Source organism: Grus americana, chromosome 2, assembly GCF_028858705.1.
Source record: "Grus americana isolate bGruAme1 chromosome 2, bGruAme1.mat, whole genome shotgun sequence".
Lineage (NCBI taxonomy): Eukaryota > Metazoa > Chordata > Aves > Gruiformes > Gruidae > Grus > Grus americana.
Window position 1 is genome coordinate 141,264,417 of NC_072853.1, and position 144,179 is coordinate 141,408,595.

General features: G+C 46.0%; 2 protein-coding genes and 1 long non-coding RNA gene across 5 annotated transcripts; 2 read left to right on the forward strand and 1 right to left on the reverse strand.

Moving 5' to 3' along the window:
• The first annotated feature begins 30,684 nt into the window (after window positions 1–30,684).
• DLX5 (distal-less homeobox 5) lies at window positions 30,685–33,409 on the forward strand. Its single transcript, XM_054816981.1, has 3 exons — window positions 30,685–31,206; window positions 32,361–32,545; window positions 32,789–33,409. The coding sequence occupies exons 1-3, from the start codon at window positions 30,852–30,854 to the stop codon at window positions 33,119–33,121; spliced, it is 873 nt and encodes a 290-aa protein (XP_054672956.1). The 5' UTR covers window positions 30,685–30,851; the 3' UTR covers window positions 33,122–33,409.
• A 5,211-nt stretch (window positions 33,410–38,620) lies between these two features.
• On the forward strand, window positions 38,621–80,003 carry LOC129202777 (uncharacterized). Of its 3 annotated transcripts, none has more exons than XR_008575830.1 (3): window positions 38,621–38,759; window positions 75,746–75,822; window positions 76,199–80,003. It is a non-coding gene; the product is annotated as an uncharacterized LOC129202777 (long non-coding RNA). The 3 variants fall into 3 exon arrangements; XR_008575829.1 differs by lacking the exon at window positions 38,621–38,759 and adding an exon at window positions 40,393–40,526; XR_008575828.1 differs by lacking the exon at window positions 38,621–38,759 and adding an exon at window positions 47,088–47,256.
• On the reverse strand, window positions 41,695–45,909 carry DLX6 (distal-less homeobox 6). Its single transcript, XM_054816310.1, has 3 exons — window positions 45,322–45,909; window positions 44,203–44,396; window positions 41,695–42,421 (listed from the first exon to the last, which is right to left on the reverse strand). Exons 1-3 carry the CDS (start codon window positions 45,680–45,682, stop codon window positions 42,170–42,172), a joined length of 807 nt encoding a protein of 268 aa, XP_054672285.1. The 5' UTR covers window positions 45,683–45,909; the 3' UTR covers window positions 41,695–42,169.
• Window positions 80,004–144,179: the final 64,176 nt, after the last annotated feature.

A 144,179-nucleotide genomic window follows, 5' to 3' on the forward strand; every position in this document is an offset into this window, starting at 1 on the left:
CCAGTAACACAAAAGCTAATGAAATAAAAGAAAAAGTTATAGTTTCACTGTTTCTCACTGGCAGTTTCCAATTTTCTTCGTGCCTGTGATACTGTCAGGGTGGGCAGGCAAGCCCTGGCAGGGGAGGCCTGATCCTCAAATTGATTTGTTTTGCTATATTTTCAAACTGTATTTTCTGCAGACCTTTCTTTGAGGAAGGATTTCTGGAGTTAGTGCATTTTGTCTACCCCTGTGTCCTTCAATATGTTCAAATTTTTAAAAGATTGAGGTTAAAAAACTGATTCGCTTTATCAGTTTTATTTGCAGTGATGCGATTCCATGGAATCATCCCAGGGTGCGTTCATTTACAGAATTTAAGTCTTTTTTTATATAACAACCACTGTACTTAGGTTGCACGCATACAGCTTTCTCCTTGCTACATCCACCCTGTGTGGTTTTTAAGAGTCCTTTTCCTTTAGTGGCCTACTTAAGCCCTCTACTGGGTGCTTGCTTTGTGGCTCAATTAGTAACCAGGATGCATCACCCAGATCTGTGACCTTCAACGTTTTTTTTACACTTTGTCCTTCCGTCCACAGAGACCAGAAGCCATCTTGCCTATCCTCTGGAGCGGGTGGTTCCTGCCCGGCAGAAGAGGAGGATTCCCACAGCATCTGTGCACCTCTGGGCTGCTGCAGCTGCGGCTCTTGAGCCTCCTCCTTGCACCTTCCCTAGGTGCTGCCGAAGGAGCAAGGAATTTGTCAGTAAATTCCCCATGGGGCAGAAGACAGAGCTGTGAGCTCAGCAAGCTGTTTGATAACAGGCTAAGTTGTCAGCCTTTGCCCGTTAACAATTTTTATATCCCAAAGTCCTCGAAGGGCTCTGCATTATTGGGGAATGTGGAGAGGCTGCAGAGGCAGTTGAATGCCATTTCCCTTCTTTATGGGCACAAAAGGACTCACCGTCAGAACTCATTAAGATATAATAAGATATTAGAAGTATTATTTCCATATAATGACCTCTCAGTCATCAGTACCCGAAATATCTATGTCACAGCTTGGGTCCAGCCGCAGTTTCAGCTAACGTGCATGAGTGCAACTCCTCCGCTTGCCTCTTGCAGACACCTACCTGTGCTTCCAGGCAGCACTGCTGCTGTGCAGGGCACTGGGGCATCTGTGCTGCCGCTCCCAGTGCTCCACGGCCTGGGACGGCTTCCTAGCTTGCACCAAAGAAACAGGCACCTCAGGAGGGGGATTCATCCCACCCTTTTAAGGGTGGCAATTCATCCCTACTTCTTTTCAGCTGTCAGTAGAAGGATGTACTGGGGTATATGTGATTTAGATACCCCATAAAGGATTCTTCTGTATCCAGCTGGGCTTTTGAGCGCTGGCTTGGTGTTAGTTATGCTGAAATTAGAGTGGATCCTACAAAGATACGGAAGTATCTCTGTGCCATACTCCATAGTGCCTTTGGATTTGGGGAGGCAGTATTAGCTCCGCCATAGGACAGCAGAAAGGCAGGCTGAATGGCTTAGCCAATATACTAAATCTTTATCTACGTGGCTAGGACTCTGAGAGTAGCATCTCAGCCTTTTCCCAAGGATATACAAGAAATCCGTGGTAAAGTATAGATCATAGAATGGTTTGCGTTGGAAAGGACCTTAAAGACCATCTAGTTCCAGCCCCCCTGCCATGGGCAGGGACACCCTCCACTAGACCACGTTGCCCAAAACCTCATCCAACCTGGTCTTAAACACTTCCAGGGATGGGGCATCCACAACCTCTCTGGGCAACCTGTTCCAGTGCCTCACCACTCTAACAGTAAAGAATTTCTTCCTAACATCTAATCTAAATCAACCCTCCTTCAGCTTAAACACATTACCCCTTGTCCTGTCACTACACTCCCTGATAAACAGTCCCTCACCAGCTTTCCTGTAGGCCCCTTCAGGTACTGGTAAGCTGCAATTAGATCTCCCCGGAGCCTTCTTTTCCCCAGGCTGAACAATCCCAACTCTCTCAGCCTGTCCTCACAGGAGAGGTGCTCCAGCCCTCTGATCAGCTTCATGGCCCTCCTCTGGACTCGCTCCAACAGCTCAATGTCTCTCCTGTACTGGGGCCCCCAGAGCTGGACGCAGTACTCCAGGTGGGCTCTCACAAGAGCGGAGTAGAGGGGCAGGATCACCTCCCTCGACCTGCTGGTCACACTTCTTTTGATGCAGCCCAGGGTACGATTGGCTTTCTGGGCTGCAAGCGCACACTGCCAGCTCACGTTGAGCTTCTCATCAATCAATACCCCCAAGTCCTTCTCCTCAGGGCTGCTTTCAATCCATTCCTCACCCAGCCTATAGTCGTGCTTGGGATTGCTCTGACCCACGTGCAGGACCTTGCACTTGGCCTTGTTGAACTTCATGCGATTCGCATGGGCCCACCTCTCCAGCCTGTCAAGGTCCCTCTGGATGGCATCCCTTCCCTCCAGTGTGTCGACCCCACCACACAGCTTGGTGTCATCGGCAAACTTGCTGAGGGTGCGCTCGATCTCACTGTCCATGTCGCCGACAAAGATGTTGAACAGTGCCGGTCCCAGTACCAACCCCTGAGGAACACTACTCGTCACCGTTCTCCACTTGGACATTGAGCCGTTGACCACAACTCTTTGAGTGCGACCATCCAGCCAATTCCTTATCCACTGCAAAGTGCTCTAGTTGCTTAGCCATCCTTCTGAGCTAGCAGCAAATCAGTAAAAAGTAGAAGACAGATTTTGACTCAGTGAATCTGCCTGAGTGACCATGTTGTTTGCCACAGTCCTAACTCCAAATGTAGGAAGGCAGGAGGAATATTTCCCTGATTTTTTGTTGTTTTTTTTTGAATCAGTAATGTGTTGACTAAAGAAGATGAAGCTGAAGTATTTATTGAGCTGTTATAATTGCTGTAATTTTTTAAATTATCAAGAGCATCCTGAGAGGAGTTCTTTTTGTGAATCAAAATAAATGATTAAATATAGAACGCAATGACATGATACTCCTTTCCAGAACCCTTGGTAGTCCTGACAAAGCTAAATTGTATTGTCATCTGTTAAAAAATCAGGATAATCTGCAATCTTTTTCTCCAAACTGTAGATAAATGTTTAAGTACAGTCTAATTTCCTGCTATTAAAAAAAAGAGAGACTGTGTAGTCCTGCCCCATGTTTCCTATTTTTGCATTGTGCAGATCACAACACAACTGCATGTCTTCAGAACGATGAAGATTTTAATAAACTGTCTACATATTCATATAGATTCAAGATAGTTCCTTTTTGCATACTATTTCAGACCAAGGCAGACTTTTCTGATTCAGAAGCCAAGCCAAAGATCTGTTATGACGGCACAAATTGCCTGCTAAATATTCTGTGGCATCTTGCAGCGTGCCTCGTAAAGTAAAAAGACGCAGAATTATCCCTTCTTTGTGGGAAACAACTGCAAAATGAAGTTTCATAAACAACTTAGAAAAAGCTACAGGTAATTGGGAGATCCACAGGATGATTCTGCCTCTGTCGAAGTGGAGTAGTATTTTGTCCCTGGAGCAAGATCAGTCCTAGCAAAAAGTCGGATGTGCAAACTGTTATACATGGATGCTGTTAAAACATGGGCCAGCTCTCTCCCCAGGGCTTGGGGAAATGCAGGCTGATGAAGTTACCGGCCATGCTTGCTGTTGGCTGCAGAGACAACTGCCTGACCATGTCTGGCCCAGGGGAAACCAGGATTCTTCACACAGGCTGCGCTTGGTGTGCCCCAGGCTGGTCAGCCGGGCACAGCAGTGAGAGCAGGACAGATGGTTTTCATTTGAAAGCTCCATTTCGGTGAGGAAAAAAGATGCCATAATAAATGCTGTTTGGTGTAAGTCATCAAGATGGCTTCAGGTACTCCTGTATGCATCTCACAGTAGGATAAAACCAAATCATAGAAAGTATTTCTTAGGAAATAAATAAAGTACATGATGATTTTGGAAGAGAGAGACAGCCAGCTGTTTCTGGACTTCAGTCAATTGCATGCTTGGCACGTTGATAGTTTTTGGACATTAAAAGGAAGTTCTGCTTTGGTTCAGTTTATGCTTGAGCTGCTCATTCGTTGCAGGATTTCTTGTTCTTTCATCTGAAGCATATGATCTGTATCATCCAAAACACATTTTTTTGACAGTCAAAAGAAGCAATTCCTGAGGAAGCTCTGCTTGCCTCCTGCAGACTTGAAAGATGCCAAGTGTATTGGAAATCTTCAGAGAATTTAGCTGCCAAACTCTATCAAGTTTCTGCTTGAAAATGTGTGAGCAGAGCTTTGCAGCCAGCCAAATGTAGGCAGCTTCACGCCAGAGGAGTGCCAGGCTCGTATGTGGACCCTCCTGCTCACCATCTCCCCATCTTCCTCTCTGCAGCTCTCCTCTCCCTAGTCCAGTGCCAGATTTTGACTCACAGAGGCACCAGCACTTCTCAGGTAAGCAGTTGTGAAAGAAAGAGAGAAGGATCGTGAAGAACCTGTGAGAGTTTTCTCTAATCTCATTTTCAGAAACATCTACTATTCTGCTGAAATTCTCTAAAACAGTTCAACTCAGTGAATGACTCAGGAGCATCAAAACTCTGTAATTATAGGTAAGACATTTTTAGGGGAAAAACCCTACGCCTTCATTTATAGGCCAAATCAGACTGTGAGCTAGAAATCTTTTTTGTCCTTAGGCTTGAATGTTTCCACCATTCAAAGAAAATACCCAAAAGATTGTCTATATTACAAAACAATTTTTCTACTTTTGAAAATTCAAACAGAAATCAAAAATGTCAATATTTGGAACCTCTGTGTGTCTTCTCCTTTTATGAACAATCTTTTTGGTAAACACACTACTAATCCACTTGGTTACTCTGCCACATGTGCTGTTCTGTTCAACCACATTTAAAATCTATAAAAGATGCAATATTCTGCTGTTAATTCACATAAGTACATTTTGAAAGAGCATGTTTTGCTATTTCAAATACAATATAAAGTGTGCACCATTCATGGGTAAAGCTTTGTTTTCCTGGTCTACTTAGTAAGTCATTGTAAAACTGAAAGCCATGCAAAGATGCTTCCACAAATCCATTAAAATTCCTTCCAGAAGAACACGAAAAGAACACAGAAATTGTTATGTTGATGGTTGTAACAGAGGGAGGTGGTTTTAACAGAACAAGGGAGAAGATGACCAAAGCAAATAAATAAATATTTTGAAAAGCTGGAGAAAAGACCATATGTGTGTGAATGCAAAACCATGGCTCAGCCTCGGAGCGTCAGGAGGAGAGCACAAGCGAACCCCTTCTGAACAACGGCATCCATGGATCCTGGGAGCCCCAGATGACATGCCGTCGGGCCCCAAGGTCTAAACTCAGGGAATAAAACTAGCTAGGCTACATCGCTTCTAAGGGTTTAGCCCAGCTTCACATTAACCCAAGGGGAATTTAAAACACAACATAAACATGTGTTTAAACGAAGTTAGAAGAAAGCTTGTTGTCCTGTCTCCTGTTTTAATTAAATATGTTTTATATGAAAAGCATAGCTTACAAATGCAAGCTATGTGGTTTCTCTGGCAGCATTGCAGCTCTAAGTAAACACACTATAGTATTATTTTGTTTGCTTTCTTCCCTAATTAAGTTTTAAAAGTTTCCTCAACTCTCTGTGTGGCTGCTTCAGTTTTGGCAGCAGTACTGTGGCAAAGGGGACTGGGAAGAAGACTATGCTTTCTCTTCCTCCCTCCATTGAGTAAACCAATTGCAGATCAATTGGAAATCCCTTCTCAGGTTTTTTTTAAGATATATAGATGACAGACTATATGCCACGAGTGAAGCATGAGCCCCATGGGTCATACTGGTGTGAGAGCCCATACTGTCCCACTGGGAGAGAAACAAAGCAGTTGACTGCACTGGTCATGGGAGGTGCCGCTGCGAGCGCCCAGACTGTGCTGCACGCTTCAGAGTGGAAATCAGAGCTGAGACGCAATATGTGAAGCCAAACATGAATTTTGTCATCGTTTGAGGGTGTTTGGATTTCTCCTTTTACCTTCCTCCGAGGCTACAGGTTTTCAGGTTCAAGGCGTTGCTATAAAACTGTTAGCGTTTCACGAATCCAGATCATTGTCTGCTCTTTAAAATGAAGCACACGTAATCCAATGTCATTCATCATTTTGACATAAACAATACGCTATCAGCAAAGCACATTTCCCATCTCAGGCTCTTCCTAGCCCTCTGATAGCCCTCTGAATGCATCCAGTCTGTCCAGGACAATTTAACATACTGGCCAAGTACTGGAATACTTAACTGGCCTTTCATTAAAACACTTGGCATCACCTTTGTTGTGAAGCGCTGGATAGGCGTCTCTTGTCTCTATCCAGTTTCTGACGTTGTAATCAATCAGGAAAACAAATCCAACACAAATCTGTGTAGCTCTGTAACTGTTTGTGTCTGCTTGTTGTGTTCCCTACCCTGAAATTCAGCACCACACTGCAGGCTGGGGGGTATCTGGATGGTTACTCGTCCTGGGTTTATTATTCACTGGATCTGGTAATATTTGGGGTTACATTTCTTGGTAGTCAGGATTTTCCTTTGTGGTTTCTTGATATAACATCACGTATTAATGGTTGAGATTCAGGATGGAATTATAGGATACCACATGAAAAAAAGGTAGTTTTAACATAAATACTCGAGGTTCCTTAAACCCGTTTCATCCAACAGCGCTATCACTGTTCATCAATTTCTCCCTCCGCCCCCTTCCCAAACCACCTGAAGGCAGGATCAAAAGACATGCTGCATTTCTTAGTATTGAAATGATCACATCTGTGAAATATGGTTTTTAATAATGAGTTTATTGCTGTTTGCTTTGTGAATTATGGCTTTGCACTAACCAAAACAAAAGTTATTCACAAGGTGCCACAGGAATAATTTTTAGACTGAAAAACAAGTAAGTTAGCGATCACAAACTCCTCGCTGATTTGTGAAAGTGGCATTTGGTTTTTTACTTCTTTGATTTTACACTGAGATGTTGAATGATATTTTGTTCTTGTATGCTATGGAGCAGTAGCAGCTCCAGGTGCTATAGAAAGCACAAAGCCCTTCAATTGCAAAAGCAAGCTGTAGGGAAAAAATTATTAACTGTTTCAGTCTAATGTGTTAGTAGGATGGTCACAATCTCTTCACAAGAAAAAAGGTGGAGACTGATGAGAGACAGCAACTACAAAGTACCATAGCATCATTTATTCTCCTATTTTGGTTTTTTTTTTCACCATATGTAAATTATAACATTTATATGAATTAATAGGGTAGAAAATATAATGTCTACGTTAAAATCCTTGACAATGAGTCTTGAAAGCAGAGTGTTTGCAATGATGTACTTCTGGAGCTTATGGTGAAAACAGCATTCTGTAGGACAGCTGATTTTTCTGTGAACTCTAAAATTCAAACGTTTGCTGTGTCATGTTGAGAAACTGGAGAATCCTGTCCAGGTCTAGGCTACAGTCTGTATTTCAAATATCAGATTGTTTAAGAAATGGATACCCAAAATGAACCCCACCCTTTAAAAAATGTCCCAGCATTAATATCTGGCAAGTCTTACTGCGTTCGAGGGATCAGTTTTTATTTTGCATGCGTGGAGGAGCACAAGCATACCATCAGCTATACTGGAGGGGATCAATACTTCAGAAATTCTTCAAAAGGACAAGAATTGTACCCCTTCTGTTGTTCAGCTTCATATATCAAAATTGTGCTCTTCACAGCTTCCAGACGGCTTTGCTGTGACTCATTTACTATCTTCCTGCACTCTGTTTTCAAAGTTATGCCCTGGGAGCAAAACTTCTCATTTAAGACCTGGATTTCAAAGTGCTCTAAAATCCACAGGCATCTCCGACATGTTTTGAAAATTGTTATACCTCATCAGAGCCAGAGGCAACATTACCCATGCAGGTCTGAAGTCAGTTGGTCTAGCAGGTCTTCAGATAATACCCCTTCTTTTCAACCTTCCCAGGAGGACTGCACTTAATATGCTCTGAAATCCACCGGGATATGATGATCATCTTGAAAACTCAGCCATGACAATGATTGCAAGACAGTTCACAGTGCAAATTTGGGGTCATTCCTCCCTCCCTGTGGAAGTGCTTATAGCAATTTTTGGTTCTTGTTTTTTTCATAAACAGCTCAGAGAAATCTGAAGGTATGAATCCCATGAAATATGTATATGTTACGGTCTGATCCTGAGCTTAGCTCTTCAGCTGACCAAACTGACATTACTGAAGTTTGGTAAACAGCCAGTTTAGAAATATTTAACACTACTGATTGATTAGAAAAAAGAGTAAAAGTCAAAAATTGCTTTTCTCATTCTAGAACACAAATCATTTTTCTTGCTGTTAGCAAATGCTTTTGATTCCTGCTCAGCTATTGTCTGTACGATACATGGGCTGTTGTACAAGATATGCCACTGATATGCCACACCAGTAGTGCGTGCATATATATATGCGTATACCTGTTTTTATATAAATCTATATACATACACACACACCCACACGTCTCTCCAAGCACACGTATGTATGCCCATACGCACACACACACATGCACGAATGCACACAAAACTGTTTTGTTATTGTAGCAGTCTGAAGCAATGTACCAAAACCATATTTCCCTGTTTTACTTTGTAATCAGATTCTTTTAAGGTTTTTTTATACAGGGACTTTTTTTTTTTTTTGTTTCTGGTAACTCATCCCAGTACTTCCCACAATATAAACTGTACCCTGCGCATGTGTGCTTGACACTCACCGATTGCTTTGCATGCTTGCAATTCAAAATGTGCCTTCAGCTACATCAGGATTGCCCGTGAGTACTACATCTCCATTCAACAGATGGGAAACTTGAGAAACCGAGACATCCTGCAAACCTAGCATTCAGTGAGACAGTGGCGGAGACGGTACAATAACTTAAGACTTTCCTGGGTCACAATTCAGTGCTTTAGCCAATAGCTCATATCATCTCTGAGGTTTGCACAACTTTGTATTAATCCACACTTTGTCAAGGTGACAGCTTTTATTAAAAACTTTTTGGACAATACCTCATCATCGTGTGATGTTACCCATACAAAACCAATGTAAAGTCTATGGAAAATTTAGTAAAATCTTTCTCTATACACTGTAGAGTCTCTCTCAACAAAGGGAACATGCAGTTATTGAGGTTTGAAGTCTTAACCCTAAAATGAACTGAAAGATGTTCCCGCAGCAGAGTTGCAATGCCTGTAGCAGCAAAAGACTTGAAAGATACCGATTGTCTCTGATTGACAGAAATATGCTTTAAGGCAAAATTAAAACATTCATTAAAGAGGGAAAATAAAACAGCATTACAAAAAAATGAGGTTTCCCCCTTACACTGTAGTAGTTACAAAATATTCTTCTGGGTCTTTAATTGCAGCTTGCAAAGGCTCTATACTGAGTCATTTAGTTTCTGTAAGTAACAACCCTGTCCTAGCCTTCTTATTGGCATTTACTCCTATGCCACCCACATTGAACTCCAAATCTGGATCCAAGGATTGCTGAGCTGTGAAGACTGTATTTGTATAATTCTGCCAGTAACCACCCATATAACCTCAGAAGAATCAAAGAGAACTAAAGATATGCTGAAACATTCAAAAGTCATTTGAACACCACCTACCGGGAGATGCTCACAGGTTTCAGGATATTTTATATGCATCCTATTCCGTTCTCTGGTTGGTCTTTTCAGGGTGGAGAGGGATGGGAAAGGGCCAAAGGCGGCTGTTTGTGTTTGCTCATTTAGCAAAAAAAGAAGTTTTGTATTGCATCCATCTCACCTCCAGATGGTGGTAAGTCAAATCTCAGCACTGGGCCACACTGCAGGACCAGGGGAAGGCAGCTGAGTGTTGCCACAGGGCGAAAAAACATGTTTAAAAGGAGAGGAGGACTAAAAGCTGCTAAGAATAATTAGCATGGCTGTGCTGTTTACCCATTCCACAGTTTGCTCATTCCCTACCTAGTAATCATCCCTTCCTCAGTGGGTAAGTGTCTCCTTTTTGCCTGCTTGCTAAAGAAAATGAAGAGATTTACCCAGGGCCAACAAGAGGTCAAGGCAAGAGCAGAGCAGCCTCAGCATCCTCACCTCCCTCTCCTGGCTTCACCCCTCACCCGGGGAGTTCCCGTGTCCAGTTTTGCATGTCCCAGAGGAGTTCTGTCTTTGGGCTTGACAGAAGTTGCTGTAAGGCTGGAAACAAAGTGCTCATCACTTCGGGTGTCTGAATTAAGTGACCTCAAGACAGCACAGACTGCGTGCTCCCAAAAAGCAGATTCTTCCAGGATGTCTCAAAGTGAGCACCCAAAGGTGAATAACGCCAGCTCGCTCGTGAAATGTGCCCGGATGGAGACTGCAGCTCCATGTGTGCAAAGCTCTCTGGTTCATCTCTACACACGTATGTGAAGAAGACACATCTTTATGCATCCGCATATGCAAGCAGACCTCTGTTGAAATCAAGGAAATAAAAATTGGTGTAAAAGGCCCTTCCCCACTCTGTTTAACTCACAATAGCAAAGATCTGGCACACCTGAGGACAAATGTTCTTCCATCTCTGTTTTTAACTAGGGTGCTTAATCCTCCCACCTTTATTTTTTGAGACTTTATAAACATTTTTCAAGTATTTAACTGCTTCTCTGTATTTCCTCATTCTCCCAACTTGGACAAGAAAAATGGGTTGATTTGTTTCAGGTTTAAGTAATGAATTTCTCATAATTTTCTCTCCCTGACTCCCACACACAAGCATAAAGCTGAGTTGTCTGGGATACATTGGCCAAGTGGAAGATGTTTATTTGTAATAAAGATACACCAAAATCCCCTGTATCCACTGGAAATGATAAACATAGAAATATCTCCCCAAGTCTTCGGTTTGTTAAAAAAAAAAATCTGTTTACAGTTACTATCTTTAGGTCCCAGTTTGACGTCACAGTATCGCTTTAAATAAATAACCCAGGCAACGCAATGCTTTTCAGAGGGGGAGAGAAGCTTACCACTACTGTCTTCTTGCTGGTCAAGAGACTCAGCAGATTTTTGGGGTTTGGATAAAAAAAAAAACCCAGCCTTTATTATCTGAACAAATATTTTTCTTAACAGTTCCTATGTAACCAAGTTCATAGGAAATGTAAGTAAAAGTCAAACAAGGGAAGAGAATAACTGGGTGGACACCAGAGATTGATTATTACCCAGAATTATTGTGGAACGCACCTGTGGCCACATGCACATGTGCCCTCACCTGCCAATGTAAAGGGCAGAAGGTTTATGTTAGAACTAAACAGGGACACGAGTGCCACACTTACAGTTTTCAGGCTGCATCTCAGTTGGTGACTGCAGTAAGAAAACCACTAACATACATGACCACTTGCAGGAGTCATGGATGGTGTGGTAACATAGGACAGCAGCCCAGAAATCTGCATCTGATTTTTTTTTTTAATTCATTATTAGGTGTCACTGTGTTTAACATGAAAGCGCATATCCCATAATAGCTCTGTTTAAAGAAGTTACACATATAAGAAGATATGGAAGACATTCTCTTACTCTTATTTTTTTTTTCTCAATACAATATAGCCATTCAGAACCAAAACCCAGGATGTCGTATCCAAACAAGCAGCTTTGCAGATACACACATTCCTGTTTTGTCCTGCATCCTGAATGCTGCCAGTCAGGAGCCAAATGCCAATTCTGACGCTCTGAAATTATTTGAGGAGGGAAATCCAGCCCACAGTTGTCCCATTGCCAGCATCCCTGCATCCCCTGCAGGGGATGTCTAAACCGATGTACAGAGGGATACATCTGCTGTATACGCTGGTAAGAACTTTCTGTAATGTTTTGACTGTCAGATGATTTTTATCACAGATTTCTGTTTCACTGCTATGAGGAAGACCATTTTTAGATCTTTATAATCACAGACTGAACTAGTAACACCTCTTAATTTTTTTCTTTTCTGTGTTTTGCCTTTTCTCCTTCTGTCCCCTCCCTCTCCCCTTTTCTTCCTTGCAAACAGCACTGTGAAAAGCTCATTGTTGAGGAGTGGGGTTGTGACATTAGGGTCAATTCCCTACCCCTTTGCTCACATTCCCTCTTCTGCTCTCTAAGAGATGAAATCTAAGTGAGAGAGTAACACACAAAATTGTACAGAGTTTTGGACCCGCTTGCTTATGTTATAAACAGAGCTTACAAGATGATGCTTCTCTTTGAGCACATTCTTGACTTCCCACTAAAATCAACATGCAACGGTACTCAAGTCCCCATGGATTAGGGTGACCACCTTTAATGCAGAGTGTTATATCAACCCATCACTCATATTTGCTGCTCTAGCTTCTATGCACAATATTGGCCCCTTTTTGGACAGCCTAGATTTTCTTCTCACCACCTAGAAGCCTGTACAACCCCGGGCTGGATCTAGTCCCTGCTGCATCCCTCAGCTCTGGATTGATTTGCTTCCATGAGCTGGAGCCAAAGCCTTCCTTTCAGCACAGCATATTCCTCCTCTGGATGCTACGCTGATACCGTAGCTGGATTTCCGACCCAGCGCCGCTCACTGAGTAAATTGGCACAGCCTACCCATTTTAGAAAGCAAGTATGATGATTTTCAGAGGTGCCGGTTCCACTGAACTGCATCATCTTGTTGAGGCAACAGAACTAAAAATTATAGGAGCAGAGCTGATGGGAGACAAGGGATTTCAAAATGATACACTTTGAACATAAGAAGTGTGAGCTGGTAGGAAATTTATTCTCTTTGCTATTGTTAGCATTCACATTTTCAGGAACAGACATGTTTTGATTGCCTCCTTTATTTATTTTTAATAACACTATTTGCAAGAGAAATACCTTACTGCTGGAGCAGCATGCGTTTGGGGTTGATTAGGTATAATTTTCTGCACAAGACTTATAGAGATTGCATCATGTTAAGAGAAAAATGCACTAATAGCAGTGCAGTGCAGAAATCAGGACTGTGTCATTTTCGGATATCAGAAACCCCTGCTTACATGTGTCTCTTCTACGAGCAGACGAGGCACCTTTGTGCATTTTGGATCTCATCTGTGGATTTCAGCTGGTTACACCCAGTGTAAGTTGCTTTAACTCCTTTTTTCATCTGACAGCCACTACTGAAGACAACAGGGAGGCTTTGCACCATCAGAGGATTTGGCCAGTGTTTTGCTTGTTTGTTTGTTTGTTTTTCAACTAACAATAAGCAAGAGGTACATAAGTAAAATACCTTATATTTTCTGTTTTGCAGTTTCCATTGTATTACTTGAGATATCTGTGGACGTTCTTGTCATTTATCATCCCGCTTCTCAGAAGGATGACATCCACTTTCCTCTCCTCGAATCTGCGCTGTTTTCTGCAGGTAGTCCTCCTGCAAACACTTCTACAGCCGTCTGCGTTGGCCAGTAGATGTCATTGTGTTTCCACCGCAAGAGCACATCAAACATATTCATCTGGCTGCAAATGCATGTCCAGTCCTGCAAACAATGCTGTTGACTATTTAGGACATTTTCTACCCTGCAGCAAAATATTTCTTAAAGATGCTTAGCCAGAAAAGAGTGAAAATTAAGTTCCAGGCATTTGATAGCTGTGACTAACTAGCCAGAATACCCTTGGTCTCAGCTAATATAGTGCCAATGGTGTTATACAAACACAGCTTACTCAACAGGACACAAATCATTGTTAATAAACTATTACAAAAGATGCCAACAGAAGAGGACAGAAATAATGTCTCGTGGATTAGCCAGCTTCCTTAAGTAACCAGCTCACTTTGCTGTGAGGTAATCTGCTCTTCAATACTCGAAGAGGCAGAACTGAGGATTTATACTTCAGAACTTTTTAGACCTTCAGAGTGTAATGAAAAGTGGCTGCAGCCTGTTATTTTTCAGCTATTTTATCCTGGACTATGTTAACAGCTTCCTAATTTGCATGATATAATAATATTTGTGATGTAATTAGAAAGTTCCATTTGAGGTCAAAATATGGTAGCAATAGAGAAGCAAACACTTGGCAGTCATCCCAGAGGTAGGGTTTTCCAGAAAGTCTGACATATTTTTTATCAGCAAAAACTCAAGAGACATCATTTTAGGTTTTATTTTTAACCATCGTTTCATAAACTTAATGAATGTAAACGGGCTTTGATATCTAAAAAGCTACATTCGCAATTACAGCTCATTTCCCAAGCTAAAGAAGAAGCACAAGATGAACGGAGGGTGAAGTCAGCTTGCGACATCCGCGCCAGAAATGGCACGTAGGGCCAAATTCCTCACTGGCAGCAACCAGCGAGGCTCTGCTGGCTCTGACAACACAGGAGACCCTTGACAGATTCAGCAGAGAACTGGCCTTTTGCAATGTGTTTTGAGTCCCAGGGGCCGGCTGCAAAACTGAGTGAAGTCAATGGAAATCTTGCTTGCTGGCAACGGGCTGTGGATGAAGCCATGAATCAGGTTTTCTGGAGGCTGGGCGCAGCACATCTGTGTTGGGGTGAGGCAGCTGAGGAGCGCAGGCTTGGATTTGAAAGGACGAGCTCCATCTCATGAGTCTCTGCTCAAGCTTTACTAGCTCAGGAATAACCTGAGATGATGCTGTGATAAATGATGTTCTTCCCTTTCAATGCCTATGGGAGCTATGAGGAAAGTGACTCGTCCTCTTGTTTGCTGACGGAAACACCAAAGCCCCATTCTGGCCTGGGAGACTTTTGCATGGCGGGGAGTCACAGAGTGGTTTGGGTTGGAAGGGGCCTTTAAAGATCATCACCTCCAACTCCCTGCTATTGGCAGGGACATTTTTCACTAGATGAGGTTTCTCAAAGCCCTGTCCAACCTGACATCAAACACTTCCAGCAACGGGGCATCCACAACTATGGATGGGGACTGTGGCTATTTCCAAGTTCAGGTATGAGGCGTATGCTATAGGTAGAGAGATGCTGTAACTGAGAACCCCTTTGGCTGTCTAGATCACCAGACCTTTCCACTGGATGAGCAGAAGGATGCCCAGTGAGGGCCCATAGGTACCGCAGTGGTTTCCTCTGGGCTGTAAGCCGCATGGGGCATGGTTAAGGATCACAGCAGCATCACCTGCTCTTTTACACGTAAACTGACTTGCAAATACAGGAGCCATCCACAGTGCAGAACTCGTCTTTAATAATATTCTAATGTCATTCATTATAACCAAAAAAAAAAAAAAAGTGTGACAAAATATAAGCCTAACACTATTAATGAGTCCAGCTACAGGTGACATACCCATTTCCCATGCACAACTTCACACTCATGTCATACATCCTACTGCCGCTCGCTCTCCCAAGCATGCGGAGGAAACTCTGCGCTACTCAGCTGAGGCTGGGTTCAGGCTGCTGAGCTCCCAGGGCTATGCTTCCAGACTTTCACATTTACTTGGGATTTCTCATCAGAATAAGATAATTTAGAATTGCCCTCAGGTAACGTTTTTGATCTCCATCAGCTGAGCCGTAAATATAAAATAAGAAACACGCAGCTGCTGTCCCAGCTCAGCACTTCTGCATCCGATTCCTCTCACTCCTGCCCCTTGTCCCACGCAGCCAGGGCTTGCTGGCACATTTAACTGAGGACTGAACTGATTAAAAGCACATCAGGAACTTTTCTACTTTTAGGTACACACTATTTTCAGGCAACTTACTACTTCATTACAGTGTGACGCTGTCAAACATACACAAAATGTAAAGGAGAAGAAAATAGAGCCCTGTTTTTTCTATCTGCCTGAGGACATCCACACACAGGTGGAGACAGTGACACTGGTGGGATGGATGTGGGACCTCAAAGAGCTGACTTTAATCTGGACTCCAGCAAGTCTCCTCTGTCTCATTTTTTCATCTCAAACAGGGCAGGTAACAGTATTCATTGTCTTGTTTCACCTGAGGAAAAATGTTATGGAGGTTAGTAAGGCACTTACATCCTACAGAGACCAGAAAATTCCCATATCAGCAAAAGATCATGAAGAAATGACTGGCTCTACTTGTTGTACCAAATGCAGTAGCTAAGGGAGAGGATCACTAATTTAAAAATTACAGTAAAAATACTGATCTATCTCACTTCCTAAGCATGCCTTGGATATCCTCGCCAACACAAATGTTCCAATTAAAAAAAAATATATAGTGGTCGACGATGTAATTAGAGCCTGTGGTAGAACACACTTCCGTAAGGGAGATGAATGAAGAGGTTTTGAATATTGTACATTTTGATAAATCCAAGGTTTGCTGTATTTGGAGCTGCCATTACCTTAATATTCTTTATTTTTTTATGTAATTGTGCATGAGCTTGAGTATGTTCCCTTGCTTAGAGCAGATCTGAGCGTGGGAACAGTCAGGTGCAGGCGGAGGCTTTGCAGCAGGGTTCAGGGAACCCGAGCCACCCTCCGCAGCGGCCAGGGAGATGTGTGATCCTGGGGTGGCCGCGCTGCTGGCCTGCGTGGATGTCACTGCAAGAGCATCTCCGGTGGGATCGATTGCCCCTCATCACAGAGGCCTCAGAGAGGCACCTGGCTGAGACTTGTCACCTGGGATTCCTCTGCACACCACGGAGGCAGCTCACTCACCGCACACCCTGGCTTGTACAGCCATGAATCTCTAAGACATAGCACTGAGAGGCATAAAAAGAGATGGGTTGGGAGTTTGGGGGTTTTGAGGGAGGTTTCTACCTCCAGCTGCCTTTCTTTACCCCTCTGAGTGCAAGTAGGCTCTCCTAACTTTAACTGCCTAAAAGTTAGGCAGGGAGGCTAATTCACAATTCACTTCTCTAGGCTCCCTCTGCAATTGGTACCATCACATCGCCACAAAATCTCATCACGTCTTAAGAGACGAGTCTAACACTGACGGATCAAACCCCCTCTGGTTCCTTCTGCTTCCTGTGACAGGAGTTGAGGCACCTGGGCACCTCGCTGCCCAGGTCAGGCACTTGGCTTCTGAGGGGCCGAAAACGATGGACTGACTCCTGAGTCCTGGTGGGTGCTGTGCCCACCTGTGTTGGGTTTGCGTGGCAAGGTTTTGGTAGCGGGGGGGCTACAGGGGTGGCTTCTGTGAGAAGCTGCTAGAAGCTCCCCCTGTGTCTGATAGAGCCAATGCCAGCCGGCTCTAAGACGGGCCCGCCGCTGGCCAAGGCCAAGCCAATCAGCGCCTCTGTGATAACATATTTAAGAAGAAGAAAAACACTTGGAGAGAGAGCTTTTGCAGCCGGAGAGAGGAGTGAGAAGATGTAAGAAACTCTGCAGACACCAAGGTCAGTGCAGATGGAGGGGGAGGAGGTGCTCCAGGCGCCGGAGCAGAGACCCCCCTGCAGCCCGTGGTGAAGACCATGGTGAAGCAGGCTGTCCCCCTGCAGCCCATGGAGGAAGGATGAGGGGGTGTAGCGATTCCACCTGCAGCCCGTGGAGGACCCCACGCGGGAGCAGGTGGAGGCACCTGAAGGAGGCTGCAGCCCATGGGAAGCCCACGCTGGAGCAAGTTCCTGGCTGGACCGGTGGACCCGTGAAGAGGGGAGCCCACGCCAGGGCAGGTTTGCTGGCAGGACTTGTGACCCCATGGGGGACCCCACGCTGGAGCAGTTTGCTCCTGAAGGTCTGCACCCCGTGAGAGGGACTCCATGCTGGAGCAGGGGAACGATGAGAGGAGTCCTCCCCCTGAGGATGAAGAAGCGGCAGAAACAACATGTGATGAACTGACCGTAACCCCCATTCCCCGTCCCCCTGTGCCGCTGAGGGGGGGAAGGTTGAAGCCGGGAGTGAAGTTGAGCCCGGGAAGATGGGAGGGGTGGGGGGAAGTGTTTTAAGAGTTGATTTTATTTTCTCATTCCTCTACTCTGTTTTGCCTAGTAATAAATTAGATGAATTCCCTCTCTAAGTTCAGTCTGTTTTGCTCGTGACGATAATTAGTGAGTGATCTCTCCCTGTCCTTATCTCAACCTACAAGCATTTCGTTATGCCTTTTCTCCCCTGTTTAGTGAATGAGGGGAGTGAGAGAGCGGCTCTGGTGGGCACCTGGCCTCCAGCCAGGGTCAACCCACCACACCACCTTTGCTAGCCATAACGGCAGGCTGTCCACCCACCAGGCCCTGCATCCTCCAGCCTCGGGGCAGCTTTACCTATACCTTGAATCTCTTGGCCATTTTTAAAAGAAAGAAAATATCAAACTTTGCAACAGCTGAAAATTTAAGCAAGAAAACCTGATCATGTTCGTGCATAATAATTACTCTTCAGCAGAGTTACTTTGCATTCTTACTGTTCTCAGTATACTATCATCACAAAACTCTCTTGGTGTGCTCAGTGTGGAAAGTCAGTTGAGATGCTATAATGATGTCGAAATGAAATGCTGTCAGCGCAAATCCATAAAATGACATAACGGTGTCAGAAATGAAAGGGAATCATATCAGAGTGTGTTCCAGCACCACTCAAAAATTTGTGAGAGGAAAGGGTGCCACAATTTGGGGACAATGTTTGTTATGACAGAAATGCTCAAACAGCTTAAAAGGGAAACTGCGTTTGCCAGCTGCATCACTTTTTAATCCAACAGATTTATCAAGAAGTTGTGCTAATTTCCTCTATAAATATCTCTGTGAGTGGAACGGTGCTTTGTGTTGCAGAAAGTGGTTTTTAAGTAGTCGCAACTCCAGGTTTCTTCTGAAATGGAATGGGAAGGTTCATTGCATTGTTCACTTAAATAAATGGTCATTTCTTTTTTGAGAGAAGGAAAATGACACCTCTCATCCAGTTGTCCTCCTTAAAGAAACTCACATCCCCATGTTTGTCACACCATCCTAAAGAAAGCACTCTCTAAGCATCACAGGTAGGAAGAATCTATCCCTGCATCTATTTTTTCTACTGGTAATGGTTACAAGTGCCTAGAAATTCCCACACCCTTTGAGGAAGGATCTGTATTTTGCAACTGTTCACCTCCCTACCACGTAATATCGTGCTTGGCAACAAAAACTGAGGCAGAAGAAGACGACGACTTCTTGGGTAGCTGGGTTCCAAGGTGGCCTATGTTCAGCGACTGGTGGGAGGTGATGAGTTGTTGCCTTTGCTTTGCTTGCTGGTTTTTTTCTCTTTCCTTCACCTATTATACTGCCTTTATCTTGACCCATGAGTTGTCTTGCTTTTGCTCTTCCTATTTCTCCCACCGTCCCACTGGGTGGGGGGAGTGAGTGAGCGGCAGCATGGGTGCTTAGCTGCTGGCCAGGGCCACCCCACCAGGGAGGTGGGCTTGCTAGCACTGCTGAGTAAAACACAGACCTCCCAAGCTTCGGCAATACTTTGCATTTACCTTATTAAGTCTGCATCATAGGCTTTGCTAAGCTATGTCATAACCAAAACTATTTCTAAATACTTCTAAAGTCCTCGTTAAAGCCAAGTGCTGCGGAGGACATAGCAAAGGCTGAAATAGCATGCTGCAAGGGCAAGCAGCCAGCCTCATCGGCTGCAGCACAGACACAAATCTGCAGCTGGTGGCTCATCCCTGCCCCGTCCAATGACTAAGGTAGAGCACATCACGGTAAGCTGAGAATTTGCAAAGGCTCAGCGCTGACCTAACTTTGCTTCTGGGGAAGCCCATGGTAAACCTCCTCTTGCATCAACGGGAGCAGCCTGGCTCCAAAATACTTCTGACTTGGTTTGCCGATAGTAATGAATTTGCCATGAACTTTTTTACCTTCATTAATTACCTTCATTATTAAAAAGGTGTATCACTTCTGTTTGGAGCACTCTGACTTTAGCTTCTCCTGGGACCGCGCTACACTTGTCCCTGTGTTTGAAACACTCGGCCGTAGTGCTTGGAGTGGCAGGGCTGCCAGGGGATGTTCTGGTGACCTAACAGTTTGAGGAGTCAAGCATTAAACTCGTGGCGTATGTGCACACAGAGCAAAACCGCCTTTATCTCCTGGCTCTTGGTGGATGTCCTGGATTTCATGCAGTTACAATGCTAAATACGCTGTATTATAGATGGTCTGGAAAGTCCTCCTGACAAGTGAAATTAATACAGCTTGCAGTGCTTATATTAGCAAACACTTGTATCCTAAATACTTGAGTTTGGCAGTTTTCTTGGCAGAAGCAATAGATCAGGTATGTAGCGACACAGCTGCCTCATGACGTCTCTCCAAGGAGAGCATGACCCCTCCTTGAGACACATCCATCGTCCTCCACCTCAGCAATGGAAGCTGAGAGTGCTGGCCTAGACCTGAGACCTGGATTTTAGGTGGCTAAAGTAAGACGAGCGGCATCCCACTGAGAAAGACCATGGGAATTAAGCTTACCGACCGGATTGCCTCCAATGTTCAGGGGTAAAACCTTCAAACAAAACAAAAGAGGTTGCCTAAAATTTCAGCTGCTGAGATTTCAGCTATCTGCTCTAAAGGCTTAAGCTCCATTTTCCAGTTCTTCATTTAAACAACAAAGTGAGTTCTGATGCCTTTTTTTCACCCAAAGTTGTCTTTTAACAAAAACTGTAGATTTGGTTACTCAAAAATATTCTGTGACTTGATTTGAGAGGTTTTTATCTTCAATTGTACATACTGAAAAGACGATAAAATAGTATGGAAGTCTGAAAAGTTCGCGCTGATTTTTTACAACACATTTTCTTTCTGTGATTACAAAATTCTTTTCATTTCCTTTGTACAGAACCAAAGACCTTAAAGAAACACTCGAAGCTGAAGTAAAATATTTAATTTCAGGTCAAGGAAAATGTATGTTTTACATGACCTGAAAAATTTGTCAGACTTTCTGATTTCTACAACATTCAGAATAATTATCAAGTGATCATTCAAAATAAGTTTTTAAAAGATCCATGAGACTTTCCAGTGAAATAAAATCCTACCTAAAATGCCTGGAATTTTTGAAAAGTGCTTACCTCATATCAGCAACAGCTGAAAATTGGAAAGCAATATTGCTAATTTCAAGGGAAAGATACTTTTCTGCAATGATTTTGCAACTTATTTCTGCTATAGAAATGGTGGGCAGAAAAATTTCCATTTCATTTCTAAATAGATATTCAAGCAGATTAAAACTCCTCAGGAAACCTCGGAATGTGCTGCTGATTTCTACCAAATACATTCTTTGGATATTTGCAATTTTGACAAAATATTTCCATTTGACTAGGAATAGCTCATTAGGCTTTCATTTGTGTAAAATATGCTCCCCAAAGTAGTAAAGAAAGTGTAAAATCATGTTTCACATTATGGTAAAATGGGGGTATGTTTTAAAGCCTTTCAATTAAAATTTGGATTTCTTCAAGGAAGGTTGAATATTCCTTTTTTCCCTGTATAAACAGGATTTTCACTCAAAGGAACTCTCCAAGATACTCTGTACATTCATATATTTAAAAAGTAAGTCTGTTACTATGTCAAATGTGTCTCACTGGAAAAAGCTATTGACTTTTCCATTCTACTGCTTTAATTTTCCACTACTCTTGTATGTTGGAATACTCCAGGTGGGTGCTGCGTGTGCCTCTGATTATGCTGTGTTACACAGCAGGGAAGCCTCTTATCTCAGACTGGTTGCCTGGTTGAGAAAAAAACACATTTAAGGTAGTAAACACAGCTGTGGAAGAAGTATTTTCTATTTCCTTGCTGTTTGTTTTAATGTACTAAAATGACATAATTATGGAAGTTTGCAAAAATGCCAAAATGTAAAACACAATAATAATTTGCTCTATGTGTTTCTATTCTAGTCCGTATGTCTTCAGATATAGCTTTAAACAGTCCAAGAAAATCTTTAGAAATGCCTCTTCTGCTTTACACTCTGTTTTGCCCTGATAAATAAAACACAGAATTTCAGAGAAAAGGAATTTTAAAGTAATCTCATGGTTACACTGGTATTAAGAAGTGTTCAAATCTTGTTCTTGCTATTTTTCATGCCAGCTTGGAACTTTTGGCTTGAAGATTTGTGTTTCTATTGTTTTCTTTTTGACTCTGTGCAAACACTTAAAAGATAGGAAGTTTGCAGATCTGTGGAAAAAAAAAAAAAAATAATAGAGGTTTTGTAAATCTAACCACCGCAACTTCATTTGAAGAAAATGAAATCTGAACTCTGAAAGAGGACAATGCCTTTTATTTTTTTTTTCAACTTGCAAAGAAATAGAGTAATGCAATCCCTTTTATTTCCTATTTAAATGAGGCTGAAGCGTTTTCATCTGTGGCGTGTAAAGTCTGCTTTGCAAAGAATAAATTCGGAGCACACACATTGGAAGTATTTGCTGAGAGCACTGGGCTTATATTGATTGAGTAAACAGCACTATAATATTACAATTGTAAAAACAAAATGCACAGAAATACGTGATTGTCACTTTTTTTTAATACTCTATTACTTTCTGAAGTCCTAGTGGGAAAAAATTAAATGTGAAGCCCTCAATAAGGCGCTCTGCTCCATTCAAGCTGTAACTATTCTCCATCGCCTATTCTTTCACCAAAAAAAAGAACCAAATTTTGATAGAGATCCTCAGTCCAAACCCTGCCCGCAAACATCCAAAGCCGTCTCCCCTGAAATCCTATGTAAGATAACACTAACGACGTCCTGGCCACTTCAGTCTATGGAAGATTTCGTCTTTTATGTCACGACGTGTAAGCACACAAAGGGCTGCATAAAGTTCTTTTGACGGTGGCTGGAAAGACTCGCACTGGCACCAGCGCGCCTTTGGATCACACTGTACCATCCTTTCACTCCCTCCACAACTATTATTTCGCTGCCCAGAATTGTTGTAATATGACTGCCTCCCTTCATAATCTCTACATTTTATCTAGCTTCTTTTCCAAAGCCAGAGAGGATAATTGTCGTCTCTTGTGTAACACAGCAAAAAGGCCGAGGACAGGCTTCAGGGCGATGGCTTTCTCTGCTCTCCAGTCCACCCGTACCTTCTCCAGACTGGAAGTATGTTGGTGCAAAGAGCACCAGCAAGCATGATGAGGATTTCTGATCTGCCTAAATTCAGTAACAAGTGCCAGAGGAAGAAAAGATTTCATGTCCAACTCATCACAGCAGAATCCTCCAGCGAAGTGGGATGGAGAAGAAAGAGGGTAAGTGAGAGCCTCTAAAGCACAGGTACCAAAATGGGCAGGCTAAGGCAGAAGCTACAGCTCTGGGGTTCCAGCTATTGAACTGGGAGAGGGAGTGTGGACATGCAAAACATCCATCTACCCCCATTGAAGCCAACAGGGACCCCTTCTATTGGTTTTAGCAGGACCTGGATCATGCCGGTGGTTTGTATCAGGCGGGTTCCCCATGGAGATCAGGGAAAAGGAAGGGGCAGCCATGCACACTTTGTTATAAAGAGCTCTAGGGTTAACTGTTGGTCCGTCAAGTGATGGAAAGTCCCAAATCCAAACCCAGGCATCATCACGCACCCACCATTTCTAATAAAGAGGGGTTCTGAAATCAGGGTGATGGCACGTTAACCATGAAGACTTTATTTGGCAGCATGTGAGGAAAAAAGTGGATTTTTTTGTGAAACTTACAAAAAGATTACTGAAAATGTACAGATTTGAAGGCCAGAAAGGACCACAGCAATCATTTGCTCTGACTTCCAGCACAGCACAAGCCATACAACCTCATTTGGTCATGTCTGCACCATTCTTTCATCCTCTGCTTGATCCAAAGATCTCACTGGGAAAGGGAAGCACCTTCATGAAAAACTACAAGTCATGCAGAAGCCACCATAACCCTTTGGAGTTTTTTCCAAAGGTTAATTTGCCCTTTTTGAAAGAAGAGGAAAGAAAAAAAAAAAAAAAAGATAAAACATATCTTATTTCTAATTCAAATGTATTTTCAGCTAAATATCTTTAATGAAAATTCTTTTCCTTCTGTAGGTATTCACCCAGGTGGTACTTTACCTGAAAATATGTGCCTGCCTCAAAGTCTCCTAAGAAAAACACCTTATTTCTCATTCCCAAATCAAGGCATTTTCCTAATAATAAAAGAACTAGCAGGCTTGCAGAAGCACAAATGATACAGCCCCAAGAGTTATTTTTCAGTCACTGACTAGAGAACATCGTGATGAAGAAATCTGAGCTGAAGAAGAAAATAACCTCCATTTTTCCAATAAATTAAGATCTTCACAGGAATGTAAAATGAATCTTAAAGCAGAGCATCTTGATGCTCCTTGCAGCAGGGCCTCTTTCAAGGACAAAGATGTAATTCAGACATGTAGACCAGAAAAAGAAGAAAAAAGTTTTTTCCTCTATGCCTATGAATATGACGGTGACCTTACAGAGCCCCTTGAAGAACCAGCACTGACAACGCAGCCAGTGACATCCAGCTTCCCTGCAGGGCTGCTCACAGCTGCAGGCTGGATTGCGAAAGACGAAGGAGAAGAAGGTTCCCCTGTGCTGCATAGGAAGGTTTTAGGAGAAAAAGTTTGGATTATGGCAGCGTACATGTTAGTGAAGGACATAAAAGCTACGGCAGAAGATGAAATAAAATAATATAGCCCTGGAATTGCAGTCACAGAGAAAGTCTAGCATATATTTAAAAAAAATAATAAGGCTAAGTTATAACTGAGGAACAGAACATTAAGTGGGTTTTATGACAGATGCAAGTTATTAAGTCATTTTATAGATATTATCTACTGCTAGCTAGCATATATACTGTTGGTCAGTACATGTGGATAAACTTAATAGGCGAGGCCAGGCAGACCGTGTAATATAAGTAATAAAGACAGAACCACAGGACAAGAGATGTGCTTCTGCTATTTTGATCCTTAACCTGCAAGGTGTCCTGGCCCCTCGTTGAATGTCACTTCTCATATTCCCTGCTCGAGCAGCCTAATTGCTGTGTTTCATTTCTGCATTGATTTGTACGGTTTAGCATTGCCTGATTTGAGCTGATTGCACAGGCGTGCTAACCTCGCACTAAACTTAGCGTCAGCTAAACAGGAGTTTCCAAGAGCCTGTCCTAACACCGCCATCATCTGCAAATCCTTCAAGGTCTAAATTATAAAAGTTTGACTGACCTCTGTAGGATAACAACATATTAGATCATTATTAAAAGAGCAAAAGGCAAATTGAAAGCTTAATTCCCAAGGTTTGTACGCGAAAAACCGCGTTGCACGAGGGCCCCCGCGAGCAGGCTTCCCCGAGCCCCTCCGCCAGCAGCCCTGCCCTGCTCTGCTGAAAACACACCAAAGAGCCTGAAGACCTACGCCTCAAATTCTTTGACCGGTCATCTTTTAACAGGGATGTCAGAGATCTAGGAAAGCATTCCTGCGGCATTGGGATGCAAAGGGATTTATCTCACATCTGAAGCCCCGCAGAGAGGCAGCAGCCCTGCTCCTATCTGAGAGGCCGAGAAGTGAGTTACAGCTGAAGGAGATGTGACAGGCAGGAGAGAATAAGCAGAGTGAACAGCCCTACTGGAGATGAATCAATGCTTTTCCTCGAGGAGCAACTGCCTTTGACTACTCGGAGCTAAAAGCTGCAGTAATAAATTTTAAGGCCTGAAAAGATCATTACAGTCATCCAGCCCAACTGCCCACTCATCCAGGACACTGGATTTCCTGAAGTCATTCCCTCCTGCCCCTCCTGCCGCCACGGCTGAGGTCCTGTCCTCCTCTGCTCTTGGTCAGAGGCCCTTCCCTGCATGATGACGGCACCACCACCACTCCGGCTGCCATGCCAGACCTCTGCAACACCCTCCCTGCAGCACCGCAGCCAGGCAGCAAGGGCAGCTAGTGCAAATATTTTCTTGGAGTGTTTGTTTCAAAGAGGGCTTTTACACCCGGCTCCCTGGCAGTGCTGGCTCATGCTCTGCGTCAGAGCAGCACCTCTAGCAGCAGTTTTGCCCATGAGGCTCCAGGTCCATGCTCAAATGTCTGTTGTGGAAACCTCGGGCATCATGTGGGGAGCCATGATCCTGCAGCTCTCGCTGCTGACCCAACCCGCTGATCTGAAGATGGCTCCATCTGGTTTGTGTCTTTTCTTTCTTGGAAACCACTGGGCCTCACATCAGTCGAAGTACCTACAGCTCCTGAAATAACAATGCCCAGCTACCCGGGGACAAGGCAGCTAGAAGAACAATGCAGATGGGAGAAGTTGGGTCTTCTGATGTTTCTGTGTTAGCCTCCATGACCTCAGAAAGAGGCTGGTGTTACACCACAATGGAAGCACATGGGCTGGAAAGAGGAAGAAACCCATGGACAGGCTGTTCCTTGAACATCCTGCCCATCCCAGAGCAGGTCTCTTTGCTTATAAGGATGGGTCACGTCCATGCTGAGTCCTTGAATCAAAGAACACTGGGAGCTCACCGTCTGCCCCATGCGCTCGTGTGGACAGAGCTCCAAAAGGGAAGGGAGTGAGTGAGTTCACTGAGTATTTCCCATTCTGGAGTGGCAAGCCATGGCTGGACTGGGACTGCCAGGCAATGTGCTGCCTTGGGAAGGCTGTGATGCATCGAGAAACAGCTAAGCAACCCCTCAGTAACCCTGGCAGGTGCACCCCAAGACAGGAGGGAAGGGGGACTGCAAGCAGGAGTCTTGCATGTCCAGGAATCTCTTAACATCATCTTGTCCCACACGTTCGGCTCAGTCTGCTGCAGCTGACACCAACAGAGAGCCCTGGCTTCTGCCTTCAGTTGTGTCAGTACAATTTGGGGGTGAATAGGTGCAAGTGTAAGCTCCTCATGTCAGCTCTTTGGCAAGTAAAAGACACAGCCACAATTTGCCCTAAAAAGCAAATTCTAATTCTTAACATTGTACGTCATGGTTTTTATGCGCAGTGCAATTTACAGGCCAGACGAGCGAGGCCAGCGGAGCCCAGGCTGCAGCCAACCCCGGCAGTGAGTCCATCAGCCGTGGAAATGCCGATGTGACAGGTTTGCTTCGTTAACTAGAGGCCCAGCGTTTCCTGGGCACACGCAAGCGACTGGAAGAGAAAAGGCTGTTCTAGGGGTGGGAGACAACTGGAGCCTAGTGCACACTTCGGGACGGAGGGCAAAAACAACGCCTACCTCGGTGCATGAGAGAGCAGGCAAGCGTCCATCCCACGGCCACGTGTGCATCCTTTCATGAACACAAATGGTGACCTTCACAGGAACACAAAACATCCTTCTCTTTTGGAGGGATGTAAGTGCTCCAAAGCAGAGCATGTCATGCCTAGGTGGAGCAATGCCCATTTTCCTCTCCCTGAACCAGTCGTACCCAGAGCTGAAGGCTCTGCAGAAGGCTACTGAAATACGAGCAAAAAACCCTAGATTCTTTCCATGGGTTTTCTGTTGGGTTTATTTCTCCTCCCCTGCTCCCAACTGTTTTTTTCCAAAACCCTTTCCGGCATTTTTTCCCGTTTATCACTGCCCTGTGAACATCCTCCTGGGTAGTCAGCCCTCTCCACTGGATTCCCGCTAGCTTTTGCCCGTACTGAACATGACAAGATTTTTACTTTGAAACAGATGTAATTTTTTTTTCTCCCCCAGCCTTAGGTGAGAATACAAGGTCTTTCAGTCCCTTTGCCTGCTCATTCCGAAAATAGTCCCCTAGGTAAACAAGTCCTAAGGCTAAGACGATGCACTGGAGCACCAGGAAAGCCCTCAGTTGTTGAGGTTGTTTGGAAATCACCATTTTCTGATGCTGTAAAACAAGAGTTAATCCATGTTTCCACTGTGGAGGGCTGTTTGGTGGTTTTTTGTGGGTTTTTTTCTTTTAAGAAGGGAAAAAAATTCCTTTCATTCTTTGCCAGCAATTTCCATGGAAATAAAAGTTTCCAGCAAAAACTTGGTGCCCAAACGAGAATATTTTATCCAGAAAGTGAAAGATTTGCTCCGAACAATTGCAAGATTTCATCCAAAAGTCTGAGAGCCTTCATCCGAAATATTTCGCTCGTTGGCTGGAAACAAAGCGCTGCCGAGCGAGAGAGGACGGAGAACCCTCCGCAAATCCCCCCGGTCTCCACGCAGGCCTAGCGCGGAGGGTTCGGCCCGCGGGGATGCTCCCCAGCCAGGACCGGAGCAGGGCGCGGCGGGCACCGGTCCGGACACAGCGCCCCGTCCCGCCGTGGGGCTTGTTTTGGGGCCCCAGCGCTGCCTCCGCGGCAGCTCCCCGGCGCGGGCGGGCGGGAACAATCGCCGCGTTGTCCGGCCGCGGCCGCCGGCCCGGCGGCTCCCGCGCCCCGGTCCCCGTGCCCTGCGGGGACAGCGCTGGCGGGGCCGCCCGGCTCCGCGGCCGCCGCCGCCGCTCAGTCTGGCCCCGGCGGGGGCGGCGGCGGGGGGGTGGAGGGGGGGGAGCGGGCGGCGCGCAGGTAGCGCGGCGGCCCCGCGCGGCCACGCCGTGGCGCTCTTGTCACGGGCACGGCCGCCGCGCGCCTCCGACGTGTCCGCGACCGCGGCGCCCCCGCGCCCTGCGCGCAGGGACCGGCTGCAACCGCGGCCCCCCTCCCCTCCGCGGATTAGCGGGGTTTGGGCCCGAAAGGGCCGCGGCTGGACGCGGGGGCCCTGGGCAGCCGCTCAGGCGGCGCGGCGGGCATGTGCCGGTAAACAATGACCATATTGTGAAATAGAAAACAGACTCCGGCTCCCTCAGAAACGCTCGGTCCCCACCGGATGTGTTAAATAAAAACCGCTGGGGGAAAAAAACAGCAGAAAGTCAAGAAAATCGGGTTCGGGCTGGGAAGGACGGGGGGCAGGAAACCCGCAAACAGGCGGATTTGTATGCCCTCGTCTCGGTAATCCTTGCACGGACTGCAACGGCTGCGGATGGCTTCAAAAAAATCAGCTTGGGGGTTTTGCGGTTGTATCTGGTGGATTTCTGTCTTTTTTTTCCTTTTAATATCGAAAGTTGTTTTTTTTTTTTTCTTTCCGTGCCTTGCCTCTGAATAAAACAAGAGCCAACTTTCTCTGCTGCAGGAAACCGATCCAGATTTCCCCGGTGAGCTGCAAAAACAGCTTGTGAGGACGGCTTGGCCGGGACCCGCCGCGGCTGCGGACGCTGCCGGGTCTGGGTGCGATACCAGCGCCCAGGTCCTCTCCTGTTTTCCCCCTTCAAACGGCACCTTCCTGCCCGGACGTGTTGAAGTGCAGTGCCCTGGAATTTATGACACAAATGGGCTTCTTCCCCGCTCTCTCCCCCTCTTCATCCGTTTAAAATCTCTACTGTCCCTTCCAACTGAATGCAAATTGGGAGCTTTAATAAACTTACTTCCCCCTCCCCAGTCGTAAACATATATCCCTCTCCGGTTCCTCTCTTTAGAAAAAAATAAGGGGGGGGGGGGAAGATATTTCGAATGGATTTAAGTGATTCATATAATGAAATGCTTAGGGATTTGTTTAATGTGATTTTATATGAGCTGTGGACATTTCCAAAGCAAACAATAAGTTCAAGTACAACATGTATGGTTGTGTTACAAGTGTTACCCAGCTGGCTAGGAGATCTTCGGTGAGCAAACAGGCTAAATCTGGAGAGTAAACAACTTCAGAAAAATCTACAACTCCAGGTCACTGAAAACAGCCTTTTATTTGTTTTCCTTAGTGTCTAGTAAAATCTGATCCATTTTTTTGCAACGCTGCTGTAAAATTACCAGCGATGGGCATCAACACCCGTGGCTCGACCCGGCCCGGCCGCGAAGCCCATCCCCTGGGACCTGGGTGCGCAGACAGGCGCGGAAAACTGGGTGCTGGCGAAGGAGGGTGCTGCTGGTCGGGGCGCTGCCGGGGGGGAGACACCCCTGTGCAGTGCCAGCCACTTCTGGAGGGCTGTCACCCGGGAAGTTGGCTCTTGAGACGGCCTCCAAGTGGAGAAGCCCCGAGGCGGCCTCCCAGTGGTCCTGCCCACGCGTGAGGGTGATTATCAAATCCCCTCGTGACGGGCATCTGACCCGGAGCCGGACCAGATGGTGAGCATCGCCACGGGGCGGTGAGGAGCGGCCACGCGTGGGGCCGAGCGGACACGGGCGCACCTGGAGGGGCACCGGCGCTGCCGGGGGGGAGGCGGGGGCTCTCCGCCCACGGGCATCGTGTCACAGCCGGGTCGCCTTTCGCGATACCCCCGGGGTGGGTGCCCCTAGGCCCTATGGTGCCACCAGTGCCCCCAGCAGCTCCCCCACACTCCCACGGCAGGGCGTCCTGCTGGGAGACTCCCGCCTGGCTCCGGGCTGTGCTAGGGTCTTCGACGCAGGAAATGATGTAACTAAAATTCAAGATTTTGGGGGGTAATGTGATTTACTTTATTTAACGCGGAGGTCCCGGACGGCGTCCGGCCGGAGAGGGAGGACGATCCGAGTGAAACAACCCCGGTTAGACGCTAGTGGTTATCGCCACCAGATCAGAAATTGCGTTGGGAACCAGGAGCGCCCGGTGCGTTGTTCCCAAGCCATCAACGTAGCCAAGAGGGACCGGACGGCAAATCCGAGCGGCGTGGCTGCAGCCCTCCCCCGGGGCGCTGCGGGCTGGAGGTGCGGGGGCACCGGGCTGCGCGCCCGCGGGGCGGCGGGGCCGGCCGAGCCCCCTTCGCCGGCTGCGGGGGGGGCGGGGGGAGCCGGAAACCTCCCGATCGCGACGCTCCGGCTCGGAGATTGCTGTTGGTATTCACTTTAAAAGAGCTTGAATGGGACTTTCCCCCCCCCCTTTTTTTTTCTTCTTCTTCTTCTTCTTTTTTTTTTTTTTTTTAAGCCAAAGCTTTGTTGTGCTAAACTAGTTGGACGAGTTAGGGTGTCGCTGCTCCCGATTGCTCTGGCCAATGGAACCCGATCCACCCTGCTGTGCGTAAGAGCGCAATTAAGGATTTAACCAAGCCTATGCTGCGCCCCAGCCAGCAGTCTGCCGGAGACAGACACAGCGCCGCAGCCTCCTCCCCCAGACATGTCTGCTTAGACCCGAGCAGCCCCAGCAGCCAGCTCCAGCCAGCCGCCGGCTCCGAGCTATGACAGGAGTATTTGACAGAAGGGTCCCCAACATCAGATCCGGCGACTTCCAGGCTCCTTTCCAGACGGCCGCAGCCATGCACCACCCGTCCCAGGAATCTCCCACTTTACCCGAGTCCTCGGCTACGGATTCCGACTACTACAGCCCGGCGGGGGGAGCCCCGCACGGCTACTGCTCGCCTACCTCGGCTTCCTACGGCAAAGCGCTCAACCCTTACCAGTATCAGTACCACGGCATGAACGGATCTGCTGGGAACTATCCTGCCAAAGCCTATGCAGAGTACAGCTACGCCAGCCCCTACCACCAGTACAGCGGGGCTTACAACCGCGTACAGAGCTCCGCCAGCCAGCCAGGTGAGAGCCGGGGGCGTGCGGGGAGCTTCCGCGGCGGTGGGGAGGCTGGGAGAGCGCGCCCCGGCAGATCCCTGCCCCGTGGACCGCGGGGATGCAGCTTGCCCTGAACCACAGGGAGAAATAAAGAATTTTTTAAAAATTTAAAAAGGAAAACAAAATTTAAAATTAAATTTAAAGAAAGTTAAAAAAGAAGTGGAAAGATGTTTTAGTTTTCTTGACCAGCCCGCACGATCTAAAACACGAATCTTAGGACCAATGCTTTAGCGAAGCAAACGTCGGTCAGCTGCCCCCCGGCCCCCGCGGCTGCCTCCCTCCTCCTTCCCCCCGCAGGAAAAGGGGGAAAAATAGCCGAGCCTTGTTGCGTGTCTCAAACTCAGGTTCGCGGTGGCAAAGAAAGTTTCCTTCCCCCTGTGCTGGAGGGGCGGGGGAGGAGACTGGGAGGGGGAGCCCAGCCGTGGCGGGGCTGCGAAGCCGGGAGGGATTTTTACCAGAAAGCGCCGCGTTTTTAGCGTTTTCCATTTACTTCTTTGTAAGTTGTTGTGGAAAAGAAAGAAAGGAGGAAAAAAAAAAAGAGAGAGACGGGAAAGAAAATACAGCAAGCCCGTAGCCAAGCCAAGCGGCCGGGGCTTGGCTGGGACGATCGCGGCCGCGGCGGCGCTTGGGGACACGCCGGCGGCGGCGGGGGGAAGGCGCGGGCGTGCGGGGGAAGCGGTCGGTGCCCTGGGTAGGTCTCCGCTCCGGGCCGGCCTCTTCCCAGCAGGGCACCAATAATCCTCCTAATTCCCGCGGCCGGGCGCGCATGCCCCGCGCTCCCGCCCGCGCAGCGCCGCGCGCCCGGCGCCGCCGCCCTCCGCGGAGGATGCCCGGGGCGGTCGCGGGAGGCGGAGGAGAGCCGGGGGTGGCCAAGGCCCGGCGCGGAGGGAGCGGGGCCCCCCTGACCTCACGGGGCCGGCGGCGGGTTCGCGGGGCTGCCTCCCGGCGGCGGGAGCCCCGGGGGGAGCCGCGGGGGCCCGTCGGGCCGGCGCCGCTGCCCTACCCGGCCCGGCCCGCGGGCGGGACGCCGCCGGCGGCGGTGCATGCTGCGCGGAGCGGAGCCGTGACCCGCGCCTTAACGTCTGCGTCTGTGTATCTCTCCCGCCCTTGCGCCCGTGCAGAGAAGGAGGTGGCGGAGCCCGAGGTGAGGATGGTGAACGGCAAACCAAAGAAAGTGCGCAAACCCCGGACTATTTATTCCAGCTTTCAGCTGGCGGCGTTGCAGAGGAGGTTTCAGAAGACCCAGTATCTCGCCCTGCCCGAGCGGGCCGAGCTGGCCGCCTCCCTGGGGCTCACGCAGACACAGGTACCGCGCTCGGCTCGGCTCGGCTCAGCTAGGCTCGGCCCGGCGGGGCGCAGAGCCCCGGGACTCCCTTGGCGCGGCGTGAAGGGCCGGATCTGGCCCCGCGGGGGGGGGGGGGGGGGGGCGGGCGGCGGGGAGCGGGTCCCTCGCAGCCGCGGAGCGACGACTTGCCAGGCGGGCATTAATCGTGTCGGTTTCCCTCCCCTCCTCCCTCTTTCCTCCCCTCTCCTCCCGCCCCCCTTCCAGGTGAAAATTTGGTTTCAGAATAAAAGATCCAAGATCAAGAAGATCATGAAGAACGGCGAGATGCCTCCGGAACACAGCCCCAGCTCCAGCGACCCCATGGCCTGCAACTCTCCACAGTCGCCTGCAGTTTGGGAACCTCAGGGCTCGTCCCGCTCCCTCAGCCACCATGCCCACGCACACGCTCACCCTCCAAACTCCAACCCGTCCCCTGCATCCAGCTACCTGGAGAGCTCCGCTTCCTGGTACCCCGCTGCCAACTCCATCAACTCCCACCTCCAACCCCACGGCTCCCTACAGCACCCGTTAGCGCTGGCCTCTGGGACAATTTATTAGAATCTGACCTTTTTTTTTTTTTTGGTTGTTCCTTGGACTCCTGTGTTTTACTGTTAAGGAATAATAACGAAAGGAATGCATATGGGGGATTTTTAAAAGGGAAAAGAAACAAACAAAAAGATTAAAATGTGTAAAGCTTGTGCATGTAACTTATTGCATTTCAAAGGAAACCCTTTTTTATACAATACGGACATTTTTTGGCTCAGCTGTGGACACTGTCAATGGTGCCTTGAAATCTATGACCTCAACTTTTCCAGAGACTTTTTTTCAATGTTATTTTAACCCTGTAAATAATTGTAGATAGAGGAATTAAACTGTATATTCTGAATAAAATAAAATTATTTCGACCACGAGAAACGTTTCCAAATTACCCCTTCTTCTATTAGTAAGAGGGAAAAAAGAATAATGGCAATTTGCTTGCAGAGAGCAAGCGAGGAAAGAGGGATTTTTTTGAGGGGCCCGATCCTGGGGGCTGATATTCGGTCGCTGTGCCGTGCCACCGCAGCCGGGGCATGTTGGCAGGATCTGACCCTTGTAGGTCTCCACGGGCGAGCCGAGGTGCAGCGATGCTCTGTCCTCACTGGAAAAGGGGCTTTTGCAAGACCACGTACACCTTACTGCACAGTCATTTAAGCTGAAGCGAAAGCTGCCCATCCTAACGCTAGAAAGCAAATCTATCGCCTTAAGCCGCCCTGAATCCTTCCCTGAGAGCAATTAGCGTCGAGAGCTGCACACTCCACAGCCCATCAGTCGCCCGTGTGCGCTCGGCTAATTATACAAATTACGTTTCCGTCAAAGGGAGCCACTAAATATGAGAAAAGGATAAAATGAGGGCCCCACTCCCCTTGCTCCTGGTAAAAGCCTGCAGCGGCTCCGGCTGAAGAAGGGACTTCACGGAGGTACTTTTTTTTATCTCTATCTACACGATTTAGGGGAAAAGCCGGGCGGCACAGCCATCACTAGTGCTGCCCGGTGCATCGGGGAGGGGACGGAGGCACAGCTTCAGCAAGGTGGCCGGAGCAATGCCCACGGGCGCGGAGCACCCGCGTGGCGGCACGTACCGAGCGTGGGCCCCTCTCCCAGCAGAAACCCCGGGTTTTCCCCGGCAGCAACCGGCCCGAGGGGCCTCCACGCCGGCACACGTTCCCGCGGGCCCCCCACCACCACGTTTTCCCCGGCTGTCACGGGGGGAGCGGGGAGCCGCCCTGAGAATTCACGACCACGCGGGGAAAGGCGGCAGCAGTACGTGTGACAAAGGGGTCGCTTGAAGGATCCCGGAGATAAAAAATTACCCCCTGTCACCCGAGGATGGTGGGGAGAGCGCTGGCAGGGCCGGGAGAGGAGGCCTGAAAAGGCACGCTCCTGCCCTGCGGCGCACTTACCTGTCTCTAGTCTTCCTCCCCGCTGCCCTCCCCCTCCTTTCTTCTCCCTCCGCTCCTGCCTGCCATGTTTTGTGCGTGTGCGTGAGTGTGAGTGCGTGTGTGAGTGTGCGTGTTCTTCTCCCCAAAGAAAGAAGCCCGGGGTTGCTGTTTTGTAACAGGTTTGGGGGTTGGTAAATGGCTTGCAGTACAATAGACCAGTTTGTTCGGTAAAGCTGCTCCCTGCACGCCGCGGAGGGGTGCATGGGTGCCGGAGACAGGGCGGCGGGGGCCGCCGCCGGCTGCCCACCCGTGCCCACTGCCGGGCGGGCGCTGCCGGCTAGCGGGCCGCCCTGCCGCCGGTGCCCCGCCGCTCCCCGCGTCCTCTCAGTGGCTCTGGGGACCGGCTCCTGCTGATTTGACTTGCAAGATTTCAGGCACTTTCCGCGACTGCTGAAAAGCTCGGCTTTGTCTCTTCTGCTAAGTTCCACCCTGTGCAAAAAAAAACCAACCCAAAACCACAACAAAAAAAAACCCCGACCTTTCATTTTCTTCCGTTCTTTTCCTCGTTTTCCTCTAGACAAGCATTAATAAATTTTTCAACCTGCAGTAAGAGATTCTCCACTCCCCGAGGTCCCTTCCCTTTCCAGAAAGACTTGGACACAAGAGGTGGAAGTCTATTTCCCAGGTCGGTCAACCCACCCTTTTCTTTGAGGAGATGCCGCGGGGCTGTTTGGTTACGGTAACCTGCAGGGGCCGGGAGGGCTCGGGCGGACAGCGCAGGAACAGCTCCGGGGAGGCGGGATGCCGGCAGGCAGGATGCCGGGCAGGGATGGGAATTCACACTGCTGGCGCTGGCCGGGCAGCCTGGGCTCTGGCACTGCTCCCCTCTCCGAGCCAGCCGAGTCAGCTCGGCTTGGTTTCCATGTCGGTCCCTCTCCCTGCTTAATTTCTCCTCCTCCCAGCTCAGGGTGGTATTGGGCAGGTCGGAGAGAGCCTGGCACCTTTTCCCAGGAGAGGGTAGCCAGACCCGGTTAGGAAATGCCCCTCGCCGGGGCTCCCCGTCACCGTGGCCCTGGCCCAAATACACACCCAGGGTCGACAGCTGCCCGCCCCTTCGTGAGAGCCCTGGGCCGAGGGGATGCTCCTGTCCGCCCCATCCCCGTACATACAGGCAGGCACACCCCGGCGCCTCTCTCCCCGCCCGGGCGCACCCCCGAGGCTCTGGCGGCGGCCGGAGGGAGCCTGACTCGTCAGGGCCTCCCCGGGAAAGGGATGGGATGAACTGTCCTTTGTCTGACGCTGGGTTTGGGCTCGGCGGATTGCTGGCTCGGGGCTTTTTTTTTTTTTTTTTTGCCTTTTTTTTCCCTCCCTCTCTCTTCCCCTCCCTTCTCTTTTCCTGGCGGCCACTTCCATGTGGAGCCAGGGCAGCTCGGGGAGCCGAGAGGAGCCACATTCCTGTGGGTGCCGAGCGGCTCCAGGGCTGAGCCACAGGCCCTGACACACACACACAGAGACACACACACAGAGCAGCCTGCAGCCCCAGCTACCCCAGCCCGAGAGCTCCTGACACTGCCTGCACCCCCGGGGCTCTCCCACCCACAGCAGATCCACCACTCCCCCCTGCACTGCGCTCGCCCCCGGATGGGGCGCACACCCACAACACCCACACCCAGACACACACAGCTGACTGCCCACGCCAACCCCCAGCTACGGACACCGAGGGAACACCTTCTTCCGTCCCCCCCAAAGAGCCCCCGCTGCTCCCTGCCCGGGCACCTCCGCATCGCTCGGTGGGGAAGAGCCTTCATCCGGGGGAGCGCTGCCTCCTCGCCAAGCGATTCGGTTTCCCTCCCCCTCCTCCCCGGGGAATAAAATACCCACCCCCTCCAACCTGTCACCGCGTCAAGGCAGCCCGCTCGTCAGGCATTTCTGTCGCCCTCTCGCTCCCCTCGGTCTCCCCCATAAATTCGTTCCCCCGCGGCTCGCGCTGCCTGCGCGGGCCTCCGGGCGCTGCCCGCTCCGCCGCAGGCAGCGCTGTATCCCAAACCTGCATCGCACATGTGGCATCGATTAAAGATTTCTACCACGCAATTTTGCGACTGACAGACTTTAGGTGGTTCGGTTGTGGATTACGGAAAGGAGATCTATTGCTTCAGGAAAGTCGGGGGGGGGGGGGGGAGAAGCCCCTCTTCTTGCTTTTAGTCATTTGAGCAGTTGCCTGCAGTAACGCAATAACCTGTTTTATAGCTCATACAAGAGCCGTGAAAATAGGAACCGCGGAGTTTACATTAAGCCTCCATTTATCTCCTTTTCTTTTTTTCTTTTTTTTTCTTTTTTTTTCCTTTTTTTTTCTTTTTTTTAGGGAGAATCTGTGTTACGTCAATTAAATGTTTCTGCTCTTTGCTCGGCGGTGCGTCTATTTACACGCCATTTGGGAGGATAAACAATGGTTTATCTGCCAGGAATACAGACCCGATAAATCCCGACACGCATCCACGCCCCGGGTGTCTATATGAACACCTTCCACGGACTCGACCTCCAAGGCCGCGGGAAAACCTCCCAGGCCTCCTCGCCTCCTTATTTCCCTTTAGGTGAGGGCCCGGGCAGCCGGGCCCGGCCAGAAGCTGCGACTGATTCAGCACTTGGCAAGGAGGAGCCTGGGGATGGCTCCTCGCTCTCCTCCCGCAGCTGCCTGCCCCTCGGCAGTCCCGGAGAGGTTGCCTAAACCTCAGCCTAGGCTTTGCAGCAGGGATCAGCGAGCCTCGCCGGGCCGGATCCTGACTTGGCTCCGTGCTCTGCAGCGGCATCGTCTGCCTGACTGCGTAGCTGGCCCTCCATCCCAGGAAATCTTTACAGTCTCCTCGACATGCACCATATAACGCGTTTTATAGGGCTTTCGCCTCGCGGTATCCACTGAGCTTTCCTTTCCCTTTCTTCACATTATTTTTATTAATTCCCGTGGAGAAAAGCGCGCAGAGGAAGGCTGCGGGCTGCCAGGTGCGGCTGCAGACGGGGGAGGCCAGCAAGGGCCGGGGACGGTACCCCTCCCGCCGGGCGCTGCCCCCACCCCCCCGCACCCGGACCCTGCCGGTACCTGCCGGCGGGGCAGCAACCGCGCTTTGATGATCTGGCCCATTAAAAATGAAGCGGTTTTGTGTATTTCGTGTCCAGGGTTAATAAAAGCTAATCAGGAGTCGAAAGCGAACTAGCCCAATGAGTTAACCTCGCTAGCTGCAGGTAGTCCTGTTAGCCAGGCTCTTTTGGTTAATTAATTACAATTACAATCGGTTCTGTGATAATTTCCTTAAGGACCCCTGACGACTGGTCCAGCGGGTATGCGGGAGCGCAAAAGGCCGCGGGGTCCACAGCCTCCCGCGGAGAGCGTCCGACCCCGGCGTCCCGCATCCCGCACACCCATCACCCCACCCCCCCGCCCGGTTACGAGACTCCCGAGGCTTCTTGCCCGAAAGTGACGTTCAGTCACCTGAGAGGAGGCACACGACAAGGGCAAGCCCGCTTTTGGGGGTGGGTGAGGAGCCCGGGGATCCTTCGGGTACCGGGGCGAGACTGCCGGGAAGAGCCGAGCCGAGAGGCGGACTGATGCAGGCGGGAGCCAGAAGCATCAGCCCCTGCCTGCACATCAGGCTCGCACTCGTTGAGATTTGGACACGTAACGCTGCAGACCACTGATTTGCTATTTTCTTAATTCCCGCTCTTCTCATTCCCTATGAATCAAACAGTCTTTTGTCCTTCAGAGTTTGATTTGATCGCTACTGTTCACATTTCACTTTTGTATTTTTCTCTCCCTATACCATTACTCATTGAGTGCCCCGTGAAATTACAATCGTACATTTTCAACTCAGCAACCCATTTGCAGTGCAAAAATAGGGTCTAAATAATGGCTGAATTAGCCCTACTGGACAGTTTCAGATGTAACACTCTGTAATAATTATATTGCAGGCTGGATTAGGATGCTATTATCATAATCTGGACGTTTACAATTATCTGTAATTTGCAAAGATGCGCCAGGTCTTGATTACAGCAGTTTTTTTTTATCAAGCTAACCATCACTAAACAGTGACAGTAATAACAGCTAATTTTGCTGGCAATATAAGAGGTGCTGGGGTGTGCAAACAATTTCACACCTGGATGTGCTCACTCAACCAAGAATATAGAGAAAGAGCTTCTGCCCTGAGACTCAGAAAAATATTCTCCACTGCTTCTGTTCAGTATAGATTTCTAGACCCCGATCCTTGCTTAGCAGATTTTCACAGGGGGTAAGTTTTGGGGCTCGCTTGGGTTTGGGGTCGGTTTGTGACTGCCTCGCGCCTTCCCCTTCGAGGCACGCTCTGTCTTAGCTCGTTCCCCCACTGTCGCGGTCACTCTTGCGCCGGTGGCTTCCCTCACCGGGCCGGACCTCGGCAGCTCCGCGTCCCCTTTCCACCCCTACTACCGGGGGCGGCGGGCTGCACGGGGTGGGGGGCTGGGGGGTGGGGGGGCGGGCGGGGGGGGCGCCCCTGGGCTCCCGGAGGGGCGGCGCGGGGCTCGGCGACCGGTGGAAAAAACCGCGCAAGGCTCGGGGCCAGCCCCGGCCGCCCGGCCCCGCAGCGGGGCGGCGACAGCGCGCCTTTCCGCGGCTCTCCGCGGCGCCCAGCCCGGCGGCCCCGAGGCGGCGGAGCCCGGAGGCGGGCGGGCGGGCGGGCAGGCGGTGGCGGAGCCGGCGCTGGCAGCTCGGCGGCGGCAGGTTTGGCGGCTGGCGTGGGGAGCTGCTGCCGCTCCATCCATAGATGACGCTGTTTCACGAGAGTCTCCCGGGGCGGCAGCCGCGCGAGTGGGAGCCGGCGCTGCCGCCGCTGCCATTCGCTCCCACCCTGCTCTCGGGAAGGCCTGCCTCTCGCACCTTCTCCCACTCTGTTAAGCTATCGGGCTTTTTTACTCTTATTTATTTGTTTGCTTGCTTGCTTGTTGTCCGGGCTTTCTTTAAGCCTATCTGAGAAATCACTCGTGGGGGAGGAGGGCACGACGCACCGAGAGGCTTTCCGTGCCGGCCCCCACGCTGGCACCGGCGAGGCGTGCAGGCGAGGACGAGCCCCCCGAAAGCCCACGAGAAGCAGCAAGCCTCCTCTACCACCCCCCGGGCCCGCCAGCGGGGGAGGGGGTGCACCGCCCGCTGCCGTTCCCACTCGGGGGCTGCAGCGAAAGGGTTAAGGCGGCTGCGGGGGCCGTGGGGGCCGGGACCCGCCAGGCTGGGCTCAGCTGGGCTCGGCTTGGCTGGGCCGGGCTCCCCGGGCTACGGGGCTCGCTCACCGGGGCATCCACCGCCCTTCTGCGGGGGCGAGGGTGAGCCCGCACAGGGACCGGCTTGTGGGGGTGTAAAACAGGGTTTTCTGAAAGATGCACACACACACAAATGCTGTTGGTTTAAATGTATGGTAGCTTTCTCTCCAGTGTCATTTGAATAATTCAGTGAGCCCCACTACCAGCTGTACTTCTGAAGCCTCTTCCATTCTTTTCAGCATTATAATTTTGGTTAATTTTCAATTTTAGGCCCTACGTCTCTGCAATTTGTGTATGAATAACAGAATAATTTTCCTCTTTTGTTTCGCCTTTCCTGTTCCTGAATCTAAATAAAGATGGCTTTTTAGTATTAAAAGTGGAAGAAAATTACAGGTAATTATCTTTGACGGTAAAAACGCTGTAATCAGCGGGCTACATGAAAAATTACTCTAATTATGGCTGCATTTAAGAGAATGGAAAAAAAACCTTCTTGTGGATAAAAACCTTAAATTGTCCCCAATGTCTGCTTCAAATTGGATGGCACTGCAGCTGGAGGCTTTGTTCAGAATTGATCCTGGGGAGCTCTGAACCCAAAGTTTCACAGTGGGAAGGGGAAAAAAAGAAAAGAAAACATTTTTCCTAATGTAACAATACGAATGGTAGAAAATGACAAGACTGATCGGTTTTAAACCACTCTGAAGACTGACTGAGCGTGGAAGTTGCTCAAAAAAAAACAAAAAAACACCCCCCAAAAAACTGGTATATTGGTAAGTAGTCTTTGCTTTGTGTCTAATTATAGTGACTGTCCTTTTGCACGACTGTATGTAGCTGTCATTATATGGAGCACTCTGAGGATCTCTATTGACTTCTGATAAATGGCTCAGTGGTTTCAAGGTTCATAATTTGAAGGATGCCCAGGTCTCTAGCCATTAATTCTCGCAGTATGGGGCACCCAGCTTGGATGAGGAAAGGGCTTTTCATTGTCAGTAGTTGCTGTGCTTTCCACAAGCTGGTGAGGCTGGAGCTGGCTGGACAGCGTGTTGTGTGCCTGGGCACCTCTCAGGGCTTTGCAAAACATTCCTCAGCTTGCATTGTCTGCTCTTTAAAAACAAAGGAGGGCGCCTCCTTTCTTAATAATTTGGAGTCTCCAACCTTTGGGAAGAAAGGCAGGGCTCTGAGCTCTGCCTTGGCGAGAAAGCTCAGCTCAGCTGAGCAGCGGAGCAGTGAAATCGCAGCAGAAATGGCCGGGTTATTAGAAACTTCTTCTAGGCTTATCTTTGCGGTCTCGATATCTCCTGTCTTAGTCGGAGCCTTAAAACTAAACAAACCACCCGCCCCCCATCCCCCCCCCCCATCTTTTCTGTCTTTGCTCGCAGATATATGTTCAGGTGGCGGTGTCTGTGCGTGCAGGCAAGCGGGGGGACAGCGTCCGGCTGCCTAGGCTGAACTCGGGGGGCAGGTCGGGGGAGGTGGGGATCCGCTAAGGCGGAGAGAAATAGGAGCCAGGCGGGCGTTTTGTGGCTTTTACTCTATATATGAAAGAAGACAAAAACATACAAAGTATATGTACAACTAAAATTCAACAATATATACAGAAAGGTTGCTCGGGGGAAAGGTCCCTCTCGCTCAGTGGGTGAGACTGCCGTCGGGCAGCGCTGAACCTTCCTTCCCCGGACCGCGGCGGCGGGAGGTTGCCGCGGATCCCTCGCTCTGTCTTTCCTGCTCGTCTCCGGGAGTCTGTCCGGCTGCGTGCGGGTGTGTGCGGGTGCGGGTGAGGGGGCTTTTCGCGGGAGAGACGGTGGTTTCTTCTGAGCCGCAGCCCATTGCATTTTGAGAAAGCATGCAGGTTTTGCTTCGTGGTAATGTTCTAATCTTACAGTATATTTTCATTTTTTCAACCAGTTCTCCTTTTTTTTCCCCCTCTTCATTTCCTTCTTTTTTTTTTTAATCCTTTCTTCTCTCTTTTATTTTTTTTTTTCCCCATCCGGATTTGGTGAATAAAAATGAAGGAGCTTTGACTAGTCTCTCTTTCATCATGTAATGTCTTTAGCTCATTAAACAAGTAAAAACGGCTGCCATGGTAGATTCAGGTTCTTCTTGTGGGCAAAGTCTGTAAAAAGTTTGTTTTGACGTATACTCCACAGAGAAAGAGGCTGGTGCCTTGGAGTCCAAAGGAAAATATCCTAAAGAGAAGTGTCTTCTGTGCGCCAGAATGAAAATTGTGTCTTTCTGTTCAAGATCAATCGCTGAGGTTACTTAAAAAAAATAAAATAAAATAAAGCCACTCTGTCTCTTTGCCGCATCTACAAGTTCACACAGAGCCTGTTAGCTGGCACGGCTTGGCAAAGCAGGGGAACTTCTTGCCATGTCGAGACGAGGCGTTCTTGGGAGATTATTTCTCTTGGACAATTCACATCATTTGTGGTCTCTGCATTGTGTCTTGATGTGGAGAAGAATACCAGTGAGAATAGCCAGGCATGTAGCTGTTGGGAGGCATATTGACTCCCTTGGCAGAAGCTGAAACGTCCCAGACTGGAGGCAGAGCTGGAGAGCGAGGGGAGAGGGCAGCGGAGCCGGGCAGAGGGTCGCTCTCGTGGGGGTTGCTGCCCTGCTTCAGCAGCTTCTTGAATTTGGAGCGTTTGTTCTGAAACCAGATCTTCACCTGTAAACCAAAACGCAGCAGGTATTAGGCTGCCGTCAGCACCCAGGGCACGGCAGGGGAGACCCCGGGGACCGTGGGTTTGCTCTAGAGAATGTCTGAGAGCCCACACCAGTCGGGTGTGGGGTTGGGGATGGGGAGAGGGGAAGGAGGGGAGCAGCTACTGCTGCTCTCGGGCTCTGGATGTAAATGAAGAGAATGGGAGAGGCAGAGCAGAGCTGGAAAGCGAGAGGGATGCAGGTTTTAACCTGGAACCTTATTTTCCCTGGGCAGGCCAGATTGATCGAGCTGAAACAGAGTACGTGTTCTGAGCTCTCCTGCTTTAACGCCTCATTCAGAATTTTGGAGGTCATTTGATCATTTGGGCAAACTGTTGTCAAACACGGGCAATCATATGATTTTGTGCCAGGAGACAGGAGCCAATAGACAAAGGGCATCTTACGAGGAAATCGTGCATCCAAAAACATGCACGATCAAGCGGTCCTTGCTGATGTGACGGGGGAGGAGGCACAATAGAACCAGGATTGTGGCTTTATTCCTAAAGTTATTTTTAAATAAAGGAAAATTATCTTCTCTCGGAGAGTAATTGGCTATCAGGATTGCTTTGGGTCTCATCCTGCTCCTAATCCAGCAGAACTCCCGAGGAGGGAGCCTGAGATGTGCAAGGATCGGGCCCACCCTGGCAGATCAGAATTATTATAGGCATGATATATATGAAAGGCATACATCTACACATATTTCTTAAAATCAGACAATCAAAGAAAACAACTCCCACATGTGTATTTGACCTTGCAAACTTTGCAGATGTAATGTTAGGGCATAAGCAGGGATGCTTGTCTAGTTGCATGCTCAGGATCGGGCCCCTAAATCTATGCGTGCGAGAGAGAAAGCGAGACAGCAAAGGAGAGACAGAGCATGCATGCTAAGGATACTAAAATCCCCTTTGTAAAACCATCAGGTCTATTCCCATGATTAATGTTTGCTGAGTATTTAAAAATCGCTGGCTGGAAGCGACTGTTATCTATGACAATGATAAAATCCTGAACTTATTTGTTAAGCTCATAAATTCGTATGATTACATTTTACCCGAATTGATCCCATCTATCCATGCACTTCTCCGCAAACCCCAGCCTGGGAAGCCTGTAGTGCTTCATGTGTCTTTCAAGCTTAAATTAGCAGAATGGCACAGCTACTCCAACCACACTTAACTATGGCTTAACCTGCTATAATTTTGTACACGGCTGTCTTTGATCTTCAGATCTATTATCACCTTTTGTACATTTTGCCCAAGGGTAACCACTGCATTTGCGTTAGTCATCCATGATGAATTAACTATTGATTTTACAGGTATTTCTTAACGTGTTCCTGCTTCCTCTCTACCTATAGGTTGCTATGAGGCAGCTTTGCTTTGCTTTTAGCTCTACCTCAGGCCCAGCGACTCCTTGCCTTTGTTTTGTTCTCCTTTGCACAGCTGGGCAATTGCAACTCGGTGCTGGAATTATCCGAAAATACAGGCAATTTTAAAATTGGATGTGCGGCATCAAAAAGGAGCGTTTGCTCGCCAGACGGCTGAGGGAGGGAAGGGCGCATTCAGCTCCTTCTGCGGTAGAGCGGTCTCTCCTGTCGTGCATTAGATAAGTGCTATCACATATAGATGGGGGACAGTGTGCGTTACCTTTTCTACCGTTCCCGTACAGAGGCCAAAACGCGTAGGGAGCATCGTACTTTGCTTGGCCTTTATTGCTCGCGCAGGATTTCAGTGATTTGGGATTCCCAGTAATTACCTGTGTCTGGGTAAGTCCTAATGAAGCTGCCAGTTCAGCTCTCTCTGGAAGTGCCAGGTACTGAGTCTGCTGAAAGCGGTGATTTAAAGCCTGGAGTTGTAGACTAGAGTAAATGGTTCGAGGCTTCCGAATCTTTTTCCCTTTTCCATTGAATCTGATTTCACCGTTTTCAATCACCGTGGTTTTTTGCTGATCTGCAAGCAAAACAACACAGCTGAAACATCACCCTCCTTAGCTATTTAACGCGGGCATTTTGGCTGCCACGGCTCCCAAAAACCCAGCAGCCTGCCCCGACACCGGTTCAACACCACCGCGTACACGCAGGCTCCGGCTCCTGAAAGGCACGCTGCTGCCTGGGAGCTACCGGGAGGAACAACAACTGTCGTGGGCACGCTGCCTTTCCCCCGGGAAAAAATAATTAAAAAAAAATAATAATAGACTGCAGCGCTGGCTTCGTGAAGGGATGCCTGGTTCCAGGACCATCCAGGTTTTACCGAGCTAATTGACTTTGCGTCGCCAGTTTGGTGGTCAGTGAATCACCAGTCCGAGACTTTTAACAATGCTTCCCCCCCCCTTTACCCCCCCCCCGCCGTGCCCCTCTGGATGAATACATACAAATGAGCGGCTCCCTGAAAAAAAAAAAAAAAACAAAAACCAAAAAACCATAAATCAGACGGCCCCCGAGCGGAATGCGACCCGCTCGCCTGGAAACTTTCACTCCTCAGGTGTTAGCAGGAATTTTGCCTGAAACCGGTCCCGCCGTAACAAAGGAGCGCCGAGCGCAGCCCCCTGCCCGCCGGCCGCGGGGCGAACGGGGAGGCGCCGGTGCCCAGCGCCGCGATGCCGGCGGCAGCCGTCGCCGGCGAGGGGGAGCGCGGCGGCCCCGCCGCCGGGTACCGGAGCAGTAGGCCCGCGGAGGGGCCGCAGGAACAAGCAACCCCTCCTTCTCTCCTCGCCGCCCCGCGCACCCCAGGGCCGGCATCTCCCTCGGCAGGAGCGGGGGGCACGGCGGGGGTCGTTATGCAGATGCCCGGGGGTGGCCGGGAAGAGGCCCGGGGATGGAGGGGGGTGGGTGGGGGGACAAGCTGGCAGCGGGTTAGGGAAGCGGTGCCGGCTCACCTGCATCGTCCGCCCGCGTCTGGCTGGCCGCGCTGCTGTTGTGGTAGGACTGGAGGTAAGGGCTGTGCTGCGAGTGGCTCACGTAGGGGTAGGCGGCCAGCGAGCGGTGGTTGTAGGAGCCGGCGCTGCCGGAGTAGGGCGAGCTGTGGTGGTGATGCTGGTGGTGCGGGTGCGAGCCGGCGGCGGAGTGCAGGCAGTGCAGCGGGTAGTGGGCGCCGGCCATGGCCGGCGAGCTCTGCTGGGAGTGGGGCGGCGGCGGCGGCTGCGGCGGCGGCGGCTGCTGCTGCCCGAACTCCATGAAGGCGGATTTGGAGGAGTCTTGCGCGTCCAGCCCGTCAGCCATCGTAGTCATGGTCATCATCAAAGTTTGGGAGGGAGAGCGCGGCGCTCCCCGGCTCGCCCCCCGCGCTCTGCCTCCTCTCTGCCCAGCCACCGCCGCTCCCCTTACCCGCCGCGGCACCGCTGGAGAGGCGGCGGTGATTTAATTTAATTTCTTTTCTTTTTTTTTTTTCTTTTCCGCCTTTTTTTTTTTTTTCTTCCCCCCCCCCCCTCCTCTCCAAGGAGCCGTTGTGCGAGGGGCCTCGTTCACTGAGGGAGGGGAGGAAGGGGAGGGCGGTGTGCGGGGTGTGTGGAGGGGGAGGGCGGGCTACTCCCGGCGCTTTTTTACGCCGCTGTTTCCCTTCATCCCCCCGGCGCGTGGGGTGGTTTTTTTTTGGGGGGGGGAGAAGGGGGGGCGGGCCGGGCGTGGGGGGTTTTTAAGGTGGGAACCGGGAAAGTTGGGGCTCCGGCGCTTCGACTTGAAGGGCAGGGACGCGCACAAGTCGAATGGTTCGTCTCCGGAGGGCAGCGCCTCCCTCATTGGTCACTCAACCCCCTGACGTCACCGCCCCGCCGCGCCGGCAGCGCGCGCTCTGCCCGCGCCCGCCCCCCCTTCTTCCCCCCCCCCTTTTTTTCCCCACCCGCGCGCGGAGCGCGGAGCGCGCCTTGCGCGCTCCGCGCTCCGCGCGCGGGTGGGGAAAAGGTGAGCGCCTGCCCCCATCCCCCCTCACCCCTCCAAAAAAAATCACGCATCCCCCCACTACATGACCCCCTCCTTTCCCCCCCCCCCCCTTGCGCGGTATTTTCGCTGGGGCGAAGCGACGCGCAGCGCATTTTCCCCCCGCTGAAAGCAACGGCAGCAGCTCCCGTAATCGCTTTCAAATATATGCAAATGGCTACGTGCGGTTGGCGGTTTTGGCAAAAGCTTGATTAGGATATAAACGACCCAAGGAAAAAAAAAAGTGCCTGCGCCCTAAATTTGTCTTTAGATTACAATTCCAGTTGATTTTATTTTATTGTCAACATTGTTAATGATAAAAATAGAGTCGTTTTACAGTTATTTTTACTTTCTGGAAGGAGGCAATTAGACTTCTAATCAGGAATACACAAAAATCTCCCATGATTAACTGCAGTACTTTGTTCAAATTGCTGCTATAAAATTCAGAACAATTTGCCTGTAATGATTATGGACTGGGTTTATTTTGGGAGGTGGAATAAAAGTGGATATAGCATAAATTATCCTCTAATTATACACCAGTGTCGCCTCAATTATCCTCTTATCAAAATGGTTGTCTAACTGCCGCATTTAGTTTCAATTCTCTCCTTTTTTCTATAAAAAGAACTTCATACCTTGTTATTATTAATCCATTTATTATTTGCAAGGGGATTTATATCCGAACATCCAGGTGGTATTACCACTTCTCTTTCAAAGATGGACTGGGGAAAGACATTAAGTTTGATCCAGCACGGCGGAGGATCTCTCTCTCTCCCCTCTCCTCTCTCTCCCCTCTCTCTCTCTCACTCCCTCTCTCTTTTTTCCCCCTTTCCCTCGCTTAAATCTCCTCGCGTCCAGCTAAGCATGAACTCCAGAGACAGACCCCACCGGAGAGTACTGAGGTAGGAAGGACTCGGCGGAACTCGCTAAGCCTAGAGAAATCCGAAAGTTGCTCTAGATGGGGAAACGGGCTTGGAGGCTTCGGGCTTTGAAAATCAACACCGGCACCAGCAGCCGCCGCTTGCAAAATCCCGCACAGCCCAGAGACATCCCCAGACCGAACACAGGTCCTGACACTGCCTCTCACAGCGACATTGCATGAGGATTGGTTTCTAGATTTTACAGATTTTTTAATTTTTTTTTTAATCGCGTCGCTTTTGGAAATACTTAGAGGGTTTCTATTTTTCTTTCTGGGATTTTTTTTCTTCCTTTCTTCATTTCTTTTTTTGGGTTTTGTTTCTCCACTGCCCATTAGGTCTGGCAAGGTGGGGGATGCGAGCCCCCTGTTTGCATACCGCACCGTCATGGGGGGGGTGGGGGGGAAGGGGGATGCGATGCTCGATCGGTGGCAGGGCATAACCCATAGTCTCTCGGCGCTTATAGTTCAGCTGCTTTATTTCAGGGGGTACGGGGTACGTGTGTGGTTTTTTTTCCCGGGCGGCTGGGATGTTTTGTGCCCCCTTACCCACTCCCCCATCGTTGTTTCACTTCTTGAGCCCTTGGAGTCGGTTCAGTAACTCTGAATGCAGTTGTAAGTGTCTTGCCTTGTTCTCCTGCTTTTAACAAGAGTTCCACTTTAACACGCGAAAGGGTAACCCGATCCAGGCGTTTACAAATCTACAATGAATAAAAATATAGAGCAAGGGGAAGAGTAGGGAAAGAATTCCTACTGGGACTCTTTATTCATAGGTGTAGGTAATGTACTCAATAGGAACAGGTACATTTGGCAGTTTTATTGCTTTATACCCTCCAGCTTGCTGTTAACATCATGAAGGCGTTTTTTCCGCAGGTGCACATACTAGCATTTTCTCCAGCAGCAAGAGCATGCATAACAAAAGGTGTCAGAAAATGGGCTGGGGAGTGTTTGCAACACGGTGCTTTCTTATTTCGAACTAATTCCTGCCGCACAATGGATGTTAACCCGGGAAAGTTGGGCAGGAGAGGAGACCGGTTTGAATTAATACCTAGATGCCGCCTTAGCGAGGGGAATAAGGCGTCTGAGTCAGGCAACGCGAAACAAAAAGGAGAAGACGAAAAGGCAGGGAGAGTCTTCAGGAGCTGCTCCCTTCGATAGGCAGCAAACGGAGTTACATGTGCATCCCTCGCTCAGTCTCGCTGACGGACGAACTTGCGGCGGGGCGAGTGGCTGTCGCACCCGCGGGACAGGCTCCGGGTGCGGGTCGGGGGGAGCGGCGGTGCCGCGGGGGTGCGGGAGCCCCCGCCGAGCCTTCGGTGGGCGCCAGGGAAGCGGTGGGCAACCGGCGTTACTCTTCCCCGCCGTGCTCAGACATCCTCGTCTGTCGTCAGGACAGTTGACTCCATCCAGCCTCACACCGATAATTTTCCCCAATTTAATTAGGCAAATCTCTCGGTATGGAGCTGCCGGTGATTGGTCGATGTTAATGACTCGGCTGCAGAGAGTCACGCTGCTTGTCAATATTTATTGTTTTCTTTTCTTTTTCTCGCCCCCATCCCCCTTTTCCCCGTGGCCTCTGGCACGAAAGATCCACGCCTGCGGGGAGGGGGAGCGCGGCGGGGCCGGGGCACGGCGGGTGGCAGGGCCGGACTGCGCGGCACGGCTCGGCATGGCATGGCATGGCACGGCACGGCACGGTTTATAACGGTACGGCTCGGCACGGCTCCGCTGCCTGCCCGACGGAGCTGCCCCACGCCCCGTTGCCCCGGCGCCCTGGTCCCCTCCCGTTACCCGCACCGGGGGGCGGAGGGTAAAGGGGCCCGGGGGGGGCAATAAGGGCCCGAGCCGTGCCCTGAGAGGGGTAGCAGCTGCAGGGGTATTTCTTCTCCGAGGGCGGGCAGGCCCCGGGCCCACGCTCCGGCGGCGGGGCGGGGGGTGCCGGGGCGGCTGGTAGGTCCCTGCCCGCCGGGAGCCCGCGCTGTCGGGCACCGGCCCTCCCCCGCTCCGGCTTGCGTGCAGCCGAGCTCCGGTATCGGCCTCCTTCTGAGGAAATTAGACCTGAATCAATAGCTCTGGACGCACCGGAGCAGTGGGGTGCTCATTTCCATAGTGGGTGACTCATGAAAAGGGAGGGAGGGGTGTGGACACCCCGCACCTCCTTGTCCCTTCGCACTGAACTGCCTCCGAAAGCGAGCAGGCAGCAGTCACGAGTGGGGCGCGGAGCAGCGGGGGCGGGAACCCACGGGGGGAGCTGCCTGGCCTCGACCGAGCTCCCCGGGAGCTGCGCGGGGCAGGGCGGGCCGGGAGCCGGGCCGGCTGGGGCAAGGTGCGAGTCAGGGGCGGCTGGGCTGGGGACTGCCCCGTAGTGATAGCCCCCGCACCGCCGCTTGGGAGCACCCGTCCTCCCACGGGAAAAGGCAGCAGGAGCTCATCGCCTGCGACCCACCCGCCTGGCTTCTCCGCTCCTTCTGCGGCCAAACCCGAGAGGAAGGCTGCAGCCCTGGCCGAGGGCGATAGAGATGCGTCCTGCACCTTGCTCCGCGCCCTGCCCGCTCCGGACCGCGCACAACACTGCGCCCTGCCCGCGCATCCCCGGACGGGCTTCTCTTCCCCTCACCCCCCCGGTTTAATCTTCCCTGGGGGTGCGCACCGTCAGTCACCCTCGCTCGCCTGGAGGGCAGGGAGGCCTTTGCACCCCGAGCGGGAGTAGGGCCAGTCCCTCTCCTCCCCCAGTCTGGCTGAGTGCCTTCTCGCCCCCCCTCCCGCCCGGTGCTCCCCCGCTCCGCTGCTGCCGTGACGGGCGGAGAGCGTGACACCTCGCACCTCTGTGCCCCAGGACTGGGTGACTTCGTGTCACCTTAAACCGCGTCGCTTTAATGATGTTTGCGGGTAGTACTTGCAAAAGACCGAAGCGTGTGCGCGCGGTTTAAAGTCACATTTTTGAGTCGAAAGATGTCACACAACAGACACAACAGTTAGAAGGAGCTGACGAACAACAGGAAACGGGGTTCTATTTTTAGGGTATAATAGGAAGTTAATATAAGCGGCCAGAGGCTTCCTATATGCCTTCGAGCACCTTCTGTTCCATTCATTCATTCATTCATTCATGTGTTCAACAATAACAACAGGGGAAAACAAACATTCCCGTTCCGTTTCTCATCCCCTCCTTCCCGGGAAGTCCTGCTCTGGTGTTTGCACGGGTGGGCTCTGCGAGCGGAGTCCCTCCTTGGGGTTGCTTTGCTTGTTTGTTGGTTTGTTGGGGGGCGTGTGATAGCTGATGGCGTTCATCAGGCGAGGCCCCCCCAAGATGCTCTCGCTGGGGGGTTCCTGCCCGCAAAAGGAGTGCGCAGGGGCTGACGGCTGCTCTCTGGGACTATATATTCCCCCCTCCCCAATTCACACCAGAGTCCCGGAGCATGTTTTCTGTCCCACCCCGACCAGTGTGGCTGGGAAAGTCCGAGAGAAGCTTATTTCAGGAATGATGTTAGTGCTTGTGTTCTCCCTCGGGAAGCCCATGTACATGCATGAAGCGGATCTTGCAACAGGATTTTTTAAAGGGGCAGAGAAATGCTGGGGGGGGGGAGGGGCGGGGGAGGCAAAGGTTAGTGCGGGATACCCTGTTTTTTTAAGCGACAGAACGGAATGCACAAAGCAATCGAAAGGCACTCGGGAGAGAGTGGGGGTCTCCTGCAGAGTGGTGGTGGTGGGGGGAAAATCTCGAGAGAAGTGGAAAGCCGGAGAATATTCCCGCTGGCGGCGATCCGCTCCAGATGCATTTTTGCGGAGAGGCTCCCTCCGCAGAGGCACGGGACTCTCCCCGGCTGGAGCGCGGCTTCGGCGGCCGCCGAACTTGCGCCCCCGCCCCGCGCGGCCGTGGCGCTCCGCGGGTGTCCGCGGCCACACGACGCGGGTGTGCAAGGCGGCTGCCCGGCACGGCTCGGTAGCCGCCGTCCTGCCCTGGCAGCGCGGCTCTGCCCGCGTTATTTACAGCTCCCAGAGAGGCTACAACCAACTATCTCGCCTTACATCTGCCGATGGCATTTTTCCCCCCGGTCTCTCAAGCCTGTTTACCCCAAAACACATGGCTCCTTTCTTTCTGCCAGCATGTCATATTGCCATCGTCTTAATAGCAGCTGAGTGGTGAGCAAAGGCTCCCGCAAAAGGAGGTCACCTCCTCAAGCTGGAAGCGAGCTATTTTAAGGAGAGACTGGGGAATTTGAGCGCTGCCAATGCGAGAGCAAGAGCGGAGCGGAGGCTCCTCTGGATTTCAACCCACTAACATTATAACAGACAGGCAGGCGTCAATGGCTTTCCATACCGCGAGTGTGAAGGAAGTGGCAGGGAGGCGGAGGGGGGGGTAAACCCCAGCCCAGCCTCGCAGATGGATCACACACGCCGCTCTCTATGTTGTAGCGTGGGTCGAAATAATAGGAGTCAGAAGGGGAAAGATCCAGAGGGAACCAGCCACTGTCTCTTGTACAGATTTGTAGCGAAGCCTTCGCTGTAATTAAAACCTTACAGCCAGATTCATTCAATGTGTGGCTCTGCAGAGGGTCGGGGGCTGGGGCTTTTTGTTTGGTTGATGTTTTGTCGTGTTGTTGTCGTTGGTTGTTTTCCCTGATGGGGGGTGGGGGGCTGGATATCTGCTGTAAAATGGAATTAGGCTTCAGGCGAGCGGCTGCCCGGCTGTGGGACGGGCCCCCCGCGGAGGGGCCTGGCCGCCCGCCTCTCCCCGCACCTGGCCAGGTGTGCATCCACACCTCCTTACCGAAACCTCGGGGACAGGTCTCTCCCGCTCTGCCCGCACGGCGACCCTGGCCCCGGCATGCGGGATCCCCGTAAGGAGTCGGAGCCGTGTGGGTTTGCCTCCTTCGCCCATCCGCTGGGAGCCTTACGTGGGAGCGGCGTGGGGGGACCTTCCCCTCCGTGGGTCAGGGGGAGCCTCCCTGAACGCAGCCGTAGTTTTGCAGACCTCCGCCTGTGAGGCTTTTTACTTGGCAGGCGTCCCCGCCTGCTCGGGTGCTGCTGAAATAGAGATGTTGGTTTTAGCGGAGACTTTTGTTGTTTTGTTTTCTTTTCAAATGAAAGAAAAAACAACAACAATTTAAAAAAACCTCCTTCTTCTGGCAGAAGAAGAAGACGCCATCCAATTAAAACAAAAACAAAAACAAAAAAACACCGCTCTTAAGTGCCCATCTTGGAAGGGCTCAGAGGCGGATGGAAACTCGAGGCTCTTTCAAGTCAGCAGAGAAGCTGCAATTTCTCCTGCGGTAGCGGCCAGTTTCTCCCCGGAGCCAAGCGCCGCGCCGAGCCCTCCCGAGCCCGGCCCCGCCGGGTCGAGCCGCGGCTCTCCGCCTCTCCACGGCCGCTCGGGTCCTGTCCCGGTGACACCCGCCGGGAACGTGTCACCCCGGCTGCGCTCGGGAAGCATCGGATTCCGGCGAGCGAAAGCAGAGGCTTTAATTACGGCGAACGAGCGCGATGTCCTCTCTCTTCAGTTTGTTTCGCCTTCGTTTATTTTTAGTACACTTCAAATGCCTACACATTTCCCTTGTTGAGATCAGTGCAATTATTTACTCTACCTTTAGGGATGCATTTACCCAAGCATTGAATGGAAATGTAGTAAACACTGCGCAAAGTCAATGCAGTTATTGAGGTTTATTTAATAGGAAAAGAAGTAAATATCTCGGCTTTACTTGTTTCTTCAGGCAGCCTCGTTATCTAGAGTAGATTGCAAGGAGAGTTCTTCACTCATTCCCGTGTAATGAGATTGCCTTATGTGTTTATCTCGTATCTATATCTAGCTACAGCCTCTTTTGTCAGGGTCTCAACGGACTATAAAAACAAATCTAAAAGTTAATTTAGAAAGGTAATCCGGAGGGATCCATTATCTGATCTCTCTATAGAAACTCAGCTAGGCGAGGTCCCGTATCCGAGGGCGTAAAAAGAAACAGACGAACAGAGCATCGCCCCCGGGAACGTGAATTCCGCCTGCATCCACCGTCCGGAGCGGTAAAGCTCTTGACACCGAGCGCGATTTCACTGGCGGAGTGAAACTGCTATGCCCGATTAACTGCTCCCGGTCTCACCACGACGCTATCCTCCACCTCCACTCCGTCAAGAATTATTTTAATTTTTCGCGAGTGGAGATCGTCACCTTTCTCCACCTGTTTGCCCTGGCCCCTCTCCCTTCCCCCCCCCCTCCCCCCCCGAGCATCCTTCGCAGGGAATCGACGCAGGAGGAAGGAACGGGGTGGAGGAGGCAGTAGGAGCACATTAGGTATCTGCAGCATGAGACGCGGGAGGTATCCCGGGGTTCTGACAGCTGGATCTGAAACAAATCAGATCTGGATTAACTTGCCGGTTTTGTGAATTGTCTGAATTTGAGTGAGCAGCCCTCGCCCACTCCGCTTCTGGCAGGTTTTGTTACACGTGCCTCTATAAATATATTATCCCAACCCTCTTTCCTCGTTGGAGCTCTCTCTTCAACAAAACAGAAACCAGAACGAGGAGATGCGATTTTCTTTTTTAAATGAAGACATTTATAAGTAACCTAATTTCGTATCGTGGAAGTAAATTTCATGCTAGGATATATTTTGCACAACATGTAATCTTTTAGAGCCGGAAGACATTTAATTAAAGCCATATTCGGAGAAGTACAGCTTAAAAGCAGTCATACGACCACATACCTCATTCATATTCAGGATCCGTCCGCGAATTCATATTGTTTTAATGTGGGACATCGCCTTTACGGCATAACTCTGCGAGGCCTGGGCAGCACGAGAGATAACACAAAGGAGAGCAGACAAGGAACAGCACGGGGGGCTTTACCAGGCGGAGAGGTGTCTGTTTAACCTAAAGACCACCGCTTGCTGCTTCCCAGCTCCCGACTTGCGATCGGAGGAACTCCCAGCAATGTACATGCTGTAGCTGGGGCTGGGTGGGGGGTGGGGAAGCTCACCGAAGATGGGCCGGGGTTAAGCATCCCGAGCTGGGTGCTCCCGCTTCATTTCCGCACGCTGCTGCCCACTTCACGTCGCCTTGGGAAACACGTGCGTGGGGCAAGGTTTGATCACGTCCTTTTGCGATCCCCCTAAGAGAAGGTCGGGGGAATTTCCTCGGCAGCCCCATTTCCTAGCACTTCGGGCTGGTGCCTGGGAGCGGGCAGGCAGACCCACACACCCTACGGCTGAAAAGGTATCTTTAGAGAAGAGGGGAATGGCATCCTACCGGCACCGTTCACGGGCGCCTCTGAACTTTTGATCGCACCCGTGCCGTTTGAACAGAAAACACACTTTCTGTTCAAGTTTTTGCCCCATCTCCTGTTCGGCTGTTCGATTATTCAAATGGCGATCATGGATCCCCGCGGCAGTGAGGGTGCAGGGAGGGAACAGCCCAGCCCCGAGGTGGGCGCGGAGCCGTCCCACGGTCTGCGGGGCTCGGGTGCCGCCTGTCCCCGGTCGTTCCCGGCTCCACCGGCGGTGAACTCGCTCTTTCGTTGAGTTTCGTAAAAACTGCCCTGAACTCGGTGCGAGTCGGATCGGGCTCCCCCTGCACTAATTCTCCCTATGGTAACTTTTGTGTAAGTGGGAGCTTGCCCCCTCCAGCCTTTCCCCCGCCGTCCCCGGGGCCGCCGGTGCGAGAGGCTGCTTTTCGGGGAGCCGGGGGACTTGTGCGCTCCGCGGTCCTGTCAGCAAGCGCTTTTATTTTCTTCTTCTCGAAAGGGATGGCAAAATACTTCCAAAGGTGCGGGGGAAAGCGAAGCGAAATAAACAGAAAACAAATTTTCCCTCCAAACAAATACACACTCCCCCCAGCCCGAGGCAAAATAAACGCGCAGAAACACCATCCCCCCCCTCCGGCCGCCCTGCCTCGCATTGGGGCTGCTCCATTTCAGAGGGGATAAAATTCAGCGGCCAAATCAAATCAGAAAAGGTTCTGGTTAGTTTCCTTGTAGCGGTAATTAAAAGTATTAATTGGTTGTGTCGACAGCTTAAAAAGACAGGTGTTGCTAAAAAAGCCTCATTAATCTTCTAGTCATTACTAAGCGGCGGTGGGAACCCGGCTGGGAGAAGGAGCCGATTGTTTACAAGGGTCTTTCAAGGTTTAAGAATGGAGATTATAATAATACCACTGCTAATCGGACGACTTTCTCCATTCTTTTGAAAAATAAAAATAAATCAAATGGTCTGCCTGCAGCCCTCAACTAGAATAGGTCAAGAAGTATTTCATGGACCTCGCCGCGTTTAAAATAAACTTTAAAGGGTTCGCCTCATTTTATATATGCGCATATCTGGATTGAAAAATGAGGAAAATTATTCATGCTTAGTGTCTTCGGACTTCTTTTCGCCAGGTGGCCAGCGGCCCGTGGATAAAATAAGTTTTAGACAAGTTCTCGGGACACTGATCTAAACTTCAAAGGCTCTCACTAACCGAGTCGGGACTGATTGTTGTTCCTCTTACACCGTGCAAAGCAAGAGCCGGAGGTATTGTAGCCCACGTTTGAGAGAAAAAGACAAGGAGGAAAATCAAGGCCCCCGGCATGAGACCCGACCCCGGCTTCTTAAATGGGCTCTTTTGGGGTCTTTGGCGTTTGTTTCCGGAGGGCTGCTTGGCCGTGCCCGGCGAAGAGACCACCGCGAGTGGCTTCCCCGAGGGAAGCAGAGCTGCGGATGCGGCGTCCGGAGCGGCGTGCCCGTGGCCCCGTGTGCACGTCGAGGGCACGGGCAGCCGCATGGGAGGCCCCGGGGAGCCCACAGCCGCCCTCTGAAGGCGATGGCCAGGGCTCCGACCGGATCCCCCTCTCGGGAGGGGAAACCCGCCCACCCTGCCGCCACCGGGCGCTTCGGGGCCGGGTCCCCTCCCTTCGCACCGGGCAGCGCGGCCGGGCCGTGTGCCGGGACTCGTCCGACGGCCTCCCCTGGGGGCCCTGTCTCCTTTTGCGCCCGCTTCCCGCAGCGCGGGTTGGCGCGGAGGTGACTGCTCGGCGGAGGCCCGGAGGCCTCTCCTCATGGCCGTTACCGCCGCCCGCGCGGCACGTGACCGCGGCGCAGGGCATGCGCGCGGCGGTGGGCCTCAACGGCCCTCACGGCCGCGCGCGAGGGGCGTCTGCGGCGGGCGGGGGCGAAGCGCCTCGGGGTCCCCCGCGGCTGGCCGTGCCCGGTCGGGGGGCACGGTGCTTCCAGCCCCCCGCGCTTCGGGGCCCTCCGCCGCCCGCCGGATCCCCGGCCTGCAGCCTGCCCGCCGAGGCGTTACGTCTTCACGCTGAGAAAAGCCCCGAAAGGATGAAGCACCCTATGAAGTCATCCCCCTCCCCCGACGGATTATTAGTAACCCTCCCAGTCGGGCTGTTCCCGTCCGCCAACCGGCGCAGGTGCCGGGGTGCGGACTGTTGGCGGCGGCCCTCGCTCCTTCCCTCCTCTCCTAGCCCGTCGGGTACGCGGGAGAGGGCCAGTGCTGCCTCCCCGCCGCTCGGGCGGTGACGGGTCCTGCCGCCCCCTGCCTCTCCCCGCGGGGCCTGTGTCACCTCACGGTGTGTCCGCCTCTTACTGCCATGCCGTCCCTGGTCCTTGGGCACGGCGGGCGGGAGGTTCTCGCCACAGCTCCATACACTGTAATTCCCTCCCCCCCCCCTTCGCCAAAATATCCCACATCGGGATTCCTGCAGTTTCATTTATTATCGAGGGTCCTTTCATAGCCAGACAGCGTCAGCTCCCCGGCGCTGGCACCCACCGGGGACGCACGAGCTCTGGCAGCGCGTTCGCCCCGGTGTTGCCGGGGCGAGGAGCCGAAGCCCAGCGGCGGTTGCGGCACGGGGTGCACCGACAGAGCCCCGCGACCCCAGCGAAGCACCTCATTCCCAGAGCAGCCTCCCCTGACAGGGTCCTGGGGCTTACCCCCCTGCGGAACCGCAAAGACAGCACATGCACAGCCTCTTCCTACTGCGTATCGGTAATGACTTTTTTCCTCCCCCCTTGCTCTAAAACAACAAAACACAGACTTACCTGAAGTGGTTTTTATTTTCACAACAAGGGATATTCCCTGCGTTACACACATACACACAACGCATGCACACGCACACGCACACAAACACACATATTAACCAATAGAAAAGCAAGATACGAGGGCTTGATGCTCTGCTGTGACATGAATAATTGTTGCATCGTGTAACTTCCTACATCTTGGTTTTAATTTGCAGTGAACCAAACAAAGATATTTGCAATTTTTAAATAAGCACTCTGTGTAATAAATGGGAACATTGTGCATGAATGCTGTTTCTTCCCCTTTTCTTTAGAAGACATTATTAGCTCTGACAGCATGCAGCTCAGGTTTGGAGGAGAGGATTTTGTAAAGGGATGACAGACAGGAAGGGCAGCAATCATGGGCTTCTTGGGCTAAAGCTTTTTTTCTTTTTTATCAGAATGTTCTGTTCGATGCCATTTATCCTTGATGATAGAAAATTGCTCTGTTGCCAGGACGCTGCTGCTGAAATAGAGGGCAGGAGCCACATTTCCATTTTGCAGCTTGAAAGCTATTCAAATGAATTTGCAGAAAGGGGGAAAAATCTAGAGATAAACAAATGAGAATAAATCGAGTTCCCCTTTCCTCTCATTTCTTTCTCTCTCTCTTTTTCTTCCTTTCTCTTTTTTTGGGTGTGTGTGTGTATGTGTGAGGGAACTATTCATTTTCTACATAAGAATTTTGGTTCATCAGTGTTTGCAGTACCTGGGAAGTGCTCTAAATCAGGGAACACTTATTTTGCTGCTGTTCCAGCCACCGAACATATAAACATATTAGAGAAATTTACGTGTGTGTGCAGATATGCAGCCACCTACGATTCCCTTACGTGTGTGTATACATACAGACAGACCCAGAAACGCAGGGCTGTGTGTTCCTCCGTGTGCGAGGCGCAGAAGATACCAAAGACACGCACCTTTCGGCAAGGGTGATTTCTCCCAACGTTTACGTGTCGATTCTGGTGAAACACCTCGTCGTTTCAGAACAATTAAAATCTGAAACGCTTAAGCCATAGCACTGTCCTTCCATCATAACTAATTGAGTGGGAAATCTTCATTTTCCCTCCCAGTCCATTTAGATATTTCCGGAGTCCCAAGGAGAAGTAATAACGCATCTGGCTATAATCCAGCACGTAGCCCAAGGGCTAATTTTTAATCATTATTTTTAAATCAAGCATTGAATAAAATAAAGCCAGAAACATTATTTATAAATCGGAATGAATATAATGACAAGTAATTATGCTCTTCCTTCGCTGGTGATTCAAGGCTCAGCTCAGCTCCTCAGTTCAAATCCAAATAAATGAAACGTGTGAAGCCTGTTAAACACTTCCATTTCATTTACTTGTTCCATCTGCAGGCTGCTGCTGTGTCAGGCTGGAAATGTTGGGCATACCTTGACTGGGGCTGTAAAAACTCTCAGAAGTCTGACAGCCCGGTTACCACAAAATAACTTTAAATGAATTCTAACTTCACTTCTCTGAGCGAAAGCTGGTGCCAGTGAGTCATGGGGTTCAGAAGATTACGCAGCGTCCTCTTCAACGTAGGATTTTAAGCCACCATAACATATTTGATGACATTCTAAATTTGATCAGCCTGGATTTTTTTTTCACTATGCCATTTCAACCGAGTTTTACCTCTTATTAATCTATAATTAGCACGCTGGCTTCAAGCGTGATGTATTTCAAAGTGGCACCTTGCTGGATGTGGTTCCCTTCTGCAAGGAAGAAAATTCTGGAGGCGGAAAAGAAACAAACAGGACAGAGAAAGAAAAAGGAGGATTGATTTATCGGCCTTGGCCAACAGCTTTTTCATAAGTGCCCAAGCAGTCAGGCATGCAACTTTACTATTGATTTTTAAATCTCCCTTCAGCCGAAAAGATCAGCGCGCAAATAATAATAAAGTCTAATCACTGCTGCTATTAGATTAGGCTAAACGCGGGGATCCGAAGGTCCAGCCGTGCCCGGCTTTTCCACCCGCCAAGGGAAGCAGCCCCTCCAGCCGGCTCCGCGCCGTCCCGCCCGGCAGCCCCGCTCCCTCCTTGCCCGCGACCTGTCCGCGGGCGGGACGGCCGGGAGTCCTGGGGGCGGCGGGGCGGGGCGCAACCTCCCGCCCTGGATCCCCTGGTCCGCTCCCGGCCAGAGCCCCGCTCCGGCGGCCGGGGCAGCGCGGGGCCCCGGGTGGCCGCACCCCAGGGAGGAAGAAGCGAGCGGAGCCGGGCGGGGGCGCGGCGGCCGGAGGCGGGCCCCGGGCGGTGGCGCGGAGCCGGCTCGCTCGCCCCGCCGCCAAGCTGCCGGGGAGCGGGCGGGAGCGGCTGCAGGGCCTCCGGGAGCGGCGCACCTGGGGGGGACTTCCCGGGCCCCGCGGACCTGGCGCCTGGCGGGCGGCGGAAACCCGCCACGCCGGGGAAAGTGCCGACTCCCCCGCCCGCGGCGGCGGCAGCCGGGCTGCACCGCCCCGCCTCAGCGCGGGCCGGGCGGTCGCGCTGGGCCTCCTGCGGCCGGCCCCGGCCCTGCCCCGGGGGGCCGTGCTCCGCACAGCCCGGCCTGGCTGGCCCGCCCGCAGCGGTTGGCCGCCCTTGACTGAAGTCTCTGAGGTGTCTGCAGCCCGCTTGCTCACCATCGCCCCGCCGCCCCCCCTCCCCCAGTTTTGTCGTGCCTGGTGCAAGCGGCGGGGGATGACACGAGTCCCACTTTGATGCCAGCCGGGCGATCCCAGCAGAAACCGGGTCGCCCCGGCTAGGCAGGCCTCGGCAGGGAAATGAGCGCTTTGCAGGGGAGCTCCCTTGGAGGAGTCCGTGCGTCTCTTGCCAGGTGCCTCACTGGCAATAGAAAAGGATAAACTATGATTCGAGAGGCGAGATTAAAGCTGCTCCGGCCCAGTCTCCTGCTATTATCTGGGAGATGAGAGCCTCTGTCTGGGCTTCCCACCCCCCGCCATCCCTAATGCCGTGACTTGACTTGGGCTCAAGAAAGCCCAAGCCTGCACATTGAAGTGATTGTAGAAGTCAAACCAAATATCTGTAATACCCACTGCGGTTCAGAGGGTGCTAGTGTATTTTCAGGCAGCAGATGATTAGAGTCGTAACAATTATTTAGAGGTCTTTTGTTTAAGAAAACTTCAGGCCTAGATGAGTCCATGCTTGCTTATGAGATAGTGACTACTTTGTTCAGAGGGCTAGAAAAGCAAAGAGAACTGGACCTGGCTATAAAGTTTCAAAGGCACAAGGCTGAACAAAGAAATATTTAGAGAAGAGGTGACAAAAGTCACGGAACTGCCAGCAAATGCCAGAACAACCAAAAAAAATCCCCAAACTCACCACCCTAACTTTGTCAGTACTGTACTTGTAATGTGAACCAGATTGCCACGGAAAATAAAACAGGTCATAGGCTAGGGAGCAACCTTGGCTGCAGCCTGCCCCTTTTTTTCAGTGATTCCCTTCATGGTGTGTAGCATGCCACGCTGCTGCAGTCCTGGCCTGCCACCTCCCTTTCTCCCTTTCTCCTCTTGTCCGTGCAGGAGGTTACTGGCTCGGCGAAGGGAAGGAACCTGTTGACGTGGCAGCAGTGCATTTCACAGTCTCCCACCTCCTCCGTCCAGGGCAGAGCTGGGTCGTTCGACCCATTTCTTGCCATGCAGACCTGATAATTCTTTCATCAGGACTGTCTAGCACAGCACATGGTATTACGCTTTTGTCCTCTAATAAGTCAAGCTCACACTATCTTTGTTCTGTGGAAAAAGTGTATGTGGCCATGTAATAAAAGCATGTCTAACCGTGAGCTCACATAAGGAAGTGAATTTGGGTTGCATATGTAACATCACATCTAGCACTTTCTACCTTTGGAGTGACTAACTTCACAATCTTATTGTTCTTTTTAGCTTTGAGGTGTATGTGTGTGAGAAAGATCTTTATGTAAACCAAAGCAAAATAAGCAAATGTGACTTTTTTTATAATTTTTTTTTGAAACGGTGGTTGTCCATAGTTTGGATGTGCGCCATGAGAGCAGAAGTGTGTCTGCTGTTTGAATTCTGGCAGACACAGTACCTAAAAAAATCTCTTTTCTCCAATTTGGGTTCAGACACAGCCGAAGTCTCATGAGAATGGCTTGAGACACAGCCTGGTTATCGCTTGATCTCTGGCGCCTTCTCTTCCCCACAAGAGAATTAGAATGCCCCTTTTCTGATTACTCTCATTAAAGAGATTAGGTGTTGGAAAATTAAAGACCTAAACATTTGAATATGCATCTGTCTCCTTATTACCACTTTCAAATGGCTAGGTTTTAATGGTGCATTCCATCAGGAAACCATTGACTTCAGTTCAAAACCGTGAGGTTTTTGCTGTATCTTTTCAACAGACATTACATTGTTCCTGCAAGGGGTAAGAAATCCATCAAATGCCTCTTAGCCTGGCGTGGCACCAGGGTAAGGACAGGGCATGTGCATCCTGCTTTCTGAGCTTGAAGGACATTCCAGATTCATCAAATGTACAGTTTCTACTTCTTGAACCAGATTCGTAAGGTCACCTTTGCAGGAGGCCTGTTGTGTGAATTTGCTATTGTTACACAAGAGCTCCTGGTTTGTAAATGTATCTTTTTTATACTGAATGATTACAGAGAACTTTCTCAGGTGCTTTTTTAGTCACCCATCACCTAACTTTCCGAACACAGCTCTGTGGCAATCAGCTGTATGTAAAGGCTGATTTTTTTATAATCCAGTCATGTATGGCTCAGATGGACCTTAAGCAAGGTCAGACAACAAAGAAAATTTCATAATGGTTTTATTTGAAAGCATCTGTGGCACAAAATTTTCAGATTGGCTGTGTCCAGACAGTCCAAGATCATGCCTGTGTTTCCTAAGTATTTAAAAACTGGGGAGTTAAAGAAAATTAACCTAGAGTTTGTAATGAAAACTTATTTTGTCCGTGACTCAGTAACTCAGTAAACTAAGTAATTGTTCCTAGCCTGTTAATGAAGAACTGCCACTCAACCACCACATGAAAATGACTTGACCAATTTTAATGATATTTTATAGAAAAAAAGCATATAGGTACCTTTTGCAAAGGTCGATTGCAACATGGAACAGAGTTACTGTACCAGCTACGTAAAAATGAGAGCTCCTCATACTTCAGGTTAAAAACCTGAAGATTCTTATCGCTTGACCTAAAGGGAAGATTCCTCTGCTGAAGACAGTAGGAAAGCCTTATGTTGTCTGTACAGGTATTTTCACATGCTTCCAGCTGACTGAGCAGTTCCTACACCACAGCTGAATGTTCCCACCCCTTGGCTAAGACACGTTCGCTCACCATCCACAGCGTCCTTTTCTGGTGCAAATGTGAAGGAAAGTGTGAGGTGGCTTTGCTTAAGCCAAATGCTGTTGACTGTGGGAGGGTAAATTACATCTGTTCATTCTACAGATATTGTAAATTAGATACAAATTGTAATAATTATGCTTAATTGCTACTTAATTACTGATTGAAAGAAATCTTTTTATTTTTCTTTATTATAATCCCATGCATTTTTTTTCAAGGATGTTTAATCAGGCAGACGTTCTGAAGAACAGCCACAAATCATATTTTAGTGGAAGGATTAGAAAGACAGTATTCCATACACCATTTTGAATAAAGCAAATAAGAGCAATTTGCGTATGACCTAAACTTCAATACAGTTGGATCATTTTTGTCCAAGTGTTGCCAAAAAAGTATGCAGCTTTTCAGAACAAAGATGTTTTAGATGTCCAGGCTGTGTTAGTACAGATTTCTGCCCCCCCCCGCCCCGTATCATAGCCCTTTGTTAAACAGACGAACTTGCAGGCAGCTATCAGGGAAAAGAAAATGACTTTTTAAATACACCTGGGATTTTTACTCTTCACAGTAAAGTCCTTATATAGATGAATCGAGAGGAAGAGGTGGAGGAATCTTTTTGTGCCTTGTAGAGTAGGGAAGATGGAGATGCTGTAGAGACACAGAATGATAGTCTGCTTGAATTCAGAGAAGAGGCAGGCGAGTCATTAATCAAGATCATGCCTAGATAATTGGCTGAACAGCAACAGTAGGGTTGACCCTACATTTATGGCTTTGAGAGAACAGGTCATGGATATCAAAACAATTTTGACTGTGCAGCAAGTGCTGGTTTGGGCCAGTTCTTCTATATGCGTGAATTGACTATCCCTTTTGAAGTCAGTGCAGATATGCTGGTAACAACAGCTGAGATCTGACCCTAGGTATTTACAATCTAAAAAAATTCCTATTTTGTAGATATGAAGTCTATTTGAAATAATTTTCCAGGCATTAGAGAGACCAACTGCTGCTAGCTGTTTAGAGGGTTGGAGTAATTATGCCCATGCACTGTACAATATAAAGCACTTATGACTACTATATGGATTGTTTTACTGTGGGGGGGGCTTGTCATTTGGAAAGGAAAAATAATCACCTATTCTCTTCTCTCTTTGCTTGTTACAAAGCCCATTGAAGTCAATGGGAGTGTTGCCATTGATTTGTGTGGGCTTTCATCAGGCCCTGTGTATGCTACTGCAAACTGGAGGGGGAAAAGTAGTGCAGTTAAAGGGAAGAGAAGCAAGAGGGAGGGAGTTAAAAACAGGGAAAGAATAGAGCCCTTTGTCTATTAATTAGGGTTTACATGGCTTGCGGAAAGCAGTGTTCCTCCAACACTGGATCCCTCTGCCCCGCTATTTCATTTTTGCATTTCCCATGTTAGTTGCTTTTCAGATCAATATAATGCTAATAAACCATGCACTGCGTAGCGCTAACCATAGCACTCCGCCACTCTGATGCGTAGGAAAAGAAGGCATTGAATTGAATTGAAGAAGCTTCTCTAGGGTCAAAAATGCTTTTTATTTCTGCAACTGATGCCCGCTGTCCCTGAAATGTGTTGTCTGGCAGCAACACCTACACGTGTCACAATAACTGTTCTCTGAGTTACTCAACAATGTCTAATCATTTGTTGTCTTTGGAGAGGCAGGACCTGGTGGAACCATGGAGTTTTCCTGGCGAGGCCCTGCCAACATGTCTCAGCTAAAGCTGGAAGGCCTCACTGGACAGTCCCAGTTCATTCCCATGTCCATTTTCTCCTGGTTACACCCACCAGAAGACAGCGACAATTGGTCGCAATTAGAGGGGAAAAGTGCCGTGGTATTTGACACTAGGCTGGACTCCGGAGATGATGTTCAGTCGCTGGGTGTGTCTCAAACTGCTGGGTGACCTCGGGTAAGCCATTTGGGACTCAGACTTATGATAAGTTTATGACAATTTAACAAGCTATTGTGTCTCAGTTGAACAGCAGTGACTGTCCTTGTGTGCACTCTTACCCAGGGCAAACACAGGCGGTTGTGATCCAAAGTGTAGTTATACGAGCAAATTAAGCCAGTGCAACCAACTCTGCTGCCATGAGATTGTACCCCTGAGAAGGCAACTAATCTGGTTTAAAATATGGGAGGTTTTTAGTTTTGCTTTTTTCCTGGATTATTTTTAACCTTCACCAGTTCCCCAGTACAGGTCACTGCAGGAATACACTACGCACACACACTTCCTACTGTTAGGGCAATGTTTTAGTCCAGTTTTCTATCTTTTTTTGGTGGACGGACAAAATAACAGATGTGTATTTGTCTGTGTGAGTTAAGGATGACGTAGGACCTACTTGAGAACACTGACGAAGGATGAAGTAAAAATTAGCTCATGGAGCAGGACAGGTATCTGCTACCACAAAGAGGAGCCTGGCTCTCAGGAGCTGCAAAGGTATGTCTCAGAGATCAAGGAAGACAGACCCCAGTCACCACTGGGTTGTGAGAATAAACCGCTTCTTGCAGAAGAGGCTGTACATCAATTTTACTACATAGATTTAATTTCACGTCTGCAAGCCTGCTGAATTGATATGCATTAGCTCTAGAGAAATTGTTCTTTGCTGAGCTGGTTTGCACTCAAAAGCAGAGTATTTACAATTTGTTCTTAGGTGCTGAGTAATGACAACTATGTGTTGGTTCTTAAAATTATGATCGCATTTTACCATGACAGTAAATATTGGAGTTAAAAAGAATGTGCAAAGAAAGAGATCTGGATGGGTCACAGTCAGGCTGCCATCCAGCTGCTCCTCTAACAAGGGCTTCACACCAGCGTGTTCCAGGTCTCTGAAATGATTCTCTTCTAATGTAGTAGCTACTAGCTAGCAATTAAATTTCTGTCTATAGAAAATGAGTCCAGCTGGCTCTGCTTCCTCTCCCTTGAGAAACTCTTCAAGGTTCTAGGTTCCCACAGCCAGGCTTCCATGGCTTCAAAGGCGTAATTTGGCACATGCCCGCTGGGCATGCGTTTGTCAAAGTACACACAGAAAATTTCACTGTTGAAGATTTGTGCCCCAGGGAAACTTCCACTCTGAGGTGAAATTACTTCTTTCCAAATGCCATACTTGAACTATGTAAGCATACATCCTTTAACATAATAGTGACTTCCAAATGCAAAGACATAGCCTCTGATTTACCGCAAGCATACCCACCGCAGATTACCTCTTACGATATCTGAAGGCAAAGTATTATAGCAAGAGCTGTTTACTCTAGATTCTGCCTCATTACAAATCATCCTTGTACATTATGCTAGAGGAACAATAAAAGAACCTCCTATTACCCCTTACGGAGTGGCAGACAGATCGAAATGCTCCCATTTCTTACTGCTCCTCATTCAGACAACCACAATGCTTAAGTCTAACCTCCTAAACAAGCCACACCTTTTTGAGGCAAGTACTCTTTTTTTTTTCCCACCACACACAACTCTTTTTGAGGGAGGAATACTGAATGACAAGTAGTGCTCCTTCGTGGAAAGAAGCCACGTGAGGTTTGTTCATCAGGTGAGACACCCAAGCAGCCTGTGGAGTGGCTCTCTTCTCTGAGAGCTCTTCTCACATCTTTTCTTCTCATAAGCTTGCTTCATTTGACAGTGCCCTTTTTGACACACACAAGAAAGGTTACGTGAGTAACCACAGATGCCCTTCAGAAAGATCTGACAATGCACCATGTCCCAATACACAAGAAGCAGTGATTGTGTCACTTGACTTCTGCTGTCCCAAAGTAGTGTGTTTAGACTGCCCAGTTGTCTAGACTCCCACTTCAGTCAATGAGGAAACTCAGACTGTACTATTTTTCAGAGATATCTAACTTAGATTTCTTTGTTAGGGTATGGTGACATGTTTCTGGAAGTGAACATCTACCTCCAAAACTATAAAGGAGGCATAGACAACTGAGTTATGCTACATGTCCAACTCTGAGACAGCTACATCTGAGTGATGGATCTCATCTAAGTGGATGAAACAAGATGGCCAGTGAACAGCTACACAGGGACAGTAAAGATGTGTAAAAAAATCCAGCTGTGACTGGATGTTTGGCATCCTGCAGATTTTCTTCTGTGCCTAGTTTATGAAGGACCAGAATAGCTTCCTATCAATCAGACCAATTTTGCTTTTCAGTTACAGCTGTGGAAGTGCAGTATGGTTTTGGCACTAGAGATCCAAATTAAGTGCTCATCAGGAAGGTGACATGTACTGCTTGATGCCATGGGAAGAGCAGAACACGTACGCTTCAGGTTACTGCAGAGGTCATCCCTGGTTACTGCAGAGGTCATTCCTGTGCTCATCTCACCAACTAGTTTTCATCTCATCTGACGGCTTCAGCAGAAAGGCTTGTGCAGGCAGGATTGAAACCAGCAAAATAGGTAGACCCCTGTCTGCTATTTTATGTACCATTTGGTACATAAAATCTGGTGTCATTGATTGTTTCAGGGGAAGGAGGGGAATGGGACCTTAGGCACCTAATTAGGGCTTAGCTGTCAAAGCCAGCTTTGAGGATGAGGCTTAAGCCCCTATGCATTGAGCTGGAGGACTTTGTTCTCACAGAAGGACGCTGCTCTGGAACTCACCTCCCACTTTCGTCTCACTGAACCTGAACCTCTTGTCCTGCAGAGCACTAGTATCTTCTCAGGCTCATTCCGAAGGGCTGGTTTAAGCTTCAGGAGAGTCTTTTAGTGAAAAGTGGCTAGCGTCAGTGTTGCTATCTGTTAAAGCATTTTGTATTTGCAGTAATTTCTGTACATGTGGCTTTTGATTCATTACAATGTAATGTATTTAATTAATTACAACAAGATTTAATTGATTGCAACATCCTTAGCTTTCTCAGGACAGCATAAGTTTGTCTGTAGTCTTCCCTTTAGTCTGTTTTGTTACCTATAATACTCCTTCCTTTGACACAGATGGCCACAAACCAGAGCTTGTTCTGGTTAGGAAGCTAAACCATTGACGGAGTCAAACCTTTCTTGGATGCAGTTCTACCTATTTACAAAGAACATGCAAACTCCTCTTTCTCTGACTGCAGATGCAATCAAACCACCAAAGACAGTATCTTTGCTTATAGCATCACATTTTTTTGTTCAGTACCCCCGATAAGCTCTCCCTTTAGGCATTTTTGCCTAGATAGCTTCCTTTTAGCTGCTGTGTTTAGAGCCCATTTCTGTCTGTGTTTCAGCTAGCTTGTTTCCTTGTACATGCATACCCACAAATACACCCTTACCCAAAGCAATAACCAGCAGTACCATCTGCCACATTATTCAAGATTTAGAGTGTACTTTTGTCTTGTCTCGGAAACCTGTATTACCTCATCAAAGAACTTACTTGGCTCTGTTATCTCAAATGAAGGGTGGTGGTGACTTCCATCAGCTTCAATGACTTTTCTCCCAATCTTCAACAATAATACATCATATTCACCCTGCCTTTGCCCTTACAGGATTTTCTACTTGCTTATCTTTCATTTATCTCTGTATTGCTTTATTTGGCATTAAAATACAGAATGGAGGTTCTGGGGCTAGATTCCTCTCTCACTGATGCAGCCACTATCTTCTGTCTCCACAGATACTAGATAGTGGAGATACTTTTGATGCACATCTATAAATGAAAGAAGAGATAGAGCCTTGGTTTTCATTATTTTTGTCAACTCGTGCTAGGTTTTTTGTTTTGGTTTGGTTTATTTTTTTATTTTTCTGATACCTGAACTCTTTTTAGTTGACTTTTAAAGAGAGGTGGTAACTTTAAGCAGCACTGAGGGAGAAGACAGAGCTATCTGAGAACCGCAAGGAAATTACATCTAAATTAAGAGAGTAGAAGTTAAAGCCATGTTTTTGTCTATCAAACAATCATCTCTGAAATTAGGCAAATAATGCTCTCACAGTTAGGAAGATATTAACTGCTAAAGCTTTTAGCTGTTTTCCCTGTCAAACAACATCTGATATCCAACAGCCATGCTGACAGGGATTCACTTATGTCATAGACTTTCTTTGGGGAGAAATACAAAGAAACATATGGGTCAGTATGACCCACCCCTTCATTACAACTGTGGAAATGCAGTTTTTTTACAACAGAATAACATCTCGGTGATACCTTGGTTGTCAAAAACCACAATTATAGTCATTGTTTATGCATTAGGGAAACCTCATCCTAAATCTGGCACCATATGGGGGTGAAAAGAGCAGCTGCTGACATTTCAGGATAATCATTATGATCTAGCTGCAGATATGACTCAGCATGATGAGCCTGACAACAAGAAGGGGAAAAAAAGCAAAGCAGCATGGGCAGGTTTCAAATGTCGCTTCAAGGCACCAGCCCAAACGCATTTCCAAGGGGAGAGACTTTCAACACACACAGAGTGGGACAGCTCCTTATGAGCTCCACACCGAGAGCCTGGACAGGACTCCAGACCAACATAACCAGAAGGGTTGTTTATATTTGTGTGTGTTGTAATCCAAGGGAGAAAAATAATTTTTAACTGCCCGGGAAGAGTTTTGGAATATTGTTTTTTGCGAAAAATGAAACTATGCCAAGCAAAACTATGCAAGCAGCCCCACCTCCTTGTTTTCAACCCCTCTCTGAAGCACTAGCTCATCACTTTTCAGTGAGTTTGGAGTTCAACGGATTCCTTTTGATCAGAAAATAACAGAGAGATTTGGTTTCTTCCATGCAGCCCCACTGGTATTATTCAGCATCCCTGAGTTCTTTCACCAGGCCACTACCTTCTCCACTTTCAATCTACCTATTCCCTTCCTATGACGTCTGCAGAAAATCTCATCGTTGATGACCTTCTGAATGTTTTACTCTCTGACCTTTTTCTGCCCCTCTGTTCTTGGACTGTTGATTTCCCAAGGCAGGGATGTTCTTCTTCTGCATATATCTGAAACACAGATATGCTTTCACTGTCATGGGTGAATCATTGTGACAGAAGGACTTCAGGAAAATGCTAGACTGTTGCTACATATGTCCAAAGCCAAGTTCTGGTGCATTAGATCGGGCAACAAATAATAGTTGTGTTTACTCCATAAATCTGTAATCCACAAACCTTATGTCAGTCTCAGGCTTTTGGTCTGAAAGAGTGTGTCATTTTTAAGGAAGAATTCATATGCTCTAACCTCTGACTTGGTGAGAGGCATATCCATTAGAAAACCAAAATGCAAATGCTTCCTTCAGAAAATGCTCATTTTGGCAATTGATGAGGAGGTTCAAGCAGCACCTGTCTCAAGGCTGAGATTTGCTCATACTTTTATCGTAGGGCTGTTCATATCACCCATTCATCCTATGGTGGGGGCATGCCTGAATTAGGATGGATGCAATTCCTGGTTTGTAGGAGGCCACAGGGCCTTGGGCAAAAATGATGCTAAGATCAAGCTTCTGGACACCTTTTTGCAGCTTGCAATTCATTGCCTCCCTCTGACTGAGGGCTTCAGTGAAGGATGTGACAGCAAAGTGTGGCTATTGGTTGGAAAGTTAGCCTGGCCCAGAAACCATAAGTTGGGCATTTCTCCTTTATTCTTAAAAAAAAAAAAAAAGAAAAAAAAAAAGAGTCATATATAGAATCAATTGAATAATAAATTGAGGCCCACAGTTGATTTGTAGGTACATACTAAGTTTTTCAAAACACTGCAGGGAATTTAAATGTGCGTCACAACCTCTCCTGTCCCATTTTGAAAGAGTTTGTTATTTTGGCAATTTTTGTAGATTCTTCCATAGCTCAAATATTCTTTTTGCTTCTAATATTATATAAATTTTCAGATACACATTAGGAGCTCAACTCCCCAAATTCCTGTCATGCCAATTCGAAAAGATACTGTTTACCAGCTGATAAATATATTTCAATAATTTTCCTGCCTACTTTTGGCTGTGTAGGAGGGAAATGAAGCTAAAGAGTCTATGACCTGTGCTCTTATAGTAGACAACTGAATATTTATGTGTTTATAATGGATATATGTTCAAGGTTCAGCATTGCTATCTGTACCTATTATTACTGTTGTGTTATCATCATTATTATTTTGCACTGTGGTAAAGATCCCCCTAAAGATCAAAGTCCCTTTGTATTGGAGTCTGCATGAAGAAAACGAGAGGCCCTGCTCCCATGCTAATCACCTCTGCTCATGCTTCCACCTCACAGGCATTTTACTTATGAAGTGGCCTCTGAATGTACAGTGTTGGACATCAGGGATGGAAAACACCTATCAGCTGAACTAGCTCTGTCCTGCTGTTCACCCAGTTCTTTGGAGAATATGGCTATGGCTGCATCTTTGCGGATGCATGGCTACATCTGTTTTCCTATAATTTGGCTTGTGTACATACTCTATTGGTTGCTCTACTCTTTAATGACTTGGACATTTTATCTAATGTATTCTTGCCCAACATTGAGATCTCATCGCTGTAAAGGCTAAGTATTATGTGACTTGATTGGCATCAGGGATTATTTGGAGAGAGTTCTCTGCAGTTCAGGACAAGGGATGTGATTGATTGGTGCTGAAGGTTGAGAGCTATATGAATATGGAGAGTTTTCATCCTGTGTGGTGTACTGCAATGAGCTGGTGCTTCACTGTTCTTCTGGAGAACCTGCTTTTCTGTGATGCTAGCCGGTTTTGGTGCATAAATACAACAAATGTAATTTTTCTTGCAGAGAAGCAATAAGTGATTCTAACTTAACGTGGACCCTCTAGATAATTGCTCTCATTGTTATTTGAAAACCAGTATAGTTCCTTCACAGTAAGATGACATCCATTGTGCAATCAAAGACCATTGCTTACTGGAAAGGCCATTTAGATAAAGCTGTGGCATACATTGTAGAACTGTTAACTCAGGACAGAAACACATTTATGACTGAGGTGTCAAAAATAACTGCTGAGTTGCATTGTGTGTTCAGGAGCTTTATTGCTTCATGTTTTTCTTGATCTTTTGTGTGATCTGTTATAAAGAATGGGAAAAAATACAATGCATTGGTTATATCTGTTACACAGGCAAGATCGTGCGTTGTGGCTGGCTGACATACTCTGTCAGATGACTGAAACTGATGTGAATAAAATATAAGATTTTTGCTCACCTCCAACAACACTGACAAAACTATTGCAATGTCTTAACTGAACCTTCATTCTCAATGTTCTCTTGACTCCACAGCCTACGTTGGGAGAACTGTGTTCATGGCAGCCACGGTTAGAAGAGGCAGCTGTTTTTCCAGCTGCAATGTTGCAATCATCGTTTAGATGCCAAAGCAGAAAAAGTTGTTTTTTTAAAAACAACAATGGTAGCAAAAGCTGTCCTTCTAACAAATGTATGGTATTATTCCTCAATTCGTTTTTCAGACATTATGTTTCTCTTTCTACTTAACAGTATACAGAAGGAAACAATAAAACTTGCATCACAGATCTGAAGAGTAGTTTTTGGGCTGTGCCCTCATGCTGGTCTAGAGGAAAATAAGGAGCAGGAGGCTAAGCCAAGAACATGTGTGGAGACTGGCACCGTGAAAATACTCCAAATTCCTGGTCCGATCCCCGCTGCTTTTTGTATGCCCACTCTAGGCAATGTGACAATGTGTTTGCTTACTGGTTATATCACCACTGGAGACAGAATGTCCTCTGGGGCTCCTCCAATAGGAGGATGATTTGTTGGTTTAGCAATCATTAACTCATCCCTATTTTTTTTTAACACAAATTAGAGTCGGCAGTAGAATAGGCTCATGCTGCTCAGTGGCAGCTCCTTGGCAGCTCCTTTATGCTCTCTGGTTAGGTCCCCTATGCCAACCAACACATGGGCTTCAGCAATTGTTTGGAGTGCTTCAGCTGGCTGGTAATCAGACATATCTTCCCAGAGCTGTGCTGGCAGGTAACTGAAAGACCTCTCAGAAAACATGTAGGGTTTTCCTTCAAACCACTAAGGCATATATTAGCTAAGTTATTTACAACTGGAAGTAAGCAGCTGGACACCATGTATGCGTTTATCTAATCATCTAGTAGGACAAGAATTTGAGGTTGCCGAGCAGTTATAACCAGAGTATTTAGGTACATGCAAGTAGTTTCAGTTTAGCATGAGGTCAGTAGTCTCCACTGATTTCTGAGGCCTTGATGGGAAGGTATCTGTAACATTCAAAAGGCTGCTGACAACATCAATCAAAACCTATTATGTGACACGTTATTTGCTTGGAGATCTGCTGTGTTAAGGTTCCATGTGGTTGGAATCAGATCATTTTAATTGTTATCATATGTAATTGTCAGCCACATAATCGCGTCTGACCGATCTTTAACAGTGTTTGGTTTTCAGACTTCTTTCCTGAGGCCCGAGCTCTTTGTGGATTACTTCAGTGGTCTTTTTCATATCAAAAGAAAAACTAAAGTTTTCAGAGACTGGACATCGCAGTGATCCTACATCTAAACAATAGAGTGTCTGATGTTAAACCAACATTGTAATCTGACTTCCCCAAAAATTTCAGAGCTCATTATAAAATGCTATTTAGCTGTAAAAGCAGCAATGGAACCTTTTGTTCTGACCATGCAAAAGGAAATAGACAGATTCTGCTTTTAGTCACATTGTTTTGAATGGATTTACTCTCTGGTTTTGCTAATGTAACTGGCTCAGCAAGTTTCCGGGAGATACAATATGCTACAAAATGGAACAGGGGGGAGGATGCTAACAATTATTAATTTTTATTATTTGATAGAAGCAGAAAGTATCTGAAGATATATTGTGGCTCTACTTATTTTAAAAATAACACCGAAGCACACTTAATGCGACCACGTAGTTCAAAGCATATGTGGTGGCAGTATTTTCATCATTAGTCTATTAGCATTTGCTAAACTTAGATGAGTTCCATTCCTTCACTGAATTTCACCTCAGGTTTGTATCTCGCAAATAAGGGCTGTTCTCTCCAGCAACTTGTAGTGTTGCAGGACAAATTGGATTGTAGACTTTATTACACTTTCTAAATGTTTGATAAACTTTTTATTTCATAATAGCCCTTAAGGTAAGATTAAACAATGATAATCCACCTCCTTAGAAGATGGTTCTTAATAAGCAATTGTCTTAACGAGACATAACACAGTCAGATAAGGAAATGTTGGCTCTGGTAAATTTGCATACATTCATACTCATACAATATGATCAATTTGTCTGCTTGTATGTCTTTACACTATCTCCAGTTATCTTATGTTAAACAAAAAACTCTGGTTTTGGTTAAAGCATGTCTTCCTCTTGGCCTTAAGAGATCATAAAATGTATCTGGTATATCCCTGGAAAGTTCTTCCCAACAGATAAGCATCTTTATTGTTAAAAAGGCACCTTACTTTCAGTCTGTCTGGCGTAAGTTTCCAGCCCACGGTTCTCCTGCTAGATGGAAGAGTAATTTCTTACTTGGTATTTCCCCCTCTGTGAATTACTCATGTACAACTCACCTCTTCCCATCTTCTTTCTGGTAAACTAAACAGATGGAAGTTTTAAAATTTTTATTTATTTATTTATTTATCTTTTAAACTGCAAGGAATTCTCCTTTGAATGATTTTGTGGTTCTTTCCCATACCATTCCCGATTTCTGTTTGACTGCCCAGTCTTCACCATTGTATACCATCCTGCCAAACTCATGTCATTCACAGATTGTATTTAGGGATATGTTTACATGACCATTGGTGAAATTGCTAAAGAATATTAGGCCTTGTACAGAACCCAAGGGAACATTGGGAACATTCACTCAATCTGAAATCCCAGCTGATGCCTAGCTTTTGAGATCTGTCAGCCAGTTTTTAATCCATTTGATATGTGCTTTATTTCTATTACACAATGCTAAAATCATAATAGTGTGTCACTTTCTGTGGATATTAATTTAACCCTTCCTTTCTCCTTGTTCCTTCTGTACTACTGCAGTAGCTGAGTGCCTTCTACATAGAATGAATATCATTAAAGAAGTCCTATTGAAGAGACTTCACAGTATACCTGGCACTTTCCCTACATCAGGATTTAACAACAAATAGTTTATTTGACTATTGTGCAGATTTTGTTACTGGTTGAATATCTACTTGACTAAACTGTTATCAATAGAGGATCTGATGGTGTAGATGCTTAACTGCAGATATTGATTGTGAGTTACCTTCCAGTCTTCACTTTGATTTGAACAAAATATTATAGTATACATCCAGAAAGTATAAAAAGAAAAGCCATTAATGACACACACAAACAAAGACAATATTACATTTGAAACTGTGGCTCCGAATTTCAAAGCATGATGAATTTAGTGTGTCATGCTAAAAGCTGATCCATTGTGAGTGCTAAAACCAGCATATATACTATTGAAATCAGGAACCTATGTTGTTGGTATTCTTGAAGTTACATAATTGAATGAGACGTGCATAACCAATTTAACTATAATGCAATGACAAGGAAATTAGCTTCTACAAGCTTCGACTATTCAGTATGTTTAATGTACCTAGAGCCCCAAAATACATGTATTTATTACCAGACCCTGTGGATAAACAGAAGTAAATCGTCCCCAAGAAAACCTGCTGATACCCGTATGCTGTAGTTGGCAGTCAGATAAGTTGTTTTCAGTGCAACTACTGTAGAGTATTGTACCTAGAGTCTGAAAGATGTTACATACAAGACTAAGTTAGCAATGCTGAAAAACTCGGTCCTTTAGCTAATATATATTGATACTAACAATATGTATAACATAAATATGGCTAAATGCAGCATAACTAATGTGTAATTAGTATAACAGTGTTAGGTAAGTGCAAAAGGAGCTGAGAGGAGTTAAATGTTCACAAGGCAAAGGTCTGCGTATCTTCATGACCCTGCTGAAGCTATTACAGGTTTTCTGTCCTCCAGGTTCTGCAGAGAAAGTGAGGAATAATTATCATATCTCTGATGCAAGACTTCTTCATTTGCATCAGATTTGAATTGCTGGGCAGGGAGAGGGGGGTTGGTTTGTGGGGTTTTTTTTTATGTGTGTATCTCTGGCAGCTCCTCTCTAGTTACTCACCTGAAGAAGACACTTAGATACGTGATTTCCTTAAAAAATAATGGGGTAAATTAAGGCAAAGTCTAGGAAAAATGGTGCTTTAGCCTAGAAGGAATTTCAGTTGTGAACAAAAATCTTAATTCTGTCCAATAACAAATCCTTTTTTGACTGCAGCCACCTCAAAAATGGACATCAGGCAGATCAAACGACTCCTGAACTCTGGAGGGCATTGATGCTCTTCAGCTTTGAAAGTAAGTAGGGATATTGTTGCAATAACTTGGGATATTGACTACAAATCAGATGATGGCTCTTGATCATTTTCTTGCAGATCACTAGCATGAAAGGGGATTTGTGAAAAATAAACATTTCCACCTCCCTCAAACAGTAATAAAAAAAATCCAGCAAAACAAAGAAGCAGTTGGCTAAATTCAGCATTCACATACATGTGCCATTTCCCGTTTGTAATCAATGAAAAACTTCTGTATACACCCCAGGGCAAAATCTGGCTCATCATATGTAACGCTTTAACATTAATTTAGGATGATTAATGATCAAGTCAGTAGCTGTGTAATATTTGTGAATTCTATTCTACCACTGCTTAACTTTATATTATTTTTAAATTTACAGCTGCCATGGAAAATGACCAGAAATCTACAATCTGAGAAAATCCATCCATCATCTTCAGGCAGTCTTCCAATCTGTTAGCTTTAGCTGCTACTAATAAGTGTCTCAGTCCAGGAAAAGCAATTATTACGATGTTTCACAGAATAGCTTCCAGATAGCATATGATGTAAACTGCTCTTGGGCAACATTTCTTCTAAGGAAGCAGTCTTTTTTTCTTCAGTAAGCAACGTTACCAATGCAAGTGCCATAAAAACAGAGGTTGAGAAGCAGAGCTGTTGGAAATGAGGATTGACCATAGCTACTGTGCCCATGTACACCTTCCAAAGACTTGGATCACTATGCTTTGTAAAGCCCTTATTATGGATTTTATCGGTGTGTAGACTCTTTGAGTAAGGATGTGATCAAGATGTAGTCACTACCATGCTACATCACATAGGGCCACATCGGGCATCCTGTTTTGACTGAAGGTTCATGTCCAGAAAGTGATATTTCATCTACTGTCTAACGTACATAATCCACAATACAAAACAAGCCCAAACTCAGTGCATTAGCATTTCTATTTTATTTCTTGCTATTTTGAGGCCCTTAATAAAAATGCAGCATTATTGCAGCTGCTGGCTGCATCAGTACCTCGATCGGTACGCTTGCACGTGGCAGTCACTTGCATTTTTTTTTTCCAGTGCTTTGTCTCTGCAGCATGTGGACATAAGGGAGCTGCCACCTGAGAGCATCGCTGTGAAGGTGTTCACTGGCCTGGAGAGATGGAGGCCTCCTCAAGGTAATAATGATGCGTTGTTAGGTAAGTTAGGTGGATATCCTGCAGATGTAGACAGGCCAGTGAAGGAACTCAACTGAGCTCCAAATGCAGAGAGCTTCCTCTTAGAGAAGGGGAAACCAAACAAGGAGAGCATCAAAGGAGCAGTGTGTGGTTTATCTAGGAGTAGCCTTCACCTACAACTATCTTCACTGTAACCTGATTTCTATAATGAGGGATCTCTGGCAAGAGATCGAGGAGGAAAAATTGACAACTCCTTTATGACACCAAACATACATTGGCAAAGCTCTACTTTAGGCCTTTAGAGCCAATACATTTAGGGTCAGTCAGATAATCATATGGTGGCATCTTACCAAGCCTCTCCGATTAGTTTTTATTCAAAGTTCCTTGCTACTAGTTCCTGGCTGTTCTTCACGTGTCTTTGTAAGCAGATGTTAGCTCATGAGTAACTTTGGAATCAATTCAGTCTGCCTCTGCTAGACTCCTTGATCTTGATGGCTGTTGTTAGCAGATGACATTCAGCATGCTTCCAGACACCCATCTACCTCATCAGACTGAATGACTAGTCTGTTCAATTCCACTTTTGTAGCATATTATAGATCGTCTTGGTGTGTTTGGATTTCTGATTGCAGACTTGCTTTCTGAACCTTGAAGAATTTGACACTAAGAGGAAAGCATGGTCTGGATTCCTTCTGAAAATTTCAGATGAATGTGCTAGATCTTTCTGCATAATATGTAATCCAAACCTAGATACCTATTTACTTTGCAAGCAAAATTTTGGTCTTGAATACCATTGCCGAGTTGTTTTCTAGGAGAAATGAGATCAATGGGACCATGGTATGCTTATAATCTTGGTTTGGCAATTGGTTCTTAATTAAGGAGATACATATACTGGAGAGTTAGAAACCATAATTTACCTGGCTTAAAAGATGATGTTTGGTATATCAAGATATTTGTTTTAAATCATCAAAGCTATTTTGGCCAGCAGATGTGCATACACATACCTGTTCTTAAAATATGTGTAAGCGTTCATCCTAATATACGTGCATTCCTTATATATATTATTTGGATATAATTTGTACATCATTGTTCCTTATAAATATGTAAAATTCCTTCTTACATATACATAAACATACATATACACATGTTCCTCCTCAATATGTCCTCTTGCCTTTAATTGTTGAAGACTGATGGATGCCAGCAAGCAATCTAGTTTTGACATCTAATAATAGGGTAAGATACATTGCTGAAAGGTCAGCAGTCGGTGTTTGGGAGTTCTTGGTCCCCTGGACACCCTGAAAATAAGTGTGTGGAAAGGCTGATCTTGCCATAAGGCTTGTGAGCCGATCAGAGTTTGACTATAGGCAAGTCTACACTCTTTATGCAAGGCATAGGCAGTTTAAAATATTCATCAACTTAGTTACGTGTCCTTTGTTCTCCTGGGCAGTAGTTCTACTGTAGTGAGATGGAAGATGTTAAAATTAGTTATTTTTCCCCAGATGGGGGGAATGAGAGCTTCTGCCTTACCAAATTTTTTTTTTTTGCTTCATGTGAACTATTTTTGGGCATTAGTGATGAAATATATTAAAATGTGATGATGAAATTGTGAGCAGGAAACATTTAACGGTGCCTGCTTGATTCCTGACAGCATTATGCTATCTGTAATGATGAGAAAGGTAAAAAAAAAAGAAAAAAAAAGACATTTCATATTTGGCAGATGCTCTGTAGCACTAACAGAAAGAAGTCTAACAGTCAGACCGTTTCAAGGCTAGAAATTATTATAGGCCTAGTGAACTGAAAAAGCACTACTTCTTGCTGTCTATTATAGTAGAACATTCTTTTAATTAAATATGTAAATGAAGATGTGTATGAGCAATAAATATCAAGTTTAAAGTCATGCTTTGCCATTAGTTTGAAACCAGAAATCATGACTGCTTTCCCAGAGACATCCATTTGCAGTGAGAGTGATTCTGGTCTTTTTGGTATTACTCTGTTATTTTACAGCGATGTGCTCAGCCTGTAAAGTACATGCCATTAACAAATAGATTTTTCTTTTTTTCATCTAGATATTAATTTTTTTCTATAAGACAATCTTGTTCCCTAAATCTTTACAGACCTATCACTCAGTCTTTGACAGTTCTTTATCTCTTCCTAAAGCAAAAAGTCAGAGAGAAAAAAAGGAGCTCTTATGCCTAAGAACTTGAAAATTACTCTGGTCTAGATGCCACTAAAGCACAAGTGTAACAGTACATATTTTCAACAAATAATGACTAGATGTAGAATACAACATTCCAGACACACCAGATTGTATTCAAATTCATACGAGTGTTTTGTCTGAGTAGTATACCCTCCTGAGAGGTGTGGGAAAATGGGTGGCATTTTTGCAGTTTTCTGCTTTGCAACTTATCGAGGTCCCCAAAGTCATGTTTCCCTACATTGTTCCTTTGTACTTGCTGGGTTTGTCAGAAGAGATGTGTGAATGAAAACAGATCTGAATTCTGCACTGCTTTTGGGGCTTGGTTCAAAGAGGATTGGCAGCCATAGAAGGATCTCAGCAAAGGCTTCCATGACTCTAGTCATGTCATTAATGAAGACCTTTTGAACATTTTGGTCTTCAGCCTTCCATAGGAAGAGGAATAATGATCCTGCCTTTGAAAAGGGTTTTGAAATTGCCAGAGATGGAGATATTAATCACTGTTATACCTCCTTACAAGCAGTAAGAAATGAAATAGCGTTTAACGGAAAGACTGTGTTTTATTATATTTACAACAATAGAACTGGAATATAACCTTTTTATTTAAAAATCAAGCTGCAGATTAGGTTTTGATTGCAGTATTTTGTACTGAAAATAAGAATAATGGAAGCAATTAAGTATTCATAGTCCTGCTCTCAAACAAACACCTTCCATGGTGAGCCTGTTTATGCAACTGAGTGTGCCATACAATTGTTTTTATTACCTTCTTATAAAACAGCCTGTATAAACCACTTTTTTTTTATTGTTTCTTTGTGTATTGTTGAGCGTGTTTGCATTCTAAAGGGCTTTGCCTCATTAAAGCAATTACTGTAAACTTGCTGTAGTTTGTTGCTTTTTTCCCCCTTCTTCCTCTGAGCACTAGAAGTATTCATAAAGAGCTCTTGCCCAGCCAGGATGTTCTGTGTCTCCCAAGGCTAGCAGTGGGAAGCTTCATTCTGAGGATAAAAAAATCTGCAGAGATTTTCTTTATCTGGAGCATCAAACCAGCAGTGAGCCTGAACAGGGGGAGGGAAACATGGTTGCACTCTGCTTGCTCTAGCATCCTCTGCCCTCCCTCTTCTTGACACAAGCATGAGAAAAGCAGAGACTTCCAAGTCCAAGCTTTGCCATGTGAGGGGAGGAAATAAAAGAAAGATGGATGGGTCTGTTATGGGGCAAGATTTTGATTGATTCTCATATGGGTTTTGTTGTTTTCAAGGGGGAAGGCCATTCTTCACCCCTGCCCATGACAGTCCTCACCCTCTGCCCACATCTAGGATTCACTTAATCAGATGGAAGGCACCTCCAGCTTCTCCCCATAATACCTCAGGCACCCCTGCTCAGCTGGTGAGGTGTAACATATGTATAACATCTGCCAAGGATTTCAGCAATTTGTTTCCTACTGGTGGTGGGGGGATGAAGAAAGAGAACTTTCTAGAGTTGCACCTGGGTGAGCATAGCTACAAGTTAACTGAAACCATGTTGAAAAAAAAAATCAGAGCCTATGCTGTGGAAAGGCTGATGAAGTAGTCTCCAATATTTTTCCCTGAATCAACAAAAACTTACTAGAAAAGTGAAGACTCGCAGGTGGAGAAACCTACTGAAGATCGACAGGTAAAGGGGACAGGGAACACAGATGGCTGGGAGCTTTCTGAAGTAATGTCCTCAAATGCTAATTTGTCAAACCCAGGACTTTCAATGGGAAGATGTTCACTGGTCCAATGACTTTCTGGTTGAAATAAGAGATCTTCATTTGCTACTTCAGGGCAGCCAGAAGTTCCTGGGTAGGATATTTAGATCCAAAACAGGAGACCACATGTAGGGCTATAGTCTTTTTAAGTTGACCCAGGGACATGAAATTCAGCACCCCACAGCCCGGGTGCATTCTGGGCTGCTGACTACATCAAAATGACATTTCTCCTATTGCAGATGCTCCAGTTTGCATAGGTGATGTGGCAGTCATTAGGCAAGAGAGTGAAAGAACTTGAGCTGGTAGTCCAGGAATTAGATCACCGTGCTGGGAGGAGCAGATGGAAGTCCAGGCCTCTTCTCAGATTGACATGTCATTACTTGTACAAAGTGAAACAGCTTCAGCCAGGGAAATGAGCAAAAGCACCCCACCCTCCTCCAGCATATCGAGCTGATCTTGAAGAGCAGATTTTATTCTTATTTCTACATAGAAATGTTTTTTTACCCAGTTTTCCAACAGCTCCAGTGAAAGACTTATTCCCTGGCTGTTGACTGCCCTGAGCAGGCCCTATCTGAAAGGCTTCGGTAGCATCCTGAAGTGGAACAGCAGGGACCTTCTTGAAACTGTGAGATATTTCACTCTGCAGGGAAACCACTTTCGTACCCAGCTCTAATAAGGAACAAGTCATTGAAAAATAATAATAAAAAAAGATTTTAAGGCCAGGAAAGTATATAGCACTGTGGCACTCAATAAAGGGGCCCTTTATTTTCAGGAGTGTGCTGAAGTAACGAATATGAGTCTCTTGATATCTATAGAAATGCTAAACAGAGCCGCAGGGAGAAGAATTAGTCAGGGAGAAAGTTCTGCAGTGTGCTTGGGGGCAGCCCCGGGTGAGGAAAGCCATGATTATTACTGCTGTCAAAAAACACGCAGTGCCATACCCACAGAGGTTCCTCCCTTCAGACTGCAAACCCAGAGAGCTGGAGATGCTTATTCCTCACCATCCCATAGCCTTTTCAGTCCTTCACTTCTGCGTAAAGGAATTTTAAAAGCTCAGTGGTGCAAGCAGCTGCCTGACCCCACTAGGGTGCTGTGGTGAAACACGAGGGACCATAGAAACCTGATGGGCTTTGTTAGGAAACCAGTAGAGAAACTTCGGTGCATGAATGTAGGAAAATGAACTTAATCCTGCTTTCCTGTTTCATGCAAACTCCCATTTAACTGGAATGTTACCATATTACATTCGCTAGTATCGCTACGAACAGCAGGCTAACTCTTACTTGCAAACCAGACGGATATTCCAGTGGTGACTGCAAAGGGTTAATCCAGAAATCTATAATCTCTCTCCTTTCCTGGTGAGTTGTTGCTCATGCTGTTGGCTTTAATCCCTGGGAGGTGCCGAACACCTACCTTTCAGCATCCGACTCCAAATCTCTATTCTTTAAATAAACCCAAACCATAAAACCATAAATAATTCTTTTCTTTATGATCATGTAACTTCTTAGAGAAAAGAATTCCCTCCAAATGCCCACACCAGTTCTGAGTTTGCCTTAATATTGTTTTTATTGCGGTTATATTACTTCGATGCAAGATTGTTCAAAACATCTGCATTGTTATCAGAGCTGCTATGATTTACATGTCAGTAACTGCAAGTCTGTCTTACAGCTTTAAAAGTGCTCACGTCAGCACCACCTCTCCTTATCTCGACACCATCACACTGCTCCACTATATCTAACTCTAAAGAAGTGGTTTGTATTTATTTGTTGGTTGTCTTGATGATTTTGGAAGCTGCCAGTGACTTTCCTAATTCAATAATGCTGCTACTACAGCATTAATCATTCATCATATCCTGAAAGCAAAAGTGGAATGATTTAAGAACAAAAGGATTTAAAGAAAAATAAACACATGACCCACTGCGGCTGCTTTGGGGAAAGTAGCAATATATGCATGGCAAAGGCAGTAATGAATAGCATCTGCTTTATCTGTGGAAGAGCAAACAGTTGTAGACATTGATCATTTCTCAAAAAGAGTGGTGTTGACCAAAAACATGGAGGAAAGCCATCCAGAAGCTATTTTGTGCAAATGAAGTGCAGATTTGTGTATATGAGTCGATACCCCATTTGCTGTTTCCTTTCATTAAAACCACAACATTAGCACTGGAAAATGATTATAATGGTTACAGTCAAAGCCACTGTAATGCTCAATTCACAGAGAACTCAGTGAGGGCAGGGGAGGAAAAAGAAATCCTTCAGATCTCAAAAAAGTGTGCTTTCATGTAATGAAGCTCTAGTGGAATAGGCTCAGGTATCTTATCTTTTCTTACTCTCACTTGCCTATTGTGTAACTCTTTCATTGCACCCTATTACCACCTCGGTTTCCTTGCTGTACTGAGGCCAAATCCCGCTCTTCGCAAGAGGAGCTCCAGTGGGCCAAAGCAATTCATGGTGTCTCTTGGCTGACTTGGTCTTGAGGGTTATTTTAGCCCCCTGGCTCCTAGAGGCAGAGCTCTGCACCCCCCAGCAGCCACGCATGCCTGGAGTCTGCCCGGTGCTTCACGCTGACCTTGTCCCATGCCCCTATCCACGAACAAAATGAGTGTCCAGGAATTGTGCAAACTAATACTAGGGGAAACGGCTTTGCTTTACATCCTGACATGTCTCCATATGTGAAGAAGGGCTTCTGTTCAGGCGTACGTGTCTGGAAATTGCTATTCATTACTCAGTGCTTGTGAGGGGATTGCTCCGGTGAGATGCTCACAGGAGGAGGGATGCAGGATTATGCCCTACAACAGTGATGTTCGGTCTTGGAGCAGCTGACTGAGGAGCTCTTTGTTTTTCCCTATTTAATGTTGTCTTGTTGCTCACTTTCCTTGCTATGAGGCGACTACTCCCAAAATTACGCAAGCTTTCCATGTGGGGCCTGAGCTTTTTTCTCAACAAAACCAAGAGCAAAACTTCCACTGGCCTCAGTGGCAGGGGACGGGAGCCCAGGCTCCACTGTGCCTACAGCTGTCCAGTGAAATCCTCCTTAAATTGCCCTTCCAAGCCATCCCTTTCCCTGGAGGTACTCAGGAGCAGATCTATCTTGCCTTTTAAATCCATCAAACCTGCCACCCAAGCCAACAAAGTCCTTGTTGTCCTGAGCAGCACAGCATCCCCTCGCTAATGAGGGACCTTTCAGACACACACCTTGATGATACTTCCAAAGCAATGATGTAAAAAGTCTATTAGCCAATTTGTTACTCAGGTTGCCCACCTCTTCCCTCGTAAGATGGCTATAAAGGGAAAAGGGCAAGTGAGATTTCTTGGCGTCACTTTTAGACCCGAGTTAAGTTTGGCGAATGGCTGGTCCCGAGAGCTGACTCCCCTCTTGCCTCCTGTAAAGCTGCAGCCCCACGCTTGAGCATAGCTGGGGTTTGGCACACTAATGCTCTACCTCTGCATTGCTGGGAGAGGCCACTGAAAATATACAATCCCCAGACGGGAGCGATTTAGTGAAATTAAAAACAGACAGGGGGCATTGAAACAAGGAGGTGTCAAATGTTCCCCCTGCCCCACCAAGATTTTGATGTGGCTGCTCTGTATACCTGTCTGTCTCCTCTTCGCTGCTGTCTAAGTTTGAAAGTTAAAATGCGCAGAAGGAGTGGAATTAGAGCAAAGACACACACACCCCCTCACAGACACACACATGCGCTTTTAATTGTATGTTATTACCAGTTAATTTCAGCTTGTCCAAAGGCAGGAAGAAAACAGCCTACAGTGGGGCTTGGGCCTCCAGAGGTATTGTAAAACATAACATCCAAAGGCCTTCCTTGACTCCATTGCTTCCTCTAGCCCACAAAGAATGTATTAAGTCACATTGTTTGATTTTTCCAGATGCCGTTGCTTTCCCACTGTAGTCCTTTTTTTTTTTTTCTTTCTGGTTAGAAAATATACTCTAATGCATGAGTGGATGATAACGGTGCTGCCTTTTAGCAGAGAACAAGCAAGAGGAAAACTAGGAAGTCAAGATCACTTTTTACAGGCCCAAGTAACTGAATGTCTCAAACAGAATAAAAATGCTTTATTTGAATATACCACAAGCTTGAAGGCTTCAAGGGAATCACAGCATTGCTTTGGCTCACAGGAATTAAAGGGGGAGCTAAGGAAGATTTTTATTACATAAGGTTTTGGAAAGTTATGTATTCCCCACCTCCTCTTTTCTAGTAGTAGTAATGGTACAGAATGTGAAACAAAGGTGTCACTGAAGCAAGCTGGTAAATTAAAAGCAAATGAATTAACATACAGCATAAATCTACCACTGCCAAGTGATAGGATAACGTTTACATTTCCTTATTAATGGTGGGAATAGGAAAAAATCTAGGAGATAGAAGACATAATATTTAAAGCATTAGGATCGTGCTTAGACTACCAGTATTTAAAAATACAGGGATAATTTGGGATTCATGGATCAGTGGGAATCTTATCTGCACCCATTAAATTAATCAAATGGCAAGTAAAAACAAAATAGTAACAGGAATATGTGAGCAAATAAGGTTTGGTGCAAATTTGGCCAGATCATACCTCCCTAATCTCTCTGAATCTTTGCTCATGCCTATGGGGCGGGGGTGGACAAAGGTGAACCAGACATCCATCCTTCTAGACTTCCAGTAAGCCTCTAACAAAATACACACGTGAAGCTAAGGAAAAAACCAAATCATCATGCAAGTTAAGCTGAATACTTCCATCAATCAAAACTGGCTAGAACATAGGAAGCAAAGTACTCTTTATACCTAGTGAATAAACAATTACTCACATAGGGATTAATTGGCTAGCTGTTGTCAAAGTAAAAGGTTTACCATTGAGATGCTCCATTTGTTAGGATCAGTGTCATTACTTACTGTACTGCTATTACTATATTACTATTACTACTGTGCTTACTATACAAGTGGGCAGTGTGATGAAAAATAAATAGAGGACAGCATTTTTTTCACTGTGTGAAAAGAGGATTTTGAGGAAGTTCATGTGGTTACAAATAGACTGATGAGTAATAGAATGACAGCTGAAATTCAGTATTGATAAAATATTTATATATACCTATTGCAAGGAAAACCCTCCTTTTTTCAAAAAGCCGGAAACTTAAGCACTGATTTAGAAGGGAATCCTAGCTGGCAGTTCATTGAGGATGCTCTATTAATGTGAAACTGTGGATTAAAGCCCTGGATGGGATTTTATTGGATGGATAAGGAAGAGGACAGTAAAATGCTGTTACATAAATCACTACCACCGCTTCCCCTGGCACTGCATAGGTGGGACTGGTTGTTCTGTCTGCAGAAAGAGAGGGTGTTTGGAAATGAGCTCAGAAATTACTCTGGCTCATTGGTGGAGAAATTGGAAAGCTGGGATTTGTTTCTCTTTGAAACAGAGAGAAAAAGAAAGGGACATGATAAAAGTAGAGAAAATAATCAGTGTACCCTCTCATACACAGCAAAAAGTGGACACGATGAAAATGAAAGGCAGCTAATTCCATAGCACTAGCAGGCAAGTTTCCTGCTCCCTGAGGGCTCATGCTGACTCTGGACCGCTTTGCCAGAGGATACTATGCAGGCCAGGAATTCAGCAAAGTCCGAAGAAACACCGTGCTTTCTTTTGGACAATAAGGCTATCTGCAATTACAATAATTAATGCCAAGAAAAATAACATTAGAGAAAAATATAGGAACTCATCCTTCAAGCCAGTGACTCACTGTCTTAGGGATTATTCTGCAATCTTCATTAGACCATGGCCAGGGCAGGTAATACATCAGGTTATTGTGAACTCTGTCAGATACAGGACAGTGAGCTGTTGGATCAGGGGGCTGGTCCAGAAAAGCAATTCCCATATTATCATCCTGCCGAAGCTATAAATGTACATTTTTGTAAGGCCATCTGATAGCAATTGAGTGCCAGTTTTAATGGCCATGGCTTTCCTCCTGTATTTTGTAACTCCTTTTTATTAAGAAATATATAACTAGGATTTTCCACACTGAAGTTTGAGCACGCTTTCTATCTGGAGAGCTGTTGATAAATGCATATATTTTTTAATTACTATCCTCATTTTAAAATCAGATTGGTTCATTAAATGATGGAAAATGGCTCAGGAAAGACAGACACCGCTTTAAGCCCTACGCTTCTGTTCCCTAACTTTTTACAACACACAGGATCCAGGATCCAGACAGATAGGACGCTTGGTATCTTTTATTTTCTTCAAATACTCTGTATTTAAAATACTACTCCAGTGGTTTCTGACAACTGCTTAGGGCAATTTTGCTTAGCCTAGCGGAATGTCCTGGAAACTACTGGCAATGATTTAGCTCCCAAAATTGGAACACATTTAGCAGAGACAGAAAGCCTATGAACAAATAATGGACAAATGCCAGAGTAAATAAATGCGGTTCATGAGCTGTGGTCAGAAATGTCTCTCTTTCAGAATGCAGTGCAAATCTTTTGCCAACATTTACCATAAAGTTATTACACAAAGCAGTTTTTCCTCTCAGTAAGACAAACTCAATGAAAGACTGCTTCTAGTCTAGCAGCCTACCATTAAGGCTGCGATAGCCTGTCATGCCAGAAGAAAACCTGTGTGCAGTGGGCTCGTTTCAAGCTGCGCTTTTGATTTTGCTAGTTGGGCTTCTGTGCAAACAAAAAGATAGCGAGCAAGAGAGAGACTCCTCACGGTTCGACACTCCTTCAGGAGCCCACGACGAACCACAGGGAGAATTCTGGTCCTCTCATCTCGCGAGCCCACCTCTTGGCTCGCTGCACAAGTCCTTCCAAAGCACTTTATGAGGCTGTCGTTATGGAGAGAGGCATTGCAGGCACCACCACCCAGCAGCGTCACCTTCCTTTTCAAGCGCCCCGTCAGTGGCTCCGAGAGAGGAAAGGGAAGATGTAAACTGACGGCACGCTATTGTCGGTGCTTCTTTCTGAAGCTTCTTCATCACGTGTGGCAGGATGATTTCAAGTATTTGCATTGTGAAGTCCCCAGTTTTCTGGGTGCTTTCTGGTCATGGGTCTGAGTGGATGGGACTTCTGCTCTGCTCTGCTCTCCCATAGTCTTTGCCATCTTTGGAGAAGGTGACTGATGTCATCCTCACAATTCTGCAGAAGGAAGCAAAGAATTTGCAGAGCCTCTCTCTACCGTTAGGAATCCTGACTCCAAAGCTAAACAGCCAGAGGTGGCTGGTTTTGGCTGTTCTCCCACCAAAAAGGCCTTTCCAGCTACCAACCTCCCATGCAAGAACAGAAAGAAAAGAAGTTCGGAGGAAGGGCTCAGTCATTCTCAGGCAGTTTGGGGTTGAACCAACACCAGGGTAAAATAGATGAGGGAACCAAAATTACATTGTTCTGCTCTGCGTAGTTTTCCCTGCGTTAATAGCTGGAAATGCAGAAACAGAGACTAAATTAACCTCTGCGTGCTGCCTATCGGTGTCAAGCCTCAGGGTGTATCAGCCCAGGCGTGGTGCCACACGGAGCGACTCTCAGCTCCATCCCTTGGCACGTGAATGAGAGAGCAGCTGGTTGAAGAAGTGACATCTGAATTTTTGTTTCAAACCTTGCCCCACCTCTCCTCCCACACATGCAGATACATAACCACACACTGCCCCCCAACAGTTAGGGAAGCACATGAGTTAAAGCAGGAGAAGAATCCTAATAGAAATAGTTAACGCGAATCTTGTCATTTGCAACTTTATGAAATCCTTAATGAATGTTGCTCTAGCAGTTTCCTGGATTTTCACCACTGACAGGATCCGGGCAAACAAAACTAAATGATTTCGGTAATGCCAGCCAGCTGAACTGAAGTTACAGGGTTAGAAACCATCCCACTTTTAAAATTTGGACTATTTCTGTATCTGAAAACCTCTAAGCCCACTCAAGCGTTCTCTGACAGGGGCTGAACGAATTTGCTTTACTCTAACCCCATTCCTTTAATGAACATGCATCATTCTGTGCTGTGCCCGGCAGATGTAATAATAGCAATGTCTGGCGAGCTTCTGCAAGGAGCCCTGCAATAAAAGCACCTTCCCCTCCCGCCAAGTTAAAAGAGAACAGGCTGACATGTATTGGAAATGCACGGGCAATATAATGATAGCAAATTGCTTTGAAAAGAAAAAGGTTCCGCGGCGCACATGTCATTTCAATCCCTGGCTATGAGGCAGTGCTTCAGCTCCATCCTTTGTGTCTCCCTCCAGATCTACCCCCTCCCTCACCCCTGCCTTTGGGGAGAGCTCTTCCAGCACTCTGGATGAAAAGCAGCATCTTCACTACAAAGGAGAAGACAGCCCACGAATCTGTACTGCCCCCCTGCCTTGGGAAGGGGCAGCCTCGTTCTCCCCCTCTTTTAAGAGCATATTGGAAAAATTCATTCCTTTTGGTCTCTGCCGATGAATTCCTCTGACTGGGACGTTCCTGCTAGTGCCTGTTTCCCTGCTCAGCCCCGTCCGGGCTGTGCCATGAGGCTTTTGTCACAACAATGGTTCTTCTGAGATGGTGACAGAACATCTTCTAACACCCAGGAAAATGGGGCTTAGCCATTATTTCTAGAATATATTTAAGCCCTTTGGGAGGTTGCTATTGAAAAGGCCAGGGATGCTGATTATCGTTTTTTATTCTGATGTCTAACAAATATAAAGATTGTCTGCTGCGCTGACAAGGAGCTTAGTTTTCAATACGCTGAGTGGGCTGCCACCGTGGGTCCAGAGCTATCAGGCACGGAGGGGGAGATCACGTTATCCCCTCATTTATCCCTCTGGACTCTTTCCTCATCCACCCTCTACTTCCTTGACCCTTGGGCTGTGTTTGTGCAATTCCAAATGCATTTTACAAAGCACTGCTTTTATTTTTGCTCAGAACTCTTCGGCTTTTTCAGCTGCGTGAAAAAAAAACCAATTGCGAAATGGTGTAAATCACACTCATCCACCTTTCTGATGTGTAATGCGGTCAGAGTATCTGGACATTGTCAGGGCATTGTAGCGCATATCCCAGAGTGACTTTGTTATAAGAAAGGAGTTTAATTTTTTCCTCTTTTGTAACCTTGTGAAATTTCCACATTAAAAAGCAATCACATCTTTCAAACCAGCAATGATTGTGTTTGGCATAATGGCTGCAAACCCCCAGTGTGCAGGGCTGAGCTTGTTTTCACTAAAATGAAATCAGCTTTCAAAATAAATGATCTGCAACAACATTATGTTCCCCAAATCTTATAATCCTATTAACAGAGTTGATTTTTTTCTTTTTTTTTTTCTTTTTTTTTTTTTCTCATTGCCACCAGACTGACAAGATTGGCCTGGTTTCAAGGGGGAGAAACAGAAAGTCGGTTGAGGATGTAGCCAAGACATGCACTGCAAGCTGAGGACCAGCCCTGCCAGGGCCTGTGGTTAGAAGCTCTTAACGACTATTGTAAGCCCTTAAATATAATCATCTGTATTTCACCTCCACCTAATGTACTTCATGTGTAGCATGTTTATCTGTTCGCACAGTCTTGCAAGAGACTCAACAAACAGCCCTGTTTGCAGGACCGAGAGGCGAGCGGGTTGCCCCGACTCTCCCGATGAATGAGACTTCTATCAAAAATGACACGGCGGTGCCAATGTGGTGAAGGGAAATGTCTCCAAATTAGCCTGGGCAAAAATCTCTTTGCCAGAAGTGGAAATTACGTGGTAATATCAAAAGGCAACTTTACTTACATATAATTCCAGGTTTCTCTGCAAGTATTTTTTTTGGAAGAAAGTCAGAAGGGCTTAATCTTGCGCCGCTTTTGCTGGTCCTGCCCCGTGTCCTTCCCGCGGAGGGGACGGGGGGCCCCTCCTTTCGCGGGCACCTCGCACCTTGGAGTCACTGCTGTCTTAAACCCTGACTAAAAAGGTGTAATAATTGGCCCAGGAGGAAGAAATCCTCGTGATCATGGCAGAAGTTTTCTTTTCCTTTTGGGAGCGGGAGGGAACACCCAGAAAGTGCTGAGACCATACAGAAGGAGCACGGGAGGGTCACAATCCCTGTGCAAGGCCTCTGCACTGATGTCTATTTGGGGGTTGCGCCAGCTGGGAAACTAAGTCCCCCCCCCCCGCAAACCCCACATTTCTGATGGGGTGAAAGCTCCCACGGGCATGGCGGGTCAGCAGCCGCCGGAGGCTGCCAAGTGCTGGGGTGCAGCGTTTGCAATGAAAAGGCGTCAGGCTCCTCCAGCTGCACTCGGGGTGCCCAGCAAAGCCTGGGGAGAAACCTGGGGTATGCATGCAAGCGTGCACGGGACCGCCGAGGCTCAGACACCCCCGGCCCTCCCAGACACCTTTTACTGCAACAAAATGCTAACCGGGGAATGTAAAGATGGCCTTTATTTTTTAACATTTTCCTTTTATTTGTTCAGCAGGACAGTAGTGGTTTCTTTCCGCTGCAGATCAGGAGCTGACAGGTCCCCGTGGCCGCAGGAAAGCTGGGCTCTGCACAGTAGCCTCCAGTCAGAAGCTGCCGTTGCGATAGCAGCTGCTGCCTGCCCGAGCGTCGCTGCTCTCTCCGTTATTTACTAAATGGCTTTGCGACAGCTTTATGTGAAATTTAAAACTATAAAGTAAAACCATTAGATGATAAAGTAAATAGGCACAGTCCTCTCTATTAAAACATAACCCTTGCTTCTCGTCCCCTTGCCTCTTGCTGACGCTGGTGGCTGAAACGTATTTTTGACTAACTCTGTGTTGAATAAATCACTGACATCAGGCCAGATCTGCTACCACTGGAAGCCAGGAGAGATGTGCCAATGATGGTGCTGGGAACCCCCCCGAATTGGTATCGCAGTCCCAGTTATTTAAAAAACAGCACTGAGATCCCTGCAATAATGAGCTTGGCTTAAAAATGAGGAGATTTTTAGATCTAGGAAATAGGGACTTCATTTTATCTGATTTCTGATTTTTAAGCCTCTAGAAGATTATATGGCTGAGCTTTGCTCTATAACCAAGATGATTTGAGGCTTCAAAAAATAAACAAAGGAAAGCTGATATTCTGCCAGACCGCTTCTGCCAGGATTCTGGGATTTTGATGGGGCAAACTATCCCAAGACTTGTGACAAAATCTTCAGGGCCACAGCATAAGTAGGTCCACAGGCTGGTCGAAATGTTCACATCCAGCTGCAATTTGGCAAATATACGAACTGCTTAGGAATTGTGGGCAAGTTCCTGGCCCTGTGGATGTAAATGGGATCTGGTATGTAAAATTGCTGTTTGGGCAGGTAATTTCAAGATCAGACTCAAAAATTATTACAGTCTCTTCCACTATTATGATTTGAATAACTGCAGCTAGAGGTAGGAATTTTCCATGCGAATCACTGTTAGGATGTTATTAGCCTTCCAATAACAAATAGACGTACCTGTCGAGAATAGATCCAAGCTGCATCTGTTCACTGTGTTCATTAAATGCCCATATTATTCCTCAGATGTCAGTCCAGATACTAAAATTAGTAATATGAGTAAGGTACAGATTTGCCTACAGTTTCTGCAGTGCACTCTGCTTAGGCAGGGGTTCTTTTCTGACTGAATATTTTATTATAATGTAAAGGCAGATTCGACAGACATCCATAGGCATCTCAACAAGTCTGCTCTGGACTTGTCTGCCTTCCACTTACAGGCCTCCTGGTGAAATTTCAGTGCAGATTTGTTTGGAAATTATGTCTAGATAGTGCCTGTTTCATGGTTACTTTTCTGTTTACAAAAGAAATTATTCAAAAGGCTGTCTAGTATTAAGTATTGAAAGAGTTATTAATTCCAGCAATATCATTGCAAACACCTAATGCTATGTATAAAATAGAGCAGATCCCTCTTCTGGCTTCTGTGCTCATTTTTGGGGAGTTCCAGCCACTCGATATCCAGATCTGTTGAACACTGCCTCGTTTCTCTGGCTGCCAGAGCAAACCCCTCGGTGCATCTTAATGCTGGAGGGGGCAGAGCGAGTGCAGACTGCTGCGCGCAGGAGTGAGCATTTGGATAAATATCTTGCTGAACTGGAATCTTTCTGGGAAGGGCTGGATGTGAGCAGTGAAGTGCGATGCCGACAGTGGGGTTGTATAATCTTTTTCTTTTCAGAGCTCTTTGCCATCCAAGAGAAATGTTGTAATAACAAACGAATGTAGGCAGGCGATAATTTGGGAAGAAATCTAGGTGAGATTTGCAGAGGAACAAGGGAGATTGAGGTGCACGAGTCTCACTTTTTATTTGGGATGGGGTAAACTCAGATTCTTAAGCAGGTATGATAATATCAGTTTATATGCTAATTCCTAACTATCGAGATTTTACCATAAACAATGGTAGAAAAAAGTACTGGAATAATTATGAAAAATATACTGACATTTTCCTTTTAAGAAATTTCAGCTTTTTTTTTTTCCTGAAGAAACAGTTTTCTAAGACAATTTACTCAGACAATAATAGAAGTGTATTTATGTAGCTGAAAAGATTAGTAACTCTCTTGAGAGAAAACAACAGATTCCATCTACCCATCGGGGAACTACCGCAACTCGCAGTTGCAGAGGGAAAGAATAAGATCTGCAAAAGCTCGTGCCAAGACGAGCCGCCTTGCACCCCAGCTCACAGGACTATCTTTTTCTGGCAGCCCTTCTGCAAACCTTGACTGCCATGCCTATAAGCTAGAAGTCTAACGGCTGGTATTTGCACTGCAGAAGTGTTCAGTCAGCATAGCATAAACTTATAAAGTGCTCTCCAAACAGGCGGAGGGCTCGATGAAGTTTCCTCTCCAGTTGTTCCAAAGCCCCAGCCAAAAATCTCAGTGGGATTTCCCGGAGGAATTGCAGATCAAGCGCAGCAGGGCTGCAGCCAAACGCCAAGGCTGGAGGTTTGTGTATTTGCCGCTCTCTTCCCTGGGCTCCTGGGATGGACCCCGCTTGCCGTGGGTTAGCCGAGACGGTCACCAGCCCTGCTCAGCCGCTCTCACCGTAGCCTTCGCACCGATCTCGTTGCCCCGCTTTTCTCTGTCGGCTCTCTCGCCACAGCATTACCATCTTTCATCATTTGAAAGCGATCCTGTAAAGGGTATTTTTTTAAGGCTCAGTGCCTAGAGCCTCTTAATTACATGTTAATCTCAGCTTTTGTTCTAAAAGAAATGCGCTAGACCCTTGTGATGGCAGGGAGACGGTTGTACATTTGAACCTTTGGGGCTTGTAGAAGGCAAATAAAAATACCTAGTGCAGATATATTTAATTTCATGGTTTGGGGGTGGAAGACGAGCGTTTTACGGTATCGCAAGATTGGCGGTGGCGTACGTGGTTTCGCTAAAAGCTAAGGAGGCTTTTTTAACATAGTTCCAACAGGACTGACTTTTCTTCTTTTGGCCCTTGTTTATTTTTGGAGCATGATCTGCTTGTGGCTTGGCAAATAAGTCTCTCTGGACCATTGTAATACTTTGTTGGTGCATATACAACTATTGGGACAACAGCTGTAAACCAGAAGCAAATTCTTATTTTCTTTTTGTTTCATACTCTGGCATGGTAGGCATTATAACCTTGGTATTTTCTGAAAAGGCAACAAAAAGTCTTACATTTCCTGGTATGAAAAATATGGGTAGAGAAAACAAACACCTCCAATCAGCAGCCTTTTTGGCTTAATGGACCTTCCTAGGGTGGATGCCTTAATACCTCTCTGTGCTTGCAAGGCCACATATTTCTTTCTGAATCTTACTCTAAATGTAGGGGTCATATTAGGCCAAATATGATTGTCCTCAGCTAGATTTTATCTGCTTTCTGTGGTAGGAGAACAGGCTTCCAAGAGCTCCGTCTGGAGGGCTCACTACCTTTCTGCAGCTTTCTCAGCTTACGGGGTCATGGTTTTCTTTTCTCCTTCTGTTTCCAGTGCATGATTGTGCTTTTAGATGATGACAAAAGTCAGCTTTTCATTACAAACAGAGGCAAAATACCAAAGAGCATGCAAAGGTGCTGAGGAGGGAGAGGCTGAGGCTGTGTGCCTCACGCGGGCTCCATGCTCAAGAATGACATCAGGAATGCTTCAGAGGGTTTTACATGTCACGTTTCCACCCCACATCCTTAATGAGAGGGTTGCCCATAACTCTTTCCCCATTTGTTGTTGTTGTTTCTGTTTTTGCAGATGTCAGGGTATTAGCACAGAGGAGATCGATGCCTGCAGTTTGTAAGTCCTTTGTGGTAAAGCTGTACCTGTGTGAGGTGGATCAGGCCTTGGGGCACAGATACAAGGTCTTTCTTATACTTTTGTGCCCACACATAAGTTGTTGCACTTCAGAGAAACCCTTAGGTATCCAGGCACGCTAGGAGGGGATCACAAAGGGTTCGAATGGTCTAAAGGCCATTGCCCTGCATTAGCCAAGACAGGTGCATGTTGTAATTTGCCATAGATACTTGAGGTGCAGCTAGCAGTGTCCAAACTTCATCAGCTACAGGCACACAAACATGGGAAAAAACCCCAAACCAACAAAAAGTAACAATGTTCAAGCATCAACACTGCCGAAAACAGTGGGTACCTTCTGATGAAAAGGTGCACACCAACATGACAGACCCAGCTGGAGAGAGGACAGCTTAGCTATGGGGATTCCTTAATAGTCCTTATGCTCATATGATCTGCTACCCACCAACTACGGCCCTTTTCAGGAGGGAGGTATGGTTTTGTGGTTTCACTCCTTCACTAGGTTGGCAGCGTCTTGCCCTGCCACATTTCCCTCGCTGTTGACTCTTTCCTGAGAGGAGTACCGTGGAGACATGGCTCTGGTGGGGAAGCTGCAGTCACGGAGGGAGCAGGGGATATCTGCGTGGGTGACACCAGCTCTAAGGGAGATGTGGTTTATGGAGACGCCCTCCTTTTCCACCGGTGTGGTGGGAGGAAGGCAGACCCCAGCGTTGCTGGAAAACGTTCTAAGAAATCTCAGTAAGTGGTTTCTTGGCCTCAGCGTGGGCTTTTTCTACTTAAAGGTACAATTTAACACTTAAACTATGAATTGCTTGGTTCAGGATTTCTGCCTTATGCCTTAAACATTGATGGCACTTAATAAATAAAGTGCTGCCTCTCTTCTCTGCTCCCCACTTTTTTTTTTCTTTTCTTGTTGATCTCTTGCTCTCTCAATACAGCTGCAGAACTCATATACCTTCACTCCATATAACCTCTGATCACCTCTCAGTCTTCCCCCATGATAACTTCTCCCTTTGAGTTTTCATTTTTCACTTTCAGTCCAAAAATCTGCTGTGCATGGGAAGTGACAGGATGAAAGCAGGATGACTGGAAGGAATGTAAAACTGAAGGAAGGCACGGGATCAGCTGTGTTGGCTTTTGTTCAATGCGTATTTATTAAAGGCCTCCATGTTTAAAATCTAGGGGAAGCTGCTGCAGAATGTGCCATCTCCTGCACCAGATAACCTAAGACTGCTGAAACTAGTTGATAAAGCTGGTTTCAACTTTGTACAGAGTATGCTCAGTTTTGAGTATGTTCATTAATTTTGAATGGAACTTCTTTTCGTTTAACTTTTAACTAGTTGGCATTTGTTGCTACATCATTAAGGCATCAGCTGAGATCAGGCTCCTTTGCACCTGACACCAAGCATATAAGGAGTTCTCTGTCCCAAAGAGCTTCATCTCTAGATACAGAAGACGGCGCGAGATGGGGAAGGAAACAGAGGAATAAATTGATGCAGGAATTTGTCCTAGGACAAATGGCAGGACTGTAGCAGTGATGTGATGAGAAACTAAGTCTCTGAGCACCTAAGTCAATGCCCTTTCCACCAGGCTACAGTAATAACAGCAATGAGTCCTGCTAACAAGGAGGTAATTTTGGTATTCATAGCAAGATTAACCAATGCACCATGTCCAGTAGAGACGACTCAGAATTCATATATACAAAGGGCACATTTGTTACAAATTCACTGAATCCTTTTAACCTTTTTCCATTTATGTCTGAATATTAACACTTGGAAATACGCAGAACCAGGGCTTAACAAGCTAGGAGAGTTAGATTATGGATGTTGCTGTGCTCCTTCAATTTCATTAAATGGCATGCAAGGTAATTATCAGTCATTGAGTTTCCCCTCCTCAGAGAGAAACCAAAGGGGCTCAATTATTGCTGCAAAATCCAAGAGGAAAAAGAAGAGAGGCAGATTTTAAAAAAATAAAAGTAACAAAGCTACAGTGCAAGTGGGCTGTTCCAAAAGGACCACGGGCCATGCAGCCCTGCAGAAGATAAGCAGTGACTCCACATGGACATGAATGAGCCGCAATGTCCAGAGATCAGAGTGAGCAGAACTTACTCTTGGATGTGACAGAGGGAAAATGACTGTTTCCTTACCTTCCCCCTCTTGCAGGTGAGGCAGAGAAGGATGGCAGATTGCTCGGTGGCCTGGCTTGTAGAAGAGCCGGGGTTCATTTTCAGCTTGGGCGAGTCCCTTTGTGTCTCAGTGTTTAGCTCTGTAGAAGCAGCTCTGGTAGGTGCGTCCTCTGTAAGAACTTTGAAGTCTCTGTATGGGAAAGCTGTGCCAGGTGTATGGACTCCTATTAGTATGATCTGGTTTTGTCCAGGAAAAACTCAGAGCAGAACTTTGTTCTCAAACAGCTACCATCTAACTAAATCGCTTTTCTGCTAATAGTACTGGTTGTTTTCTTGATCAAAAGATGCATTTTAAAATAAAGTCTGGGTTATTTTTGGGGGGGCACAAATAAAGCTTTAGACCATTTCCAGATGACCACTGTCTAAACAATACTGTAAGGAAAATGGCAAATTTTGAATGTGAAGTTTCAAAGAGCTTCTTCACAAAGGAGAGACTTTCTGTGAGGAAATTGGAGGGGCAGGGCACAGCCACCTATCCTGAATGCAGCCCCATTTTATATGTCTTTTTCCTTTTCTTCTGGCAGGTCATTAGTCACAATGGCAAAAGTATTTACCAGATACCTTGAAACAGGCAGTATTCACAGCAACTGGGAGGAATTTGACAAGCTTTCCAAATCAGGTGTCTTTCGTCTGATCCCCTTCACTTGCCCTGAGCACCTGATCAGAGCTGCCTGTGCTACAGGGACAGTGTATCAGGGAAAACTCCTGCGTTGTCAGAGGGTGACCCAGATGACCCACCAGCTCTTCTTCCCTGATGTGTTTGGTCATTCTGAAGCACACACCTGAGTGTGCTGTAGCAGAGCTAAAAGCTCACACACGGATCGAACAACATGAGATGTTTCCACACTTGGATGGAGCAATGTGGAGATGTGGGATGAAGATGCATCCAAAATATGGCCCTTGCTCCAGCAGGAGCTGAGCCTCTTGTGAGCCCCTCCATGGCAAACCAAAGACTTTTAGCAGAACTTCAGAGCATAAACATTATTTCCTGACAAGGAAATGGAGAGAAGGTTGCTATGGCCATCTGAGTAGTGAAACCAAACACAAGTAGGAGAAAACTGAAGAAAATTCTCCTTCTTTTCATATCTGTGTCCCTTGTGGATGTTTGCTCTGAAACCATTTGTTCAGCTCCCTGTATGAATTAGCATGTAGATATCTGACCTTGAAATTCCGCCTTGAGTACTTGATTCCACCATTTGTACCACTTGAAACACAGGCTCATGCTGTCCTTGTAGCTAGAATTAAAGCCCATTTCAAAAAATGTGTCCTGCTGAAGTTAGGCGTTGCCCTTCTCAATATCTCAACATAAGGTATTTTCCATGTGGAATTGGCTGAACCTCGTCTGACTGTGATCACTCTATCTAACATATTTACCACAGAAAGATTACTAGACCACTAAGAAGAAGGGATATAGTTCAAAAGCTCAGCTGGTATGTGTTCAGATTTCATTGTGTAAGTATAAATAGCCCTGAAATAAATGCTTGAATCCAAATTGTGAAGCTTAGTGAGGGCAGCTTCAGGATCCAAACCTAGAACTGCATAGGAATTTCATGGCTGATTCCTCTTGTGGGTTGCCCTGCCCTTGTCCTGCCCACAGACAAAAGTCAAAAGAAGAGGGCAGATTTCCATCACTGATGCCTGCAGCAGCCTTTGCCAGGAAGAACAGGCTTGTGGCACCGGAGGTCCAAAGACCTTTGTTCCCTTCCGAACATTTGGGCTTTGGGGACTTACTTTCTCCTCATGGCGAACTGTTTTCTGTCTGAAAATGGGAGATAATACTTCCCTAAGCAATAAGACTAAAGTCTGTATGATACTCAGTTACTCTGATAATGACTGCTATTTTAAAGCCAAATAGAGAAACAAAATCTCTGGTACAAACCTATATAGTCTTCTCAGTTCAAACATAACTTTCTGTATCCATACTACTTGCTTGAAGCTAGAACTCCACAGAGAAGCCAGCCAGGGTGGTCCTAATGTGATAATTTTGGGTTTCTGGTGGCAAAAGGTTCCTTTTCTTTTCCAAAAAAAAGTATTTTTCTTAATGTATTGAAAACCAGCCACACAAAGACCAACATTCCCTAGTGTTTGCATTAAAAAAAGAGATGTACTCATAAAATGCAGACGACGGGCAGCTTTCCTGTAGTCACAAGTCAGTGTATTCAAAGCACTAACATATGTTATTTGCTAAAAGCAAATACCTAAATTCAGATCAGTTCTGGCTCAAGACTACTTTTATTAGTCATTGAAAACATGACACCTTGTTCATCATCCTTCAGATATAATTTTAAGTAGATTCAAAGTTAATCTGAATGCCATAAGACCTCTCAATTTCTTTTGAGTTGATTTTTCACCTATATTCAGATTCCTCTCTAATTAAGATTCACTGTTATATCCTCTGTTTACGCCCATGTTTTGTGACCGTCACTGACCAAGATGATTTTTCTTTTTTTGTCTACCAGGCCAGCAGTCCCATCATAATTGCTTGGTTTATGTCAACAGCATTCATGATCCCTGAGTGGGCTTCCATCCCAGCACTGTTCAGACCCACATCATTTAAACGTCTAACATCAGGCAAAGATGGAGCCATTATAGCCAGTAATGCTAAAGCACAAATAAGATTAAGGTAATAAATATCAAATATCAAAGCAGCTTCAACACAGCATATATCAGAGACGTGGAAAGAAAGAATTTTTCTGATTCATCAGCAGCTCCAAAGAATAAAAAGCCTTTCTGACCACTTAAATGAAATATTCTGTTTGATCCCCAAATGAACTGTTTTATTCTGAAATTGAGATTTTAAAAAATGTTTTCAATTTTATTTCAAAGAAAGTTGAAAGGCATCTCAAAACAAAAAGTTGTTTTGTAAAGAAACACTGAATCCTTAATTTTGAAAATGTTACAACAAAAGATTTTAATTTTCAGGGAATTTCTCCTAAGTTTTGTTTGTGGAAATAAGTTGGTGAAATGGGACATTCCTGGAAAGTTTCAGTTGACAAATCTGCATTTTTCATGAAAAAATATTGCCCACTCTAATTAATTTCTTAAATCCTTCATTTTTCCTTCACTTTCTCAATAACGTTTATATTTTAAAGGTGCATGCACAGCTTTTGTCAGGACAAATACATCCCTCAGCAGGACAAACTTCTAAATATCACTGTGTTCAAACCCAGGATGGGCTGTCCTGTACGTTGAGCTATCGACATTGCACTGACTCCTTGGGAATGGTGCAACTCAAGCCAGAGTTTAAAATTGCATGACAGTTTTTTATCAATGCTAGCTCATTGAAAATGTTTCATATTCTAAAATTAGACAGGTAAACCATCAGCTGATGTCACCAAAGTTTAGCTAAAGTCAATCTGGTTTCCTGCTGCCCTTAAAGATCTGCTAGTGTCACCAGGCCTCGGTAGGACAGCAGTGCAGCCTTACACTTGTAACACTCAGCCCTTCTCATGTCTCAGCTATGGGGAGCTTACAGAGTGATACAAACCTCAGGCTACTCAAGAAATATAAGACGCTGCATCATGCCTCCTTGTAGACAATTATGCCATTAATCTCTTAACTATGTCTAATGTAAATAAAATTTGTGGATTCACTCTTTTTTGGCATTACATTGATTATTTTCTTTGAAACGAAACTCATTTTGAGATAGGATCAGTTCTGTATTTTCCATGAGTATGGCAGCTGGAGAAACATCATTTTCCTTCAGTGTCTTGAAGAACAGAAAGGTACTTCCTAAGGATGGTGTGTTAGATACTTTTTGGTACGGAAAGGCAAGCTGAGGGCATTACTGAAATAAAAAATGGGTAAATGAGTAGTAAAAATCACAGTTATTTGTTTGGTATATAGTGTTTTTCTTCTGAGAGTCTCAAAGAGACAATCATATCTACCCCTGCTCCTCTGCAGAGGCAATGCTTTTTCTGGGGTGTTTCATGCCATGCGTGCGTGGAGGTGTAGAAGGTTTAGAGAAGAAATTCTGTAGCAAGCACACTCATCTTAGATAGCAATACGCAACAGCTGCTTTTCAGATTTGTTTTTTTCCTCTGCTTCCAAGAAGAAATACTTTATCTGTAATTACAGTAAGTTATTTGTATCGGGAACACCGATGTGAAGATTTACAGACAAATGTTTTTATCAACTTCTTGTCTGTATGAAAGAAATGCACCCTGTGCCTTTGCATCCTTTGCCCCATTACCACTCACTCCATCTCTCATCAGCCCTCCTGGAGAGATTTGATTTGGTGCTGGGCAGTCCAAGAACCACAGCTTTGATCTGTGATTTCTGAATGTGGGCAGAAAGCATGCCTAAGTAAGTGCTTATTGGTTATAAACTGGAGGTTAGGGATAATATCCAAGTTATCACACTATGCAGCCTATTATGTAGCTTAATTAGTGTTCCAGTCATAGTCCCCTGAGATGCTTCAGGTGCCCCAGAGAGCTTACACCAGATTGGAGCTGTGAATCTGAATCTTCTCAGGCTGAGCAAGCTCTGGTCTCTAGGTCTTTCTTTTCCTGAATGAGCGCTCGGCTGGTGCTATCAGCATTTCCTCCTCCTTTCTTGTCATCAAAAAGAGACATGTGTACACCGGCCAAGTCACTCTGCATCATTCCTGAATCAGGCACCGATACAGGAGGGTGAGCTGCCACCCGAGAGATGCACCTTCTGGCTGCCTGAGAGGAGGACACTGCTTTACGTGTGCCTCTGTCTTGGGTGGCTCCAGCTGACGGCACCGAAGCCTTTCAGAGCTGTGAATTTGATCATCGGAGTCTTGGTGCCTGCAGCTGGCTGCTTGATTTTTCAGTAGGGCAGGACCAGGTTTCACGATGCCTCTGTTGCTCTTTGGATTAAGCCTCAAGAGACTATTTCCAGGACTGAAGTTGCTATCTGTCGATCATGCCCAGCTTCTAGGTGTGTAAAAAGCGAGAAAGAAGAACACACTGAGCCTCCCCAAATCCCCATGTCAGCGTGAGCTTTTTCATCACCGAATATCAAAGTATTCAAAGTTAATCCTGCAACTCTTCCTGCAGGACAAACAAGTCTCTGAGTCAATTGTGCACACAGAAAAGAACCTCTTCCCCTCCAAAACAGGGAGGTGTTTTATAGCAGAAACTCTGCTAGACGCACGCACGCACATCCAGCAATCCACTGAAATCAGAGAACAACGACAAGGGCTATATATATATTATTTTTTTTCCCTCTTGCCTCTTTGGCAAAAGGAGAGTGGGTGGAGACAGACACTTTGGCTCCACGTTCACCTAAAAGCCCTTTCAAACGCCCAGCACGTTGAGCAACACGGAGGCAGCAGTTTCTGTCTTCATTTCTGCATGTTGACGGGGAGAGAGGAGAATTTTAACTGGATCAGCTCGTTTCCTGTGGCGAGGCACAGTTCACATGGGTGTAGCAGAAGCGAGGTGGATGCACAGCCACGAACGAGGGCTGCTGTGACACAGGGAAGCGGCACCGAACTCAGCCGTGTTTTCATGTGGATGAACTCCTAACTAATGCTCCAAATCCCAAACTGAATCCAAACCTGAGGCCGCCACATTAAAGTAGTGTGAGGCTCCAGGTCTGGCTCACACCACCCTGCGATGCACAAGAGATCGCCTGCGCAAGTGGAAAGGCATGGGAGCTCCAAGCCTCAAGGAAAAGGGCTGTTTGGTGAGATTCCAGCCAAAACCACTTCCATACACGGCCTGTTAACAAGGTCTGTACCACGATGTCCTGCCCACCTCCGATTTTTGTACCAGTTCTCCACTGAAGGAAGATTTGTGTTATTTGTCTTGCTTGGAGTGCTCAAATTTGACCTTGTAGAGTGTCCTGCCCATCTGAAGAACATGGCCAAGCCCAGGAAGCTGATGTGGTCTATGTGAAATGGAAGAAAAATTGCCCTCCAAGTGGAAAACTGCAGCATACTGCTTTCTTCTAAGGCCAGTTTGCCAAGATGGAAATGTTCTGGAGGCAAACGGATTACACCAGACATGAACCTGTCTTGCTGTGTTTTGTAAAAAATTGGGTGTGTAGAGTACGGCTGCCTTCAGGCACGTTCAGCCTGCAAAACCTGTTCATCTTGGTAGAAAATAGGGTTTACTGCCCTCAACTGCATTGTGAGAGCTCTGCTCCCATACAGGGTAGTATTTGTATTATTAAAAATAATTTCTAGCATTACTTTAAAATGTATACAAATGGAAAGAAATGCTTTTCCTGCCTGCGAAAGCATTGAAGAAAACCCTGACCACAGAGATGTGAAGCCAGAGAACGGTGAGACTTACTGTGCATTTTCAGCGGTGTAAGATGGATCTAGTTTCTTACATAAACTTCACCAAAATTCACTGATGTGTGAGGCCCAGTATGACTATTCCTTGTGACTGGAACATCTGCTACTGCCAATTTAAATACATCTGCATGCATCCATACATGGACACCGGAATATTGTTGGTATTTGTGACGATTTAATTTTTCCTTCATGACTGAGTTTCTCCATCCCTTTTAATGATGCACAAACAGCACCAATAGCATAAGTTCATGCCTCTGCTCTGTGATCATATTACACTTCTCTATTCCAGTCGGTGCCAAATATATCTGTAGATTATTTAAACTACAAATAACCTCTCCATCTCTCTAATCGCAATTCAGTTATTTGCTTTTTGTTCACTCAGGCACATCATATAACATCACAGATGTAAATTTTCATGTGCCGCTTCAAAATCTGAATGTCTGTCAAACTCATAAAGAACTATGATTGCTTGGAAAACACTGTGAAAATGGATAAAACTCCAGATATGAATATCTGACCAGTAGGCTTTAGCTGGCTTGGTCCCCAGCTCTCACACGAGGTTGCTTTGTGATGCTTCGTGTTTGGTGCTGTGGCTCTGAGATCATCAGGTGCACTTCCCATAGTGACTCATGGATGCATTTGGACCTGAGGGGAGGAGGTGAAAGGGGAGAAGGGATGTGCGTGTGCATGGGTACATGCAAAACGCAGTCTGAGGCACGCAGCCTGGGTGATGAAGCAAGGCAGGCAGGCTCTCCTGCACAGTCACTGGGGAGGGCAGGCTCCCCCTGCCCCCAAGCCCTCAAAAGAGAAAAGCCAGCAAGGCCAGTCACAGTCACAAGCAACTTCAGGTGGTTACTCTGGATTCGGTGCTTCTGAGGTCCTTGGGAGCCTGTGTCTCTCGTGCCTCGCATCCCTCTTGGCAAGCTGCCTCTCATTAGCTGCTTTGCAAAAGCTGCTGCCTCTCTCAGCACACTAAGGGTCGAGATGCCTTCGATATGCTGGGCTGGAGGGTTACCGCAGACCATCCAGCACAAGACAAGGTGCTCCACCCTGGATAGGAGTAGCCCTTTCAGAGGAGGATCTGGGGCAGCGAGCCATTGGGGCACCTCAGTGAGAGAGGTGGGATGGTCAACAGAGCAGCGGGCAATGCTGAAGACATGGGCCTGGAGATGGGAGCTTGACAAACTTTTAGAAGAATTTAAGATTCTGCTTGTAAATCAGATAGTTCACCAAGAAACAGAACAAGGGTCAGATTCTGATCTCAGCAATGTCATTGCAAATATGGATAATTCCACTGATTTCAACTAATTCTAGAAGTGATAATCTTGCACCACTAAAACTAGTGGTAAAAGTCCCAGTGATTCAGTGGAGCTGAGAAATCACCTCATTGAGATACCAGCAGTGCGGTTTCAAGTGCCAGAGTGTCAGACTCCAAAAACCCAGCTGTGTCCTTGCCTGCATTCTGATCAGTAATTTTAACCTGAATGAGATGTCCTATAGTTGCTTCTGTATGCTTTAAAGTGAGGTTGTGCTTTTGGAATTACTTGAATAATCACAAAAAATAAATTAATTCACCTCATTCTCATATGCCAGTTGGCACGCAGGACAACAGGACTGGAAAGGTACTTCCAGGGCCACAGAATCTGACTCTGCTCACTTGTGGGCACCATCTCAAGCCTCTTCGTGAAGAGGGAACATCAAAGCGGTACACAAGCATTTGAGATAAATTCTCACCGGGGATTTGTAAAATTTTATTAATACATCCTTATCTCTTTTAGCCACTAGTTCATATGGTTTCTGCAAACACAGGTAGAAAAAGAATTAGATTATTGATTTGGATTCAACTTGCAGTTGACTGTGAAATTAACTACACAGATACTTTGGGTAAATTTGTGGCATTTGAGAATAGTTAGCTTTCTGTCAATATTTCTATTTTAAAAGCATTTAGAAGATGGATAGGTGAAATCTTATTGTTACTTAAATTATAATGCACTGAACAATAACATATCTGTATCATCATCATGATATTAAGACTTGATCACATCTAGCATTTAAAATGATCAAATAACAATTGTTCAGATGCCACCATCTATAAAGCTTCCTGAATAATCTATAGTCAGCGAAGCTGGTAACACCAGTAATAACCTAAGAACCTAAGATAAAACATGTGTGTCCATAAATTAGCCACAATGAAACCTTGGCTTAGTAAGCACTACTGAGTTGCATGGTAGCAGGACAGTTGGTAGTGGGAAAGGATGGCAAGCTACTTTTGTATTGGCGGTCAGTGATGTGTTGAGGAATGAGCCCATGGGGTTAGATCCAGGTATCCACTCATAAGAGATCCTGGCCAGCAGCTCCTGCGCCCGCTGCCAGACAGCCCAGGGTGCACAATCTGTCCTTCGGCATGTGTGCAGATGACTCAACATCACATGTGTAGCACATGCAGTCACACCACACATGTGGAGTCGATGGCTTCTGTTCCCCTGCCCTGCCTGGGGTCCTGAACACTGCGCAAGGCTCTGCAAACAAGTGCTCAGAAGGATTACCCCAGCGTAGCCTGGCAGTGCTGGTCATATTGGGAATCAAATTACTTGATTCCCTGCTCACCTACACATGGAGACCTTCAACACGTTTGTCTCAGGACACAAATCCACATCCCTCATCATGCCTCATAAATTAAGGTGTGCATAGCTGAGTGCTGGGAAGGAGGTGTGGTGACAGGTAATATGGAATAGTATTGCAGCACAGACTGTAGGCTGGGGCTTGCATACGTGTGATGCTACGAATGGCTCTAGCACGTGACCAGACACCCTTCTGAACCGGACAGAGTACATAGGTCCTGTGGCTGTGCATGAAAAGAAGGATCAGTAATTTTTGAGGTGAAAAGACTTCTGCAAATGGAGATAAACTCTGCCTGCATCTCCAGTCAGTACCAAACATTTGCAGATGCTGCAAAACATTTCCTGAGCTCCGCTGGCATCATCTCTATTTGCTTTCTCCTATATGCACACACATATGCTAGCGTGCAGGAATAGAATGTCCTTGGTGCATCCCTTTCATTCCTTTGTGCTTTCAGCTGAAAACCTTTGCCTCAACTGCAGTGATGGCTTCAAAATACGTCTCCTTCCTGAAGCAGGTGACTGTGTGGAAAAGTGCTGCAGGATGCTCTTGCACGTTATTTGGGGAGCACGAATGTTGGAGAGGGCAGGGGCAAAAGGAGGGAGGGGGGCACTTGGCACAACTAATTTCTTTTATCCAACCTGCCTTCCCCTTCAGTGCTGGAGCTTGGAGGCATTCATTAGAGGGAACACCAAGTAATTTTGTCCCTTTCAGGAATTAGTAGGAGATGCCCATTTTGCTATCAGTGATGTTTCCAAGCAAATCTACAGCTCAATGTAAACCTCAAGAACTGCTGGACTGACCCAATGTCACTGAGAACTGTTGATTAAACTGATTGTGTTTCAAAGCCAGAACTGATCATGTTTCAAAATTCTGGCTTGTTATTGATGGTTCCCATCAATTTCTTCTGTTCTTACAGAAAAATGGTATGCAGCCAGGTTGTTACAGACAAAGGATGCAAAAGGATTTCAGCACTGTTCCCATCACACTTGCTAGGGTTGAAGCATCCCCTGAGTAGCCCATGGGCAACACACAGCCCTGCCCTCCCACAGGATCTGCCAGGCTCACTGTGTCCCGTGCTACCCAGTTTGGCATGGGGCTGTGGCTCACATCACGGAAGGAGATAATGGAGAGTTCTGCCTCAGAAAGACTACGTCAGCCTCTCTGCGCTTGGGATTTTCTCCAGCCAGCAGGACACAGTGGCCACATCATGAATTCTCTGGCATTCCTGATGCCAGGAAAGAGTCTGCTGTGGAAACATGAGTTATGTGGAAAAATAGCTTGGTCAGGGATTTATCCAGCTGGTCAGGGACTGACCCTCTTTTCTTATGAGAGATGGGTGCACCTGTACTGTGAGCTGGGCTCTGCTGAAGCGCACAGGACCATGGAGCTGCGTGCCCTCACCTGAGGCCGTTCCACCATCATGGGCTCCCCATCGTGAGATGGAGCATCAAGTTTTTTAACTCCCTGTCACCTTACCTGTGACCATATTAATAAATATTTATCTGTCTTAAAAGTGTGTGTGCCTTTCCTGTTGGGATCCAAAAAGAAGCAGCACCTCGCAGTGCAAAACAAGGTGAAGGGGATGAAAATAGAAGTGAGAAGCAGCTAGGGAAGATACAGGGTGTCCTTTCCCTGATGGGCTCCAGCCTACTCTTTGGAGAAGAGGTAAGGCTAAGGACATGTCATGGTTTAACCGTGGCCAGCAACTAAGCCCCATGCAGCTGCTCACTTACTCCCCCCACAGCAGGATGGGGGAGAGAATTGGAAGGGTAAAAGTGAGAAAACTCGTGGGTTGAGATAAAGACAGTTTAATAGGTAAAGCAAAAGCTGCACACACAAGCAAAGCAAAGCAAGGAATTCATTCCCCAGTTCCCATGGGCAGGCAGGTGTTCAGCCATCTCCAGGAAAGCAGGGCTCCATCATGTGCAATGGTTACTTGGGAAGACAAACGCCATCACTCTGAACATCCCCCCCCTTCCTTCTTCTTCCCCCAGCTTTATGTGCTGAGCATGACGCCATATGGTATGGAATATCCCTTTGGTCAGTTGGGGTCAGCTGTCCCGGCTGTGCCCCCTCCCAACTCCTTGTGCACCCCCAGCCCACTCACTGGTGGGGTGGTGTGAGAAGCAGAGGAGGCCTTGGCTCTGTGTAAGCACTGCTCAGCAATAGCTAAAACATCTCTGTATTATCAACCAGCATAGGACAGTAAAAAAAGATGTTTGAAATTTCTGTGATGTTTGTTCTTCTTTGCGATAAAACTTAAGGAGGGTTTATACCAATTCTCCTCAGAAAGATTTACAGTTTCCACACATTTCTGTTCTATTTTGCAACTTGTGGTAGGTGTTGTCAGCTTCACAAATTGCGCTAATAATTATTACAGCCATAGGTCTCTCTGATAGTATCATATTTCTGTGTGTTTCCATTCCCTCACATCTTCTGGCAGCATGTGACATTGTGACATTCCCCGGGTGTGCCAGCAGTCGCTGCCTACAGCTCTTCTGACCTCAGCATCGGGATGGACGAGAAACACACCACTGAATGTTGTGAAACCACTATCTTGTTCTGGGAAAGCATCTGTAGAAAGTATCTCGGGACACTGCCCTCCAGGCTTCCCCCTTGAATTTTTCCATCATTACTAATGCTGGTACGACTCCAGTGATAGTAGCAGGGACTACCACGGGCCGCAGCGTGTCCTGGTTCACGCTAGGTGACACAAGGGCAGGAAGGTTGAAGACCTGTTTACAAAGCGTCCCCCGCCACTGCAGAGGCACCTGCGGCCACAACTGTGTCGTGTTACAGGGAAGGAAAAAAACCCTTGGGTGGAGGTCTCTGGAGGCTGCTCTGCGTGCACAGGGCTGGCCGGCGGCAGGAAGGGATGTCCTCCTGTTGCAGACACTACCCAAGGTGCAAGCCCTGATGCCTAGCTCTTGAGGTGAGGGTGTCCCCGAAGCATCCAGGAGGGGAGACCAAATGCCTGAGTGTGGCCTCAGACTCTCACCTGTGCAGTCCAGACAGGTGGGATATAAAAATCCTCTCTAGCAGCAGGTAACCTGAGCTGGGCTTTTCCTGAGCTCTCGGCTGGTGGGCCCGGGACAGGAGGTGCAAGGGCCAGAGCAGCCACTTGCCCTGCCGGGTCCTCCATGGCAGCAAGCTGCTTCCAAACTGGAAACCTCTGCAAACCATGGCCCCCATCCTCCACAGCTAGCTACACTGTGATGCTGGTTTTACTGTCCTAGGCACTTCCTTGTGCATGAAAATTGGTTCTACTTCTCTACTTTGCTTCCCTTTTTAGACAGGTATCTATGTTCTCCCACAGCTCTTCCCAGTGATTGAACTGAAAGGTGAGGTTTCTCTAACTTTTTACAGTCCCTGTGTCTTCTCAATGCATGGTAATCGCATTTTGAGAGTGATGTTTATTGTGACCCTGATTATTTACCTTCATCACCTAGTTAGTTTTATTTGCGTCTGAATTTGTGGGCTAATTACACAGGCACAGCACACAGACAGAAACCACTTTGGCCCATTCCCAGAGATAAAGTAACCTAAAGCATGCATTACCAGCATGCTCAAAGGCTTGCTTTACCATTTATCTGGTAGATCTTTAACATAAAATTGTTTAATACGCCTTCAAATGAAAATACAGAACCACTATAACAAGGGTTTCCATGCCGAAGGCAACCAAATCACAACACATCAAAGTCTTCCCTAGTGTAAGTCACACCACCTTTGTGTGCCCATCTGACGGTTCAGAAACCACAGCCCTCCTCCACGTGGACACTGACACACCACGTGGCATTTCTCACCCCAAAGTAGGTGTCAATCCTCCCACCTTGCCATGGTCCTGCCACTCTTGCCCACTGGTTGCATTTAAATGGTGATGCTTTTTTGATTGCATCATTGATAGAGCTCCTGGGCAGTCCCAGGAGGAAGGTCCATCCATGTGGGAGACTGTCCATTGGGAATGTGCCAACAGCTTCCCTGTCTCCAATAGTCTGAGCCAACCTGGAAGTCCTTTTCTACCTTGTCCTTCCTATACAGCCATATATCCTTTTGACCTTGTGAGAGCCTGACCCATGCATCTAAAAGCCTTCTATAAATTACACATTTAGGAGAAGATATTCTGGACCATACCTTTGGAGGAGATGCTGTGGTGTGGCTGGGGGCGAGCACAGGTGCACCCAGCCAGAGGGGAGCTGCTGGCTGGGAGCAAGTGGGGACCTGTGAGGGAACGGGGCGTGTGGTTAACCTTGCTTTTGAAACATCACTTTTCAGTGGGAAAACATGAACAAGATTTTTGGAAGCTTATGAACGTTATTCCCTTGGCACTCCCAAGGGAAGGACTCTGGTAGGACTGGACATGCTTTACTCTGGCAAGCCACTGCTCTGCATGGCAGCACTTTGCATGTGTTCACTGAACTCAGAGAAATGCCAGAAGATTATGGGGGTTTAAGTATTGCATTTTCATTGTAACTGTGTTTAATTTTTGTTTTTAAAACTTATACTTTACCCAAAGACCAATGTTTGGGGCTGTTCTTCAGTTAGGCTTTAAGGTCTGTCATGTGAGATTGAACATTTTTCTTTCTAAACTGTGATAAGAAATATGACATGGTTTAATGTTCGGTAGCATCACAGCTGAGCCTATTAAGGATGTCCCAAAAAGATGGAAATTGAAATGGTGAAAAATATGTCAAGAAGAAGACAGTGTGAATTTTTTAAAGTCAAAACTTAGATATTTTTTATTAAGTAATAATGATCAAGCCTTATAGAAGCTTGTGACAGTGATTTTGGCTGTGTGGTTCTGCAGGGGCATTTGTACCCTGGAATGGAAAGACATAAATACTTTTGCAAATAACTCCCTTTTAGAGTGTACCATCATATATACACCTGCATATCCACACTTACATACTAGCTGAGATAGGGCTTAAGAATCATAGAATCATTTTGGTTGGAAAAGATCTTTAAGATCATCAAGTCCAGCTGTTATTAAGAAATAACAATATAATGGAAAAAAAGATTCCCTACTTTCACAGTTTGGAGTTTCATGGCCATCGGAAGCAGAGAGTTATCTGTTTGAAGCATTGCCATGGTGCACTGGCATGTACTAGTCATAGACAGGCCTATTTTGATCATGGTGCAGTAAGCGTATGCACATATAAAATATTCATATAATATATATTTATCTTTCTGTACCAAAAAGCTTACCATTGCTTTGCCTCCAGATGCTATCTTCTTCAGTTTTGAAGGGTAAATCCTCCATGTTTACATGTGGCATTGGCCAGGCAGGAGGGTCCATTTCCTTCTCTCACCTGCCCTGATGGCAGCAAGGGCTCACACATCGCTTTCTGCCTCTGGTTTTGCTTTTGGCTTTCATCCTATTTGAAGTCTCCTCTTTGCCTCAGGGAACCTAAGAGCTCCTGGTTGCGTCCAGCTCTCCAGCTGGCAGCACCAGGACAGAAGTGCTGTCCTTGTTCTGGCACAACTAAAATGTTCCTGGTGGTCGCTGCTGCGAGCAGAACGCAGCAGGAGGGAGAGATCATTGGGAAAACACAGCCCAGGCTGCAATGGGTCCAGCGGCCATGTAACCGCTTGGGAAAAGGTTACAGGATCTAGTGATAAAACCACCTCAGTGATGTCTACACTGCAACTTCACAACTGCAAAGCCATACTCATGGTGAATACAAGTTCAGAGGCACCCTTGGAGGATTTTGGTGTAGAAACGCTGAGAACAACAAAGGAAAAAGTAATCCGAAAGTTTAATTTTGTAGGATACCATTTTTAACCCATATAACCTGAGTAAGTTCAGTATCACACATCAGGGCGAAAGGAATTTACCTTATCCCCAATATTAAGAAATGTCAGGACAACTCAATCTCCAGACAGTGCTGTGACCCTTTGAAAGCATTTTTGTGGTGAGGGTTTGCTTCTACATCTAAAATTAATTTCAAAGCAATTTTCCCCCTTTTCTAAAGAACCCAGACTTCGGGTTCATATATAAATAAAAGGCAAAGTAAAGGAGACTAGATCTTAGCACTTCCCAAAGCAAAGGAGATTAAGAAGTTTTTAAAAACTGCTTTATGAGCCATGGACTCATGGCCTTCCCTTGATCTGTGTGTGCACAAAAATGAAAAATGGCATATCTAGCTGGAAAGATCCTTTTTAGATGGCAAGATTCTTTTAAAATTGTAAGCCCTCTTGAGAAGGCAGACCCCACCTTTCCCTTCCTGGGTCAGACTTAATGTACTATTGGCACTTAATGCACAGTGCCAGGGACTTTGGACCTATGTTTTCATCTTTTAGTGATGGCTCATTACCATTTATCTGTATAAATTCCATACTTCCCAGCCACGAATCCTGAGATTTGTATAAATAATAATGCAGACAGTACAAATTACACCTCCCCACTTTCCCTGGCATGCACTGATGTAAACAAGCTCAATTGCTATCACACTGTTTTGAGTCATTAAATGATAAAAATTTTCATCTGAAGATGGCACTGATATGTGCAACATGATTTGAGCTTGTGGACTGTAGTACCAGGATGGATGAATTACAGTGTTCAAAAAAAAAAAAAAAAAGAAAAAGAAAGCAAAGGGGCTTTGCTCATTTGTGATACCACAAAAGCCCTTTAAAATCTGGCCTTTGATTCCAGTGGTAGGCTAAGACTGAAGGATGAACCAAACCAGGACCCCATCTGAATGGCAAGACTCCTGTCCTTCAGAGGTCCTTTTTGTCCCTGTCAGATCTATTGGGAATAATCCTGCTGGCTGTTCGTTAAAGCTGCTTTCCCAGGATGGACCAAGAAACTGTCCTGCAAAGGCTCTACATCAAGTATGTCCCCATGGACATGATGTTCCATCCAAGCTAATCAACGGGAAAGGCTGGAAGGGACTTGGAAAGCCAACTCACCATATCCATGCTGTTCTTGAGACATGTTTGTCCAATTGGTTTGTAAGATATGTAGCAATGCGTGCTTCACTGCTTTGCGAGCCAGTGAACCTCAGCACTTCACTATCTGTAGTGTTAGGAAGGTTTTTCATAAAGTGCTTAGCTTGAGTCTGGCTGGGTACAAGTAGAGTATGTTGCTGCTTCCTGACACTATCAAAACAGAGGTCAGATGTTTCTCTTCTTGGCAGTGGCCTTCAACATACTTGAAGAGGATTCTCCTTCAGAGTCCCTTGCCCAACTCTTTTGATATTCCTCAGTCCCTCCTCAAAGGACACCTTGGATCATTTGCCTCTGAGATGTCTCCGAGAGCCCCTCACTTTCCTTGATGCACAGCAGCCAAACCTAAGTGCATCCTTGCATCTGAAACTGGACTAGTGCTTTGTGGAGCAGAAGGACGCCTGCAGATGCTCCTGTATAGGAGCACACTACACACACCCAACATAAAGTCTGACTTCTCTGCAACGGCATGACAGGGTTGACTCTGCCTGTGATCCATTATAATGCTTGTCTCCTTTTCTGACGAACTACTCCCTAACCAGTTTTTCTCCATCTTGTGCTTTTGCTTGATTATTGCTACCTAAATTTAGCACTTTGCACATGTCTCTGTTAAATTTCCCCCTTTTTTTCCAAGCCTGTTTTTTTAGCTTGTCCAGATCAATTTGAATTCAAGCCTATCCTCCAATCTGCCAGCAATCTCTGCAGTAACATATCATCTGTAACTGTAGTAAGGGTACTTTCTATTTCATCACTCAGCTCACTAAAGGATAAAAAAAAAGCAGTGTGTTTAAGACAGAACCTGGCAGGAGTGAGTTTTGTATTTGAGATATCTTTTGATTTTAGTGTTGAAACACGAAACCCTTCCCTGGGTATAGTACCCAGTCAGCTATGCAGCTACCCTCTGGTATTTCTCCATAGGTTGCTTATGAGAATGCCATGCACCAAGGTGACAAAAGTCCTCCTGAAGTCAAGCTAGACAACCCTGCAAGACCATGTGAACATACCAGCCTGCTGACAGCTCTCTGCCCTTTTTTATACCTGTAGTTACGCTGGGGAACGCATTGCCCAGGCTGTCGCAGAGGTCTGAGGCATTTGTGATTCAGAAAAGGTTTAGACGAACTCACGGAGGATGTCAGTGGTTATTCATTGCAATGGCATGAGAGCCTAATCTCCTGCAGAGAGACCCTGATGATAGCTAGAGGCTGAGGGGTAGAGCAGAGGCCCCGCCTAGCACCGCCTAGAAGTACTTCTGCATGAGATATCTATTAATTAGGTTAACACTAACAGGATCCACTTGTGGTGGATAATGAAAGTCTGGTTTCATGAATCCATGCACCGTGTTTTGGTCTAGATTTACCTAAACCAGGTGCTAAAAACCAAACACCCCATGAATTCTGAAGGATCCTAAATCCATGCACTGACATTTTGGTGTCCCTTCTTTAAAGGCTTCATACCACCTATGTAATGCATAACATTACATGATTGTTGGTAGGTCTCAGTATGAAAAAGTGAAATCTTGATTTCTATTATTTTTAAGTGGATTTTTTTTTCCTGCAAAACTGTAAGCTAGAACCATGTGATTGAAAGCCCAGAGTAAGGTAACAAATGCTCATTTCACTGTATGGTATGTTATATGCTGGAAGTGAAAGCCAGAAATCACAAGCTTTTCAACATGACATGTAATATTATTGCTCTTAGATACTGGCCTGCTTTATTTCCAAGATTTTAAAAATTACATTGTGAATACTCATATTGATCATAATGAAACGATTGCCTGAGAAGTGTGAATTCCATTTAGCCTTTTCAATGAAGCACTTAGCGGGCTTTGTACTGGGTGGGCACGACCTTAGAAAAGGCCTATCATTTGACTATGAAAACATGGCTTAGTTCCAGTGCTAACAACATAGCTCCGCTAAAATAACTTTGGTGGGTGCAATGACCTGTAATTTTTGTAACATCACTGAAAAAAGTATTTTTCTTACAGCAGCGTTACTTGTGTACTGGATAATTTTGTTTTGTACATATTAATAATATTGGTTTGATTAGATATTTTTAACAAAAAGGGTGAACGAGCATCTCTGGATGGTTGTTCCAGTGAAGGGTGAAAGCAGTCAGGTCCCATGTTAGCAGTGCTTGGTACTCAATTCTATTATCTCTCCATTTTGCTATTTTTTGTGAATCTCAACACAGCAATTTGAGTCACATCAGCCATATACCATCAGATGGTATAAAAATATGATGCGGAGGAAAATATGACACTGTGCATTCAGAATTATAGCCTGAGAAAGGCACCAGTGGAATAGAAGTTGTTCCTCTGACCCTGTTCCTACACGGCCTAGTTACAGAGCAGTCTAACTCCCAGTACTTCAGTACTAATTCCTGATTGCCACCAGAGTGAATCCGGCCCAGGAAATAATATATTTGCCATCAGTTCACACTGTCCGGTACCTCTTCTTCATTTCAGCTGACGTGGATGGTGAGATTGACTATCTATCTAGGCTGTATCCTCTAACTTATGTCATCACTGACGTCAATGAAAAGAAGAATGTAAAATGCAGTCGTTTCAGCTGAATTGTGAGCCACTGTGACTGCATGAAGTGGAGGGCTCACGACAAGTATGCATGCTCGCTGCAAAGGCAACAGAAGAGGTGTTTTTGTATCGGCTCCAAAGGATTTGGATGAAGGCAAGTGCCTTTTTCACTTTTTGGTTCCATTTGCCTTGATATAATCCTGCTATTCGAAACCCCAAGGGGAAATATTTCAACACAGAGACAGTCTTCAGTGATTAAACTGTCATGACACACAGACGAAGTTGGTAGGGTTGATTGGCTCTCACTGTGCCTTGACGCAGCTGTGGCTTGGATGAAGCAGAACTGGTTATGAGTCAATCAGACAAGGATAGGATCGTGCCAGAGGTTAGGGGAACCAGCTAGTTAGAGGAGCACAGACGACTATTTTCTCTTTCAGGTTTTCTTTTTTTTTTAATGCTGGTGATTTGTGACACCAAAAGAGGAAGGCGTTCCCACCACAGTCCCCATCATCATGGACCGCTGTTACTCAGCACGGTACTGTTGGGGCCCAGCACCTCCAACACTCACCCTCAGCAAGGCCAATGCAGGGCCCTGAAGGAGCTTTTTGCAAGAGATGGTCGGAGCCTGGGGAGCCACCCAGGTTTCTAGGTTACTTCTGCACACAAGCCAGAAACTCCTTTTAAGGGGTTTCTATATGGCTTCATCACTGGAGCATCTGCAAATCAGGGAAAATGTTGGTAAAGGTAACATCTGTCATTCCACCTCTTGGCTCTGCCCCATTTTCTTCTTTGCACTTTATTTTATCCATCCTGACGGAACCGCATCTCAGCCACATCAGATAGTATCCTTCCTTGTGTAATAGCAAGGGGGCTTCAGCTGCTGACTCTGAGACATGACGTGCTGAAAAGTGAGGGAATTGTACTGTGGAGCTAAATTTCTGTCTCAGTTCACCAAAACGCTTGATTTGTTGACCAGTAAATTATGTAATGAAGCTTGTTTATTCTCCATATGGGGCACAATGTGCAAGGAGGTATTGGTGACTTCTTTTACAAGGGTTTGAAAGGATCTGGAAAGACTGTTGGATACTGCTGTGAAAAGACTGCTTTAAACACACAAATAAACTTAAAGGTTAAAGAAACTTCAAAATTCTGAGCTAATAAAGTAAAACTGGAATGATGTGCACATCAATAAACTCAAAGAGACTAAGCCCATAAGGCTTGGCTTAGTGGTCCTTCTGTACTGTGGGAAGATCCCTAAACAGGAATGAATTCACCCTCTGGTTGGGTTTTGTTAGAGTTTAGAAAGAAACTCAGCTAGCTGAGATACGGCCGATACAGGCTGATGCTGCTCAAATGGAGTCTAAGCTGTAACTTCCATAAATCATGTTAGCAGATTAAACAGTCACAATTGAAAGGTCTTGATTTGTAGGCACCAGGCTATAAATTAGCTGCTCGAGTAGAAGGCCGTGAGTTTGAGAACCTGGCTGGGAACACCCATCCCGTAGTTACATGTATTTGCCAATAAGCCTCTGTTAAGGGACCAAAGGAAGACAACACAGCCGTGGCTGATCAAGTGGAAAAGTAATACAAAACACCCAGCAGTTTTGTTGCTTCTAGAATATCCCAGAGGGATTAAAGATGTAAAAAGTAGGCAACAGAGTCATAATCTTTGCCTTTCAGTAAATGGTCACCTTTCTGTTAGTGCATTTCTTATGTTTTGCAGTGATCCTGCAAAAATGTTCTCCAGTTCCTTGAGCTAATTCAGGCTCATACACATCTTTTCGATCATGTGCACCACCTCTCCCGTTTACTACAGGGACCCTATTGTAAAAGGTTAATTGTGGATTCTATGTTGTAATCATCTGCATCTGTATCAATTAGCTTTTATGGTTGCCTGTGCTTAAGACGTGGAGTTCAGCTTTGCATTTAACACAGTCCTAAACTATCTGTAATTCCTCTCCAAGCTTCCTCTCTTCCCTCTAGTTAGCTGGTTTCCTTCAGTATTTCTTCACTGTAATATTCATCCTGTGCTCACTGGTTACATCACAGAGTCCAATAGGCTTACTGGTATACTATCTGTTTTAGTAAACTTGTCTGTTTCTTGTGCTTGGAAAAGCTGCAAATAAATGGCATATTCCTCATGTTGGGAGGAATGCATGCAGAATATCACATTAATCTCTAACTACAGAGCCTCTTAAGCTTTCTGATTCTCACTGGAAAGATATGTGGCATGAAAACTTAAGAGAGGTTGAAGATTGTTTGAGGATGGTTATCTAACAGCATAAATATAGCTGGGAGCAAATTATGCCATGACAACATCTCCTGATGCACTTTGTGCGGAAGTGTCTGGCTGTTAAATGGTCACACAGCAATGCTGGCTAAAATTGTGGGGGACTTTCTTCTGGAAAATGAAGTTTCTAATAAAAACTCCCAAGCACTTTGAATAATTGCTAACAATAACCTGGACTATAGTGCTTCAATTGTACAGTTCAGGAACATTAAACCTCTTAACCTTTGAGTTGCCTACTTGATTTTAAATGAATATGATACTCAAGATGATAACAACTGTGCTGCCTCGTTCTTTATTAAGGACACACATGATTTCTCCCCTGCACATTAACGTTCTCATTATAATAAAGAATGGCAAAAATACAGGTATCAAAAGATTATTAGTACCTTCTAGACACTGTCTTTTCACAGTTCCTGTTTCTAGAACTGCACCACTCTAATTAGCCTAACAACTATTACTACATTCAGAGTGTCAACAATAACATTTGATGACACCGAAACCTTGAAGAGACTCATTTCATCTATTGTTCTGTCTGGAGTTTATTTGAAAAAATCTATTTCATGTCTGCTCTTCCCCTGTGTTTCTTCTACAGTGTGCAGAGAAAAGCAGCAACAATAGCACCCATTTCTGGGGTTAAGGTGAATCGATCTGTACATCATAGGGAAAATCTGCTTTCTTTCAGAACACCACTGCGCAAACATACTGCACACAACACGAACCATTCTGTTGAGGTTAGATGCATTTGCATGCTAAAAGATCTTTTCCACATCAAAATGTAGATGCCACACAAAAGAAAAGACAGGCCAAGAAGAAAAACATGTTTTGCTAACAACAACAAAGGCAGCTCAGCTTTTAGTAATGGATAAGATAAAGTATTTTGCTCAGATTCAGCTAACTCTCAGTGTATAAAGTGTAACATTCCTGTCACAGGACTGAAAATAGATGCTGGCTACATGAACCAAAACCCAAAGGACCTTTGAGAAGGGTGCGCAGCTTGACTGCCCTAAGCCTCAGCAAGGCGGGTGGAGAAAAGGCGGGTTGCAGCCACACAACGTGCTCTCGGGGCAGCCAGGCTGTAGCAGCCCAGAAGGTATTAGCAGAGCAGCATCTACAATGCCATGAGAGATGGAGAGACGAGATGAACGGGTGAGGTCCCACGAAGCGCCATGGCTGCGTATGTCCATACGCACACCCCACGCCAAATGAGCGCGGGAAGCACTGCTTCTGGCCCTCAAACAGGCAGCCTGCTGCTACCTTTGTCCTAACCAAAATCCTGTTGGATAACGCCAAATCTGCAACACAAGGCAATTTTCTCCGAAATAAAACAATTTTCACTTAAAACGGCTAGAAATACTCTTACCACAAGAAAGATTTGACGAGCAGGCACAGACCAGATTAATTAGCCTGCTTGCAACTCAAAGCAATTCTATGCGTCAAGGTTGGAGGGAGGCAAAGAAGCACTCGTGTTTTTACATAAACACAGTGTAAGATTTCAGCCCACCCTCAGGACATGATCAATTCTGCCAGTGGATTCTAGCCACCCTTCTCTGTAACTCAAGGTAAGCTACAAATGCTGAGGGTCTGATTTTTAACAGAGGATTAAATATTGCTACACAATCCTCACCGGATGAGCTCATGGAATTTTTCTGTTCCGTGACATCTCTCCTGGTTTTATTAGCTTCCTCCTTTTCAAGTCTGCACCTCCTTCAGATCACCATTCCAGCATTTCAGATATTATCCTTATTTACATGCAGTGGATTTGGAATGGAATCACAAAAAGGTTTACTCACCTAGCACCACTTACCTGCCACTGTACTTCTCAGCACCACCATTTGCATTCCCATTGAGCTGCTGCATATGCCCAGAGGTGTCTATTTCCCTGCCAGAAAAATTCCTAAATATCGGCCCAGAACTTGCCAAGGTCTTAACAGTGTGAGCCTCCAAGCACCTAAATCACATCTAAGCTCTTTTGGGATTTGCAAACAAAGCATTACCCCCCGCTTGCCAGGCCTGACTTGACATGTATTTTCAGAGCACACCTTCTAGATCAGGCACCACGCAAAGCTCAGTAAGAAAAATGGTGGTGAATCTCCGTGGTTCAGTGGTCAGAGAACCCGTGCAGCATGTGTGAAATGAGGTTCATCCTTTTTGAGCGGGGGGAGGCTGTCTGTCTTACAGGCTTTAGTCTCAAATAATTTCTGTGGTTGAAGGTACACCTGCTCTTGAAGATGCCTCTGTGGATGGGCCAGTCAGGAGATACTCCTAGAGCCAAGTGGGGAGAAAAGCAGGAGAGAAATCAAGTGCAATCAGCATGGATGAGAACACTGGTGGTGGATTTACTGAACCGAAGTGAGAGCTACCCTCTTTCTCTGGCCGTATCCTCTCTGAAAGGGTCAGCATAGGCACTAACTGTACAAGAGAGGACTCTCTACTGATGTAGAGACAAGAGATGCACCGTCTACCAACTTGGACAGGACACCAAACTCTTTTTGAAGGACAAGGCTTATGCTTTTCTATCTCCTCATCATTTCCTTCTGCTTCCTTAGCATGATATTTTTTGTTGGTCATTTTTTTCAGCACAACAGCCTTAGTATGTTATATAAAGAGCTTCAGTTCCAGCAGGCTACACCACCAGAGACCTTTTGACTCTTCTCTGGAAATCACCCACTGGCCTTAGTTAGTGCATTATCCAGGCTTGAAGTGTCCAAGAATGGGATTGTGTGTTCCCATGACACTTCCTTGTCAGGACAGCGTGTGTAGGGCTTGTCAGGTCTCAACAACCTAACCAGGTTGAGCATCAGTGGGATCTTCTGTAACGTTATTCATAGGAACACAGGGCATCCACTGTTACTGAATACTGCTCATTATTTTGCAGGTACCCTCCTTCATCTTTCACTCAAACTCTGTCTTGAAATTACTTGGGATTTTAACTGCCTCATCCCCTGTCATCATATCCTATCCTTGTACTAAAAAACAGAAGAGATATTTTAGGCCTGCCAGTGAGGAGTGCAGCTGTACCACCACTGGTTGTTTTGCTTGGAGGGTAGAGGCAAGAGATACAATGCTTCACAACTGCAGAAATCTGGCAGAGGGCAGAAGGAGACAGTTGGCCTCCAGTCTGTTGGGAATGGTGAAAGGAGAAAAAAATGTTGTCTCTGTTGCTTCAGGTCAGCTATGTAGGTTGCTGGGTACTGTCTGAAAGCATCCTCAGTGTCTGAAGGCTAACCTAAATTGTATTCAAAGTGGTATGAAGCAAGTTTCCAGGAACTTAAAAACATCACAGGGCAGATGAAAGGGCCCTGTATGCACGTTGTGACTTCCCCACTACTTCAACTGGATAGCTGTCCTACAGCTTCTCTGCTTTATTGGTTAGGTTTATTGTGCTTTGAGAGACGCAAGGACCAAGGTCTACAAGACTAGATCTCTGGAATTCAAGCAATAATTATTTTAATATTTCTTAAAAATCATCCCAGTCAGTTCAGAGCAGTTATGGAGCAAGTCTTAGTGTAAAACAAATTTGCACAATCACTGCGGATTTCATAATGCCCTACAAGCACAACCAACTGGAATAGAAATGTTTGGAAAGTATTTCCAACCACATTAAAGATAGTGGCATTTGCAAAATGGTGATGGGTGTCTGATATGCTTGGGGAAGACACCCGTTGCTGTATCTCATTACAGGATGTGGGGTCTCACCCCCTGTCCACAGCCCAGATGGAGAAGAGCAAGAGGGCAGCTTTCCCAAAACCATCCTCTACCACCATTGGTAGCACCTCTACTGAGGTAGAGACCTCCTCTACTTTGTTTTTGATTCTGCTTACACTAAAGTGAATGGAAAAACTCTAATTCTCCTGAGAATCACTAAAAAAATACATGCCTGGTAGGGACCTCTGGAGATACCCCAACCCAAGGCAGAATGGGCTGTTACTGTCATTCAGTTTGACTGACCTGTTTTTAAAGACCTCCATAGCTTTCTCAGGTAACCTACTCTGCTGCTTTGCTACCCTAGCTCTTCATGAATTCTTCCCACAGAAGCTCAAGCCTTGCTTTATCCCCTACAAACATGCAGGGGATACAAAATCTTTCCCTTCCTCTTTGCAGCAGCCTTTGACATAGACTTGTTTTGTCATCCCTTAGCATTTTAGCATTTGTCATCTCTTAGTTATTAAGGCTAAAAAACTTCAATGCTTTTGCCCTTCCTTCAGAGGTCCTCTTTCCTCCAGCCCTTCTCATAGTTGCTCCATGAAACCTTCCTGGTTGTCCTGTGTCATTCTGGGAATGCAGCAGACAGGACTGGAAACAGCTTTTGCAGCACCATGAAGTCCAGCAGCCCAAAGGATGAGACCTTGACATATGCCAAGACAGTCAATAGTGCTATTTCCTCAACTGTGGAATAGAGATAACTAAAAAAAAGAAATTAAAAGAAGTTTCATGTGCAGGCATCCAATTGTTCAAGAAACCGCTTTGATCATCTGAAAGCCACATCTCTGATCATGCAAGGCATGCTTTGCTGGATGTAAGGTAGAGGGATTCACATACTGTTCGCATCCTGTATCTCACCTGATGAAGCCTGATGTGGGCAAAGAGGGTGAGGAGAGGGCAGGATGTGGGTCCCAACCAGTGCAACAAGCCAGGCACATACAGTCATATTTGGCTGCTATTTGCTTGTCTCTGAGATAGCAAGCGGTGTGTCAGCAACATCAGGAGGCAGTTGGGAGGAGCCAGGGTGTTTTGGGTTGCTCCTGGGATATCAGGTCCCCTTAGCGCCTTTCTATAATAAAATTTCGAATACAGGTGGATAAACAAAGGACACAAATTCAATGCCCAGCAGCTGGGATGAATCCAGAGCAGACTGAGTCAATCCACAGGAAGGGCCTTGCATTTCAGAAGTACCCAGACGTGGCATGTTATTAAAAATAACTGCTCAGAAATAGCTATTCTGATTCCAGTCAGAGACAACTCAACAGGTCATGTGGTAGAATTCAGATGTAGCCTAGAAAAGTGGACAGGTGAAACCATGTTACTGGTGAAACCACCACCCCCAAAATATCACCAACTCCAAGGCTAAAATCTCTGTCTTTATTTTAGTTTGGATACACCTCCATGAGAGAATTTACACCCAGGTGCTGTGAGAATTTATAATCATAGGTGCTGCGACTGAAAGGACCTGTCAGGTCATTCAGTCTCTTCTCCCAAATAATAAATAATTTGTTCTTTAGTGATACCAGAAAGGAATTACAGCTCATACTGAATTCAATTATCTGCCTAAAAAGGCAACAAAATCTAAGGACTTGCAAGCAACCTTTATTATCTTATTTATTTCTAAGTGATTTCCTGAAAGTAGTCACAGCTTGATGCTTTTGTGAGGTCCCATAACTCACTTCTCAGAGAAGATGTATTTAAAGTAATCACCCATTTATGCCATTTATACCTGGCAGATAACTGAACACTAAGCACCATTTTAGATTTGTCTGATAAAAAAATTTGAGAGAGATTTCTGTGAAAATAGGATTTCAATGATATTTTGGGGAAAACACTCTGCTTATACTGTTTCTCTAATTTAGATGCTAAATTTCTACTAATGGACCATGGAAGAGAGTCATGTGCGAGGCTTTGATGTACCATGGGCTCCTTTACACATGGAGGGGGGTGTCAATTAAAAAGAAGCATTTCTCTCATTTTGCACCGAGCTTCCCGCAATGCCATGGAAATCAACGGAATTACAGTGGCACGACTGGGAGAGATGCAGTTGTGAATCAGAACCTGAGCTAACAGCGTATTTTAAGTCATGCTCAAACTGTGTTAATTGGCAAAAGATAAAACATCCACACTGTTTGTTTTGCTGCTGTAAGGAGTTTGTGTTGAAAACCGTGACTAAATAATAATTAACAGGCTTTGAGTAATCAATCAATAGTATTTCATGAAAATAAATAAGTTGTAAACTAGAATCTTGGACTCAGCTTTAAAGTTTGATTTTTTTGTTGTTTGGTTGGGTTTTTTGGTGGTGGTTTGTTTTTTTTTTTAGGACAGCAGTGATGCAAAGCTGAAACTAAATCCAGGCTTGCACTTGATTAGCAATTCCTTATTGTGGTTTTACAATGTTAAATTTGTACAAACAGATTAAGTGTGTTTTTAAGCTGTTCCTAAATAGCCTGGGAACTAAGAATTAAGTGCAGATTCTGCCCAGCCCCTCAAAAACCAACACACCCTTCTCCAAGCCCAACACCTGCTGTTAAAAATACATCACACAATGGCTCTGATCTTATATACCAGCAGATGTGAAGATGCCCAGAGGTCTCTCAGATGTTTGTGTTCCTGGGTCACATGAGGGCACCAGGAAGGGGAGGGAAAATTATTCTGGAATTCCAGAGGTCACCGTTGGACAAAAATAGTGAAAATTGCACACATGTTGAGAAAAACAAAAGGTTCAGAAATCTCGAAATTTGGCCAAGAATCTTTACTGAGGGCAATGTTTCATCCCTGAATTAAAAGCAAAATAAAGGAGAATACAGAAAAGACATTTTAAAAATGTCACTGGGAGAAAGAAAGGGCTCTTAGGATGGTCTCTGGCCTCAAGCTGAAAATAATTAAAAAGTTCTAGCCAAAAAAAAGAGAAGGCGATCCTCTCTTACAAGGCTTCCCTGGGTAAGCTCTTAAATATTCCTACCTGCAGCTAGCTGATACATTTTCAGGTTATAATTAATAACTACCTTTAATGATTTACTGTGCTTTTTTGTATTCAGAGGAATTTTATTTCCAGCGCACCTGACTGGTCTGCATTTGCTTTATCTGTACATTTTTAACCAGGGAAAAAGAATTTGGCCCCATGATTTTACTTGTACACTCATCCATATGATAAATCTGATTTTAGGGAGATTATTCACACCAGCAAGTCATTATTTAAATCAGAAAAGGCTTTGCACCTCGCAGTATTTGTCATTTCACTGGTATTAGCCATTTGTGGGTCTGCATCCTTTTCCTAGCGCCAAGGAAGGTCTCGCACAGTCCCCGCTGGAGGAAACGGTGTTTGAAAGGCTCTTGTACACATGTGGAGGGGGATGAAAGCCCGGGCCACGCATGCACAACACATGGCAGCGTTAACAGTGCTCAGAGCTTCTCAAAATAATCAACCAAGCTGCAGTGACACAGCAAAATACATCATAATCACATCAATTATGCAATCACTATTTTGTGAAAACAAGCCTCTGGGATTTCTTTTTAAGTAATCAAAGAAATATCAGATGGGAAAACAATGAACCTTCCTATTAAAAATGAGCAAGTCTCCGCTGGGGAAGGAAAAAAAAAAAAAAGGAGAGAGAGAGAGAGAGAGAAACTAGCCCCAGACAGGCCATAGAAGTATCTAATTCTGCCTGTAAGAACGTGACCCCCTTGTCTTCAGCCCTGGGAGAGGGCAGAGCTGCTCAGTGCCAGCTTAGCTTGTGGCCCTCCCCACGCATGGGTGCTGCACAGCCCCCTTCCCCAGGATGCCACTAAGGTGAAGTGTGTGTTGGGCTTGGCACGGAGGAGGGAGCAGTGCTGGGTGTGTACTGGTGCCCACCACCGTGGATTTCACACCCGGCCCTCCTCCGCATGAGCATCATCGGCTTGTGGTTCCCATCAACCAGCGGGTAAATCCCATCCCAGGAAGAGAGGTGCCTGCAGCCGGGGTACCCTGAAACATAACCGCACAGCCCAGCTCCCCCCCCATCCCCGCAGCAGCCAGGTCGCGAGGGCGAGGTGGCGGGATTTTGCCACGACCACGTGTGTTTTGGCAAACCGCTTTTGCGAAAGCTGGCAAAAGCCCTTACAAAATGCTCACAGCACTGCACGCACAGAGGCCTGAGAGGATACCGAACTCCGCTCCCCGCCAGGCTAACGCCATGCTCTCAGCCACTCCTGCTGACTGCTCCCAGACCAGGGGTGTGCAGGCCTTGGGGGATGGGTTACAGCTGCTCCAACCGCAGACTGAGTTTGGCAGCACCGCTTTGGAAGGAACTATAAAGAAACACTTTGCCCTGCAGCTAAAAAGCCTGATAAAAATCTGTAAGCATGTGAATGGTAAGGGAAAAAAAGGGTCATTTCAGTCTTCTCCCTTCCCTCTCTCCTTCCTCTTGAATTTTCAGATCATCCCTCGTGCCCCCAGCCTCTCCGTGGGGCAGTCCGGCGTCCCTCCTTGTCTCCTGGTCCCAGGGCTGACTCTGCCGGGAGCAGCACGGCCGGCGTGACCGATGAGCCCGTGGTGCCCGTGTGCTGCAGCGGTGCCCAGGGCTCACCCTGACGACCATCACCCCAGGGAGCGGGGTGAGGGACAGCCACTTCGGCCATCACCCCAGGGGAGCTCGCAGCCTGCGGGGCATGGCGAGGGACAGCCACTTCTTGACAGCCGCTGCGGTCCCTCAGAGGCTGATGGAGCAATGTCTTGCTGGGACATGGGTCAGATGAAGCAAGCACTGCATGCGGCTGAGGGTGCTGGCCCTGGGCTCCCGCCTGCCTGGGCACCCTGTGAACCCCACCCCGAATGGGCCAGTGCACACTGGGGTAATCCGGCCCCTCGGGGAAGGGATCTGGGAGCAGCGGGTAGCAGGGCCCTGCCTTGCTGACATCAAGCGTGAATAATCGGGCTTTAATGTGGCTGAAAGGTGGGAGGGGTAAAGGCGGCAAACATACCACCTTTCCGCCCGGGGCCAGGGCACGGAAGGCTGCTGGTTCCCACCCCTTCCCTCCAGGCCTCCTTTCAACCTGGGGCTCGGGAGGCAGCCCTTCCCCACCCCTCACAAAACGCTTCGAGCTCAAAGGAGCCTCGTACACCTGCTCCCCCAGCGCTGTCCGGGTCTCCCACCTTTGACGGTTGGACTTGATGATCTTAGAGGTCTTTTCCAACCTTAAAGATTCTATGATTCTACGACGCGGCCTCTGCTGCTTTGGCTTGGCAAGGTGGATGGGCTCCCACAGTCATGGCTACCCCATGCCCTCCCAGGGGATGCTCTCCTTGGGCTTCACCAAGGTGTGATCTCAAAGGGTTTGAAGGATTCAGGCACCTCCTGCCCATTACATTTCGTTGGGGGTTAGTGCTTAAACCCCTTGGATGCTTCTGGACAGGCAACCCTGAAAGTCGTCCCCTCTCTCTCCCTCCACTGAGCAGAGGGAAATCCCTACGAAGCTGCTGAGGGTACCTAAAGCATGTAGTTTCTCTGGTGGCACTGGGACATTTCCCTCTGATGTCCCCTACTACTGCCACCTGCAGCACCCCCAGCTTGCTGTCCCCGCTGGGGTCCTTCAGCTCATGCTCAGCGGGACAAGCTCTTCATGGCAATGTTAAAAACCAGACAAGTGAGATGATCCAAGTTTTAAAAATATTAGAGATTGAAAGAAAAGCAGTTCTTTTCCTTAGGTCAAATCAATTAATTGAGGTGGTGGAAACCTGTTAAATCAGCTTTGCCACCGGAGGAAACTACTCCATGCATCTACTTTCAGTACCAGCTCATTCCTGTAAAAGACAAGGTTGGTAACACAAACAGACAAGCTAGTACTCTGCCTGGCTTCATATTAAATGTCCCTCCTGAAGAATCTTCCAGTTCAAATGAAAAGAAAAGATTTCATACTGCATCCCCGTGACTGCTTCCTCTCCTTCCAGCCTTGCTGTTTCTATTCCTAACTTTCATTCTTGTTTACTCCCTTTCTTCCAACTTGTGTGTTGCCACAGTTGCTTATCTCCCTTTTCCATAACCAAGCTATACAAATCTGGCCCTATAGATTCCAGTGCATTAGCAGACTAGCCAAAGGCAAGCAAACCAATACACAAAACCCCATTTATTTCAGAGTTAGATCTTTTCTTTACACTCCCCTACAAATCTAATGAGAGAATTGTTTTGCTGTGAAGTCTTTTCGATCTGCCTACATTTCCCCCGCTCTGAAGGATGACATTGGGGGACACATGAAGAGATGGGTTACCATGTTGAGTTTTCTTGTGTTCGAGTTTCAGGACTTTTCAGCCTTGCTGTGGAGTAAGGGAGCCTGAAATCTCCCAGTAATTCTCTTTTTAGATAGTGTTTAAATATGTCCTGAGAATATATAGCTTGATTCGGCATGGGAAGGGAGCTCTGGCTGGGTGCTGAGCACAGGCCGCTGCTACTGACTCGAGTGGAAAGCTTTGGACACAGCCCTGCGCAGGACTGAGCCCTAGAAAAGACAACTCATATGGCAAATAAATACAAACACATCCTAATCATATACGAAGTAAAAATTATGATATGTGAGGGAGTCACCCCTTCCTAAACATTTCCTGGAAAAAAAGATCAAAACAGCAAATCAAACGCACCTCTGACTAATACCCAATAGCAATTCAGAGCTTTTGAGTTACGGTTTTGAAGCAGAAAAAGAAAGCTAATTTGACAGAGCAGAGGAGATAGGAGACATATTGTATTGTACACAGCATGCTCTGTGAAGGCCAGCTAATGAATTCAGATAGCTTGAAATGAAAGGAAAATGAGTGCCTTACGTACAGATGCTTCCCATTGGCATTTCATTTACTCTAATTTTGTGTCTATACAGTCATATTTCTTCAGTTTAAATTTACAGTAGCTCTAAGGAAACCAACAATATGTTAAGATGGAGTTATTAAGAAGAACTGGATTTACAGTTAGTATTTAGTGCTCTGAAATACCTAGATATACAAAGAAGCAGGGGCAGAAACTATAATAAGCTTGAGGGAATCAGTCTTGAATTGATCTGGCAACTTTCAATTTACCGAAGATTCTGCTTTTGGCTTCAATGATAGTAGAAAAGAAACAAATATGGAAAGGTTTTGAAGCTTGGACACTCATAAAGGAAGCTCTGCCTCCAAACCTGATGCATACTTGCAGAGGAAGGTTGAAGTAGCAGGTAAGACATTGGATTGAGGCTCAGAAGACCTAAGGGGAATTTCAGCTCCATACCAAACAACTTCAACGACAGTGAAGAAACCCTTTAACCCCTCTGTCTCCTACGTCAGTAACTCAGTCTGGACTGCAGAATTTCTGAGCTGACCTTCTTTTTTGAGAAGCAAACCTCTGTATCAACTAAGTATCAATCAATATCAACCAGAGTAGTCAGGCACTAGTGCAAGGATAGACCAGATGATACACATGCACATATTTTGCATACATAAAATGCAAATGGAGATGCAGACAGTGGGGCTTAGCTTCTGTTGCACTCCCGGTACTGCATGTGTATGGTCACATTACATGATCCACTGCAGCCACTCCGTCTCTCTGATTCAGCCTGAAAAAAGCCCTGAAAAAGGTTTTATGCTCACTATTAAAATAGTGCTAATGCTTTCATTAAAAATGTGTAAAGGCACAGCGTAGAGTCTTAACCAACACCTTGCAAACGGGAAAAAAAAAATAGAGAGGAAGGAGTGCACCAGATTCTCCTGTTTGTTTCTTTCTTTGGTCTTTTTAGAAAAAAGAAAAGGGTATGGGATGGAGAAAGAAAGGTCTGAGTTGAATAAATGTAAATGTATGAATGAGACACTTCTAAGCATACCCAGGTGTCTTGCCAGCTCAATGCAGAGAGGTCACAGAGAAATAGAATGTCTAATCATTGGAATAAACACAGCTGTGCATACTTACATTTTCCATACCTCTTCTACTAGTGGGGAAAAAAAATCACTCCTCAGAAGATCTTTTCCAGCCACTTCTAGCTTCTTTATTTTTTATCCAAATTTTTTGCCTAAGAAGTGTGTGAGAGTTATTTTTTTATTTTTCTGGGAAAAAAAATAATTAAGCTCCAAACCCTGATTGGTTGTTCCCTTTCAGATGATTTTTAGCATTTGGAATGTTGCTTTGCCTTCCAAACATTTTTGGTATCAAATTGTATGGAATTGTGCAAAGACAATTTTTTCAGTACGGAATTTAATACTTATGAAATTTTAAGGCAGAGAAGAAGGAGACTAAAAGGATTTTTGGACGACAAATACAAAACTGGAAGATTTTGTTTGGACGGAGCCAATGGGGAAAAAGAACAAAACTAATTCTGCTCAGTGTGAGGCACACAAAATTCAGCAGGAACCACTGAGGGTTGTAATTTTTAAAAATTTCTACAAGCTTCAGAAGAATATTTGAAAACCTTTGAATTCATCATGAATATTTTGAATAGATATCTTGTATTGAGATTTTATACAAACCAAATTCGAACCAAGAAATCTGGCTGTAAAAAACCAAACATGCTTTTGGATAAATCAGCTGCTCAAATAACAGATATTAACTCTCCCTAGAAACCTTACCCACTTGTATTTGCTTTTAAGGAATTCATTGTCACAGCATTTTGCAAAGAGAATTTATGACAGGGTAGGAAGGCTCCTTGCAAAATGAAGTAGAATAACTGAAAGTACTCTTGTCTTGTGGCCAGAAAGCTGCTTTTAGCACGTCATTTAAAAACAAGGGGCTCAGCCACCAATTACTGCTGCAGTACCAAGTATGTATGGATAAAACTTGTAGATACGGGTCTGCTGTTGAGAATTATAGCAATGCTATCTGCATTTCCTTAAGAAATCCACATTTTCCTTTGTTTACTTTTCTTTTATAACTTGACCAAAAATATTGCTCCAAGCTGAAATGTCTTTTAATTTATAGGAGAGGGGAGAAGAGGTCTGTTATTTTATTAAAATAATCTTGAGTCTGATACACCTCAAAAATAAATTTTGTAAAATGAGATTTTACCGTTGTTTTAAGAATGTGATACATTTGCTACTTTGGAGATTGAGCCATGAGCAAACATATTTACAGGGCTTGATGGTTGTCTGAAGTCCCATAATTTTTAGCCTCCTTGCACAGCTGTTTTGTCTGCAGCAGGCAAATGTCCTTCAGGAGATCGCTCCCACCCAGCTGAGAAATCATCACCCCTTTCCCGATCCACGGGATCTCCACGCAGGCTGCTTTGCCGTAACAGAGAAGCCGCTGACGAGCAGGGCAAACTGGCACGCTCAGCTCCCCTTGCAGCTGGACCTGGCTGACAGAGTTCACCTCTTTGGAGGTAGCAGACATTAATCAAGACGGAGGGATTAGATGGGAATGATTTTGTTGACGCGGCTTTCCATCTCCGCGAGTGCCCTTAGCACTCCTTCCTGAGGCAGACACAGACGCGGCAGAGAGATGGGTCAGACATGGGATATCTAGGCAGAAACCCCAACTGAACTTTGTTGATAAACAAAATTCTTTGCTTTTTCTGGGAAAAGTAGATACAAAAGGAAAAGTGTCAGAGTGAGATCATTATGGCTAATTCTCTTTTAAATATCCAGGCCAATTCAGATAATGTTATAGCAAGGGCCATATTGAAGCAATTTTTAAATAACCTTTCCCGCCTGCTTCTGCACAACCTTATCTCTGTTTTTCCTACACAGGGAAGCAAAACTCCCACCAAGCCTTCAAGCAGTGCACAGGGCTTGCAATGTGCTCCAACAGCAGCTCCCTTCAGCACTCTCAGCAAGTGAAGGGCTCTGCTTCACCTTTTAAGATACAGCTTCATAGTTGCCACTACGCAGGTTTTAAAAAACATTTTTAAAAACCACATTGCTGGCAAAAAACCACATGAAGTGAAATAATCTCTTTAAAATGTATTTTTAAACAGTTTCCTCACACAGTGGAGCCCATTGAGTATACAAATAGCTAGCTGTAAATAAATGGGAGACTCAAAGCTGCGGAGCAGATCAAATGCTCGCAGGCAGGGGATATCCAAAGCCAAACCTTCATTAGGTACATTTAAAAACTTCGCAAGTTTGCAAGAACTAGAACCAGCTTTGTCATTTCAATGGCCCAACACAGCTGTTGACTTCTGGAAGTCTGGTTCAAATCTGCTCTGTAGCGAGAACACGTCCAAACACTTCTCCATGGTAGCAAAGGGAGGATGAGATGGATGCTGAACTTCCTGAAGGACTGAGACCAGGGTACAGCTCAGGAGAGCAGCAAGAATGAGACATCTGTGTAACCTGCCACGTGGGAAAAGCCTAAGGGACTGGGGAAGTTCAGTCTGTCAAAGAGCTGAGAGGAGTAAGAAAATATCTCTAGATACAGAAAGGAAGGCAGGGACCAATTAATGTAATTAATCTACAAGGCCAGAAGAACAAGTAATGGGGTTTAAATTACACAAGTGTTACAATAATAAAAATGCTGCGAAACATACTCTGTTACAAGGAGTTAGAAGAGAAAGCATTGTCAGGGCATGGAACCGAAACGCAAAGGACTTGATTTGTTTTCTAGCTCTGCTGTAGATTTCCATCATGTCTTCAGCTTTTTCACTGCTGAAGGAGGCTCCAGGAGGATGAATGAGTTAATATTGTTGTATGCAAGTCATAGCAGAAATAGTGATTGAACTTATGTCACATCAATGTTACACCCATATAACTACAGCTGCATCAGTGTACATGAAAAGAAGATAATAAACAAAAAAGCCGTCTAATTTATTTACAGTAAAGGCCATATAAGAAAAGCACATAATCAGATAAACCATTCCTTGTATACAGCCTATTCACAAGTCATTCCTGGAAAGACAGCCTCAGCCAGGGTTATTAGCTAATTTTTGGTTCTCTGATTTAGCAGCCAAAAGAGCAACTGTCTAAGGAACAGTTTAAATGACAGTTTTAAATGTTTCAATTCTTCTATATGAAAGAAAAAATATTTTGCTTTGCTCAGTATGAAATATTCCTTTTGGTCATTTCTGAGAGAAGCGTATGAGACTAAAGTCACAGGGAGGGAGAAAGAGCCAACTCTTTCCATCCAATGGCTCCTACAGTGGAGGAGAAGGGGATTCAATAGTCATCCTTCCAGGAGTCATAGCTGGGGAGATCCTTATCTGCCAGGCTCCAGCATCCCGAGGCAAAGGAAGCGCTCAATTTTCTTCTTGGCATTGTTCCATATTTTATGCTTATATTTAAATTTTTCACTTGACGTGAGATGTTCCACCTTTGGAATTGGTGTTGTCCCCACCAGCCTCAGGACACACGTCCACCTGCCACCCCTTCTGGTTAAATGATACATCAGCATCCCATGCAAGGAGCAGCAGAAAGGACTGCTGGAGCCCCCACCTAGAAACACAACGCAACTGCGTCAGAGCTGTGCCAGGGACTGGCAGGTCATAACCCTCTCAGGCAGATATGGAAATTGAACTTGGGTTCAATTCAGCCTGGAAGTGTCCTGGCTGTTGTCTAAAAAGGGAACAACATTATCACCCTCTGTCTGGCAAATCTAGCTTTCCTGCTTCTAAATGTAATTCTACCGAAATTATTCAACCAACAGGAATATCCAGATACATTAGCTAGTAGTCTCAGTCCAGCCAAAGTCAGGGATGCTAATTTTTTTGCCCTACAGCTGAAAATCATCAAAAGTAAGGAATATCACAGTTCATTATCATTACAGACTTTTATACATGCAACTTGGACAGAAGGCTATGGAACAGAAATAAAACTTCTTTTAAGGAGGGTAACTAACCCTTGGATCAGGTCGGATAGGAGAGAGCCTCAGTGACTTGTAGCCTTTAAGTCCTCATTGCCTGCCTTTCTGAGATGCAGGCTATAATTCAAGCAGAAGTTATGGGCCTGATGCCCAAATTATTAGATAATATTTGATGAATTGTGCTGTGCAGGTCAGACCATATACCCATGGTGTTTCGTTAGGGCCCTAATGTCCCCAACAGCAGATGATATGAAAGTAAAAAATATGACTGTAACCACAACCAGCTTTACTCTTGGCATTGCATTTGATGTGTCACACTGAGGGCTACCTATGAACAGGAACTCACTGGAAAAGCTAGTTCTGGTTTTATTTATATATTGAATTAGTTGAAGGTAATTGTGTGATTATTCATTTTCCATTCATTCTCCGAGCTCTCACTTTTGATTTAACTTGGGTGACTTTGAACGAGTTTGAGCTCCATTGAAACAGAGCACGCAGAGATAAGAACATCCACGCACAGGCTCACCCTTAAATTACAACGTGAATTAAAACCCGGCTTGTTGTTCCACTCCCAGGATGGATGCAAACAAAATCACTTGAGGCACCACAGAGCCCTGATCGGTGTAAGATTTAATTGCTAATCATCACTGACAGCCTGTTGGCTCGGTAGGCAGGCGACACAACGTGCGAACTGCCAACAAGAAGCGAGTTGGCAATAAATAAAGATACGGATTCTGGGATTTTGGCTGATTCCAGCTAGCCCGTGGGGATGACAGAAAGGGGAATTTTGAAACCTCTCATCTCTTAAGAAGCCGGTTACAGCCAGGCCCAGTGGAAAAGGAACATGGGCCAATTGCTCTCTGTTGTGGCCTCAAACTGAGCTGGGTATTATGAAACGCCATTCTCTGTTGCTCAGCTGGTGTTTCAGAGCATCGCTGATCCTGAGTTTACTGGTATGGTCCAGCTAAATTTGATTACCCTGCAGTCACTTAATCCTATTTCATGGCCAATTTGCACTACAGATCCGGTGCATGGCAGAGGCCATCTTGGCCACTTCTCATGGTAGGATCCAGTAGAAATCTACTGGCCCCAAACTGGAGTGACTCAGTAGAGAAGTTGGTTTTGCACGTGTGAGCCTGACTCATCTTCCAATTAGTGAGGAAATAGTTTTATCCAGGAAATAGCCTACACCATCAAGGTCGTTTCACAAAAGATGCTTTCCTCAGCGTCATTCCTAGAAAACCATTCAAACGCAAGCTCAAAACCAAGAGGGGTTAATCTCTTAGCAAGATTACGGCATTGAGTGGAGAGCTTGCGGGGCCAGGAACACACAGTTCCCAGTGGAGATGCTAGGGCTCAGTGGTAGATGAAGATGTGAAATGCAGGCTAAGCATCACCTCTGAATGACGAAGCAAAGAAAAACCTTACCACCCTTGATTCTAACCTCTGCCTGTCCTGTAGCCGGAGAAGAGGGCAGCTCGTCCTCCAGTATGCCGGCATTTCCCAGAATGCGCTTCTGCTCCCTGCCTAGCAGGCACACAGCCCCGCTCGGTCCAGGGAACTGCATTTACTGCAAAGCAGAGGGAAAATACAAAATAAAGAAGTTTCTCTGGGGGGAAAGGAGCGATCAATGAAACCGTTGCTTCTGTGGTGCAGCTGCTTGATCCTGCGGGATATCGATGAACAGCCCTTTGTGTATTAGTAGAAAGAACCAGCACTGTTGTGTTACCCAGATAAAACTATTCAGGTGTGAATTTCCCATTCCTTTAAGACATAAAAAACTCCTGACAGCAACTTCTGAGCACATCCTATTCTTCTTTCTTCCTCAGAACTGTGGTAGAAAAACAGTTTATTGATCTCTGCTAAGAAATCAAATGTTGTTATAACTCCGAAGGGTGTCCAGTTACAGAGAAAATCGGTGGTAATCGGAAGCTTCACGCAGACCTTGCGTGACCCTGCTCATTCCGGCACAGAAAACTGTTTTTGTCTAACTTCGAAAGAAACCAGACAAACCCTGCGAGGTTACTTATAATCCTGACACCGCTCTCAGAATTGCCATATGCTGGGAACATGCCTTCTTGCCTATCTACAGTATATATTTGAAGGACTTTGTTACAGCCCCGATATTTGGCATATCTTAAGCCTATTTAGAACATCAACACCATCAATCACTTGGTACGGGGCCGAGCAGCTGGATGAACCTTGGCTATCATGCGAAGGCTATTTGTCATCTGGGCAAGTCTGTTTGGTGTATAACGCTCCAGTCCCAGAACAATTTTCCCTCTCCAAAAATATTCTCTTTGATTCAGGAAACACGTGATTAATAACGAACAAGGGCTTAAAGATGGAGGTCAAGGCTGAAGCCTTAACCAAACAAGTGCATTGCTTACTAATGTTTGCCTCAGCCTTCAGATATTCCCTTGAAGAGCACCCTCGGTGGAGAAACGCTAAACTGTTCCTAAATAACACGAGATTTGAGAAACCTGCGTGGCCGTGGCCACAACAGAGGTATTCCTCAACTGTGATGATGCTGTTCTTACAAATCGGTAGCCAGACAACAAATCTCTAATAGCAACCCGCATTTATGATGAACTGTGCCCACGTTACATTCCCATTCTCTCCAAGACAAGTGATACTCAGCACTTCTGACGTTTAGGCAATTAGCCCTCTCTTTAAACTAAGAAATACTAGCTGAAGTATCTTAACCATCTGTCTGAGCCAAAATAAGAGCAAGGGAGTTTACATAAACAGTCTTAGCATGCTTAACAAGTATGTAGCTAATGATTTATTTTTTTAAGCCTCAACAATAGAGACTACTGGATATAAGCAAGTACTTCATCATTTGTGTCTCTGTGCTGTTAAAGAAAGACTAGTAATTAGTGGGTAACTAAACTTCAAAAGTACATGTTGCTTCAATACATGGTGTTGTAAAAGACAGATTCGCCCCAGCCATCTACAGAGCCAGAAGGAAAAGGGAGGAGAAAAATATTTTGAAAGTTTGCCTTATCAATGAAAGTATTTTGTTCATATCTTCAGCCCTACTTATTAACCTCTCTTCAGCACTTATCTCTCCCCATCTTCTCTGTAGTTGTTAGTTGCCTAATCTTGTTAAGGGTGTAAATAGGCAGGGAAGTTGTGTGTCACTGTGTTTTTATAAACAGATGCCAACATAACGCAGTGTGATCTAACATCTGATTTGCTGTGAGGTTTGCTGGGTACGAGGCATAGGCAGCACTTGTGGTTACAGGGACGACCCTGTTGAGCAATGACAAAGCATGCAACCCCCAAATTTGTTAGCACTCATTGTTACTAAAGCAGGGTGAGTGACCTTGTCATATTTAACCACTCTGAGCAGACACAGCAGTGGAGATCCTGAGGGCAAAAACAGAATTTCCACTAGTGATGTAATAATATACCAGGATAATTAACCCCTTTCCACTCCCAATAGCTTGAATAACTGCATAGTCCAGCTGGCAAGATCCCGATGCTTGGAACCCATGCAGTCAGGATTTGTACAAACAAAAACCAAAACAAAAGTCATAATCGGTCTGTCTCGTCTCTGAACAAGTGCAGCATTCAGAGGGGAGTGTGGCTCCAGCCCGGCAGTGGTCACGCTAGCACGGACGCCACCACCTCTGTCTCCCAGTGCTGCTGGAACAGCAGCAGCAAACACAAAGGATACAAGCAATGGCAAGAACCAACCCAAGGCTATGGCAAAAGATGCACATTTTTAACTGCTTTTCAAATGGAGCTGAAAACCCTAGGGACCGAGGAGTGATATATCTTGTTTACAGTTAAATTTCTGATCCACGTAACTAAGCAACACAGCACTATGGCTCCACAAAATGGAAGCAAAGTTAATTTTTTAACAATGCCACATTACCTTTGTACATCTTGTTCCTACTCTCCCTCAGGGTCTTACATGAATGAATCAGAAAATTGCTCCCTTATGTTAGGCTTGTGTCTGCACCTGCATTAAATTCATGTCAGAGAGGGGTGGAGGAGGCAAACGTTGGGAGCACCAATAGGATGGTACCTCCGGATTTCAACTCCCAGACTGTCCAGCATGACAATTGCCTTTAATAGCTTTTTGAGGCACTACAAGAAATGAGCCTCACACCAGTGGTGGTCTCTTCTGATGGAAAAAAAAAAAAAAAAAAAAAAGAATAAACCCGATCTGTTTAGGTTAATGCCTGTCTCCCATATGGCTGGTCATCCCCCTGCAAACAGTCAGGGAAATGGAGTCTATGCAAATGGGAATTAATTACGCTTACAACATTTTTGTGAATAAAAGTACTTTCTTTGCACCAGACTAATATTTTCGATGGTAGAAAACTGGAGTTTCAAGCCGTTGAATGTGGGGCCTGCGGGTGTCTCAGCGCTGGATTCCTGGACCGATGCCTGCAGCCCTGGTCTGGCTTTGGGCCAAATCCCGAGCTGAAAGGGCCTGCTCTCTGGTTCTGGTTTTGGATGTCGCTTCCGTGATTTTGGCACAGGCGGATCGGAACGCAAGCTCAGCCTTGAACCCCGGCATTAGACTAAACCTAATCCGAAGGTTCAGCCTGCTTCACATTACTCCTGCTGGTTAATTCCAGCTGTTAAACTTCTCCCCCCACTACCGAGCCAGAGAGTGTTTTGTTGACAAATTTGCCATGCATTTCAAGGAAAGCACGATCTGGCCAAGGCTTTGGGGTTATATATTTTTTTTCCACTGCAGGAAATGGAAGTGTTGGCAAAAATATTTGCCGTTGTTTAGGATAAGAGAGTGTTTGGACATATCCAGTTTTAAGCGGTCTGCTTAGTCTGATACTCTTGATATATGAGACAGCAAAGAAATATGTCTAGGAGTCTTGGAATGAGGCATCTTTTTTATAAGATGAGTGAAATACACACGAGAATGAAATATTACTTGCATATTACCACCAAAGCTGGTTAAAATTCACTCAATTGACTCCAGATGTGGGTTTCTTCAGCAATTTTAAAGTTAGCACTACTGTAACTAGGTGTGAGGCCAAGGCAAACTACTCTAGTGCTTTATAGCACTTGGAAGCTACAGTAGTCAAATCAAAATATGTTACAAGAGAATCAGTTTCTTTAAGCTTAGCAGCAGGAAGGATTTAATATACTGAATACAGCCAACCCATCTTCATTTGAAAGAACATAAAATAAATCCTTACCACATTTGTGACTTATTATTTGCATAAAGGACCCGGTTCAAGAAGCAGAACCCTGGCATTATTCATGCAAGCAGGGCCATACAACTCCACAATACTTTTTATTTATTTTATTTTATTTCCGTGAGATTACAACTACGTTTAGGGTGAGCATGCACCTTCATGCTCTGCTGATGCAGGTCAGTCGCCTGAATATTCAAAGCTACTTTTCAGCATTTATTAAGCTCTTAGTGGAAGATATTAATTCTACTTTTTCACTCTTTTCCTCTGCCTGCTCATTCTCCTTGCAATTAGGAACTCTGTGTAAAAAGCTTCACGGAGGAATCCACTGTGGTACTCACCAGCAAGAAGTTTGACTCATCCTACAGTGATGGCACTGTGTATTTTAACAACGTCTTTTAGCATCTTATCTATTCACTAACCACTTATGTTTACACTGGCACAGAACATTTCAACCTTCACTTATTATTTCACTATTAAACTGTGAGAGTGATCCCATAATGAAAGGTAAGCAGCCTCCTCAGTGCTTTCCTAACAACTGACTTCCTCCTGGGCTCCAGCCCAGCTCACCTTGGTGGAGCTTCCAATGGGCAATGCCCATCCTCTGCTGTGCTCGAGGGAGAGAGGGTTTCCATGGTAATAGATGGTCAGACTTGTCCTTGGCCCACTGACACCTCTATGGTGATAAAATGACTGCATTTCCCCTGCAGTTCCAACCAGTTCTGTTTTTTGCACTGCAAGGCTGGTCAGATCTTGCTGTTTAAGACCCAGGTACTGGAGCAATGAGGTTGCCACCTTTCCTGAAGGTGATTTTTGTCTGCTTTTTTTATTAATTTTAAGATACAGAAGGGGCCTTGGAAACATGACCCTAGGGCATACTAAAAAATAAGAAACTGGAAGAGAAAATGATTTATTTTAAAGTAAGGACCTTGCTCTGTGTAAACCAGTCTCCTGACTTTTGAACATTTAATGCTGGCGATATTGCAGCCATGCTATGCTGGAATGACAGACATGCTCCACTTCCACCACGGAAAAAACTTTCCCTGGCTGCAAAGGAAGAAGTAAGATTTGCCACAAAATTGCAGAGCAACTTAAGTGTTTAAGACTTTCTCTAAACCACTCAAACCCAGCTCCTTTCTGCCTGACATTTCCAGCGTGGGCATATTGCAAGAGGATAATTTTAATACATAATTTAAGGTGGTCAGGTAAGTCGGTTTTAATATATTTCATATAGTAAAGGTTTAGAAAGAAAACCTGAGGTCACTTAGGGGTTTTGACTGACCTGTTGAAATAATTTTATCAGAAAACTGCCTTAGTATGTGTTGGTGATGTAAGGACATATCCTCAGCTGGTAAAAATCAGTTTGTAGCTCCACGCATGGCAGGGGGGCTTTGCCAAGTTATAATAATCTCATGCAAATTTCCCCTGATGATTTCAGAACTCTTTAGTTCTTTAGTAAAACATCCCTTTGCTAAAAGTGTAGAAGAGATGTGAGTAGCGGAGAAAAAAGTGCCAATAAAAAAGGTGAAAATATCTTACACTTAAGAACCCTTGGCATGCTACACAGCACTATTTGATTAAGTGAAGTTGTAATACAAAGACAAGGATTAATCACACAAAAGAGCAACATAATTAATTGCAAAAGCTAAGGGAGAATTTCAAGAAAGAATGCATCCTTTCATTTAGCTTACAAAAATACAATTAGTAATTATTACTGATTTCCTGGAGAAAGTCCAGAGCAGAATTAAAAATATCTTGAGTCACAGGGAAGTTCATTGGTCTGCGGGGACAGACATGCTGGGCTGCGGGAAGCTTATATTTGTTTAGCAAACTTCTTGTTTTTCAAATGATCTGTGCTGTGTTACACATTAGGACACCCATGACTGGGTCTGTGCCAGGACTGGGGAACTCGTATTTTTAAATACCCATTATCTGTTTTAAGTAAAAAGTAAATTGGATTTCTGCCTGAAAATTTTGTAACAGCTGCTCTTAAAAGTAATATTTAAAGATCATTGTAATTCAGAAAAATCATTACAAGCAATCAGAAAAACCACGAGCAGATCAATTTTATCTAAATTATTTTAGCTCACGTGGGGCAAATTGATGCATTTCAGAGGAAGAATATCCTTTAAAAATTTATCTGCCTGGGATCATCTGATCAGCCTTCGCATTTTTTCCAGGCTGCATGCACACAAACGCTGTTCAGCCGCAGGCACCTAAACAAAACTTGTAGCTGATGTTGCCCAGGCAGGGGGTTTGTTTCATTCCTCCCTCCCCGGGACAGCAGCAGCTCCCGCACAGGACCGCTGCCTCCTCTGCAGGGACGTGGGAGGATGCCACAAACACAGAATCACCACACACCCAAACCACCCCTTTTAAAAAAAAACCCCAAACCTTCACACAAAATCATTTGGCTCTATATCTCTGCACTCGCTTGCAGCCTTTACTTCCACAGGGTCTGCTTGGTAGCCTGTGGGTTTAGTAGAAAGTTACCAGTCGGCTTCGGTAGGAATTGAATCACACCGTAATGACGTGCATCCTGGGGGTGATCAGCAAAACACCCAGCCTCGCATCTCAGGTTCATGCAGAACGCTCGGGATGAGAAATTATTGTCTATGGAAATTAGTGGGGAAAAATCAATTGATGTCAGCTGAGAATCTGGTCGGGCAGTTTTCGAGTGCATGGAATATGCCTACAGCATCCCACTGGTGCAAACGGCTACAGATTCAGATAAATAAGCAGTTAGCCGGGGTATGCCTAGATTGCAGTGAAATGAACCTACTTGCCCCAACTTTCAAGCCAAACTGCATATACGAGTTAACTTCCAGGCTTGCTTCATACACTGTCTACCTTCAAAGGCATTCCCAGCCAATTCTGTTTCTAGCGGTACATCTCTATTATTAAAAGAGGGATTAGTGCCAAATTTGATCCTAAATTCCTGTTGAAGCTTGGCCCATTGGTTACAAAGAGCCAGACTGTGGTCTCCATCCCCGATGCTTTGTGTTGCTGACCGAGAGCTGCCCTCTGCTTGAGAGACCTTTGGGGGGAGCAGAGCCAGCACAGCCAGGTGTGTGCCGTTGCCTCCCGCACAGCCCAGCAGAAGGGACATGGCGGGAGAAAAGGGTGCAGGAACAAATTCTTTTCTGGTCATTCCAAGGTGGGAGGAGTCTGAGCAACCCTAAGGTTGTTCTAGCCTACCTTTGGGGTAAAAATGGCACAGAACAAGCCCCAAAACCTTGGCAGACACAAATACCTCCATATGCACCTGCCCCGCTTAGCTGAGTCCAGTTTGGTGTCACCCAAAATGCTTCTGCTATGTTATTTTATCTCACTGTAACCAAGCATTTCCCTTTGCTTGCTCTCCGTGCCACAGTTGAATACGTGAACAGTTTATACATCTGTGGTGCGTGAAAGCAAAGACAACCCATTGGGTTGTAAAGCAACAACATATATTTTAAATTGCAGGTTACTTATAGGACCAAAAGTGTCTCCAGAAGGATGTTGATCTGGAAGAGCAGAATTGACGTAATTCTATTTTTTGGGTGAAGAACAGGTATGGTAGTTGTTGTAAAGACCCCTCAGCGACTGCCCATGTGAAGTCACACTGATGAAAACACAAAGTCTTGAGTAGTGAACTCCGTATAGAAATCATCAGGGAGATTCCTGTATTTACAGGGAGATGGACTAGATGTTATTCTAATAGGTCTTTTCCTTCTCAGATTTTTACCACTATGATTCATGCTAATTGTTAGTGGGAAATCACTTAGTGTCAGTAATAGAGGTAACACATTCATTTCTTTTTAGTCATTGCACATATATTGTATTTGAGGTGAAAGAAAGGGTTTATTTCTCCTCTCCTTTCCCCAGAAATATGTTTGGATTTCATGCATAAATAGTCTTTCTTCCCTTAATCTGATTCACATGACAGTATGCATTTGCATAAAGCTTCTTCTTGGGAAAACCATTCAAACCTTTATCTAGAGACAGTAGACATGTCGCAGAATTATGTCCTGCTTTACAAGACAGCTTTTTTTTTTTCCTTCTGATGCATTATTTGTATCATATGCTAATTTATTATAATGGTTATTAAGAGCACCAGGCCTTGCCTTTCAGTTTCCCACATTTTCCCAGGCATACCCTAACATTCCTCTCTTTTCAGATGTGCTCATCTTCTCCTGTCAGGAAGTAAAGAACAATTAATACATACTGCAGATAAAAATGTTCACACCAACCCACTCATTATTTGTTGTGGCTGCAGGTCCAGTGTGCTTTGTGCTTTCTAGACATCCCAGCTGGATCTGCCCCAGCAAGAACATGAATGGTAACATACCATCAAGCTGCTCATTTGTACCACACCACCTGTGGTTGGCCAGAGGGACAGTACTATAATTTAGCCTAAAAACCAAGTTCTGGGTCAACTAAAGCTCAGATTCAGACCTGGGACTTTAAATTCTTCCAGTCTCTGCTTCAGAGGTACTCACCAGTCGAAAGGGGATGAGGAGTGAAGTCAGGATAGTAATTGCCCTCATTGGCTTTCTGCCACCTTGAGCTAAAATCTTACCCCTAGTAGCTCTGCTCAGGAGAATCTGAGCCCTCTAGACCAGGAATGAAGAACATCCTCCTTTTTCACTTTAAACACATCCAGTTCCCTAACCAAGAAGGAAGGTTTCAAACTCCCATCCTATCTCCTTCCTAAATTCCATGTGGAAAAGCTCCCACCTGAGATGGAGTTCATATTCTAAGGCTTTGAGCTTTAAAGCAGAGTTATTCTTAAGTCAACAGAGTCACACCGGGATAAAGCTAAGCCCTAACTCTATCCCTTGCTTCCACTTTGGCCCCTTTGTAGTTCTGGGATTCATGGCAATATCATTCCGTAGTCTGACAAAATGTAGTGCATAGGATAACTCATTTTTGTGGCTATGTAACTGAAGAGAGAGAGATCCAGTCTACGTAATCTTAGTTTTGAAAAAGCCTATGATTTATAATGTAACAGCAAATATAGATATATTTTATGGCTTTTAATAAACAATAAAATTGCTCTGGATGCTTTTATGAAACCAAGTTTCTTTTGTCCCAATCCTGAAATAAAAGTTTGAATAGAGTCAGTACCAATATTTTTCCTCTTGATATAGTATTATATGTTTTAGGAAGCCAAAAATCTATATAAACTTCACTAAAATGTTACTTTTCCATGGAGTCATGATGTCTCAAGTTGATACAATATTTACCATCATAACTGAATTATAAATTGTCTTCTTGGGAAAGAGAAGTATAGATAGATGTTATATCAACATTAAGTCAATAGGTAGAATAAGAATAGATTAGCATCCATTCAACAGATTGCTAGAATTGTGTCAAGGGGGTTGGTGACACCATAAACCACAAAAGCACAAGTCAATTAGCCTCTCCTATGGGAAGATTTGGAATTTGCAGCTCAGCTGAAGTGGCTCTTGGTGAACTGAAACAGTGATAAACATAGCAATACATCAGTGTGTGCATGTTTAGATACCCACATAAAATAATTTCAAAGCAGTCAGAGGGATGCAGGTAAGTACCTTCCAATGAAATGAATGAAGGCAAAATTCTAAATCCAATCATCTATATATTAAAATCACAGCTATTTTTACATCAATTATTCCACTGAGATAATTCATAAGAGTAATGGTTTTCAGAATGGG

Bases quoted from the DNA above. Each gene is read 5' to 3' on its own strand.
- DLX5 (XM_054816981.1), top strand. From the start codon at position 30,852: ATGACAGGAGTATTTGACAGAAGGGTCCCCAACATCAGATCCGGCGAC. The intron at 31,207-32,360 runs GTGAGAGCCGGG...GCGCCCGTGCAG, and splicing joins GAGCTCCGCCAGCCAGCCAG to AGAAGGAGGTGGCGGAGCCC. The intron at 32,546-32,788 runs GTACCGCGCTCG...CCCCCCTTCCAG, and splicing joins TGGGGCTCACGCAGACACAG to GTGAAAATTTGGTTTCAGAA.
- DLX6 (XM_054816310.1), bottom strand. From the start codon at position 45,682: ATGATGACCATGACTACGATGGCTGACGGGCTGGACGCGCAAGACTCC. The intron at 44,397-45,321 runs GTGAGCCGGCAC...TTTTGCTTGCAG, and splicing joins GACGCGGGCGGACGATGCAG to ATCAGCAAAAAACCACGGTG. The intron at 42,422-44,202 runs GTAATTACTGGG...TTTGGTTTACAG, and splicing joins TAGGACTTACCCAGACACAG to GTGAAGATCTGGTTTCAGAA.